Here is a 142,056-nt window from a genome sequence, read left to right as displayed (position 1 = left end):
CTGAACCAAGAACAGTTTCCTGGAGAAAACTTATGTTTAACACCCTCATTACCTGCATTGCTCTCACAGTCCATTAGTAAGGCTGATTTTAACCCACTTTATTACTGACTTTCTAACTGTCTTGATTTTTCTTTTATCAGAGGGGCAGGCCTGAACCATTCAGAAACCTCTGAGAAATCAGAGTAAATCATACCATCAATTACTCTTTCCTTTATTAAAAACTGCGATTTTAGAATAGAATAATAGAATCCTCATGGAATGCTCAATGAGACAAATGTCAAATGACATCACCACACAACCTTAACACGAGATCAATTTTTGCCCCAGCCCAGGGATGAAAAAAGGTTTTCTCGGAGTCTTCCTGGAGACAATGTTAAATCAACATGTTTAAAGTTTCTGGGGTTATAGCAATCAGTATTTCCTAAAATTAATCTATCACTTCATCCAGTAAGTTGCAACTTTCATGCTAAAAGTCAAGAACAAATTTTCATGCAAAACTTCACCCATTTCTTACAAAACATTTGGGCGACAGTTATCCAGCCCTGAAGAATTTAAAACATTATTCCTTAATAGCTGATGTTTAATTCCCGAAAAAAAAAAAAAAGCAAGCTATTAGAATGTAAGTGCACTCTTCACCTCCCTGCAGTGGAGTCACCATCCCTGGAGGTGTTCAAGAACCATAGAGAGTGGCAATGAGGGACACGGTCAGTGGGCATGGTGGGGATGGGCTGACGGTTCAACAAGATGATATTAGTGGTCTTTTCCAATCTTAACGATTCTATAATTCTCATTAGGATGAAAACTCAATCATTTTTGTCTGGGTGAGGAAATGGGTAAAGGGAAAAAAATCCCTCTTAGAAAAGTTCTTTCAAAAACTGCAACGCACTGATTGTCCTTTATTTCTTACTTACAAGGGACCAACATTTTTTTCCAGAAGGAAAAACACACCTTTAAATTCCCAAAATAATTTTACTATAGTGAATGAAACAACCAAACACTGAATCTACATCTCATTAAAGACTCCAGCTCCTTCTTTTTTCATGAACATAAACCTTTTTCTTCACACAAGGAGGTCATGAAAAGTTGTCCTCCTTAAAGAATGGTATGGGGCAGGGACTTATTTACTTCTCTGGCCACTCGTCCCATTTGCACACTTTCCACGCTAAGTTTTATTTTATTTACCCAAATCCCTCACAGTTGGTTTTTGCCTCTGATAATCCTTTTACAAAAAGGAAATGCCATATTTGATGAGTTTCAAAGCCCTGCTGTTTTGGCCCCTTGGCTTGGACACTGGCTAGCATCAATTGTGCCAGAGGCAGATACTGGCAAGCTGGCTGCCCAGGGAGTCTCCTGATTTCTAACGCTTAAGGCATATTTTAATCTTCATCCTTTCTCCCTTCTGCTTTCCCAGAATCATATTTTTAAAGCACACTTCAGTACAACTATAGGGAGGATAACAAGAGGAAAATCCAATCACCTGTTTTTCATGGGGATCAACAGCAAATCTTTTGAGTCAAGCCTTTGACAGAGAAATAGGCCGTTTCCATAATGGAACTGTGACTCAAAACATATCCCATTGATGGTGGAAGGGATTATTATTGAACTACCATCCTACAAACTAGAAATGTACTTTTGAACTACTGCTTTTAGTACATATTACATCACATTCACCATACTCAAGCACATAGCACCCTTTGGTTATGAGAGATGATTGGTTATTACTGTGTGAAACTTCAGCGGTTACTGTTACTGCAGCACTTACCACATGCAACCTTAAAATATCTTAAGTATCTTATCTTATTAAATGTTTACAGTCATCACAAATAGGGTGTACTGTATAGGCAATGCAATATGCATAATGAATATTAGACATGAATGATACACACTGATAACATATCATGCTCCCAACCCAACCTATATTTTCATGTCAGCCTCTGACAGATCTGTAAACGGAAGGGTCACACATACTAAATACGGAAAATTTTCTAATTAGTGCTGTCAGGAGATGTTAAATCATTTTAATTGTTTTAAATGCAGTAGAAAAATAATTATACTATATTGTGAGAACAACAACAACAAAAAAACAAATGCAAGCAAATGTCTGAGAAACAAACCTCAAGAAATGATGGGACAGATGAAGAAGAGGTCATACAGCTGAAAATGATGCCACTGTGCCCTGGCAGAGGGTGCCCTCCTTGCTAGAAGGCTGCTGACAATGCCAGTGATACTATGCAGTCCTGCAACTGACTTATAGGAACACTCAGGAGCAGTTTTTAGCTTTTTCAAGTTAGCTGTGGTATTTTCCTTCATGTCTCAAGTCCTGGAGGCAAGCAACCATATCACTACCTCAACTTACGTGTTTTTCTTTAAATGATTTCTTGCCTGCAAGTTTGCAGAGAACTGCCTAACAAATGTGCTGTGAATAACTCAGAAGACAGAAGGCAAATGCAGAAGATTTTTAACTTCTTTTTCTAAGTCTTACGTATTACTCTTCTATGCCTGTTTTAGCCTGACTCATCTTGACTAAAAGCTTGGCAATAGCAAGGATTGCCAGTGACTCTAAACAGCACTCAAGTGAGAAACTGGAAGGCTGGCAGAGGTAACAAAAAACTCCCAGCAAAGATATGTATCTAAGCAGCCTTCCCACTTGAACCCCAGGCATGTTGGATGGCATGGCATGAAGCGAAGGAGCACTGAGCAAGGAGGTGAGCCTGCTGCAGAGAGCCCATGCACAGAGCATCACGCTGCCATGACAACTCACCCGCTGCAGTCCCAGGGAGCATGCTGCTGAAACCTGCAGTTCAGCACACAAGCAATGATTGAAGCTATAATTTATTCTTTGCTCTGGCCCATTTAGCAAAGCTGCTAAGCGCTTACCCAGTTGTTTGCAGGATCAGAAGCAAAAGTGAAATTAAATTTTTCAGTGGCTTGTAACTACATTACAGGGAACAATTTTTAAAGGAAAGAAAAGACTCAAAGTTGTATTTTATCTCTTGGTTATCAAACCCTTTTTAAAGCGTCCCTCTTATGGTACATTCATAATATTTGATGAATGGACATCTGTGATATGAATGTATTTTCAAGTTGTGCACCTTATTTTAGTGCAGCCCATGTATCTGTTCCAGCATGAAAATGGCAGAACATCGATCCTGAGAGTCCTCTGAGCACAGAGGAGACATTTTGTTTGCTAGTAGCTGATGAAGCTGCCTAAGGTGATATAAACAACTTGAGGAGCCATTGCTACATTAGCTTACCTCTTTGAAGAACATGTACTTTGGTAATTTCTTAGACAAGAATACATGTATGTTTAATACCTGACTAATATCTCACTCCCAGAAGTCAGCTTATCTGCTGTGGCATTTTGTCTGCCTAAGCAGCAGGTCAGAGCAAGCCTCAGCAGCACTCCCCAGATCCAGGCTTAACGCAGTGGCTCCCTCAGAGCCACCATGATGCTACAGTGAAAGTAAGCCAGTACACAGTAGTACCTGAAAAGTATCAGAATTAGTGGCAATTCTCACGACCTTTAAAAGATGGCTAGAAACATTTACTCAGTGACAAGGACAGAGATAGGACTGTTAGTAGCCTGGACTTCCAGAAGTACGAGTGCAATTGTAGAAGGTTTTAGGCAACGTAATCAAAGAGCTGCAGAATGTGCGAGGTTGGAAGGTAGCTCTGGAGGCCACCTGTCCCAACCCCAGCTCCAGCAGGGACACCCTTACAGGAGGGGTGTTCCAGTCTCTTGATTGTTTTCTTCCACCTGTTCATGATATAGTATTAGAACTTCACAGATAAGAGGCTGTATGTTTTCAGAATTACAGAGTTTGATACAGTAGATACTTTATGTTGAGCAGGTAAGCCCAGAAGATTTGCATGTTTGAAAGGCCTGCAGAAATGAAAGGCTTGAGCCTCAAACACCTGCTCCATCCATTACAGCTGATGAGACATAGATGATCAGACTACAAACAGAAGCCCTTTTATATCACAGACTTCAGTGATTTTTGGAGAAAATCCCTCACACCAGGCTGTAAGACTGCTGTTGCTGTAATTACTTCAGTGCTGAGACATGGAAAATTGGCTTGTGACTGTGACCAAAACCACTAAGTTTGTCACAATTAAACTGGCATGTTTGTGGGTTTTGTTGGAAATAAATGCTCCTGTATGGAAGCAAAGCTGGGAGTAAAGGTACACTGCAGGAAGCAATGTGTGGTTCTGATGACAAAATCTACCTCTGTACCAGAAGAACTTGATAGAAAATGGCTCCACAGAAGAGCTTCTAAGCATACTTTGACTGTAGTACATTTATGCAGTGCTGGATCTTCCTATGAACTCCAGTGCAACTCAGCTGCTGCTTCACACATTTCCTAAGCAAAAATGAATTTTCTTTGCTGTTTCACATGCAGGCATGGTGGCTGGCCTGGCCTGTGACCCAGCACACAGTTGTGAGCTGAAGAAGGCTTCAGCAGGGCTCTGCACCTGGAGGAGCATTTGGAAAGTCCCATGCCTGGTGCTCCAGCCCCAGGGCTCTTTCACCAGCCAATATAAGCCCTGAGGATTGTTAATTTTTTTATTTCTTATGAGTGGTTCCTGGTGACCAGGACTTTTTCGCTCAGTGTCTCACTTTCCCTGGGCCCTCCAAGTACTTTCTTAGCCCAACATATTCTGGCAAGGAGGGCAGTGATGGGGAAGTGTGTCCTACTCTAGCAAGGGCAGGAAGTCACACGTGTGCAGATAGACATACAGTACCAATGCATCCAAAATTAAATCATCCCAATAAATCTACCCCAGTGGCAAAAATTTTTATGAAGAAAAATGAAGATTTAAACTGCATGGAACAGTGTGATCAATTAGCATTTTTTTGCCTTGTGGATTTGTTTTAGTTTTGCATTCGTAATTACAATTCGTAAATCAGTGTTCTTCTCAACAGACATAATTCACAGGCCTTTAATGCCATGCCTTTCAAAACAAACATGAGTCACAGCCCCTAGGTAAACTTCCTGGGCTGGCAGCGAATATCATTATTGTGTAACTGAGTGCAGCAAGCTGTTTGCCAGATTACTCAAGTTCCTAAAGCTAGCAAAATACATTGCCATTTATTTATTATGCTCATGATAATTACAATTATCATCACTGCAGTGCCAATCTGTTTGCTGCAGAATTAAGGCCTCTTCACAATGCCTCCAAGGATTCGCTGTTAGGCCTGAGTAGTTAGCCAAATTATGGGGCCTTGCAGGGCTTTTTTTTCCTGTTAGAATGAGAAACTAAGAGGTATCAAGCAGCACACTCCTGTTCATTTAGCAGCAACACACAGGAGGACCAGAAAACCCCTGCCACAAACCTCCCATTCTGGACAAAGCACTATCTCAGCCTTTTCTTAAGCTGCTAAGCACCTTCCAAGCACAGGTCCCAGCTTGACAGCACATACCTTGAACTTAAAAATTAATACATATTTCCATTCTCCACAGAAGTGTATTTTCATATACATAAGAACCTGTAGAAATTGCATAATGCTTAAGAACGTGTAAACATGAAACTGTCTCTGCCTTGAAATAAAGGCATATCCTCAGTACATCTTGGCATTATGAAGAAGGAGTCAGAACATACTGAGACATTAGGCCAGAGAGCGCAGCAACTCCCAGATTGCAAGCAGAGGGGGTGGGAACATGGAGTGTAGGCAAGTGAGAAATGTGAGATCATTTATCTAGCCCTGCAGCAGTCTAAAAGAATACTTAGCCTCATATGGTGCTTTAAATCTTCAAAATCCTCAATAACATTAGTCAAACTAATGAAGTTAGTCATCTGAGGTCATATTTTTATTTTCATTTTAAAGGAATTTTTCTTAGATGACTTTGATGAGTTGCATTAATTTTAAATTGTACAAATGAGTTCTCTTAACTTACCTTAGTTTGCCAGAAGAGACCTTGAGGGAAATCTATCTCTAGGTTATTTAAGTGCTAGTTCCTTGAAGGCTCTTGACATGATCAAACACTATGTTTCCTGGTAACACATGTTATAATGTTAGGTGACATTTCTTGAACAAGATAAGACTGCATCTTTGGGACCTACTCTAGTTAACTGTGTTTAGAGAGTTGTCTTGCCAATGTATTTCCACTTACTGATGCTCAAATATGTTCAGTACAAATGCATTAATCTCTGTCTTTCATTTTCATGTACAAGGAGATGCTAAATAAGCCTCTATACTCATCTCAGTGGGCGATGCAGATGATTGTAATTACTGTAAAATTATTGCAGAATATTTTACTGTATTAAGTGCTGGCAGTTCAAATATGACTCTAAAGCTCAACTACAGACTAAGTCAGCTCTCTTGGATTGTGTTACTGTTGTCTCATTTGTGTTGTCTTAATTAGGAATGCCTGGACAGTAAGATACATGGTGTATGGCACGTATGGTTTCTTGTTAGACATGGAGCACTGGCAGAGGTCTGTCTCTGCAGAAGACTAAACTATAGGTCACCCTACTTCTAAACATACCAAGGAGCTTTTCCACAGGAAAAAATCATTTGTTATTGTTCTTCAGCAAGAGAAAATGTGAAGTGAGAAGTCAGTCTTGAGCATTCACCTTGTCAAGTTTCCCAAAATAATGAATACTAAAACTTCTCAAACTGCCACTGCATGGCAGTAATTTGGGTAAAATTATCAAAAGCTGAAACTGTTTATGCTTCATTTTGGTACAACGCATAATAGATCAATTTAGATATATCATGAGCTGCTTACTGATGTCATACATAAAACACAGGAACACAATAGATGGAAACTAAATCAGATCATTAAGTATAAAAGACTAACACCCATACATAAGGAGGAAGGAGAAAGCAACAAGCAGGAAACACAGAGAGTAACAAGAAAATCATTCTAAAAATATGTTAATAGTAAGAAAGAGGCTGAAGAAAGCTTTACTCATGATAAACAAGGAAAGTGTTACTCTGCTGTTTTACAGGAAGGTAAAGTGACTGACAGGTGATACTGGAAAGACCATGATGGTTAGTGCCCATTTTGCATTAAGTCTTCACTTCAAACACGTACCCTGTAACTGTCTTCTTACTGCTTGTAACAATAGAGGATCTTTCATGGTGATAGAAAGATAACTGTCTTGGCCTGATGGACTTTATTCTAGGACGTTTGTAGAATTGTCACGAGCCTTAGCAGTCACCTTTGAGGACAGGGGGAGGACAGGTGAGATGGCAGACCTCAATGGGGCAAAGTAGTGTGCGTCATGAAAAGAGGAAAAAAAAATGCAGACCGGTCTTTGTAAATACAACCCCAATAAATATACTGGAATAAATGAATATATTTGCAACCTTCTAAAAGATTATAATTTCAAACCTATTCAATTTCCATCTATAAAAGAACGAGGTGTTTTGTGAATATAGGACAGGCAGACTGTTGTAACTTTAATAAGATTTTTTTATATAGTCTGACATACCATTTACATAACCAAGTTGTAAAGCCTAGTCATGAAAGAACTGTCTACATATGCATACCCTAGATTCAGTTTTGCTCAGTGTTTTCATTAATAACTACAACTATGGAATAAGGCTAGAAAATGCACATGGGAATAGAATGCAAAATTATATTTACACACTAGGAAAATGGGGAAAAAAGAAAGTTCAACAGGTACAACTGCAATATTCTGCAATCAATAGACTGTACAAATACAGGATCGGAAGAAACAGGTTAGGTAACAGCTCTGCAAAGAAGGATGTAGGTGTTACAGTCAATAACAAACTGAGCATGAGTCAGCAGCATCACATTGTTGTGAAAATGGCAAGTGTCATGCTGAGATATAGAAACAGAAATAAGGGTTTTGTGACATGAATCGATCCTCCTGTTCTACTCAGCACTGAAAAAAACACAGCTGGCACACTGGTTCTAGACTGGGGCACTGCACTCCCAGGAAGTATGGACTGGAAAAGAGTCCAGAGGGGAAGAAACGCTCAAAGAACTGGGATATTCACCTTAAAGGGAAGAGCAAAGACATACTCGGCTCCAAATAAATAGAAGGCTGTCACAGAGAGGAAGGAAATTACCTTTTCTTCATGGAAATTGTAGCTTGGAGAGAAGGTGATTTTGCAGTAAGAGTTTGATTAAACAGTAGGAGAAATATTTAACTGAAAGGCCTAGCAAAACAGAGTAGATTCCCTGGTAACACCATCTCTCCTCTATCACTAGAGGTATATAGTAACATGTTAGAAAAGCATCTGTCTTTAAAATGTATAAGACTACTCAATGCTCTTCACAGGTGTGGATTCAAGTACCTCTGGACATTCCTTCCACCTCTGACTACCATTTTGCTTACTGACACCTCTGTCACTTGTATAAGATGACCACAATAAGTGAAACCTAATTTTAATGAGTGTTCTCATCCTGGAGTCACAAAGACTAGAGCACCTCACTCCCCACCTCACCATCAATGTGTATTCTGAATACAAACCAATTCCATAGCACATTACAGCTCTCTCTTCTAATTAAAAAACATTGTTATTTTTAATTCTGAGCCTTTACCCTAACCACTTCTTCCTTTGCTGGCAGTTACATCTTGTGTTTAAAGAGTTTGGTGGTTGTTTTTTTTTTTTCCAGAAAATATGCACATAGTTTTCTCTTAAAGCCTAAATACTCTGTTTAAAATGCATTCCAAACGTAATATTTTACTAGTACTTTCTTTCCTTTTAAGGAACACCATAAAAATTTATCACATATCAAAATGTATTACTGAATAATTTTACAAGGAAAAGCATATAGCACTTGTTTGGTTGTATCATTTCGTTCCACACAAGGTTTTATCTGCAAGCAACTGAACTAGAAAACCAAGTTACTTTACATCCTGCATTAAGTTCTCTCACAATGCTGACTCTCCTATTCCTGTGGGAAAGCTACAAACTGAATTCTGCTCCAGCCAACATTTATAATACAACTGCTATAATCAATACTTTCTTAGTGCCTTCCATCAGGGACACTCAAACAAGCGATCAAAAACTGATGCAATTCTAACTTTAGTAAACAAAAAATAGCAGCAGACGTGGCTTCCTCAAAGGAGGAACGTGATTTCTCAAGGTCAAACAGGAATTCACTGCCAAAATTGAGAATATCAACATTCAGTCTTTGCATTCCTTTACGAATCTGACTCTAACACTGCTGGTTCAAGAAGAATATGCCATGTTTTTCTACATAATGTGATGCTAAATGCCCAGTTATAGGCCAAGTTCCCTTTTGTGCTGAACTGTAGAAGCACAAGCAGCACTTTTCTGTTTGTTTTCAGAAAATACTGTACACTGTTAACCATTGATGTTTTATTGTCATTGATTTAGTAGCTGCCAGAGAGCTGCAGCAGGAGATAGATTGCTGTTATTTTAGCCCATAAAAGGTCTTATGCCTCTGTCAGCAAACGCTTTTGTTCCTTAAAATTAATAAGTAATCTGAAAGAAAATACACATGCTGAAGAAATCTTATAGGAAAAAAAGAATGGCGTGGCACTGAATATTTCTTTCTAGATAAAAGAGTATACAAAGCTTCCTGTATTTTACAGGGACCTGGAGGGTACACTAGGACACTCTTCACACCCCACAGGAATGCTTGTACTGGGCATTACTGGCATGACAGAGGGGACTTCAGGGATGATCTGTGTGGCAGGAGGCCATGAACAACTCTGGGCTGATCACAGCCAGGTTGAGACAGCTCTGAATCAGAAGAAAGTAACCATACCCCCAAAATTTTAACCAGCCAGGGGAGCATATGACACTTCTGCTCAGACATGTCAAAGAAATGGTGACAGGAGACACAGGAGGACACGTCGAAGGAACCCTGTGTATAGAAATGAAGAAAGGCAGACTTGGAGAAATAGAAGAGGGGCATACATGGAAGACATTGCTGGGGACATAGCTGCAGATGCTCTGCTAGAACGATGCCAGTTCATAATTGGAGCAGGCACACCCTGGAGAAACTGTGGCTATGGGTGAGCCATACTGGACCAGGGATACCCCCAAGGGAACATGGCTGTGAGAGACCCACCACAGGGCAGGGACACCCCTGAGACATATGTCACTCTAGAGCATCCCTGAAATAACTGCAGTTCATAGAAGATCCCTCAACAAAGCAGTGAGAAGCAAAGAGCAGGAGAGGAAAAGAGCAAGAAACAAGAATTTGTAGGAAAAACCAAACATCTCTGCTGTCCATTGCCTCCCCATAGGTGTTGTCTGTAGGGACTTAGTGTGATGAAGGCACAAGGAAAGTGCACACAGGGAAGAGAGGAGGAGAGGTGGTGAATTGAAGCTGATCCTGGGGAGAAAAGGTGTTTCCCTAGTGCTTGTTTTAGCGTCTTCCTGTCTTCTCTCAACGCATGAATCATGTTAAATAGAGATAAGTGAAATTCCTTGAGTAGATATGTTTTGCCTGTGACACTACATCATGCCTCTGCAGTATTCTGAACAACTTTCCAAACACAGTCATGTAAACAAATCCACCTTCTGTTTCCTACTTCCTAACTCAGGTTTTCAACTCACCCCCGCTACAACATAGGTCAGGTTTAGACTGTGAATCCAAACTGGCCACTGGCATTAGAAGAACACTTAAGAAAAAAATTCAACCATTCAGAACATCATCAAGAAATGCTATTGTGTTGCAACTAGTTTTTCCAGCAATGCCCGAAACAACAAGTTCTTAGATTCCTGTTCCTTTACGTTCAAAGGAAAATCCACTAGCACGAGAAATATCCACGCAGTATAAGCATATACAGAATAGAAAAGTATTTTTGGTGCCTTCGTAAGGCATCAACTTTGAACAGTTACCATTCAGCCAAAAGGTAAGGACTTGGCCAACATACTTCAATTCTCTAATTTGTAAGGCTATGTTTCATATAAGTTTTAGATGGATTTAATTAGTGTTAATTAACATATCTTTCTATATTATGAGAGACAGCAGATACCCATAGAGATTTTTATATTGAGCCATATGGCAGCCTGCAATACACTAGCCAAAAAAAGTATAACGAGGCATACAAAAAAGTCTGCTGCACAACAATCCTCAGTAATTTTGAAAAATGAATGTCAGAGTTTGCACAATACAAACAATGCCATGCTGTTCTTGCCTTACCCAGCCTGTCTATGGGAGCTGGACCAAGCTTTATTTTGTTAGGACTACAGAAGAAACAGACCCTGTATTAACAAGGTTGATCTGAAGGGAGTCAGTTCCCACCTCTGTTTTTGCTTCTTTTGCAGCAAAGTTCCTCAATTGCTACAGGTTGCTGGGGAATATGTGACTTTGTAGTGCATGGAATGAATATCCTTTGGGCTTTCCTTGCCTCAACACCTGTAAGACAATTGTCTGATATGGTTGGCCTTTGAGATCTTGTGTGGTCCTCTCCAACCCTGCCTTACTACAACAATGACAAACGGTGCTTGATGTGAATGAGGTGTCACCTACAGCCATGATTTCTCTCTCACAGGAAAAGGAGGAGTCCAAAGCATGATAGACACAGACAATAGTTTGGGGAATGGCAGATATTTCTACATAGCATAAGGAAAAACAAATAAAAATTGGAAGGGAAGCAGTAAAATCTTTTTATCTCCCACAGTAAAGAGCCACCTACTGATCCCAGGCACAGTCGATTCTGGACAGGAATCCACTGTCATGTCAGGAAAAAAAATGGCCTGTTGAATTTTATGAGCATCTTCCTTTTGTTGCATTGCAGTCACCCACGCAGGCAGGATTTGGGAGCTTTCAGTGACCCAATTTGCCATGAAGGAGAAAGGGTGGATGAAAAACAAGCAAGCAGTTCCACATGAAGATTTCTTATTTCTTTCTCCCAGTATTCAAAGCAGCAGTTTCCCAACAGAACGGAGGGCTTTCACATAGCTATAGCTTTATTTTCAGATTATTTTAAGGCCAATTTCAGAGATGAGACAGGAAAATAGCTGCTGAAATACCACATGAAAAACTGGAAAACTTGAGCATTTTAAGGACAAAATGTTCCTATTAACTGTCATTGCTCATCTAGAGCTACAAACTTCAAGAGGGTGCTGGAGAGAAGAACAGAAGGGTTATTTCCCTTACATTTTGGCCACGATAATATATCATGGAAAATAGCAAGACCAAAAAAAACCTCATGATACTCAAACATCCTTTCTGTCAGCTGCCCTGAGTACTGAAAACCCCAAACTCCAGACTCCGCCCTGAGTTCAAAATTAAGGACTCCACCTTGGTATTCCAACATCCTGGGGGAGTGCAGCACCATCAGAATAAGCACTGTTCCTCACAGACACTGTTATCCTGGCCCTGAAGAGATGAATGTGCCTTACGTGACTGCCATGACTAATAAATGCTGGCAGAAAAGCTTTTCAGAGCAGAACTGTTAGTTCCTGTGCTGCTGCCTGTTTTTATCTATATCATACTGACATCTGGTGGGAATGGTCAAGAACTGACCTGCATTAGAGAGCTTGGACTCCCCTTCATAATGCAATGGAAGAATGCATCCTGAAATTACTGAATAATAAATAACTGAAAAGTTACAAGAGCAGAAAGTGAGAATTATTCTCGGTTAGATCTCTTTATAAGCTAACAGAACGTATGCAGCTTTTTAAAGAGAAATCCATCCAAGTTGCTTTATCAATCTTCTAGTTGTGTGTTGGGTTTTCTTTGCGATAAAAGAGGAAGAGCTGAAAACTGAATGCTCAAGTGACACAAGATGCGTGGTTATTAAGTATACATTTTTGTTAAGCTTACTACTTTTTTTTATGCGGAATCGATGCCAAAACACAAAAGCTTTTCCACACAGAAGTAGACAGTGTCATCTTTTCACAATCTAGAATTGGAAATAAGCTTCACAGAAGACACCTGCCTTGCTGATTTGTTCACATGTGTAAAGACAATTAAATTACTCCATAGATAAACAGTGTTCTTCCTTCACATAGCATGCAAAAATACAACCACGAAAACTCCCAGTACTTTTAAGTGTTCTCTTCTGAAAGAGAAGGCATTCAATTCATAAGGGCAAGATTACACAGTGAGTATCTGAGCTCTCTATCAGCTGCACTGATTATCTCATTTGCCTGTCTCAGAAAAAATAATTAGTGGTCAGGAAGACCAGAACTTGAAGAAGTCAACATTCCCATGAAGAACTCTTCTGATTTACTCTTATGCATGAACATCACTAAAGCCAAGACCAGCAATACTACCCTCTCAATAAATAACATATCAGTAACTATTCTGATTTGAAAGTTCATGCATTTAAGGGATTTGACAGTAGGATGCCCACTTCCTGTATCACGGACACCTCACCAGGTTAAATGAATTGCCAGCAGCAGACCACATCAGGTCTTCCGTTGATGTGATAGCAGTAGCATTTCCAGTTTTGCTGGACAAATTTAAGAACTCACTAGCCTCTAAAAGGAAAATAAAAGCTCTTCCCTCTTCTAAAGTTGTTGTTCTACACAGTTGCTAGTAGGTCTGATAGCATTGCTGGTCTGTCAGTTTTACAAGTGAGACAATATAAATGGCCCTTCCTTCTGCCTTCTGCTACAGAACCGTATGAAAATGCAGCTGTATCAACACAGTGATACCCCACTGGGCTGAAGTATTTTTTCATGTCACATCATATTACAAAAAAACCTAACCTGAAAATATTCCAGGAAGTACAGAAGTGAAATTTTGTCTCATACACATAACATTACCTTCATCAAAGAAAAAGTATTGTTGTAAGATAGTTTCATGATTTGAATGAGAGAATGACGTGGGTAGCTTGATACATCAGCATGCACTGAACCTATTTCCTACACCATTTTTCACTGAGATTGCTTCGTAATGCGAAGTTCTTTATAACCTTCATCATTAGTTATTTCACTGACTACGCCAGCTATCTTTCACTTTGTTCTCAGATCTGATTCACTCAGTAATACAAATATCTGTAAACTATGCATCACACATGACTGGTAACCTCTGGAAAATTTCATCAGCTTACTTGGCACAAGTATGGAGAAACTGTCAGACAGAGAGACTCTCTCTCATAGATCACAGAGTTATCCCTGCAAAAGTTCAAATTCAGTCATCAGCAGCTGTCAGCTTCTCCAGCTATACAATTTATGACCATTCTCCTAATGCAGCCCCTCCTCACTTTAAATACTTTGATCTACACAAACAGTTAAGGATTTGTTAACTTCTTGTCATGGGCAAAAAAAAAAAGGATGCATATTTTGCAAAACCAAGTTTCTTACTTTCCCAAGCTGTTCTCTAAAAACAGTTGATAAAATTGTTCAAGGTTGAAGATAAAGATAACACTAACTTTCAATTTATTCTCTAATGATTACAGCTCTATACGGTAGCATCTTCATGGGCTGTCCCTGAAGAAATCTCCAAATGTTACCCTTCCAGCCTTAATAAAGGCCCAATAACATCAGACTTCTCATAGCAGAGAATTTAAAAGCTAAGCAAACGTGATTTGGGCTGTCACAAAAAGCCATCACCCAAATGTGTACCTCCTGGATCATTATTCCTCCTGGTCAGAGAGTTGCATTGCCCCAGGTGATTAGAGGTTAGAGGAGGGCTTGTATCTTGTAGCTTCATTTTTAAAGCAGATGAAGCAAATCAAAGTCAACCAGCCCATATTCTTTCTCTGATACAATTACCGCTGTTCAATTGTTATTTAGGTTACCCACTTGGACGTCCCTCCTTGTAAGATTTTTTACTTATGTGAGAATGTATCTAACCAAGCATTTTTAGTATGCTAAACATGCTTTAGCTTCAATCTAACCTTTTCAGCCCAACCCAAGTGAAAAGGAAGTTTTTTTTACACATTTGACTATTTTACACACAAACAGGAGCAAACACTATCAAACTTCTTTCATGGTGATATGCCTACAAAGCATCCCACAGAGGTTTTAGATACCCAGAAGTCCTTTCTGCTAAGAAGGAGTAAGGTTTAGGCCAGCACATATGTATTGGGTATATATAGAAAGGTTTAGTCAGAGATGTGGGGTTCAAGGGTGGTCCGTGCAAAAAGAGACATGGGGCTACCCTGTCTTGGACACAGAGTGTTCCAGGAAGCTTCAAAACAGAACCAGTGCAACACTGTTGGCGCCTCTCCAATAATATACTTAAAAAATGGTAAAGAACGGGGGGGAAGACAAGTGAGAATAATGTGAGAGAAGCAGCGCTGCAGACATCAAGGCCAGTGCGGGAAGAAGGCAGGAGTTGCTCCAGGCACAGAGCAGCAGCTCCCTGAAGCCTAGGACAGGCCCACGGATGAGGAAGCTGTCCCCCTGCAGCCCACGGGCACTGCATGGGGCAGATCTCCCCGTGCTGCTGTGGAGGAGCCCACAGTGCAGCAGAGGATGAGGCATGAAGGATGGACAATCACGGCTCATGAACAATCCATGCAGGAGCACCCTGGACCAGAGCTGCAGCTCACGGAGAGTGGCCCGCAGTGGGGCAGGAGGGCTGGGCGAGCTGCTGCCTGCAGGGAGCAGTGGGGAGTAGTGCCTGGAGGATGGGCCCTGGGTACAGAGCAGCGTTTGGGGAGGAGCAGACAGTGGGAAGCCCTAGTGGGATCAGTGAGGGAATGACAGCATCCTATGGGAGGGAACCCACGCTGGAGCAGGGGAATAGGGTGAGTAGGAAGGTGATAAAGTGTTATGAACCAGCATCAGCCCCCATTCCTATCCCCTCTGCATTGGGCAGGGCAAGGAAGAGGCAGAAGACCAGGACTTCAGGACTTAAAGTTAGCCTAAGAAAAAAGAGCTGGGAGGGGCAGGTGAATGTTGTGTTTCTAGGTTATTACAGTGGCTTTTGTCCCCACTATTTTTTCATTGGCAATAAATTAAATCACTCTTTCCCAAGTCAAGTCTCTTTTTTCCCCTAATGGTAATCGGTGAGCAATCTCCCTAGCCTGTGGGTTGAACTGAGGACTTTTCATTTTATTTTCTCCCCCTGCCTTACTGAGGAGGGAGAGTGAGTGATGTGGTGGGCACCAGGCAGCCAGCCAAGGTTAACCCACCACAACATGCAAAATGAATTACTGTTTATAAAATAATTTTGATGTGTTGCTGCAGAAATCCTTGGAATGTAAAAAGATTAGGGACTGACATGTGCTCTGCCTTCTATAACTGTACTTAAAAGGGGTCAGTAACTTTCAGATAAGGGATCTCAAGTATTTCTATATACTTTCTAGATTCTTCTCTTAGTCTGATATTAACGTTTAAAAACATATCAGAAGTGTTTTTAGACAAGACAGCTAACATAACATAATGTTCCTCGGTATGAGAAGAAATGCATCATAAAGTTTCAATTCCCATGCTTTTGGACATGAAGATAAAGTCCATGAGAGAAAAAATGAGGCTGAACAAAGACACTGTTGACAGTTCCCAGCTCAACACAATCTGAGGATTAACTCTAGCTGCTGTGCTCTTTGAAATTCTGCCCTGTGGCTCAAATAAGAAACAGACATCAACCTCATGTCACATAAAAAGATTCAAAGATTCAAATTTGTTGAGATTATGGTCCAACCTCCTCCTCAGAACACAGTCAGATTCACAGGTTGGGTTGTTCTGGGCCTGTAGGGTGAATAACCCAAAAGAATAGTACCCACAGAAAATAATGAGGTAGATAGTATATCTTGCTTGGCTTATCTAGGTGGTAAACAGACAACCAGTAAATAAAGAAAGGCTCACCTTTTGCAGACAGTCAAGGCTCACCAATAACGCCACAGGGGAGGGATCTCCAACAAGAGACCCTTCCCCAGTGGTGGTCAGCCCTGAAATGGGGTCTGGGAGAGGTGGAGCCAGACTGCACCCCTTCCGGTCACACAGTGCATTGCCTTCACCTGTGCTCCTGCGGCTGACTCAGTGCTCACCTCAGCTGATCCAGCAGTGCTTCAGGCCCTGATTCAACAGTTCCCATACAGGGCCTCATTCAGGAGAGTTTTGAAAATCTCCAGAAATAGAGATATCACAACCTTCTCTGGGTACCCCGTTCCAGTACCAAACCACTCTCGATCATGGGATACTCCTTCCCAATTCCACTATTTCTTTTGTGGCCAAAGAATCATGAGATTAGTCATGAGTCAGCATGCATGTTATTTATCCAAAAAATACACCATGTTCCAAGTATGACATTCATAGTCCAAACTACCCAGTATGACCAGTCACCATCTTCAGAAAACCTATTCTTAGTCTCATCCATAGTGTCATGCAATTTAGGAAATCCCAAGAAAACATATCAGCATATACTTCTCTCCAGCCTTCTTCTGGAGTCCCTCAGTAGTCAATGGGTGGTAATTCATTCAAATTCTCCCTGCCTCCAGAATCATTCGTCCAATCTAACAGTTCCAAGATAGCTTTAGTGAAGCTATACACAATAAGAAACACATTAAGAAAAAAGTTTTGTCTATGAAGGCTGGCAGTCATTTCTAACGCCTTCATTTTCCTTCCCACTTGCCTGTAGTTCATAAAGGTACCCTAGATTGCAACCTGTAGACAACATGAATATTTTAACACAAAAACTTGGAACACTTTGTCTTCCCAAATATTCAGTGCATATATCACCAGAATATTAAAAAGTAAGCAGAGAGACAGCAGTGACTCTTGGCCTAAGGCTGGCACAGCCAAGTGATGTTTAAGAATGCCTCTTTGAATTCTGAAGCACTCTTATGCTCTTTTCTGTTCCCATACCCCTGTTTGAAGTTCATAAACATTCCAATGAATCGCTTTGTGATTCTTGTGAATACTTGAAAAATATCTATTCTTTCCAAAATGCCTGCACAAAATGAAGTTTTTCAATACAGTAGCATAAATATTTACTGTTCAGCATTGCACAGTCTAAAAAAATCTGTCCAGCAACAACTATGTATCCATAAAAACACACATCTATCAGAGGGAAAATAGTCAAACTGAACAGTTTGCAAATTTAAATTGAAAATTGTCCACCTACACAATCCAGTGTAGGTGAACACGATTTGCAGAATCCAGACATAGTTTATATGCAGTTCCTGAACAGCAAAAAGCTATATTCCACCTGAATAATTTCTCAGTTCTTTAACGTTTTTGAGTTTTAATAATAACAGAATAATCAGCTTTTTCCCTTTTTGTTCTGCTACTCCCCGTTAGCTTTTGTTTAAAGGCATAAAATTAACAGATATTCAGGAACAACTTGTGGGTGTTTTTTTGTTTGTTTGTTTGTTTGTTTTGTTGTTGTTGTATTGACGGTAATAAAAAATGTGAGTCTTCTTCATTTCCCACATGCAGACGTGATGGTTTGGTACTACAAATCATCACAACATTGCCGTGGAGAAAATACCTCAGAACGCTAATTGCCTCACATGGACCTTCTGGAGATTTATTTAGTGAGTTAAGTTTTAATTATTAAAGAAATGTAAGTGTTTTGCAATCTTCACACAATAATCTTACTTAGGCAAAATTTGAAAAGTTGTTACTGAAGGTTAACTTTTTCCAAAATAACTATGCTGCAGATACTGTCAGGAAGACTGTTAGTATAGTTCTGTGACTGAAAGTATTGCTTGCACATATTATTCTACATACTGAAGTTCTGCTCTGAAATTTTAGGTATATCCCCACTGCATTTTTAGCCTTTATACATACTTCACCTTTTGATGTTGTGGAAGGGCAGAAATAGCACAAGGCAACATGAAGCTTTACACAAGGCTCATGTTCCAGCAGGAAAAGCTAACACAATGGCCTTTTGTTGGCATTTCTTCTGATTCCTGCCAAAGGAGTGTCCATTGAGATAATGCTGGCACGTGGAAAGCAAAGCAAAGCAGGTAACTAGAGCTTCCCTTAAACCACTTGGACCCACGCCAGGCATTCAGCGGGTGCTTGCTATGCTCAGAGCTCAGAATGTGCATGGCCTGGTGTGTTTTCCCCAGCGTGGCCTTGGCCCAGCCAGTCCTACGCTATGAGGAAATGAGCCCTTCATCTCTGTTGCCTGCAACAGGTTGCTTTTACACAAAGCAGCTGTGGTTTGACTTGTTTGTTATGAATTCACTGCCTTTCATTCTCATAAAGGAACCTCTTGTTCTTTGAAGTGGGGAAGAGTGTTTTTTATTTTTTTATTTTTTTAAAAAAGGGCTTGTTTCATTATCTTCAGCTCTTTGATTCTAAACTCTTTACTAAGTTACATAAGCACCCTGCTTAAGGTTCACATTGTGCAGAACCATGCCTCTGTCTTGCAGTTGTGGTCAACCTTCATCAAACTGTTCTGATCTCTCAGATAATTTGTTATCTCTTGTTTCGAATGACAGAAGAAAAAAAAAAAAAAAAAAGAGCCCCAGTCTGTTCTTGTTTAGGTCACTACCTGTTAGTAGAACTAGAAAAAAAGGAGGATGTAAGTTGCACACACAGTTATGTCACCTTCATGCTGGTGGGTACACAAAAGCCCTAAAAATAACAAATGGCCTGAACATAAAGGAAGAAGGGTCTGATTCTCTCACATTACTTCCATGCAGCCCCCTCCAAAGCACTCTGAAGACTACACTGTATAGTAGCTTAGCAAATTACCATGCATCAGCTGAGCCATGGTCATAATCATTAATACTGTGCTCCAACCATATAAAATTTCAAGGAAAGCATTTAACACAGATGCATGTTCTTTACAGTTAGCTACAATTGCAGAGTGTGGCTGTTTCATCACAATGAAGCTTACCTGAGACATTTTCAATTGATATTTTCAGACAGCACATGCTGAACCACAGCTAAGACATAATTTTGAGTATCTTGAACAGGCCCAGTCTGCTGCAACACAAAGCCAGTTGTTTGTCCTGTTTTGCTGGTGTTTTTTTTTACTCAGCAGCAGTAATTTACATTGAGAACCCTCTGAGAGCATCCCAACAGCACATACACTGCCATTGTATACTTCAGTGATGGACAGTGCAAAGAGAAGTAATGTATTCAATGCTTGTTTTTTTACTAAGTCTTCAGAGTCAAAGCCTTGTCTAATTCCACTCCGCTTATCACAGATATGTGGAAGGAGAAATATAGCTAGACATGGGAAAGCAGATTATTCAAGAAAACTAACACAGCTCTGCAAGATTGAGCTGCCTACCTTTTGTGCAAAATTGTGACAATCAGGGAAGGTGACCTCACTACCAGGAAAAGGCTATCATAAGACCAGCCACAGAAAGAGATGAGCAGCAGGGCCTAAGGGCCTGTAGGCCCATTGGCACTAGAAATAGTCACAGAGAACTGCCTCCTGGAATCCATTCCCAAGCATACAATGGACAAGAAGGTGAAAAGGGACACTCCACAAGGTATTTCACAGTCATACTATGCCTGAGCAACCCCACTGCCCTCTACAACAAGATGACTAGATGGTGACAGACTAGTGGCTGTGGTATATCTTTATTCAGACTTCTGACACAATCTCCCACAGCATTCCCACTTGGAAGCTGAGGTTCAGGCTGGATATATATAAGAGCATCGTACACTACCACAAGATGCTGCCCAGAGAGATCGTGGATTCTCCATCCTCTGAAGTTTACAGAATAACCTGTCCAGAGATAAGCCCGGTTGACCTGAGCTAGTGTCAGGAGCAGCCTAACTGTAAGCAGGAAGCTGTTCTCCATAACCCCATCCAGACAGATTTTTCCACAATTCCACAGCTCACAACACAGAATGCCACATTGCAACTTCTGCCCAGAGAGATATGCAGTAACTCTGAAACAGATCTTCCCTTGCTTTTGCAGTTAGAAGAGAAGCACGTGCAAGACTTTTCCCTCCCATCACCTCATCCTAAACTAGCCTGACTAAATTTCCTATGATTTGTTCATAATACAGTCCAGCCACAGGTTTGCCTGAACACCCTCTTGGGACATGAAAGAAACTACAAAGAGGTTTTTCTCCTGAAGAACATTTCCTCCCAGAGCTGCTTTTGAGTGGAGACAATATGATACCCTGCAGAACAGGAAATAAAAAAAGGTCCACAAGTTGCATCCAGCGTGTCAACATCTTTTAGGGGACAATAGGACAGATGTTCTCTGGACCAACAAATCCACCTGGTTCAGCATAGCAACACATACACACACTGGCCAAGGTCCAGAAGCACTATAGCTGTGTTCTGAAATTTGACATTCAAACTATACAATTCCCCTACATGAGCTAAACCACTTCTGCAACTAGATAGTCTCCTGAGGTGCAGAGCAGCAGTAGTAAATTAGCTGTCAGAGCCTCTGAACAAGGCCCGCTGTTTCAAAGTGGCCTCAGTCTCGTCTTGACTTCCAGGCTAATGAGCATCATGACACCCACATGAGAAATCTCCTGACCAGTTTCTATATCTTGACTCCCCAATCTGCTCTGTCATTCTCTCAATAAAAAGTCCAGGATTTTTCAGTCTCCCTTTTCTCTAAGTATACTCTGCCTCTTTCTAAGAAGCTTTGCTGTTAATTCCCCCTGTTCCATGCTGGTTCATGTAAGCCAGAGAGGAGATAATATGCCTGGTCTAAATCCCTGCAACTGTGCATCACTGCATTGCACAGGGGAGCCAGCCATTCTTCCAGGTCCCTGAAGAGCTAGCTTGCCCTATTACAGGTCTCCAAATCTGACACCTCTGAATAAGAGGCATAAGCCCACTCAAGATTTAGCTACAGCTGAGAGCATTTTAAGAGATCTTTATCCTCTCAGGCATGCAAGCACGTGAAACAGTTTCTCATAACTCTCTTTTCAATTTCCTTAGTTTGCACAGGAATCAGCCTCTTCTCTAATAATTGTACTGTGTAAACAAAGCTCCTTCCATGACTTATGTACCTTTCCCCTAGTGTTCCTCCCAATACTCAGGGCTACCAAAAGGCCTACCACTTTTCCGCCCCTCTAGAAGGAATGAGGGCTATTTCCATTAAATGCTTTCAAATTCTAAACATGACAGCAAATGACAAATCACCTGTCCCCCAAGTCAAGAACATGGATTTAAAAATTATAACATAATTTAAAAAATAAAATTAAAAAATGACTGTCCTCTGTGACTTCATTCTGGTTTATGAACCTTTCAGACATATTCACATCAAAAGTTCTTTTCTCTAGAAATATTAAGGCTAGAAGCAAGCTTTTTTAAAAATGAAAGAAGAGACTTGCACAAAAAAGCACTTGTCTGGGGGAGTTGGGTGCTACAGACACACAATAAATAACAAAAGGCTTGAGATAAAATCAGTATGGTGTATCCCCAAACCAGATGTATTTTACTCTGACTTTCACAGTTAGTTTTGCCTCCAGGCTTCCAGGCAGCTATAAAGCACACTGTTGTAGCCTTTTTCTTGTGCCACACGGTTCATGTGGAAATCTGACTGACTGCATTTGGCCAATGGGAGAAAAATGCATAGGATGAAAAAAAGACAATAAACTTTCTGCAGCACAAAATGTTACAGTTAGTTAGGCCTTGAACATCCTCTACAGCTTTCCCATTCCACTGCTTCCACTGTTGGACTGCAGTATTGGAGTGCAGTATTTTTTTTAGTCACTGCAGAATATGTCTGTGAATTCTTATATCTTTGGTTCCTTTCCAAATTAGCTTTTTGATATATTTTTTGGGAAATATAATCGTAAAATTATCCTGTTTCTGAGCAGAAAGCAAATAATGATGAACCTGGAAATAAAAGCCTCATACTCTTCTTGATGGTTTCCAGTGTGACATTTGGAGGAAGATTGTATACAGAAACAACAACAGCAACAGCAAAAACACAGAAACGTTAAACAAGCTCAATACTTTCCAGGGCAGTGTGGTCTAGTAACGAAAATAAGCAGAGCTGATACATGAGAGCAGGCATGCCAAGGATTAAGCAGGGGAACACAGAAACATCTTTTAAGAAGGTGTAAGTTGCGGAAACAAGAAGTGAAAAGAGTAACAAAAAATTCTAAAGGCCAGGATGAGAAAAATATGATGTAGAAACAGCAAGGAATGAGGAAACGCTTCTACAATAAAGAATTCTAATTGGCAGGTGGTGATAGAGCTGAGAAGAATAAACAGAAAAGCCACAACAATAAGAAGGTAAAAATATTAGACTAACAATAGGTCACCTTCAGAAAATCTGGTGACAATGAGGAATAGAAAGAAGTGAAAAATATGTCTGATCTGCATGAACTTTATAAGAGACTGCAGAGATTATGGAGGGAAATGAAAAAAATAGGCATAGGTTATATGCTTGATGCTGAGGCACAAAACAACAAACATGGAAGAGCTTATTTACTGAATAATTTAAAAACTTGGTGAATATGCTTAAAAATATACTTGCCTGTTTTGGCAATGTGGGAGAGAGTGGTCTAGGGCAGAGCTCCACTTGTTTTTAAGAAGGTATTTTCTTGGCAATAACAACCAAAATGACATGAGTGTTGCTAGTAAAAAAAAGAAAGATGAATAGTGAGAATCAGAGGGGAAGAAAAGAATTTCTGTTTCTGTTATCTTTTAAGCGCTTGTATCTCTTCAAGAGGAAGATAAGATAGGTAGGAACAGAATTATTGATGAGAATGTGGGAAGACAAGAAAGAAGAAATTTACTCAGGTGCCATAAGCATACCAATATCATTGTTCAGGAGCAAAAGTGTTGTTGATAGGGTAAATGTAAAGGTAACATAAAGACCTAAAACAATACCCTGGGCAAACTGCTAAGAGGACTTCGAAACTGGTAAAAAATCAAGATTCAGTTGGTCATACTGGAAGAAAGGTGAACTGAAAATCCAATACCAGGCTAATAAAGAAGAAAGAAAGAATCTGTTGTCAAATGAAGCTCAGGAAATTTGATTCCTGTGTAAATCAAGGATGTCTGGTAGTAGGATGACATGGAGCAAGAGCATTAAAGGGCTACAATGGCTCATCACTTAAAGTTTGAGGATTATCATTAAGGTTACATTTTTCTCCTGCAGAATCTCTTTCTAACTTGATGTGTTCCTAACTTGGTGACTTACACTGATCTGTGTCTGAGGTTTTTCTTCCTAGAGAAGGCAAAGCAGTCATGTGGAAGTGGAACAAAGTAATGCCTTAGGCACAGAAAATCACAGAATCATAGGATAACTGAGTTGGAAGGGACCCAAAAGGATCACTGAGTCCAACTCCGGGCTCCACACAGCACCACCCAGAATCAGACAGTGTTTCTGAGAGCACTGTCCAAATGCCTCCTGAACTCCAGCACTGTGGGCTGTGCCCCCTGCCCTGGGCATCCTGTTCCATGCCCCCTGCCCTGTGCATCCTGTGCCATGTCCACTGCCCTGCGGTGCAGAGCCTGTCCCTAACCCCCAGCCGCCCCTCCCCTGACACAGCTCCATGCCGTTCCCTCGGGCCCTGTCGCTGTCACACAGAGCAGAGCTCAGCGCTGCCCCTCCGCTCCCTGGGAGAGCTGCAGCCGCCATCAGGCCTCCCCTCAGCTCCTCTGCTCTGTGCTCAGCACACCCAGGGGCCTCAGCTGCTCCTCACACGCTCTGCCTCTTCACCAACTTCATGGCCCTCCTCTGGACAAAGCAGAGTTCGTTGCTGCCTCTCTGTTCCCTTCTTAAGGAGCTGCAGCCACTATGAGGCCTCCCCTCAGCTCTTCTGCTCTGGGCTGGACACACCAAGGGACCTCAGCTCATACATCTTTCCCTTCATCTCCTTCACCATCTTTGTAGCCCTTCTTAGGACACTCTTGTCTGAGTCTGTGTACTTATCCAGTCAAGTTCGTATAATGTAACCACCACTTTTCTCTGCTACAATAGGTACATCACAACTGCCCACTCAAGAAAATTGTATTTTAACCTTACAGTCATCATCTGTAGCGCAAACATCTCTAGGAAAGTCTTTAAAAACAACAAAAATGAAGCGCTGAATGACTACAACCAAAATAACTCATAGGGCAAGAGTGAGGCATAAAGACTTCTCTAGTCTGCTGTCCAAAGAATAGAAAGATGCTTTAGAAAGCAGTTTTAGTGCCTCTACAACAACAACAAAGTTGATCCTAGTTTATATGATAGGAAACAATTTTAAAAATTTTCAGTTTACAAAGAAATAAAAAGAGAATCAGAAGTAAGAAAGCACCACTAAATTCTCTATGAAACTGAAAGATAAAGTAAGACAAGAACACAAACCAAATGAATATGGAAGAGTTGAAGTAACTTTAGTTATATCCTTGCACGTAACTTAGAGGAATAAGCCATGCAGGTGGAAGAGAACAACAGGTAAGTGCATTACATGTACCTTGATTAGCTTCAGCAACAACTGCTGTTTCTGCATTTTTAAATAAATAAGTTCTTTATTTCTGCTTTAAACTGACCTGTAGAGCTGCTGGACAATGTTCAGCAATCGCCAGCACTCACTTCAGAAGAAGCTGCTCTTGACTCATTACTGAATTTCAGTACAGCATTACTTGCAAGCATAAAAACTACACTGAAGAGATGTTCCACTCCAATATCATGTTTTCATTGACTCAGGCCTCCCAAGGGGGAAAAAACTGACGGAATTATTTCAAGTTCTTAAGGACAAAGGGAGCTTTATTTTTTTCTTCCATAAAGCTCAAAAATTATTCTTTGGACTACATGGTTTGCAAACAGAATGTGTGCAGATAAATAAATGCATGCATGTGTTAACCAAAAACTACTTAAAAAAAATGAAAAATACACAGTCAAGCATTGCATTGTCAGGATAACTTTCCCTCAAGCTTCTTCCTTGCCTATTATTATTAAGGATAACTATATATTATCCTTATCACTTTCACTTTTTTCTTCAAGCCCTCATGGAGGGGAACATACAACAGTCTAATTGTCCCCCAAGTCCATGTATATCTATTGCAGTGAGCTGAGAGGATGTTCCTCGAGAGAGGTGGTGATATTCTTCACCAAGCAAAGAACAGTACTGGTCTTCCCTTCTACACATTTACCTCTTGATAAAAAAGGTTTTGTAAGTTTAAAACTCTCCTGTTCACTTGCATGAGTTGCATTTCCTTTGCAGATTATCCCTGATCCCACTGCCCTTGGCAGCATTAGAGGGGTCACATTTTAACACAGCTGAACTACTTGAACAATTTCTTCAAAGTATGAAATAAAAACATTCTTTCCTTCAAAGCAGCCATGCATGCTTTCTTCTTTATTCTGTTTGTTCAGTTTTTCTTTTTAAGTCAATAAACATTTTATACCTTGTATTCATTGCAAGAAAAATAAATTCTACTCCATTACTAGTATATGCATTTTGTTTGTGGCACCCACTACTAAAAATTAAGTATTTAACATATCTCAAATTTCTCTCTGAGATTTAAGTAGAATCGGTAAATGATGTTTTCCTCAGCAAAAGTTCTAAATGTATCTGGCAGGAATTAAGCAGAAAGTGACATCTCTGATTATCTTCTGCCAAGCCTCAAAGAGCTGTTGTGCCCTCTTTCCCAGTTCCCTGGAGAGAATCAGTACAGTAAACACCACCTTCCAAGGTACTGCATGTAGGAGCAGTAGACACATTGGCAAAGGTGACCTAGCAGAAAGCATTCCTGCCAACTTTCCTTCAAATTCAAGGGGTTATTATGAACTATTTAATGCAGAGCCTGCTTATATATGCCAGAATTAACTGCATGTTACAACTCTCATATCATATCTACATATTTATATAGTATAGGAGATGGATAAGGGCATTGCAAATATAAGGCAACATAAAATTTACCAGTCCTTTTATGTGGTCAAAATATGGAACTTCAGCCTTTCTGAGACCCTGGAAAGATGAGAGCCATTCTTTAATGCTTTTTCCCTTTGAAACATGTATTCTTACAGAAGACCAATAAAGATTACCTCCAACACTGCGTCAACTTTTATTTCATATTTTTTTTATTTCCCAGGCAGACTAATAGGATTATCAGTACTATATCCTGGAATTCATATTCAAAAGTAATAGCAGATGAACCTTTGCCATGGAGACCAGAGTACTGAGTTTTTTTTGTGTGGTTCTTCAGAAGGTATTAAAATGCAGTCAATAAACTCATCCAGCAGAGAGGGACAATGAAGCAAAAAGCAATGACATGCCTGTAAGAATCCAGAAGGTCTAGTTGCTCTCTCACTCTCTCTCTCTCAAAAAAAGAAGAAAAGAAAAATTTCTTTTTGGGAATGAATTAATGCACTCATATCTTCACTGGGCAAGGAGAGTTTTAAAGCTACCATTACCACTTCAGCCCTGTAGGTCTGTGCTGATAGCCTGCTCCTGCCGTTCCTACATATATACCCCTTTTTTTCCCCTCTGAATCATGCCACTGTGCAGGTTCATTTCTCCTTGCTCTTTCACAATTCTCCTGTTCTCAGCCCTGTGCCTGACAAATGAAGCCCTGTGTGGAAGCTGCCTACTCCTCTTGCAGTCTCCTCAGAGGTGTATTGTCACCTCTGCTGTCTCCATTCCCATATCTGACACTGCAGTGATGAAGAGCAGTAACTCCAAAGGAAGTCTTACTGATCTCTGCTCGAGGAACAAACAGAACTCTCGAGTTTGAAAGTGAAGACCAACAAGGAGATGGAACATGTTCAGTTTTGAAAGGGTTCCTTGGAAGAAATTAGCAGCTAGATCTGTTGCCATTGAATTTTTTTTTAGGATAATACATGACCTGCAGGAGAGGAGTTCTGCAGAGAAGGACCTGCATGTCCTGGTAGACAATAGGTTGGCCATGAGCCAGCAGTGTGTCCTTGTGGCCAAGAATGCCCAGAGTATCTGGGGCTGCATTAAAAACAAGGTGGCCAGCAGGTGAGGGAGGTGAACCTTTGCCTCTACTTGTCTCTGGTGGGGCCATAAATAAACCCATAATGGTGTCTGGGCTCCTCAGATCAAAAAAAGACAGGAATCTCCTAGAAAGAGGAGAACCACGAAGATTAATAAAGGTGTGGAGTATCTCCCACACAAGGAAAAGCTGGGTGACCTGGGACTGTTCAAACTGGAGAAGAGAATGTTAAGAGAGCATCTCATCACTGTTTATAAACATCTAAAGTGCGAGAGACAAGTAGATGGGCTGGAAACTCTTTGGTGGCGAGCAGTGGCAAGACAAGCGGCAATGGGCAAAAATTGGAGCACAGGAAGTTCCAGACTAACACAAGGAAGAACTTCTTCACTGACAGAGTAACAGAGCACAGAGAGTATCCAGGCATTCCAGATCTGCGCCTCACAAAAAATATCCCCAACTGGACTGGTTTTATTTTTAAGCTGTGGAACAATTTGTTTTTCTCCAGTGCGTTTCGCAGGAAGGCACTTGTACAAAATAGGACAAGTCTCTGGCAGATCCGCAACAAGTTTGGCAAAGTTATAAGCTCCTCTAACTAGAGGTGCTGGGCTTTATCTACCGGAAGTCATTCAACAAGCTCCAAGTAATACACATTTTTAATGTCTGTCATAAGTAATAAACTACTAAAAATGAAAGAAAAAAAACCAACGAAATAAAATCTTCAGATATTGCACTTATCAGCAATAAATCAGTCTGGCTTACCTCAGTGGGCTCTAAAATTATAAATGAGGGAAGAATCACCACAAGTTTTTCTAGCTCTGTTTTCAGACTTCTGCCTCTTTTGGCTGTCTGCCTGTGAGAGTCTGTGTCTCTGTAACAGCCTCCCTGATGCATTGTTTCCTGAAAACAAAGAATACAAAAAGGCAAGCATGATTATTCTCATTGTTGGATACTTGAAACAAACGGCAGAAGACATAAGTAATGAGAAGACCTATAAGTCTGTATCTGATGAGAAATAATGAAGTATCGCAAAGACAGAGAAAGATTGAAGTGCAAAGGGATGTAATATCTCACACATTAATAATGTCATCACACTTTCTAAGATAATGCATCTTTCTCATTTTTTTTGAGAGGGGTAGTTGTGTTTTGCCTTAGGACATATTTTACCTGGACCATTTCATTTACCATCAATACCAAGCAACTGCAGGACAACGGTTGTTTTTCTGACTGACTTGTTTAGCCTTATGTTTTTTAAGCTCTATCCTGCAGAACGCCCAGCACTCACCACTAAAACAGTTCATTATCAGTTTCCAAAAGTATGTGTGAGTTTTAAGAAGCATTTGGGGCTTATCATTAGCAATAACACTCAAAAGGCTAAATATACCCTGGAACATCATGAACTAGCATTATAGTTGCTGTTGGAGTTGATTCTGTATAACACGATTCCATTTCACCTTTCTCTAGCCCCAGTAAAGCATTTCAGGAGTCTCCAGAGGCCAAGAAGGATAACAATAAGACTTTATTTTATCAAGCTGATAGCTAAAAACCTTTCCCAGATGCACTGGGTTTTCCCTCTGGCTTAGATGCTACAAATAGTTCAGAGCTTGTGCACTACTTTGCTAGTAACATCTTCATTTTTCATGCACATGTTCATCTTTATGTGTCTAACTGGAAAACTTTAATCCGTGTAAGATATTTTGGAAACAAAGAGCTCAAGTTTGGCATTATTTTTTCATCAGAAAGAAATGGGACAAAGAGTAGATTATTTAGGTGAAGGTTACTGGGAGCAGTGTAATAAATTTATTTTCAATGGGATGAAGACTTTACCCATATCCCTGCTACTATTTTGGACACAAACAATGTGAATTTGTAAATAAAATACATTTTTCAAAACTATTAAGTAAAATAAATAAATAAGTAAAAAGAACTCATAATGAGACTGCAAATAATCCTTTAACAAAACCAAAACAATTTACAAAATAATTAACCCTACTAAATACATACCTAGGCTGTCATTCCAAATTCTCTTTCATCCAGGTGTCACTCAGACACTTGGTCTGAAGTCTGTGATTCAGCCTTCAGCATTTCAAATTTTACTCACTGCCTCAAGTATACAGAATGGCTTAGGTTGAAGGGGACCTTAAAGATCATCTAGCTCCAACCTCCTGCAATAGCCTGGTAATTTACTGGTCCAAGAGGAGAGGAAAGGAAAGAAGTTCTGTGTCTGCATGGTAGTCACTGAGTTGAGGAATATAAATTAAATAAAGAACGGATCTTTATAGATTATGGCAAAATGCACCTGCCACATTCAGTCTTCAGAGACTCTGCCATGGTCGGTTTCAGAATGATAATGAAAGGTGAACTTAAAAAAAAAAAAGCAAGTTATGAAGACAGCCAGAAAGGAACTGATCTTACCATGTATGAGACCATAACTGCTTGATCTTTTCAGAATGTATTTGTTATGCTGAATACCATAAAGAAAATAAAGGCAGACAGCAACTTCCCAAGTCAGCTGTACAGACAGTATGGTCCATCATAAGATTCCTCAGTGTCTCCAAGAACAGGCATATTAGACCCATAGTTTATTAAAGGACAAGTTTATTAAAAAACAGTTCCTGGTTGCAGCTTCCAAGTGGGGTGCAGCCAGAAACATGTCTGTAAACTCCCTGTTGAATATCTGGTACACAGATGATTTGGAACAAAACCATAATCTGTGCATTTATCTCCCCAAAGCGACTAACCCCAACTTTCACAGACATTCTGTGTTGCAGCTCCTTAATTTCCCAGTAAACTTTGTTGAGGTTTAAAAACTTCTGAAAAGTCTTGACCAAACTTACTAGTTTCCTGAACATTCAATAACTAACAAGTCTTTCTACTCATACTATTAACAATAAATGAATAGTCCACCAATGCTGGGCAAGAGGATCACAGCCCTCCACAGTTATGAAGGTATCTGAGTAATCTCAGCAATATGTGCCAGCTGTGAGTGTGGTGTTTTTGAAGTGCTGTTAAAGTTCACTGCATGTTTAATTTTTCATAGTTTATAAATTTATAACCATTGCCTATTTTTGGTGTAGGAATGTCTGGAATCAGAAGGTCGATATTGGATCATTTAAGGACTAACCCACAAATAATTTCTTCCATGGTGCCAGAGGATAGAGTCTAGAGACCCTGCAGAGTTTTCTGAGGAGAAACAACATTTTTCTGAGAGTGATCAATGCATTCAACAGGAATTCTGCAGTCTGCCTCTGATGTGGGGCAGAAACTCAAACATCTACCTTCACAGTTAGCAATGAGCCACGCCAGGCCCACAGTTAGCAAGACTTAGTCTATAGGTGATACACAAAGGACAAAAAACAGAACTAAATGTATGAACAGGACTGTAGTATTGAGGTGTTTGAGACCCTAATCTTGACCTCTGCTCTTTTGCTGCCATTTGAGCCTACGGTGCCTGGGCTAGCCATGCTTTGAGCCACTTGGACCTGCAGCCATGGTTCTGCCTCTCATTCCTTTGCTCCTGCTCCTTTCCACAAAGGAGGGGTGGTGGCATATAGGAAGACTCTGCTCTAGCAAGGGAACAAGCAGCAAGCAGGCTCTTTTTCCACATGTCCACTCTTGGGGTGGTGGCATATAGGAAGACTCTGCTCTAGCAAGGGAACAAGCAGCAAGCAGGCTCTTTTTCCACATGTCCACTCTTGGGATGGTGGCATATAGGTAGACTCTGCTCTAGCAAGGGAACAAGCAGCAAGCAGGCTCTTTTTCCACATGTCCACTCTTAGGTTGGTGACACTCCACTTTTTCACTGACAAAGTGATGAGGTGCTGCACGGAGGAGGACAGGAGGGCTTGAAGCCCAAGGGAGAAAGAAAACATTTTGGGACATTGAGGTTTCTATGGGAGAAAGAGCTTCCAAACAGGGAGGAACTCACATCCTACGGAATCTTGATGAGGTCAAGGATCTCGCTCCAGGGAAAAAATTGCAGACTAAGGACCTCAGCACTCCTCTGGGTGACATGCTCTACCACAAAGCAAAGTCTTGGGATAATTCCTGATCTCAGTTCAGCCAGACTCAAGCACTGGCAGCAGCAACTAAGAATTATGCTTTGCTTTGTTTGTAATGGAGCTTTGACAGAAGACAGTTAGATCTTCAACATCTCACATGAGTCAGCTGTAGCCAAAAGGATATGTAACCTTTCCAAAATCTATTTGCATAAACAGTGATCAAAGATGACACTTCTATTAAGATACTCTACTCACAGTAAAAAGAAAAGACACCAAACATTTCCACCTACATCCCCAACCATGTATTCTTCAGCCACAACATTAATTTTGGTTTAGTTCTACACATTGTGCTGTCCTTAAGCAAGGCTCCAAACTGCCCATGTTCTCATTTGGCACAGGAGATGTAACTAGACCCCTAGGAGCATCACTGGAATAGCTCTCCTGTGTGGCACACCCCTCATCTCGGTTTGTTCATTGCCTTGGCAGACATGCAACTGAGCCAAACTACGTTGTCTCCACAGCTGCTCTGCTGCTCGGCTGTTTACTGCTCTGTCATTTGCCAGCAGCGTTTCACTGGACTGGGCACGAAGTATGAAAGAGCTGATGCAAGGAGATTGCAAATGGAGAAGACCATTTCCAGTGAGGTCCAAAAAAACAAAATCTCCTCTCTCCTAATGCTATTGAACTCTTCAGATTAACCCTTTGTACTCTGCAGATCCAGCAGGGTTTCTTGCCATACCAATATGCAATTAGTGGTAAAGAGCAATCAGTCTTCTTAAAACCGAAGTATTGATTACGCTAACAGTAGGAACACGGAAAGTAGACAAAGCAATTTTAGAATAGAAGTCTTTACTTTGTGTCCATCTCCCTTTGTTCTTGCATAACGACAGCGTAGGTCGGCCTGACTTCTCCAGATGCACAGCTGAAAACCGCTTCAGCCTTAGCAGTCCCCTAATAGCTTCCCTTTTTGAAAAGAGAGGGTCTCTTTTCAGTCATCCAGAGTTCCTCTGTTCACTTCAGTTCCAGCACTTCCTCTGCATCTTCAACCTTCTTCTCCATTCCTGTTCTCCCTACAGCCCTGTTCTAGCGTCTACAAATAGCAACTATTCCTCAGACATAGTTAATACACTTCATCCAGCATAGTTACGTGTTTATGATATGCTGTATTCTCTAAACGCCAGTGGAAGGTTATGCTACAGAGAGATATACTGATTGACTTTCAAGTGACTCACAGTTTAAAGAACCACAATACCATCAAAGCAAATGAATGTAGACTTGGATCAAAGTCTAGACATACCTGCAAATTTATATGTGAACAAATGACTTTTTAAAAAGACCCATTCTCACAGGCCAATATGTAAAGATTTTTAACAACTGTTTACTCAAAGAACACATACTTGGAATAACAAAATACAGAGAAAAAAAAGTCTTCAAATATTCTAGAAAATAAGGAGCCCAGACACCCTTCATTTGCACCTGTTTCCAGCATTTCATTTATTTTGTGTATGTGGTACACAAACAAACAAATGCACACACTGAATGTGGTTGCAATGCATGCAGATGATTTCCTCTCCAAAGAACTGTTTGTGTAGTGGGTTCAGTTCTCTGGGAGGAGTTTACAGTGCCTTCTCCAAAAGTAGCTGTTTACACTGCTCTCAGAAGATCCCTTTCTGCCATTGTTCGGGCACACTCTAGGTCTGCTCACCTGCACGTGGTATGGCTTGAGCCTCATCAGATTCTTAGGTAAATAAAGATGAGTGACAACAGAAATCTCACAAGACACTTCTGTGTGAACACAGGCCTGGCTGTGATGATGTGGTGGGAGGATGGTAAGGTTACGTGTACACCACTCCACATGCAGCAGCTGTCTGATACACATGTGTTATGAGACTTCTAGACTACTGCAGGAAACAGGACAAAAAAGGTCTGATGACACAAATTTTCACTTGCAGTCTTAAGGGCTATATGCTACACCTTCCATACTTTGACAACTACACACTTTTCTGGCTGGGATTGCTCTCCCCAGAAGTATGGCAATGTATCTTAGCAACAGAAGCAGTGGGGAAGGCTTACTGCACTGTAAAAGAATTCAAACAAAATGTATATAGCTGCTGACTGTTATAAATATACCCCTACCACTCTGAGGGGGTGTTCAGTTATAGTCCCGATTACTTTCCTTTCTCAGAGGGGCATGGGCACTTCTCCAGCTCGCAGCTCACCCACAAAGAGCCTTAACCACCCTTCAGCTGCAGCCCTGGCGACACAGGCTGTGCAGCACAGCATGCCCTTGCTCAGCCCCATTAAAACAACAACAACAACAACAACAACAACAAAAAAAACAGAGCACCCAGGAGATAACCATTCCTGTGAGCCAAACTGCCGCTCTCGCAGGTGTTCAACTGCCAGCTTCTCTGCACCAACTAGCTGATGCTGCTCATAGTAGGGCTGCAGTATTTCACTATTCTCCTCATGAGGAAAGGAGAAAGCTTCCTACCACCTGGGAGGCGCAGGGTTTGAACAGTTACACCTTTTACTAAAATGTGTTTCCCACAAGTAAAATAATGTGAACACAACCATTATCCTTGCCTTCTGCCCAAGTTCTCCAACAGGACAATCCTGCTGCTCGTTTCCCACCTCCTGCAAATCAAGGCTGAGAGCACAGCAGAGCGTTCCTCCTCCCCACGGATGCCAGGGACTGCACCCACTCTGTGCTGCCATGTTCCAGAAGCACTAAAATGATCCAAGGGAGGGGTTACAAAGTGAGGGGAAGGGCTCCAGGATTTGAATGACAAGCCAAAGTACTGAAAACATCAATGACAAAAAGTGAAAGCACTTCTTTTCCTTCAGCAACAGCGGGTGGGCTTCAGTTTTCTTTCAGAGTATTATCCCCAAGTAACTGGAAAGTACCTACGAGCAACATAGGAGTTTGCTCAGGCTTCCTAGGAACAAGAGCAGACACTGCCTGACTCGAAGGAAAATTCACTCAGAAGCTGTGAAACACCTGGAGATCCTTTGGAGGATTCTTCCCCCTCAGGAGCTCCTGCTGCTTGCTGTGGCAGATCTCTGTGCACGCAATATGAAGTGGGTATACACCCAAGGATAAAACAGGTGGCTGCTGAGGGTTTGCTGAGGACAGCACATCAGAGAATCAAGAGAAAATCCCACATTGGAAAAGACCCACAAGGATCACCAAATCTATCTCCTAGCTCCACATACGACCACCTGAAATCAAACCCTATGTCTGAGAGACGTGTCTGAACACTCCTCGAACTCCATGCCCCCTGTCCTGTGCATCCTGTGCCATGCCCACCGCCCTGTGGTGTAGACCCTGTCTCTAACCCCCAGCTGCCTCTCCCCTGACACAGCTCCATGCCGTTCCCTCGGGCCCTGTCGCTGTCACACAGAGCAGAGCTCAGCGCTGCCCCTCCGCTCCCTGGGAGAGCTGCAGCCGCCATCAGGCCTCCCCTCAGCTCCTCTGCTCTGCGCTCAGCACACCCAGGGGCCTCAGCTGCTCCTCACATGCTCTGCCTGTTCACCAACTTCATAACTCTTCTTTGGACACTCTCTAGTAGGTTTATGCCCATTTTGCACGGTGGCACGCTGAGGTACACCTGGCTGGGCAGGCGTCACTTCTATCCTGCAGGAGTTGGGGCAACTGAGGGGTGCAGAGACCAAAAAGCACCAAGTGACTCAGCTCAGATTGGCTTAATGCCACATCTGAAGGCTTCTGGAGCGCCCAGCCTCGCAGTGCCATTACTCCTGACACGCAGAGGTTCATTTCATCCTAAGCGTTCCCATCCTCTGAAAGGCCACACTCGACCGCTGTTATGAATTCCGCGCACGATGAAGACATTTAGAGCCTCACAGCCTTTTTAAAAAGCGGACGCCAGTCATGCCCCGCTCTTATGACAGCGCGCCGTTACCGCAGCAGACGAACTACCGCACACACGAACACAGACGGCGGCGGCGCGGTCCGGCCCGGCCCAGCCCAGCGGGGCGGTGAGTCCGACCCCCATCGCCCCCTCGGGGCGCTCGGAAAGTTTTCGCCCCGACGAACGGACCGCGCCGACAGAACTTTCTCCGCCGCCGCGGGAAGCAGCGCAACTTGTCCGGCCGCGTGCGGGCGTCGGGGCCATGCGGAGGGAACAAGGAGGAGCTCAGCGCGGGGGGAGGGGGGAGATGGAGCTGGGGCGTGGGGAAGCCGCTCCCGCCTTCCTCCTCCTCCTCCTCCTCCTCTTCCAGCCCCGGCAGCCAGGCGGCCGCTGCCTCCCGCCCGAGCCGCCGCTGCCGGGACGCGCCGCCGGGATGGTCGCTCCGGCGGCCCCCAGGCTCCTGCTGCTGCTGGCCGGCGCCGCGGGGCTCAGTCGGGCCTTCTTCTCGCTGCCGCTCCGCGTGTCCCAGCCGTCCGCCCCCCGCACATCGCCGCCCGCCCCGCTGCCGCTGCGACCGGGGAGCGCCGGTGAGGGGCGGCGGGATGCCCTGGGCGAGGCGGGCGGCCTGGCCTTGGCCTCCGACCCTGCGGGCAGCCTCAACTTTTTGGCCATGGTGGAGAATCTGCAGGGGGACTCCGGCAGAGGATACTACCTGGAGATGCTGATCGGGACCCCGCCGCAGGCGGTAGGAGAGAGACGGGAACGGGGGGACGGGGCGGGGGAGAGTCTGAGAAGAGCGAGCATCTCGGCAGCCGGGCTCCGCCGCCCTCCCCGGGATTCGCTTCAACGCGACTTTATTCCGGTGCCGGGCAAAGCGCAACTTTGCAGCCGCTCCCGGGTGGGGGGGTTCCGCTCAGAATCCCCCGCTCAACTGCGCCCAACCACTGCTTCAGGAGGGCCCCTCCCACCCCGGGGATCGGAGGGAGCCCGAAGTTTCCTCGAGCCCTCCCTGCCCCGAGGCGTCCGAAGTTTTCTCGCGGCCGTGTCACGGGACGGCCGGGCTGCGGCGGGGCTGGAGGATGACTGTCAGCTGAGTGGGGCCGTTTCCTGGCCCTGCGGGCTTCCCTCCCTCTCCTCTCAACCCCATTCATCCCCGGGATTTGCTCCTTGAGGCCGAGCCCTGGCGATCCCCGCATACACAAGAATCCCTGTTTTGCTTTGGCTGATCTCCGTAGCCGCGAGGCAGGGAACGTCAGAACGCCCAGGCTGCACCGTGTGCGTGTCTGCGGGTGGGGGGGGGCTTCTGTGGGATTTTATTTACACCTGGATGTCTCAGGGTTGATCACTGTTGCTGTAATTGAAGTGTCTGAAAGGGAGCACAATGTTTAGAAATAAGCATCTTGTTTTATGATCAATAAATGGAGCTAAGAGGGAGCTAACCAGGTCTGAGGTACCCAGGTGTGGCCTGATAGCTACAGAGGGCACAAATAACATCTCCTCTGCACTGTTGGCTGTGTTTTTTATGAGCTCTGAGAGTGTGGTCTTCACTCCTCAGAGTGCACGCTCCTCCATGGTGTGGTCTTCACTCCTCAGAGAGACGTTCAATATTGGTTTCTCCAGCATCAAGATATCAGGTTGGATTGGGCTAATAATCCGATTTTGCATCTTAAATTAAAAAAAATAATTTTAGGCAGAAAGTGTGAATATATAAGATACCATCTTGCACATCTAAGGGGATTTGGAAAGCAAAAGAAATGGAAAAGGAAAAATATGACAGGCTCTTGATAATGTAACTAGAGGTCTGCCCTCACTATGCCCTCACTATGCCTGCCTTCACTTACACTAACAGACAAGTATTACTTTGCATTGCATGCCATGCAAACGTGCCTTGCTGATTTTCCACTTGAAATAAAAACCACTATTTTCAACGTTTTGAGCCAAATTCTGAGTTCTTTTAAGGTTAATTATTTAAAGGATTGCTCCTGGTGACTAGCACGTAGTAAGTTTTATTCATGTGAGCCAGCCCACCATGGTTACTGTAACATAGATGCACTTCCAGAAAGTCAGACCCCAGCATGCAGTGATGTAGCAGAGTGCAGTTAAAATTTATTTACTATTTTGGATAGGAATTTGTTCTCTTATTCCCTGCCTGGAACTGGGAAGACTTAAAGACTGTGAATACGCTTGTTGCTTTTCTGCTCTACAGCAAGCCGCAGAGCTGCTGCAGAACAGTTGCACTTGCATCTCATACAGTGCTGGCACTGAAGGCAAGTGTCTTGGTACTGCCAAGTGCTGGGATCACATCAAACTCCATGGACAGGCAGTTTCTGGAGTCACAGGGGATCATGACTGGGTAGGAAAGGAGAGATGTTTGGGGTTAATTTAAAGGTTCATCTCAGTCCAACTTTGCCACAAGTCACAAGCTAGAGTGTATACCTTGAACACCTCCCTTTTGCAACCCCCTGATGTGGGACTTCCCCATAGCCCATTCCTTTCCAATTTCCTGTCACCCAGACTCCTTCTGAGCCAAGTCACAGGGCACTGCTGCTCCAATGCTTTGCCATGGACAAAGAGGAATCCTGCCAGCGAGGAAGAGTTGTGGAGAAATGAGAAGAAAGACCAGGGAGCAAGGCTGCCTCTCTGCACAGCATCTCAGCGAGGGGTGGGGGAATGCAGAAAAGGCAGGAGCAAATCAAGACCAAATACCAGGCTGTAAAAAAAGGCACAAGATTTAATGTTGCGGTTATAAGGCTGCTGGTGCCTGCTAACTTTACATTTAGTGTTGAAAGCCTGCTGTGCCAGTATGGGGGTAAACATTTGTTTCTCAGGAGACTTTAGCATTCGTGAACTTGTATTACTGTTTAATTGCATTTGTAGAAATTTTTCTTTTTTAATTTCAGTTCTTGGAAGGAAGCTGCTATGAAAGAACTTATCTTTTCAGGTCATTTAAGGCGCACAGTTTGGCTTTCATTCCAAGTCTGATTTGTCATACAGCAGATAAACAGTACAGAACTGAGCTTCACAATGGCAGTTCTGAAATACTTGTTCTGCCAATATAAAAATAGAGCAGTTGTGTGAAGTCAATTTTTTTTTTCAAGAGAGAAAATTTGAGTGTAGTTGATCCAGTTTTGCAAAGTGTTTGCAGTAGAAGTATTTCTGACCATTTCCAGTTTTACTATACAATATCCTTATCATATCAGATCTCCAGATTAGCTACCAGATCATCATCACTTGTCATTACTGACATTAGTTCTCATTAATACACATACAGCTCTACTACAGGATTACACGAAAGCTAAAAAAAGAAATAAAAGTTCTGTATGGAAGAGTGTGAGATATTTCTCTCTTGCTTCATGGGTGTGTGTTCTCCTACTTCTGATGGCTTATGTGCTTTACATTTGCCTGTATAGGTGCACTTTTTCCAATGCTAAATTTAAATATGAGCTGACAGGATTGCAGTATGAATTATGTACTGTTCTTACTTTTTATTTCTTAAAATAATCTGATGAATTCCTTTGCTATATCTTCTATTATTTTGCCCACCCTGAGCACTGTGCAGAACAGAATCAAAGATCATTCAGACATTTGTTCACTATCTTCTCCACAGTTCTGTTGATATTAATTTAGCTTCTCTTACAAGCCTTTGACCAGTGAAACAGTCAAACTCTTATAAAGCACCCCGTGTTCTTCACAGCTTTCTTGAAGTCCATCTGGATTGTATTAAATCTTAGCAAAAGTACTGTTGTCTCATCTTGCTACTTATGTTGGTCTTTATTATACGAAGTAGTAGCAGCCCTGTCAGTCTTGCTGCTTTTCCAAATTGTGCTTTTATTGAGATCATATAAATATTATACCTTCAACTTCATTGAAGAGGGAGGCTTGGCATGCACCTCTTGAGGGCTCAGAGTCCTGTAGATATGGTTTGATTATAGGTATTGAAACCATGATAGTATCTAATTTATGCTCTGAATACATAAACCCTTACTGAAATTTAAGCTTCTCATTCTATGCACAAAGAGGTTTTGTTTATTGTTCCTCCTAATAGCAGTTTGTTCTGTGCAGGGGTGAGCAAAAACCTCTCCAATAAACTCCCTCTGAACTTCGCAGGTTTATATAAATGTTGAGTCTCATGGCCTTTGCTGCAAAATGCAAACTCAAATTTCCATATAATCAATGGGAGGTTGTCTTCTGTTCACTTTATTTCAGTTATTAAGGAGAAGAAAGATACACATTAAATATCTCAAGAGCGTACAAACTTTTATAATTTATAGCTTAAAAGTTTGAAGGTGATGAACATACGCATTAGCAATTGCTGAACACGCAGCCATTCTTCCTTAATTGTTGATAGCTTTCATTTCATGAGAGTTATAAGGATTGAATACTGTGAGGAAAGATTCAGCTGCTCTTGTGATTTCATTACTTCAGTAGTCTTGCTATATTAGGTGATAAGTGCCCGATTCCTGCAGCTGTGTCATTCTCCAAGAAGCTAAGCTTTGTTTAAATTTTCTTCAAAGGGAGTTCACCTTCCTTCTAGATACAAGGAGAAATTTTGAAAATATGATCCAACCAGGTTCAAACACCAGAAGGCAAACTCCAGCTCAAGTCTATTAATTCTTTTCCCCTTCTTTTCTTTTTTTAATAGTTATGTAGATCTCAAAAATATATTTATATTTTTGAGCTTTCTATGGAAGATGAAAAATGAAATGAAGGTGAGTACTGTGACATACGGAGTGTTTTAAGGTTGTAGCACAGAATTCTTTCAGCTCTCTCTGCTGGAGGTACTATGGAGATGCAGATTACTGCTCTTACCTAATGAATTGGGTAGACTACTTTTTGTTGTTGTTGTTGAGTACCAGCAAAATAAAAAAAGGCAAAGACATGGAAGTTTGAAGGGTGAATACCCCAAAAGAATAACACCCACACAAAATAATGAAGATGAGTAATATATTTTTGTATGGCTTATCCAGGTGGTATAAAGACAACCAGTAAATAAGGAAAGGCTCACCCAGAACTCTACATGGGAGAGACCTCCAACAAGAGATCCTTCCCCAGTGGTGGTCAGCCCTGAAATGGGGTCTGGGAGAGGTGGAGCCAGACTGCACCCCTTCCGGTCACACAGTGCATTGCCTTCACCTGTGCTTCTGCGGCTGACTCGGTGCTCGCCTCAGCTGATCCAGCAGTGCTTCAGGCCCTGATTCAACAGTTCCCATACAGAAGTTAGAGGAGACAGGACTCAACGCTCTGATGTAATGTGCTGGGGTGTAATATATTTTTGGCCAAAAACAAAGTATACCAAAGAATACCAGATCTGAGTTGACAGAACTGCCTCTTCCTTTACAAATCTACATTCCAGCATCTCCTTCATACAAAATCAGCCCTTGCAGGTAGACTGCATGGAAGTAGTGGTGCCAGTACTGTAAAAGCAGCCCAAATCATGAGTAATTGCAGTGTAGTGGCCTTAGTAGAATATAGCACAGGTAGTACTTTGTAGCAAGGCTTTGCACTGGTGCGTTTTGAGCGGTTTGTCATGGCCCATGAATGGCCTGTAATGTGCAGTGTGACTGAATGGAGGAGACTAGTTCCTCAGGATGTCCTTCAGGACAGACTAGCAGGGTGTGCTATGATAGGATAAAGGAAGATGGTTTCAAACCAAAATAGGGGAGATTTAGACTGGATATAAGGAAAAAGTTTTTTTCAGTAAGAGTAATGAAGCGCTGGCTCAAGTTGCCCTGAGAGGTGGTGGATGCCCCGCCCCTGAAGACACTGAAGGTCAGTCTGGATGGGGTTCTGAGCAACCTGAAGGAGCTGTAGCATTGCAGGGATGTTGGACCTGATGGCCTTTAAAGGTTCCTTCCAACTCAAATTGGTTGGATTTAGGCCCCACCAGCTTCTCCAGGGATACCTCCCTGAAGGGTGCTCGCTTTACTTCAGAGCAGTGCTGAAATATGTTATCCAGCATCCCTGGTCATAGCAAACACAGCTGCTGTTCCTGGTGAGTTGTGGCAGAGGGACTGCTGTGAAAATCAGTGATGTGGCAGAAGGTGTCAGGTTCATACTTTTTATTGCTCCAAGCATTTCATCCCCTACCAAGGCAAAAGCATCAGTTAAATTTAGAAAGAATTAACTAGAGGGTGAGCAAATAACAGTGTTGCCTATTATAAAGGGGTGAATCAGTTGAGATTTAGAGCAGGAGCGATACAAATAAATAAATAAATAAAAAGCCAGTGGACAAAAGAAAACACATGTGGAATTTGGGATTATTAAGGGAGGAATTTTTAGTTATTTTTTAAGCTCCAACCAGAGGTCCATGAGCTCTAGCGGTAGTATCTGGCTAGATCAGTTTAAATTGACTGTATTTGCAGTGGTCTTTAGTTTTTCAAGGATACTTGTGACTTTGAGTCTTTGTGAGCATGTTAACTGCTATATTTTGTGTCCATGTTTTATTATCTTAGAAAATGTCTCAGTTATTGTAGGTGAAGTGAGTCACCCAAAATGTTATCTGGTCATTGTCAAGTATAAGTACATTTGAAAAAGGAAATTGAGATTGTTACATAGCCCTGCATATATGTTTCTCCAGTCTGAATCAGACATACTTCTCTCCCTTTTCTAACTTGTAAAATATAGAATTGATCAGAATTTATGTTAATAAGTGAAGGAACTCAAATTTATGCCCAGATTAGGACTTGAAATCAGGTCTTCAAAGTAAAAGAGGAAGTATTGAGCTGCCTGAGAAAAAGGAATTTTTTTTTCTACCATTGATGGAACTGTCATACATCCTACTACTTTTTAGCCTCATTTTCCTATGTAAATGTGAGCTTGCGAAGCAAATGGAATGCATAGTGTACAGATACCAGGCTGCTATAAAAATAAAGAAGTTTTACATTTGAATCTTTATCTGTTAGCTTAGTGTCCTTCAAAGCACCTAAATAGCCCATGAATAAAATTGTTTGCAATTGTTTACTACCATTTGTAGTATTTTGCACATGTAGCCTCTTGTTTTAAAATTACATGTTAGCTGAATGTCTCCTTTTTTTCTGTGTATGTCTACATCACAGACACTCATGAGAGAAAAATTTGGCCAGTTGGACCTCTCACTGCTACTACTTTATGAGGAGTGTTAGGGGACCAAAGTAATGGATCTTGTTATTTATTTATTTATTATAAGAGATCTCAAATAGAGCCTGTGGAATACCATGGAGAGGGAATCTGAGGAAAATAAGTAAGCAGGAAAAAATCTTAAACAAATGAAAATTAGAACTCATGGAATACAATTAATGTGTCATAATTAAGAAGCTCTTTTGAAGACAATCTGTTAAGACTGTAATTGCATTCTACAATCCTATTTCTGCTTACTAGTGATTTTAAATCATGAAAAGCAAATTACTTGTAGATTTTTCGTTGTCTTTGCTCAGCTTGTGTGTACTAAATTTAGTTGGTTTTATTTAGCTTTATGTTTGGTTTATTTTTGCACTTACTTACTAGCAAAAACTGCTGTTAAGTTAGGCAGAGTGCGTTCAGGGGCTGAAGTGTCTTGAAGTCACTGATAGTCCAATTTTAATTTAAAGAGGAAAGTTATTAATGGTGCAGTAACACTTGGGAAGCTCCTATTTAAAGTCAGTTCCTAGGGATCTATATCTGCTTTGCCAGCACTGCTTTTTCCCAGTAGGATTTTCTTCTTTGGAAGAAAAAAGCCAACTCAGGAGCCAAGGGTAACCTTTGCACTTGAGGGCCGGAACATAAACCTTCTCTCATGAAAGGCCAACACCTGCCATTTGATAGGGAAAAAGTAATCAGGCCATTTTGGCAGCTCTCTCTCAGGTAATTCCTTCTGATATTTGTTTGTGGATCTGGCTTGCGAGCAACCTGCGGGCAGAGCCTCAGAGCCTGCTGTGCAGTGAAGGCTACCTTCAGGCCTACCTTCAGCACTGCAGCAAGGCCACCTGTGAGGGTTTTTTCTCCACCTTGGCTCTTCTTTCTTGTTTCGCTGCCATACCATACCTCACTTTGCTCCTTGCTTCATCCCAGAAGATCATCCTCGTGGGGCTTATCTAGAAAGCAGTCATACAGATGGGTGGTTCCTGTCTCCCTGCACTCCCTAAAAAAAGTCATTTTCTGTGGTATTGGGAATGAAATGACACAGTTCATCTGCAGATTTGTTTTTCCCAATTGCAACTTCGACTGAAATCTTGAGGGAGAGGTTTTTATTTTTCTCATTTTTTTTCCTACTTAATTAGAAACACAACTTCCAAAATTCAGCTATTATCAGCCTGTCCACGCAGAACTCAGCCAGTGTTTGCAACACAAAAAATTGGTATTTGTAATGCCTTTTCAAGACAGAGCATGCTGTACCCTTTTGGAAGTTATTTAGTGCAGTGTTATCAGGCTGCTTGAGTGTGGTACAGAAAGCCCTGTGTTTTCTTTCGTGTGCTGTCTGCTAGGTGTCTGCTACAGGTGAGAGGGAGTTGGGATGTGTCAAAAACTGATTCATCAGTCCTGCTGATATTTTCCTGTGTCTAAAGAGATTTTTATTTATTATTTCATTCATTTTTTCTTCTCCCAGACTCTCAGGCTGCAGATTTGACAGAGGAGTCCAAAGGTGGTCACACTTTGAAAAAGCTTGAGAAATGCTGTAGCAAGGTAACATCTGATGCAGTCACACTGCTTCAGTTTATCTGTCACAGAATAATCTTCTCATTACTTTGCAGATGCAGAGTCCTTCAGGGAATAACACAAACATTTCACATGAACCAGAGTGCCAGATTTTTGCATTTGGACTGCTGAAATAAATAATGTATGGAAAACAAAATCAGAAATTTTCTCAGCAGCCGTAGTTATGAATGCTGGAATGTGTTACATATTCCAGCTAAAGTTAACTTTCATTGGCACTCTGCTTATTGTTTAAGTTAGTCTTGTTTTGGCAAATGACCAAATGCCAATAGTACTATCTACATTTTTATTCAGATTTGGGAACTTTGTTCACAGCAGGTGTGCTCTACAGTGTTTTCCAGTGCTGGTAGTCAGACTTCTAGTGCTCCACTGGTCTGGGCATTCCAAGCTTCAGCACGGGGTGAATGCTTCAAGGCTTTAGGACAGCCATTCCTGGCAGGACATGAATTGTTGAAACCTTGGGCAACTGTGGGTTCTGAGATACCATCATCACACAGTGGACATTAGCTCCTGCTTGAAACAGAAGATAGTTTACTCCTGCATACAGGTTGATATTTGAAGGAGAGGGTAGCAGGAACCTCTCTATGTGAAGCAGCCTCTGTAAGCCTGAGAGAATAAAAAGTATTTTAACTTCCTGCCCTAAAAACGCAGCCTGGTATCTGAAAATAAAGTCGTGTTCCTGCATGTTTCTGTGTTCTCCTGTGTAATAAAGATTTTTATAGTAGAACTTAGTTAACAATTGTAACGATGTATGAGCCACAGGCAAAGCTAGTTCATTTCCCAGAGCTGCTGCCTCCACAGAATTAGCCAGGGTAAAGAGACTAAAGTGTGCATGTTTGAGAAGGAGAGAGAGAAATAAATGAGTCCAGGAGCAGGGGGAGTAATACTGCTGCTTTTTATTTTTTTATTTTCTTCAAAATAAAAAAATAATATCTTATTTCACTTGGAAATCAAGTCTGCTTTTTTAAATTGCCCTTCCAAATTTTTAAGTAAAAGTGTTAGAATAAATATGAATTAAAAATATCATACCTTTTTTTAATAAATCAAACTTTCTTGTGAGATGGCTTATAGGCTTTTTTTTTTCCCCCGTTATGATTTTGAAGGCTGCTTTTTGTGTATGCCTTTGAACTCCACTGTATGATTCCAAGCAATACCCATGATAACAATCAAATTCTGCTCATGGTAATAGCCTAAATAGGAATGGGGAGCAGTAGCCTACCATAAGTTGCATTCTCTGTAATAATTACCAGGGTAGTTAAAACAATGGAATTGCGTCACCTTGCTTGTGCTCAGGGGCCTGGGGCTGCCTGTGTACATTCCCCAGGACACCTGTGTACATTCGCAAGGCTGATCAAGACAGCCCAGAGCAGTGGGGAGCAGTTTGACCCAACACCCTTCTCCGGAAACATGGCACAGCTTCTCTAGCAGTGAATGCAGTCTGAATTAGCTAAATTGTAGTCCTTGTGTTTGATGTAGCTGGACCTGGTGCCTGGTGTTGTTGTTTGTGATCTCTTCCTTCATTTCCTCTTGCTTGCAGCAGCTGATCTAGTTCTATCCGTTGCCATTCTTATAGCAACAACCCAGTGGCTGTGTAAAATTAGGTGATGGTGGCTGTCTCTCCATCTCTCCATGTGGAAACATCCCTACTTGACCATAATGTAGGAGCTGTCTTAGGTGGAACAAAATCCAGCAGTGCTGCAAGTCCCATCCTGAAGAACAAATTGTGACATTTTTCTGGCATTGGTCATGACTTGAGGTACAGGGAGCTGCATATCGAGTTTTTCCAGGAGAGTGCTAATGTACGTACCTCCCTATATCCCACAGTCCTGTCTAATTCAGTCTGTGACCATGGGCTAGTGCATGGTTTTCTGGCCTCCAGAAAGCAGAGGCTGCTTTCACAACCACAAACTAATCTTGAGCGGTGAGGTGGCATTCTCATGTAGTCCTGTCCATTGGTTTTAGTGTTTTGGAAAGGTTTATTTCACTGTTGTGGTGTAGAGATGAAAAGGATCTTAAGAAAAATACTGCTTATTTACTACGATTTTGTTTTAGGGGAATGGATAGAATATACTGTATAAGCATCCTATGTCCTGCTCTGTGAAAAGCACAGAAAAAATATGAGCAAGACCTTTCTGTAGGAGTCCTGGAAGGACGTTACAGTGAGTAGCTATACTGTGTGGGTATGGCACCTGGATGAGGACAGCCTGATCAGGGAGAACAGCTCAGCCTGATGTGTCTGGCTTGTCCTTCCTTCACCTTTCCTCATGCAGCTCTTCAGAGTTTGAAAAATCTTCACTAACAAACACCCATCTCCGAAACTAACATCTTGACAGAGAGAAAAAAAACCTGAAGAGAGTCGTGTAGCTACAGGAGTGAGCTGACAGGGGGAGGAGAGGGAAAAGGGCTTTTGGGATCAGGTCAAGCATGCAGCGTTCTTAAAACACAGATTTTTCTCACTACTATCCTGCAAATGTAGAGTTACAGGAGTGAGACAGAGGCTCTCCTGTTAGGCTGCTGCTGGGTCTGCCTGCTGCTGAAAGATGGTGTCTTCGACAAAAGAAAGACTTAAAATAAAGCAATATGTGTAAGGCTGAGATACTCCCTAGTCTACAGTCAGGAGCGTTAAGGATAGATTTCATAAGGTGTGTTGAAGTTTGAAATATGACCTTTGATTGGTTATATTGCATCCAGCTGGCACAGTAGACATGGGCAGTGACTCATGGTATAGAAGCTTGTATGTGCAGCGTGAGGAAGGTCAGATTAACAATTATTTGGTCTAACTTGGCTCTGCATAAATGTGTCAAACATTCGATCTTACAGACACTGCAGTGGGAGGTGGGTTTCTTTAGAGTGGAGGACTTCTAGAGCTAGGCAGAAAAAAGAAATACAAATGCAATTTTTTTTTTCAGACAGCATTTTCTCTGATTCTAATGAACAATAAAAGTAAAGAAAAGGATGGACTGACAAAATAAATTGGAAGCTAATTTTGTAGAGCAGAAAGCCTAGGAAAATTGAAATTCTAAACTGTATGCAGCTTCTAACTATAATAATTCACTGCATATAATACATTAACGTTGGCTTACTGATTTCATTTCCTTTAAAAAAAAAGCAAAGCAAAAATCCCTTCTTCATATTCTAAAAAGTAATATATTAGTGTGGTGAGACCTTTCCTCTTTTTTCTTTTCTCTAAAACAAAATAAAACAAAAAAGCCCTCTGAAATGTTTTACATAGAACTGTGTTTTTTAGAAGTATCATGCCTTAAGAAATACCAGTAAATAGAACAGACATAGCAGACTTTAAACCTAAGACACTTGAGGTGGATTTTTTTTTGTTGTTGGCTTTTTGTTGTTGTTGTTGTTGTTTTTAAGTGAGGTAGTTGTCTGTTTTACAGGAAAAGTGTAGCTTCAGGTCAGCTGAAACAATTTGACAAAGTTTTTCTTTACATCAGGAATGAAGTGTGGTTAAGCACATGGGTACTATTGCGTAGATGCTAACTAAGGAGGAGTTTGCTGGGGACAGTGAAAACCTTTATGGCTGGTGGATGTTCCTGTATTCTGAAATAGCTTTGCAGTCCTTCCCACATCTCCTCTGCCCTCCTGTTTAATGCAGAGCTATAAGCTCTTTCCTTTCCCAGGTCTTTGTTCAGCACATGCAGCCCCCTAAACTCGTGGCTATATCATGTGGTTGGCCATTGCTCCGCAGAGCTTGGAATCCTGCCCAGCGGTGCCCAGCAAGCATGCTCTACTGTTGACTATAACAGGGTGGTTTCAAAGCAGGAATGAGATCCAGGTTCATGACACTGTGAGATATGTCATGGCGTGTGCAAGCCTATCTCCAAGACTAGGCCTGTTGGTTGAAACAGTCTTCAGGCATGTCTTTGTTTCTTGTTAGCTGTTGGATTATTGAATTAATAGCTGTCTCTCCAACACTTTTAGTCTGCGTTTGCTGGGGAAGAAGTGAGCTTTGGATGAGATGCTTGCTAATTCAGATGTGGCACAAGGCTCAGATGCCCATCTCTCTAAACCAAGGCTGAGTGGGCACTAGGATTCTTAGTGAGCCTTACAGTTAGACAGGATTGTTCATCTCAGTGGTATTCAGCCTACACTCTCCCTTGTCTCATTGCTGTACTGTGATTAGTGGAAAATTGATGAATTTAGTTTCTATACACCTACTAACAGGTGGAAATTTGCTTTTTTTTTTTTTTTTTTCATGTGGGCTTTGTACATACTTAGCACATAAAAGCCTGATGTTTTCTGCTTTCATTCTTTCATTTCAGGATGTTTGTCTTTTGTTGTCTTATTTTTTTTTAATCTTACATTTACTTAAGCATGTCATAATCTTTCAGTTAATAAACATGCTTAGTATACATATAGAAAATATTTTTTTTCCTCACTGAAGTTTGTAAGCACATCGGACTGTTCTTAGTAACAACTAATTGTCTACTTCACATTGGAAGTAAAAGTTCCTGCATTGCTGCCTACAGTGGGAAAGACTGGAGAAGACACAATAAGCTTACATACTGTTAAAAGACAATCCGTTTTCCACAGTATACAGAGTTCAAGCCTTCCAGTGTTTATTTACAGGTATTCCTAGACCTGTAGATGATTGTTGTTAATGAACATTCTCTGAGTTGTCCAGATTTTCCTTGAAACACAGTATCTAGAACGAGGCATGGCTTCAGTTGAGGTATAGCTGTTTTGATGAACGAGGGAGTTATTTCACACACATTTTTTGTCAGCTATTTGGTGTCCAAGTCAGTGATACGGGAGAGGAACTTATATCTGGAAGAAAAGAGAAAAAAAGGTCAATCTTTTCTGAAAAGACAGTGAGACAAAATTGCTGCGATTCACCCTGCACTAAGATAAACAAGTAATTGCTCATGTTCAACAGCGAAACATGTTCATATAACGTGAATAGGATGGATGTGCTGTAGGATGATTCTAGACACAGGAAATAAATTCCAGCTTGAAAAATAAGATACCACATGAGACAGCATGTGCAGGATGAATATTAATGTTTATGAGACTGAAGGAAATGGTAGAAAGGAGGGCGCACAAATGAAGAATAGATATTTTCCTTTGTTACCAGGATTATTGATTGGCTGACATTTTTTTTTTTGTCTTTAAACCATAATAGCCTTCCCTTATTGTCAAAATGATAATATATATAAAGCACTTCCTGTAATATTTCTCTTCAGAATGACTATTCATCAGTCCCAGAGTCAGTTGTTCATATTTCAAGTCACAATTTAGTTTAGCAAGTTTATACTTCAGAGTAATCAGTCATCTTTAGCATTTGTGTTTTTAACACAAATCTCAACTATAGAAGCACACAGCTCTCTTAAACGGGGAAAGATTGGCTAATCCTGATAGTACTTTTCATCTTCTGGCAAAGAAAGAAATTATTACATTTCCAAGGGGGAAAAAAAAAGTATTTTACCCAGACTGGCGGTTCAGATCATGAAAAGAGTTAGGGCAGGAGATTCTGTCTTCTGTTAGCCCAGTGCAAGTTTGATGGTGGCCAGTGACAGAAAAGTGTCTTATGAGGCAGGTGGTGGTAGAGCGAAGGTAAAGGTTGCATAAGTGTGGGATCACACCTCAGGCCCTGACACCATTTGGATATGTTGGGGGGAAATAAGTTCATAAGTTCATAAGGTTGGAAAGGACCTACAAGATCATCTAGTCCAACCATCCTCCTATCACTATCCCTACCCAACTACTAAATCAAATCCTTTAGCACCTCATCTAAACGCTTCTTGAACAGCGCTAGGGATGGTGCCTCAACCACCTCCCTAGGCAGGCCATTCCAGTGCCTGACCACTCTTTCAGAGAAAAAATGTTTCCTCAGGTCTAATCTAAATCTTCCCCGGCGCAACTTGTGGCCATTCCCTCTCGTCCTGTCATTATTTATCAGGGAGAAGAGGCCCACCCCCTCCTCACCACAACCTCCCTTCAGGAAGTGATAGAGTGCAGTAAGGTCTCCTCTGAGCCTCCTCTTCTCCAGACTAAACAATCCCAGCTCCCTCAGCCGCTCCTCATAAGACTTGTGCTCCAGACCCCTCACCAGTTTTGTTGCCCTTCTCTGAACACGCTCCAGGGCCTCAATGTCCTTCTTGTAGTGAGGGGCCCAAAACTGAACACAGTATTCGAGGTGCGGCCGTACCAGAGCTGAGTACAGGGGGATGATCACCTCCCTGCTCCTGCTGACTACACTATTTCTAATACAGGCCAGGATGCTGTTGGCCTTCTTGGCCACCTGGGCACACTGCCGGCTCATGTTGAGCTGAGCATCAACCAACACTCCCAGGTCCTTTTCCTCTCTACATTCTTCAAGCCATTCTGCCCCAAGCCTATAGCATTGCATGGGGTTATTGTGGCCAAAGTGCAGGACCCGGCACTTGGTCTTGTTGAACCTCATCCCATTGAGCTCAGCCCAGCTGTTCAGCCTATCCAAATCCCTCTGAAGGGCCTCCCTACCCTCAGGCAGTTTGACACATCCTCCCAACTTGGTGTCATCTGCAAACTTACTGAGGGTACACTCAATTCCCTTGTCTAGGTCATCAATAAAGATATTAAACAAGATGGGCCCCAAAACTGACCCTTGGGGGACACCACTCATAACAGGACGCCAGCTGGACTTAACTCCATTAACCACTACCCTCTGGGCACGGCCCTCCAGCCAGTTCTCCACCCAGAGAAGAGTGAACCTGTCCACACCACGGGCTGCCAGTTTCCTTAGGAGAATACTGTGGGAGACCGTGTCAAAGGCCTTGCTGAAGTCCAGGTAGACTACATCAACAGCCTTTCCCTCATCTACCTGTCTGGTCACCCAGTCATAGAAGGAGATGAGGTTGGACAAGCATGACCTGCCCCTGGTGAACCCGTGCTGGCTGGGTCTGATCCCTTTATTGCCATGCACGTGTCGTGTGATTTCCCTCAAGATCATCTGTTCCATAACTTTCCCTGATACCGAGGTCAGGCTGACAGGCCTGTAGTTCCCCGGGTCTTCCTTACGGCCTTTCTTGTAGATGGGAGTCACATCGACAAGCCTCCAATCTTGTGGGACCTCTCCAGATAACCAGGAATTCTGATAGATGGCAGAAAGTGGCTCAGCAGTCACCTCTGCCAGCTCCCTCAGCACCCTTGGGTGGATCCCATCTGGCCCCATGGACTTGTGGCAGTTCAGATGGAGGAGAAGATCTCTGACCGTCTCTGCTTGGCTCACAGGGGGTGCATTATGCGCCCCGTCCCAGACTTCCAGGTCAGGGCAAGTACCGTGTGGACAACTGTTCTGTCTATTAAAGACAGATGTGAAGAAGGCATTGAGAACCTCAGCCTTTTCCTTATCATCTGTGGTTACAAATGACAGCAAATGCTGAAGAAGTTCTGGTGGACTTGATCTTCTGCAGCCCTGAAGAGCCTCTATTTACAATTTGTTCTCCAGCTTACTCCATAACATACAAACACACCATACTTTCCCTGACTTCTGCTCTCACCAGAGCAGGAATTATCTTTATTAATATGCTTGACTTTCTGGTTTGGCCACATTTTCATGCTGCTGTAGATCACCTCCCCCTGTGTCCCTAAGCGTGACGTTGCAGTAGGGCATGGGCACCACCTGCTTAACAAACTTGGTTAGTAAATCGTTAATCTTTTTTCCATTTTGATTTCTTGCACTGCCTCTCTTATCTCAGCTGCATAGTTAAACCTTTCTCAAGGGGAAGTAGCAAAGAATTTTTCTGTTGACTCCTGTGAGGTGTCTTCCCTCAAGGCACTACTTGGAAATTCTCTTCATTGGTCCAGTGTGATATGTGGGCTTCCCACTTCCTCATTCTCCACTAAGGTGAAGAGTGATAAGGTCCAAGCTACAGAATTGGGTAGGAAATTTCTCCAGTGTCGCCAGTATACAACAGTCAGTCAAACAGCTGAGTCAATTTCTGGATTTCTCCGCTCAGCACTGGTGAGGCCATGCCTGGCATGCTGGGTCCAGTGCTGGGCTCCCCAGTACAAGAGAGGCATGGACGTTTTGGACAGAGTCCAACAGAGTGCCATCAAGATGATGAAAACACTGGAGCACCTCTCCTGTAAGGAGGGGCTGAGAGCTGTGACTGCTCAGCCTGGAGATGAGGAGGCTCATGGTGGGACTCATTAATGTGTATAAATACCCTAAGGGTGGGTGCAGTGAGCCAAGTGCTAGGACAGCAGGGAATGGGCATGAACTGGGAAACAGGAGGTTCTATCTGTCTGTCAGGAAGTACTTCTTCACTGTGTGGATGATGAAGCAAATAGTTGCCCTGAGAGGCTGTGGAGTCTCCTTAGAGATACTTGAAACCTGTCTGGTCTTGGACATGGACAGTCTGCCATAGATGGCCCTGCTTGGGCAGGGGCTGGATGAGGTGACCTCCAGTGGTTTCTTCCCGTCTCAGTCTTGTGATTCTGTGAAGTGCTGCAGAGTAACAAGGACTGAGCTGCTCAAGTCCAGGGACTGCTTAACGAGACGTGAAAAATTGCAGAATCTTGTCCCTGCTCCAGTGTACAGCAGCAGTGTGCCAGTGTTTTTACAGACTGACAAATGCACCCTTTTTTTGTTCCAGTCCTGTCTGTTTAGTGAAATATACATCATTCTATAAGCAGAAATGGTTCATCACAGAAGCTTTCAGTTTATGTGCAACTTTGCAGGCTCTGCATCTAGACATGCTTCCAAAGATTCCTCTGACTCATGTTTTAATTAGGTTTTATTTCTTTATCTCAAAAGGAAGAAATGAAGAATCTGCATTAAAGCTTAGTCTTCTTAATTCATTAGAAAGTAGACTGTATGTGCTAATTCTGGATAGTACTGAAAACAGAGTATAGTAACTGTGCTTAAAAGGCCGCTGTATATTGTAACATTATTAATTTGTAGAAACAAATTGCTCAAAGAGGCTGACTGACAGTCAGTGCCAATAATTACGCATAATAACTGTGGGCAAACACAGCATATAGTTGCTAGAGTGTTTTCTGTTTAGTGTGATGGCTCTAAGCAGTTCTTGCCAGATGGACTGATAATGTAATTAGGAATCGTTGTGTTAAATGAGGCAGTATTTAAATTGGCAACTAATTTTCCTATCTATTAACCAGCTTAAAAAAGAACTGTTATCCAGATGATTTCTAGCTGCTAATTCCTAAAAAAGTAGCTTAGCAATTCTTTGCACTTTTTTTAAGCGCTGTCTAGGAAATTATTTTTTGTAGGGCCTACTATGTGTGGGACAAAAGAAGAAAGAGAGGGAGTTAAGATATGTTACAGTTTCAGGAGTTTTTAGATGGGATGGATTTCTACTAAGCCAGTATATCGTGGTATGTGTCAACAGCTCACAAGCCAGTAATGGGAGGCTTCCAATTTATAAGTCTCTAAATGTGGACAGAAAATGTTTTTACTTTGTGACAGTTTACTGTGTGGCATACTCCATCAAGTGGAGTAGGACTCTAAGCCCTATTTTAAGCATATGTGTGGGAGAAAATATGAAAACGCAGCAGGACAAGATTGTGAATTGCATATGAATGTTAGTAGTGCCTAATGTTCACTCTTTACTGGGGAAGGGAGAGAGGAGTATAGAAAGGCAAGCCCTTGGGTAAAGAAGAAATCCCAGGAAACGTATGATCATTTCTGGTTTTCATTGTGATGTCTTACAGGTCCATCTTCATTGGTCCTACCTGCTTGTCCAATGGAAACTGTCAGTTGCTTAACATCAAGTTTTTGACTGAATTTCAGAGTGTCTGGTGAAAAAGCAAGAAGAGTTACAGGCATACGTGTGCCTACAGGGCTACAGCATCATTGACTTCACTGAGACTTGGTGGGATGGCTCTCATAACTGGAATGTAGCAATAGACAAGTACAAACTCTTTAGGAAAGACAGGCTGGGTAGAAGAGGAGAGAATGTTGCCTTCTGTGTTAACAACCAGATGAAGTCCATGGAACTTTACGTGTGGTTGGATGAAGAACTGACAGAAAGCTTATGAGGTTGGGTTAAAAGGAAGGCGGGGGAAGTAGACATCACTGTGGGGTTCTGCTACAAGCCTCCTGACTAGGAAGACTTAAAAATGGATCTGATGGATTGACAACTCACTGGATAAGGAATTGTCTGGATCTCAGAGAGTTGCAGTCACTGGTCAGTGTCCAAGTGGAGACCGATGATGAGTAGTGTCCCTAGGGGATTGGTGCTGGTACCGGTGATAAATATTTAACATCTTTGTAGGCAACATGGACGGTGGGTTTGAGTGCACCCTCAGCAAGTTTGCAGACAACTCCAAGCTGAGTGGTGCAGTTGACATGCCATCTATCCAGAGGGACCTGGAAAGGCTTGAGAGGTGGGACCATGCCAACCTCATGAAGTTCAACAAGACCAAATGCAAGGTCCAGCATTTGGGTCAGGGTGACCCCAAGCACAGGTACAGGTTGGGCAGAGAATGGCTTGAGAGCAGCCCTGAGGAGAAGGATTTGAGGGTGTTGGTTGATGAAAGATTCAACATAAGCTGTCAATGTGTGCTTGCAGCTCAGGGGGGCAACTATATCCTTGGTTGCATTAGGACAAGTGTGACTATCAGGTTGAGGGAGGTGATTCTGCCTCTTTACTCCACTCTTGTGAGACCCCACCTGGAGTACTGCATCCAGTTCTGGGGCTCCCAGCACAAGAAGGACATGGAATTGTTGGAGCATGTCCAGGGGAGGGCCACGAAGATGACCCAAGGGCTGGATGGAGCATTTCCTCTACAAGGACAAGCTGAGGGAGCTGGGATTCTTCAGCCTGGAGAAGTCTCTGGGGGGCTCAAAGCAGCCTTCCAAAACCTGAAGGGGGACTTCAGAAAGGCTGGGGAGGGACTTTTATATAAGAGCATATAGTAACAGGACAAGGGGGAAATGGCTTTAAACTGGAAGAGGGTTGATTTAGACCAGATATGAGGAAGAAACCACAGGCAGAGGAATCTTTGCTGAATGAAAAAAGATGACAAGATGAAAAAAAGAAGATATACAGGTTTTTCTGATACCAAAATACAACAGTATTAGGCAATGGGAAATTTAAAAAGAAAAAATTAAAGACATAGCGATAAGTTAAATTATTGAAGCAGTTTAGTGAGTATACAGTAAGTGCTATTTGATGCTGGCGCTGAATCAAGCACTGGAAAGTTTGAGAGATCCTTGAAATATTGACAATGTATTTGACTTCCACTTGAAATGAGTCATTACAACTGGTTGTTGTTGTTTTTTTTTTTTTTTCTCCAGTGTCTCCACCCATTCAGAATGCTTGAGATACGTGGCCTAAGGAGACTTCTGCCTCCTTGTTGATGCATTTCAGTGTTCATGACTTTCAGTAAACAGGTTTTGAGTTGTTTGGGTTTTTTGAAGCACAACTTAATGGCATGTAGATAGTGTGCCAGATTTCCACTGTGTGTTTTTCATGGCAGAGGTGGATGTTCCTGTCTTGTTCACTCTTATCTCTGTGAATCTCTTATTAACAATCATATTAGTTCTGCTTCTGTATGAAGTGTACTATTCAAAAAATGGTAATCTCCAGTTATGATATGAGGTGCAGATTTCATGTCCAACAGCAGTAGTAAAGGCGACCTTCAGGGCAAAAAAAGGCTTTTACATTTGCTGTGACACAGTGAGATCATGTGGGGGTTAGTGGGCATGGAACAGGATGCCTGGGGCAGGCCCCAGGGACTGAGGTTCAGGAAGCACTTTGGACAGTGCTCTCAGACATAGGGTTTGAATTTTGTATGGTGCTGTGTGGAGCCCAGAATTGGACTCGATGATCCTTGTGGGTCCCTTCCAACTCAGGATAATCTATGATTCAGCCATGTCTCTCTGATCTTGGCTATCACAAAATAAAACTTCCTCCCACAGTTTCTGAACAAACATGGCAATGGCTAAATAATCAGCTGTAAGAGACAGGACATGAATCTTTCAAGGTGGCTGCCATAAATCCAGTGGGCTTGCTTCTCCAGCCAAGGAGAGCTTTGATTCTTGGTCTCTGGTGTTTTGCCAGGAGGCCATTGAGGAGAGTGCTACCATGCCTTCTTTCCCTATTGCAGATAGGTGAAGAGGCGAGTTGAGGTGCTGTAGAGTTCAGGCTTCATTAGCGAGCAAGGTGGTGAAAAGTAATGGCTGTCACCTCACATCTGCTGTGATTTGGGCCCAGTTGACCTCTGGAGTTGGAGCAGGGCAGGCCTTAGGTCTCAAGAACTCCGGCTGCAGCCCTGTGACTCACCAGAGCTGGTTTGGAAGCTGCCCTGCAGCCCTGTTAACACTGGCAGAGAATTGGCACATAATAACACATGCTCTGGCTGCAACAACATGAAAGTGACTCTTAATGAGATGGGGAGGCACTAAAGAAAGTTCAGCGCCAAAGGGCAGTGAGAAGAGAAGGAGCACTCAGTCAGTTATACCCACCCCAAAGTGATCTGCTAATCACTGCTGCCATTGTGAGGACCACAATAAATCTGTGTCTGCCCTGGCCGCCCGTGTCTCATTATGCACAAACATGCAGATCAGGAATGTCAGCCTCAATAGAGATTTGTCGTGTAGTGCAGCCACAGCCGAGTGGGCTGGGATCTGCATGGTTAGCTGTCTTTGTGTTTTCTTTTTTCTTTTTTTTTTTTTCTTGTGGGGGTGTCGGTTTGCTTTTAGAAATGTTGATTCGCTCTGTCCTGTGGGCAGTAAACTTGCCCTTTTTCTCAGTGGTTTATGAATTCTGTGATGTTAACAAGGTGTGCGTAGGGGAGAGAAATATCTTTCATATGTGTCATGGTTAGTGATTGAGCTTTTGTTTGTGTGTGTTTTTTGTTTTTTTTCCTAGTCCTCCTCCATGTACAGTGTCATGCATATTACTGAGGCTGGGGCAACACCTACATGTATTTGTGTGGCTGATACACAGTGCCCATTACTCAAACATCACAGACTGCCTTGGTAATGCTAATTAATTTAAGCCCTGCAGCACCCCTTTGAGGCAACTTTTGTTGGTCCTGATAGATGCATGCATTGTAGCTACTCTTTATTATTTATTTTTAATACAATTTCTATCCCAGAGGGGAAAGGGGAAAAAATAAAAGGAACAACTCTTACTTTCATAGGTAGTTGACAGAATGTTACATTTTAATCTCAGCAAAACAATGTATGAAGTAAACCATGGATTTTGTTGCAAGTCACGCCTCAGAGGTTCTCATTTTCTTTTAAAGCCTCAGTTTCTGAGCCAGGTGAACTTAAATATGTCCTTTTGTTTTCAAAAGTCTGTCTAGCTTGTGTGTGATTGCAAAATAAATTTTAATGTATTGTCTCCACTTAATCTAAAATCTGAGACGCAGTGAGGTAGGTAAATAACTTGACTAAGGTTGTGGTTTTGTTTATATTTAGCCTTAACATTTTTGCATGATTAATACCAATGACATGTGCTTATAGTTCAAAAGAGAGTTGCACATATTACTAGTTGGTTTTCTGTTCATTTTCTTCAGATCTCTGCAGTCCGGTATTGTATAGTTAAAAGAGGGGCAATCTGCTGTTTCCTTCCCCTCCACATGCAAACCAAAAATGTTTTTAAACATTAGCTCACACTTTTTTTGATTATGCTTGTTGTAAAATCTGTTAAAGAAGTATTCAGCTTATCTTCTCCAAATGCTTTATCTTCCTTTGTCTTTATGCTCTTTTCTGAACTCAGTCCTGTTTCTTCACCTCTTCTGCCAGCACAAGGCTCATTTACTGTATCTTTCTCTCTTACTCTTCCCACATCCTCTTTCAGTGCTCAGTCTTGAGTTTTACAGATTGACGAGGACTACAAAAGTTGCAAGTTCCAGCTGGATTCAAACCACAGGCAAACCAGTCCTGATGTCTCCCTCCTACTGGAAAATTCCTAATTCTTTAACATTGTTATAGGGGCAGATGTCTGCGATTGCCTAAAGCATAATTTCACAATCATTTTGGGGTCAGTCTGAGACCACACTGTCACCAAAGTAGGCAGTCACCATTTTCTAGTAACCGCTCCTACCGTCTCCTGTCAAGTAGTTGTCTGAGATGACAGATGACTAATTTTTTATAACTGTAGGTGAGGAAACTGATCTGATTTGCAGCACAGCCACATGGATACTAGTGCTTGTGCCAAGAAGGCATGGGGAATGTACAGCCAAGAGCAGGCAAAAGCATGACCACCAGTTTTGGTGGTGGTACACTATTTCTGGCTTAAATTATCATTTAAAGGAGCTCCAAAGCTGTAGTTTCAAGGTGGTCCTGCTTCTCAGCTCATTCACATGCTGCAACCTTCTGCTTTATGCTAGTACAAGCATTTTCCTGCAGCTGTGGTGAACCAGATTGGTCATCTGAGCCAAATGGGGAAAGAGAGGATTTTATTTTTTTCTGTATTTTCATTTGGCAATTTTTGGCATAAATTATCCTCCCAATTAACTGAACAAGCAGCCTGCTCTAAGACTGCCTTGCAATCAGTGTTTTTTTCTTGCTTTTCACTGTGCTTATAAGTTTTCCCTCCTCCTGTTCCTAAGGCAGCAAAGACTGTGGTAGGTTGCCACCACTTGGAAAGAGTTATGCCTCCTTCTTATGCTTTCCAAGCTTCCTGTTTATGGTTTTTTCTGCTCTGACTGGCACTCAGCACTCTACCTAGAAACCTCATCAGCCTTAGAGCAAGCAGTGCTTTAAACAGGACACAAAGCAGTATGTGTCCTGGACAAGGCGAGTTGCTGGGATACATAGATTGGGACAAAAAGAAGTTTGAGGTGGTCATAAATTCAGTTGCTGTACAAATCCAGGGTTGGTGGATGTTCCCCCTTCCATAACCATGACTATTTTAAAGCATTTCATTATAATCAGCTGTTCTGGAGGGACCGCAGCAGTGTCTTTCCTAAAAGTTAACACTTCGTATTTATTCTTCAAAGCAACTTTCACCTCCGTTTTTAAACTAAAGGTAGTTTAGACAAAAAAAAAAAAAAAATTTTATTTGTTTAGTTGAATATGAAAACCACCTCTCCTTTCTTCTGTCTCGGCAGTTAAATATTCTGGTTGACACTGGAAGCAGTAATTTTGCTGTAGCAGGTGTGCCTGATCCTGATGTCACCTCCTACTTCAATGCAGAGCTGTAAGTACCTGTTCTGTGCGCTGTGGTGGGATAGAATGTCTTTGAGATTTTGACTCCTCCATGCATAAAAGGATGATCTGGCAGTTCATGGGGCTTCTCTGATAACCCATTGAGAGTGGGTTTCTTCCTGAGAGGGTTTTCTTCCCAAACCAGAAGGTTGGCTGTCCCCAGTGCAACATCCACAATTTGACACCACAAATGTTCCCACTGATGACAGCAAAACAGATCTGGGCCCTGTTCTGATTGGAACTGGGGAAAAAGGAAGGTTACAGTGTAAAAATTACTTGCAAAATCACACCAGTTTCAGCCAGTTTCTTATCCAAATAGTCTTGGAAGGAATTACAAGTTTAAAATTACTTTGCTTTTGTTTAAAAACAATAATTAACACTAACTTTATCTACTACTTGACATCTCATCTAAAACCAGAATTAATTAGTCAGAAACTAACTTGTTTAATTTGGACAAGGTCCTTAGTCACTGACTGGGACAAATCCTGTGCTGAGTTGGGGTGTGTATAAGATATGACTTGGAGCTTTTAGTGCTTGTTACATACAAAATCTGCTGTTTAACAAGATCTGACATTAGTCACAGCCAAGCACAGCTTTGTGTGAATAATTTTCTCTCCTTTCATCCTTTGTGTCTGCCCTTCTCTACTTCCAGTTATTTGAGGTAAATTTCTACAAATCAGAGTGCCTATCTTTCATTGAACCATATAGATAAAATTACTTGGAGGACTGAGAGGCAGGATAACATCAACATTTTCATTACTTCTTCATATATTTTACCTTAGGGTATTGTGTTTTTTTTCCCCAATAAGATGCACTAGTGATGGAGGCAAAGCCAGTATTTCCATGTGCCTAGTACAGCCACCTTACCTCCTATCACATATTCAGCTGTTTTAGAGATGTTTCACATAGGTCTGAAAAGTCCAGAATTTGCACTTGAATGCTGTTTCTGCGCTACTGCAAATTTTTGCTTGCTAGCTATCCCCTTCTATAGGTAGTGGCTGTAATTATAAGGAAACTGAATTGTCAGGAACTAAAAGCAGAAGTTATCCTTCTCCATTTTCTCTTCAGTGGCATTACTTTGTGTGGACAGGCAAGGCCTCTCTTGTAAGAGCCATGCACCACTGCAAGCAGCAGCAACAACAAAGGCTGTGTGTTGAGAATGCTATGAAATCACTTGAAGGTTACAGCCTCTTATCAGTGTTCCCTGAGTAGACTGTATTTTGAGAACTTTGATATAAAATTAACAATGAAACCTTGAAAATTAGGCCCTGGGGAGTTAAGGGTCCTTTATCAAATAATTTGAACTCAGTAATAACAGGGAGCAATTGTGATAGCAGTTCCTAGTTTGGGTTGGATTGATGCAGAACTGGAATATGCTCAGAATAAACTGTAGCCACAAGTAGTCTTGAACCCAGCTACATCGAGCTTCTTTCCTTTCAGGTAGTTTAGGCATAAATGACATCTGGGGAACATCTTGGCCCCATCGTAAGCAGTAAAACATTTAAATGCTGATTGAAAGAAAACTGTAGGTCAGCTGTTACACATCCCTGCTGAGGCAAGGGCTGTCACTAGAGTGTATCAGCTGTGGCTTGCCATGTCCTGTAAGCCTCTGAGGGTGGAGAATTCATGAACTCTGAGTAGCATGTTTCATTTATGTGCATGCCCTCCTGTGGAGTGAATGCTTCCTAATATCCAAACTGAACTTAACAGAAGGATGTTAACCCTTGAGTGATTGTCTGACAAAGGTTGTCTGTGTTATTTCTGTAGCCATCTTTCAAGTGGTTTTAAGCTGCTATGAATTCTCCTTTTAGCTTCATTTGCAAGACAAACTCAGGTCCACTTAACTTCTCATAGGTCCTGTTCTTGAGGTCCCTGACTTATTTGTCAGTCTACTACCAGTCCATCTCCCATTTCTCCACATCCCTGTTGAACTGGCTTCACACAGCTGACTACAATATTCCAGTTGTAGTCTCACCAGTGCTGACCAGAAGAGGATAATAAATTTGCTTAGATATGTTGTCTACTGCCCTCCAGGCGCAGTCTGTTGTAGTTTGCTATATGCACAATGCAAGTATTCTGCTGGCTCTTATTCAGTCTGGTGTCCACCGTCACCTGAGGTCCCTTTCTGTTGCTTCTCAGCCTATCCTGATGCATGGAGTTGTTTCACCCAAGCTGCAAAACTTTATGCTTCTGCTTGTTGAATGCTGTGAGGTTTCTGTTGGCCCACTCTTCCCATTTTTCAAAGTTCCCCTGGATTCAAGCTCTGCCATTCAGTGTGTCAGCTGTGCTCTTTGAGGTAGTTTCCTGTGAAAATCTGCCAAGGGTGCAATCTGTCAATCATGTTGGTTCTTCATGAAGGTGTTGAGCTATTTTCCCTCTACTGATGTTGTGCACTCTGCATGCCATGAGCCTGACACTAAGCCATTGATCACTGACTCTTTATCTGGTGGCACAGCCTAACTTCAGCCATCCAGTGGTCTGTTTGTCTGTCTCTACTTCCTCAGCTTCCAAATGGGAATGCTCTGGGATGTGGTGTCAAAAGTCTGACTAAAGTAAGGACGTGCTACAGCCCCTGCTCTCTCCCCATCTGTGTAGCCAGTTATCTTGTTGCAGAGGGCACTGGGGTTGTTCAGCCACGGTGTGCTTGTGAAATTCCTTGCAGAGTGTCCATTTTTACCTTCTTGTTCATTGTGTGCTTAGGAATGGATTCCAGAAGGTGTTTCTGTGACTCTTCCAGAGCTAAGATGAAGCCACTGCACCTATAGGCTCATTGCTCATCTCTTTCTGAGACTGGCCTTATGATAGCTTTTTCCTGGCAATCAGGTCACCTTCCCTGATTGTCATGATTTTCCATAAATGGTATGCAGAGGCCTTGCTATCATGTCAGCCAGGTCTGTAAAATGACCTCAATGTAACCTTTACCCATGTGTAAGTGAAATAATTTTCTTCCATGCTATGTGGGATGCTTCAAAATTAAATAAAGGTAATGCCTCTCATCTAGTACTTATTCCTGTTGATTTTCCCTTTCTCATCTTAAAGTGCTTTCATATCAAAGTCATAAAGTGCAAAGTGAAGGCAAGAAAAAAGAAGGATTAGCACTTTGCTGTATTAATAAAACTACTGGGATTGACTTAGAGGTATATAATACTGTGTTGGAGAAACATAGTGATGGGTCTGAATTTCCTGATTGTCAAAATCTTAGTTTAATTTTTTTCAAACGTTCAAAATACTAAGTTAAATGCATGATTAATTTTGGAATGAAATTGGAGAGAGGGCATAGGAAAGGTGTCATCAAGAGTCTTAAGGAATATGGCAAGTGTGTTGTTCAGGACAACCTTCCTTAAGCAATTTTGGAACCAATTTGTTAAATCATATTATGTGTCATGTTTTCCTATCATACCGTTGCACTGTTTAATTATCTTAGTTTTTCCATACAAAACAAACAGAGCTATTGCAATAAATTATTTCATGACTTGGGTTTTTGCATGGCTCTTAAAAAATTCCACTGTGAAAAGTTCTAAGTCTGCCATTGATGATCATATTTCATAGATATGTTGATCATATCTATAGTATATTTTGAGAAATTGCCTCATAAACTGAAAAATAACCCAGTTACAGTATTTGTTTCTCATACTGTTCAAAATAAGAAGTAGTTTTTGTTGAATATGCTACTTATGATAAAAGAGCTACTTAAACAAATTTATAAAGTAGTTTTCAGACTTAAACCAAATCAGCCTTAGCATTGTAACAGCATATAAAAGATTGACATACCTGGGCTGTCAGAACTCAGCATTATCCAGTATTCCCTTCTCATAGTATGCAGGTTTTTTCACAATGTGAGTTAAGTACCACTGCCTCAGAGTCTGAAGTTTGAAGAGCAAACTGTTCAAAAGTTAGATCGGGCAAGAAAATTACAAGCAAAAAAAAATAGAGATAACGCAATAAAATATATACCAGCTGGCAAAAGTAAGCTGCTGTACATTATGATACACGATATTTTTCATGGTTTGGAGTGAATTAGAAACTTGCTTCAGAAGCCCTTCAAATTAGGTGGGGTTCCTTGGTTAAAAATCAGTAATTTATGCTGTAGAATACCTTTTAGACAACTGGATTGGTTGATGGGCATTCTTTTTCACTTTGTCATAAATCGTTTGCTCTAAATCACTTGTCTTGTGCCATCTATCTCTAGAGGGAATCAAAACTTCTGTTCAGATCTTTTGGTCAAGTGCCATTTTCCTTCACTTCTTTGCCATTTCTGTCTATATAGATTACCTGGTTCTTAGGAAAAAAAATAAAAGAATAGGTAAGCAGGAAAACCTAAAGCCTCATTTTATGCAGAGTGGCAATGGGAGAGCATGAAATAAAGGAGTTGCATGTTTGGCAGTGTCAACATTAAGCAGTGCTTTCTGCATAGTGGCTTTGTTGTTGCTCTGTTGAGCTTCCTTTAAATGTGGAATGACAAGAGAAATAATTTTTTGACTATGCTTTGTTCAGTGCTGCAGGCTGGTACTGAGAAGGAACTACAGAGGGTAATGAACCCATAGCTAGTTTTCTCAGCTGAAGCTGGAGGGCCATTCAAGGTGTGAGAACCATTTTCTGTTGGCTGCTCTGGAGAGAAGACAGTAACTGCTGAAGAGAGGGTGAAGGGGATGGTAGTACCACAGGGCCATCCTCTAGTAGGTTTTCATCCTTGTCTCTGGCAAAAGTACTAGCAAAACACCACACAGCTCACTCCTCTCCCTCCTAGAGGCAGTCCCCCCTGACCAACTCCCTTCAGTTTTATAGCATTTTCACATGACATCACATGGCATGGAATAAATACCTCTTTGACCAGTTTAGGTCTGCTGTCCTGGTTCTGACCTGTCCCAGCTCCTTGTGCCCCTCTGCAGCCCCTTCATTGGCAGGACAGTATTGGAAGCTGAAAACTGAAACGTTCTTGGCTCTTTTCAGCACTGTTCAACAACTAAAACACTGGTGCATTATCAACATTGTTTTTCTCCTGAAGTCAGAGCATAGCATCATACCATACATTCTGAAGAAAATCAACTCTGTCTCATCTGAAACTGGGACAACTCCATCCCACTGAAAAAGCTGAATTTCTTATATTTGTTTCATAGACAAAATGGCTTGTTGGGAATTGTACGTGCTGTGTGTTTGTTTTAAAACTTTCTGCCTGTGAGTTAGAACAACTCTCTAGTTTTGACCTCTAAAGACATTTTCTTCTTTCGGATCAGTGAGTTGGAAAAGCATGGGCTGATTACAGTCAATAAGATGTAGCAGGAAATGTTTTTGTGGAACAGAATATAATTACTGCCACAAGGGTGATGTGAGATCCCTCCCACATTAGGATTTTTTCTCCTTTAAGTAATTAATAAAGCTTCCCCTTCAGTGTGACATTTGTGTGCTTTTCCAGTGAGATGAGCATCCTCACACACATTCCTACAGGAGAGGAAGCACAGAGGGTGAGGAAGGGAGTTTGTGCAGAAGAATTCACCAACAATACCAGAAGATGAGCCTAGTCTTTCTGTTCCCTGTTCCTCAGTCTGTGAGGCTGTTAGTGCTCAGGGAAGAAGAGATATGTGCTGCTACTGTTGCTGTTCACGCAGTGTCAGTATGCGCAGACTGGCTTTGTGTTATTGTTTCAGTACTCACCTGTCTCTCTAGTTTTAGATGATTCTTCTTTCGCACAGCCAAACACTTTTCAGCATGACTCTTATTTTCCCTTCCTTTTCCTGGTTCTCCCACAAGTTCCTTTGATGTTGCTAATTATTTAGACTGCTTTTTACCAAATACAGGTAGTAAGTACCAGTAACTCCAGAATTTGTGAATTTTGAAATAGAATCAACCTAGCCTATTGTCTCATTTATTTCTACTGTCTTGGATGTTACAAGCTACTGGGTCCTGAAGGGCTAGGTGTTAAGAATATCAAGAGCTACTCAGGATTATAGCTTGGTTTCTTACTCCTCCGTTAGCTCGGAAGACGATCACTTGCATGGGCATTTGGTGAAATTGCCCAACAAGATGTGTGTGCTTGAAAAGGTGGGATTTATCTGTGTACCCATCTGAACAGTGTTCCCCATGGCAGACAAAATTCCCCTGGCTTTTTTCTGTCTGGCTCAGGGAAGAGTGGCTGTGGAGCCTTCCGTGGCAACCCCTGAGCCAGGAAAAGCAGCAATCCAAGTCAGCTCTTGCCAATGAGCTCTCATCTCTTGCACTGCAGTCAAGGACATATAGGCTTCAAGGTGGCTTCTGTCAGAGCAGCTGTTAGACGAAGGCTGAGTGGGTAAAGCTGTCCACACTTGATAAATGGCCTCTTCTTTCTATTGTGTTACACGCGTGTACTTAGATTTACTTTTAAAAAGCCTGTCAAGCTAGAAGTCTGCTCTGATGAAGCAAGCATGGTCAATTGTCTCTTTTGGAGGAGAAATTGCATGCCAAGGAATGGGACCAGAAATAGACTGTAAGGGATCTAGGTGTTCCATAGCTCCGTACTAGTGATGCAGATGAAGGGTGATTGCTGTGTTTATACTACAGGTTTTTTAAATGAAAAATGTCATGGTTTTTTCTAATGTTTTTGTTAAGCCTTCTGAACAGGATTTATTTTCTTTGCCCCTTTGCTTTTGTTGTCGTGGTCTAGAAGGATATCCTCCCTTCATTCTCCAAGTTAGTGAATCATTTGTTAGTTATATCCAGCTCTACTAACTTCCTTATGGGCAGGCCAGACTGCAGATTTAGATGTGTCTCTTAACTGCTTTACTCACAATAATATTCTCATTTATCCAAAATGGAATTTTAATCCTATTAATGAGATATTAGTCTACAACTATTCAGTTATTTCAATATTCCAATTATGTTCTATCTCAAGTTAAAAAATATTGCTTCTAATTTGACGGGCCAATTTGAGTTAGACACAGTGCACTAGATGGCACAAGACCTTAGGTGTAAAAAAAACCAATAAAACAAAAAACAAACCATAGAAGGGGAAATTTGAGTCATTTATGGCTTCAGGATAAAATCAGGGGCTCAAGGGTTTTTTATTATTATTATAATGGATTGTTACTTCCTTTTAAGTCCATTCTGCTTCTTCTGTGTGTATACGTGATTGACTTTACAGATTTCACTTTCTTTTTCCTCTCTGTGAAAAATGAAGATTGGACAGTGTTTTGGTGTCTTGGACTGTAAATAAACAGCTAGCACTTAAGTGTATCTTTTCCTTTTAAAGGTCAAGTACATACAAATCACAAGGAATTGAAGTCACAGTTAAGTATAGTCAAGGAAGCTGGACTGGAGTACTGGGTACAGATGTCATTACTATCCCAAAGGGAATTGATGGCACCTACACCATCAACATCGCTACCATTTTTGAATCGGAAAATTTCTTCTTACCAGGAGTCAAATGGCATGGGATTCTTGGTCTTGCCTATGACACCTTAGCCAAGGTAAGTCAGCTTTTCCTCATCTTTTATCTTTCACAATGACAATAAATGGAAATCTGAATATTAAAATTAAGAGGGTAGATGATGACCTGTCAGCATGAGATTCCTCCCTTCCAGTGACTCCTTCCTAAGTGTCCTTTGTTAAAATCCGGAAAGAATAAATCTTTTGTTGTAATGGCTTGTATGGGTTGTAATGGCACCCCAGTTCCATATGTGGATTTCAGCTTTTCTGGTGATAAAAGCTCTAATTTTAATGCGTCTGGAATAAACTTTTACAGAACTTGTAATGCCAGAGGATGGGAGTAAAAGTTATAAGGCTCTTACTGTGTGCAGAAAGCATTAGTGCTCTAATAATCATCTTCAAGACTTGTCAACAGACTGCTTAATCTCTTTGTAAAAGCCCTTGGAAGTTCATTCTGAGACATTCCCCATTCATCAAGTAAAAGTTGAGATGGAAGGTATATATGGGTTATTGCTGTATAAATGTTAGCTACCATGTTTTTGTGAACATCTAACCAAATATATCCTGTTCTTATGATGTAAGAAATTCAGATAGATTTTTAAATTAAAACCTAAAATGTATAAGCTTATAATCTAAAACTGAAATTGTAATTGTTGCACTACATAGTCATAGCTTTCAACCTACACAGAACTGTCTGAGAAATTCATAAACTGAGATGTATCCATTTAGAACAGATGATTCAGTACTGTCTGCCAACTCTGGAATTAAAATGCTTTATTCAAGAGCTTTGTAATCATTCTATTGACTTTACCTCAGCTGCTGTCATACACTGTCAACAGACAGACAAAAAGGAGCTGCTTCTCAGACTCTGCTTTTGGGCAAATAGCACGTTCAGGATATTTATTTTTCCCCTCTTCTGAAGACTTCAGTGAGGCTACACTGTGCTTTGTGTAGTAAGAGCAGTTGGCACCTCACAAACTAATCAGTGGACCTGCCATCAGATGTAACTGCACAGAAATCTGAATTACAGTGAAATTGTAGTACTTCAATAACTGCAAGGCAAGTATGGCATACAGCATTGGAAAGAATTACCTGGCCAATAATCAGTTGAACTTGAGTATAAAGTCCTTTAGAAGAAAGAAGAGGAAATAAGGACATCATATTCAGAGTTCATTAGAATTAAATTATGTTTAAAAACTGCAATTCCACACTTTAAAGTATGTCCTTTTAAGCATGCGGGAAAGTCATATTTGAGCATTCTGATAACTGAAATCCTTTTCCAAACGGAAAGCATTGATGAGAGATTCTAACTGAAACTAAAATAAGTATTTGTGTTCCAAAACTGCAGTCAGAAAATACCCTTATGCTTTAGAGATTTCTGTGACAGTGGTCAAGAGTAAAAGTGCTTAAAAAAAAAAAAGAAAGAAATTACAGGTGTTGGTTTTTCTAATGACTTATAGTCTAGGATTTTCATCACTTGGTTGTCAGAAATTCAATTTACTTGCAAAAAGAAGTCTCGTTTAAATGAATGGCTCATTACTATAAGGAAACTTTGTAATAAATACTTCTGCAATTCTTTTTGTTTTTCTACACCTTCAAGCCTTCAAGTTCTGTGGAGACGTTCTTTGATTCTCTTGTGAGGCAGGCAAAGATCCCCAACATTTTCTCCTTGCAGATGTGTGGTGCTGGACTGCCTGTTTCTGGAAGTGGTACCAACGGAGGTAGTCTTGTGGGTATCTGTCAGTCTCAGAGGGAAGATGTATCTTTGTTAAACTCTCTCCCTTTTTTCTACAATTATCCTACTCCCAAATTTAGTGGTTAAATATCTGAAAAGTTTTATAATGCTTTAAGGTGAAGTTAAAGTTAAGCACTTCGGCAAAACTCGAGTGTCTTCTTATTTTCATTCTCTATTCTTTATTTCTTGAGTCTAAATAAACTTGAAGTTTTAATTTTAATAAAGAAAAAAATAAATTTTGTGGTGCACCTTCTAAGCAATGGTATTTTCTCAGGGAAGATTGTGCTACCTTTCTCAAGCTGAGTGGTCCTCTATTCAGCTACTAAGCTTTTTCAAAGTCATCAAAATGTGAAAGTACTTTTTTGTACAATGTGAAAAGAGGGAGAGGAATCACCGCTCTTTGTCTTTTTTGTAGACAACATAGACAAAGATAAAATCTGAGAACTGGATCTTCCCCTCGTTAATCAGGGAAGTTTTTGCATCCATTTTAGTGGTTCAAAATACTGGATATTATTTATTTGAGATAATGATTTGGAATAATTCTTCCTGAGTTATGCTGAAATAAACGTATCAGCACAGGAGTTAATCTTAAATAGCTAACCTGATCTAAATTTACACTATTGTAAATGTTAACACATTTGAGATAGATGAAGCCCAAGAGAACTTATTTATGTTAGTAGAGTTCAAAGTCTGATGGTCTAGTATGCTGTCAGAAGTTTCAAAGTAAGCCTTGACAAAAGCTAGTAATGATAGCGATTAGATGATGTTCATGTTCCCTTTTTTATGTGAATGAATTGTTGTTAAGCAGCATTAAGGCTATACTGCTTCAATCAAGTGAGCTTATAATGTGCAGGTTTGCTATTTCATCCTGGTTTTGTACATTACATAGATTAAACCACTGAAGGTATGGTTTTGATTTGGAGCATAGAGATTTCATAAGAAAAATCAGTGTGAGTTTGCAGAAGGTGCTGGAAGTTTGTCCCATAATAGGATTTTTTTGGTGTACTAACATATTTTCTTAATTTCTAGATGTTTTGAATCACTTTATTACTGGTAAAGAATTTGTTAGCAAAACAATTGGAAATTGCGCTAAATTAAAAGTTTGATGCCCTACGTATTACAGTGAAGTATTCCCCTTTTTTCTGTACTTCCCCAAAAGTAAACAACCGTCATTCTAAAGCATGTGAATTCCTTTCTTTTTTCACTCAGGTTCTGGGGGGCGTTGAACCAAGTCTCTACAAGGGTAAGATATGGTACACACCCATCAAAGAGGAGTGGTATTATCAGGTTGAAATTCTCAAGCTGGAGGTTGGAGGACAGAATCTTGAATTGGATTGCAGAGAGGTATTTGTAATAATTTCTTTCTATATAAAACATGTTTGTTTAAGAAAAGCATCTAACTGATAGTTTTTGTCCTTGCAAGCAAAGGTTTATTTCAGCCTGCTTTTAGTATTAAGGCTTCATAGTAACTTGGAAAGGAAATGAACAAACCATGTGAAAAGTACGTACATATGTAGGGTGAATAACCCAAAAGAATAGTATCCACAGAAAACAATGAGGTAGATAGTATATCTTGCTTGGCTTATCTAGGTGGTAAACAGATAACCAGTAAATAAAGAAAGGCTCACCTTTTGCAGACAGTCAAGGCTCACCAATAACACCACAGGGGAGGGATCTCCAACAAGAGATCCTTCCCCAGTGGTGGTCAGCCCTTAAATGGGGTCTGGGAGAGGTGGAGCCAGACTGCACCCCTTCCGGTCACACAGTGCATTGCCTTCACCTGTGCTCCTGCAGCTGACTCAGTGCTCACCTCAGCTGATCCAGCAGTGCTTCAGGCCCTGATTCAACAGTTCCCATACAACATGCTAAAATATATATTTGGCACATGTATGATAAAATTTCTTCAAAGAGTTCAGAGTTGTTGATAGTATTTGCAGTAAACAAAGGACCAAGTTATAATTATTTTGTGAGCAGTTCACTGAAAATAAAACTGGTGTGGTTTGGAAGGTCTCAGCCCCTTAACTAGTTTCAGATATACTGAAGATGTCTAAAAACTGAAGATAGCACATTGATTTTAGATGACAACTTTCTTTAAATAACCACTCACTTCCTATTCTATTTGATAAAGTCAAACCAATGTGGTTTAAAAACAGTTCTGGCCTAATACAGAAAAAGGAATATTTGGCAGTGACCCCTGTAGAGATATCTAAGCACATAATTTGTGATGGCTGTTAACAGGTGTTTTCTGTGAAAGCTTTCCAAAGTGTCTAGTCTCATGCTTCTTTTTTATTTTTGAAGCTCACTTTTCACAGAACCACAGAACGGTTAAGGTTGAAAGGGGTCTCTGGAAGTCATCTGCTCCAGTCTCCTGCTCAAGCAGGGCCACCTAAAGCAGGTGTGCAGATGGCTTTTGAAGATCATAGAATCATGGATTATCCTGAGGATTATCCACAAGGACCATTGAGTCCAACTCCTGCCTCCACCCAGGACCATCCAAAAATCAAACCATATTTCTAAGCATTGTCCAGATGTTTCTTGAACTCATATAAGTGAAATCTTCAAGGAAGGAGCATAACTCTCTAGGCAACCTGTTTATTTGCTCCACCACATGCTCTATAGAGAAGCATATTCTGGTTCTGCTCCTATCTTACCCTAGAGAACCTCATCTACTTATTTTTCCTATTCAGATGGCTTGCAGCAGCCCCTCACTATTATGTCACCTGTGCTTGCCCTCCCTTTCATCCTGAACCATCAGCTCCCAGTCAGCTCCTCATCCATCCCCCAGGCCTAGCTTAACACACTCCAGCTGGTCACTGACTTAGAGAGCAGCACTCCTTCCTCATCTCCCCCACCTGTCCTTCCTTAAGAGCCAGCATCCTTCCATTACAGCACTGCAGTCCTGGGAGCCATCCCACCACATCTCCATGATGCCAATGATATCATAGCCACGCAAGGCTAAGCACATCTCTAACTCATCTTTTTAATTCCCCATATTTTGTATGTTGGCATACAAGCATTCAGGAGGTGCACCCAAGCATTTTGACTCCCTAGAAAATAATTTCTCCATAATGAAGCCTTGTTGGCATTTCCTTATTTTGCCCACAAGTGCTGGAGGTGATCTCTCTCAAGGCCCATGTTGCTAATCTTGTGATCCCTCCCTATCACATCTCTCTATGCCACTCAGCGTTCAGCAGTTCTGTGCATCGCTCCTTTACTGGGCTTCTGGTTGCTTCCTGCCTGCCTGCTTCTTTCTAATTTAAAGTCCTCTTTACAAGGTCAGCTTGGCAAAAATGTGTTTGCTCCACTAGTGTGCATCCTATCTCTCCCAAGCAGTGGCTGATTCTCTGAGTCTCATGGTCGTAGAACCAAAAACCAAATTTTGTGTACTTCAGCCTTGCTAATTATTATTTCTCATGGTTATGTTTTCTGATTTTGTTAGGAATGATTTTCTGCCATCTCTGGATCAGTCTAATAAGACTGTATTGTTGGATTTTTTTTTTCCAAAGCTGTTTATGTTTTTCTGGAGGATATGTCTGTATGTGTGTGTTTCATTTGGTTCTTGCTTGTTGCTATTCATGTTTTGATTTTATTTCTGTAATTTTCGTGCCCTGTTTTCATTAGACATCCTGACTTATCTGTCATTTGTCCTCTCAGTTGGAAATCAGTAGAATGTGATAATTCTGAAGTTTTTATAGTTAATACAAATTAAATGAAATGAACAACAAAAAGATTATATGTGTGTAGTCATATTTCTATACAAAATATGGAAGTCATATTTCTGTAGAACGTATTTTAAGTGAATAATACTATCTTCAACTTAATAAGCAGAACAAGGTCTATTTAAATGCCTCCCTGTTACACTGTTAGGAATGCAAAACCACTGAGGCTCTAGTAAAAATGTTTGTGTTTGTTTTTCTTTCCAGCCTTAAAAAACAGTCAACGTGTTTTGAAAAGGAGGCCTTGTACTGACTGTTTTATACATGCTGTTTCCAAAAAACAGCTCACTTAAAAATCTCGTAGTGTTATGAAAGTTTCCTGTTATTGTCATTCTTCTGAGCCATGGTTGCTTTTACCTTGGATGTATCAGTGTAATATGCCAGTCAGTAGTACAAAAGGCATAATTTATTTCTTGATTTAAAGATACCTCCCAGTGAAACTTCCAGGGAAAAGTTGTAAATTAGGGCTAGAATGATAAAAAGTTAACTAATTATGGGTTTGCTGAGAACACATAATTCTCTGTATGTGTTGATGAACTGTGTGCCTTCTCGCCTCCTGATTGTTTTCTAGGAAGTAGAACGTTTTTTGTAACAGTCACTAGGGCCTACTCCTTTCCTTGGAAGGAAAAAGCTGTCCCTCTCACTTGAGTGCTGGGAATCTGTCCAGTATTGCACTGCAGCCACGGCCGTGCTGCTGGCAGAACAGGGCTGAGAATGCAGGGTGCTCTGTTAAATATTAACAAGTAAGACTGAGAAGGCGAGAAGTTACCGCCTGCTGAAAGTACACTGTACACCACATGGAAATCCTTAAGGCAGGAATTCTGCATGGTTTTATGCTACTGGTTGGTCCTCTTGGTCGTGCCTCTCACCTACTTATTTCCAAGGGTGGCTCTCAGGGATGCTGATCATTGCATATTCATGGTGCAAATATGCTAAAATGGGTTTCTAAACACCTTAGTATTTTTCTCCGCTCTTGAGGAATGTTCTTGAGTGTAGGATAAATGGCAGGTGGTGCCTATCAGCACTCTCCCTATTTGCTTTTCTTTCAGCACTGTTTGGCAGCAGTTTGTATTTGGAAGCCAATGTATTTGGAATTCACTTCCCATTTGATCTTTTCCTGAGAAGCTTATGCTGTGTGTTTCCTTGTGTCTTTTGATTATGCCATAAACATGTCACTCTTCAATTATATTGATCCTGCTGCCTAAGCTGGTACTTTCCATAAGTTGGGAAGCAATTAATGCCAACAACTGCCACTGTTGCATGCCTTCCTTTTTGCAATTAATCATAGTTGTTAAAGAGTCCACAAAAAACATTTTTAAATATTTAATTTTTAAATATTTATTTTTTGGTTTCTTTAGTGCAGATTTTAGGAGGCAAGATTGAAATTTTCAGATTTCTTCATAATTGCTTTTGCATGTGTTCTCGTGGTTTTTCCTAAGTTGAGAAAGAAAGGTTTGCTTTTGAGTCAGTACCAAATATGACCTGTAAAGAGAACTCACGTTCTCTGATCATTTTCAAGTGAGGAACAACAGTCATTAAAAGCAAGCTGCTATATGACATCTAAACTAGAGTGAGTTCTTTGCATTATTGCAGTGACCTTGATGCAGGGCTTAGGCATACATGCAGGCTGCTTCGGTGTGCTTACCCTGTGTCAGTGCTCATCATGTGGGCACTTCAGCCATTCTGTGGTTCTGTGACAGCTGAAAGGTGTGACGTACAGGCTGATGAAGTCAGCGATCAATAAAGAACAACCTTGTCACTGCCAGGAAAGAGTTTAAATCTTCATTATATAAACTCAGGTGTATGATTTCCCTCCTTTCTCCTCCTTTCTAGTATAACGCCGATAAAGCGATAGTAGACAGTGGGACCACTCTCCTCCGTCTGCCCCAGAAAGTCTTCAGTGCTGTTGTGCAAGCAATAGCTCACACATCCCTGGTAAGCTAATGCCATTAACTTTGCTTCAGAGGTTAAATTCATGTTAAATAATCACTTGATCTTTGAAAGGAGTCCCATCTTCTCTGTATGCCTTGTAAGTCATAGGGTCTTTGACTTGAGGGGAGCAGAACCTTTCATGCTATGCTTCTGTTAAGGAATGATGGATGGGTTCAGTGGAAACAGAAAAGGGAAAGGAAGATGAGAGAGCGGGAAGGGAGATGGGAAAAGTGAGGTCTAAATCCAGACAGAAGGTAGGTATATGAAAATGCACCAGAAATAGTTTGGAGACTGAGTATTTTGCTCTAGGCAGAAATACGGACTCAATTCAATACTTCTCAATGCAAGGTATTAAGAGTCCAAAAATTAGTCCTTTAATTCAAAACAATGTTTGTAAAGTAGAAGAGCTTGCTACTGCAAGCAGTTACTTTCCAAATATAAACTTGATTGTTGTATAGAATGGATGCAATTCATCAGGATTATTCATAAAAAAAAGATGCTTTTGAACTTCATTATTTAATAATTTATGTTTTAAAGCATCTTTCTTTAGATGTTTTATAAGTAGGGCAGGGTGTGGATTTCTTCTAGAGTGTAGAGTAACTGAAGCAGCATTTTCTGGTGAACAAAAGCTATTCCTAAGTTTTGGTTGAATACAGTGAACAGGTTGAGAAGGTTAAAGAAGAAAAATAAATCTCAGATATTTTGATGTGAACAAATATAATATTTTTGTCATGGCTTCAGGAAGAGACAGTGGTAGGAAGTGTAAATCACAGGAAATGCAATAAGTGAGCTATTGGCCAGCTGTCCAGCTGGCAACATACTTGCCTGTATGCTGGTAGTTTGAGACTGATAGCTTTCCTGACTGAAAGCATAGAGAGATTTGGCGTGAAGAGTTTATATACTGCCTGTAGTTTTCTGGTATGTGAAATAAACATACAAATTATCTTACAGAGCTCAGTTTACCTGGTTTTTAAGTTCTGCTCTTTGTAAAGTGCTTAAATATTGATGGGAACAATTGCGACTGATGAGGAGGGAGGGAATTGAAAGAAGCATACCCTAGAGCTTGTGTAACATGGGCATGATGGCATCCTCCTGGGGACTGGGTCTTGGCACTCCACACTCTTCCCTGATGTCAGTCAGAAGGACATACAAACAAGGGCCTTCCACACACCAAGTAAGCAGCCGGATCAATAAGATATTAGAGGGAACCCACTCTCTAATTTTGCCTAATGATTTTTGTTCTTCCTATTCAAAAGGCATAAACAAACTCTTACAGGGTTTCTTTTAATCTCAAGGACCTTATTGTTGTATCCCTTTCCCTCCACGCACACTGGAAGTTATTTCCACAGCTCTAAACAAAGGAGATGGTTTACTAAATAAGAAAGTAGTTACAAGATGTAAGGATTAGTTTCTAGAGCTGTCAGAGTTATTTCAACAAAATGGGTACTTCCAGCAGTTGTACTGATGGCATGACAGCTGCTCTTTGTGCTCTGTGCTTCTGGCACAGAAACATAAAACCATCTGCTGTAGTCAGACACCTCTGACCACAGGAACAGCAGGTTAACAAGTTCCTGCTCCTAGCTGCTTGTTACCAGCTTCCCAGCAAGGTGTTATTGCCCCCTCAGGTATATTGGCATAACTGCATGTGTACTGTTCCTTTATTGAGCTCTATTAAAAAAAAAAAAAAAAGCAAGTCTGTAACTTTATGTTCTTTAATGGTGTAGATTGTTTTTTTTAAATGCCCTTATTTTGTCTGAAGTCTTTTAGGGGGCAGATATAGATGCAGTTTGAGATTGGCAAGTCTGAAGGGTGGTGGGATTGGCAGATGAGCAGAGATGAATCACAGGGAAGGAACAGCTACTGCACCTCACGGAGCTGAAGTCAGAACAGCATGTCTCCTCACAGCATCCAAGTTAACGCTAAGCTAGTAAGCTGGAGAAGGGAAAGCTCAAATAAACCTAAAATCTTTTTTTTAATAACCTTTTAGGTATCATAAAGCCAAATACCTCCGGTGCATTTTTTTTGCATACAGAAGTAAGCAAAGGAAATACAATATAATAAGCAGTCTCACTGGGAAATCAAAGTAGGCACTTAAAATAGAGCACTGGATGGATTTGTCTGTCCAGTGTGGGGTGCTGCCTGGGAGCTCTTCTCAGATAACAAGCTCTGTTTTGCAATATAAAAAGGAGAGAGTACTGTGTTTTCAACAGGTCTGACATGGGACTGCTGTAAGAGGTAGAGCATTTCTGTTTCATACCAAGAGCATGCATTGAGAGTTAAGTGTAAAAGCCGTCTGCATCTCTAAGTCTCATGCAGTGTTTGTATGACTGTGTACGCTTGTTGACCCAAGAACAGAGATGAGCCCTTGGAAATATAATAACTCTAATACAATCTTAACAGTTATATCATTGGCAAGTAGGTGAGTGGGTGAGAATGCTTGTCACCTGTAAAATGCCATATAAATAATGCATGAGCTGATATTTGCAACATAATCGATATCATGGATAATTATAAATGAGTGGGTTAGAGAGGCTGGGTTCCATCTTTTGCACCTGTACAAGATAATTTGGCTGTAGAACAGTGTAATAAGAGATGGACTTGTATGTTGCTTCATTAGGGAGTCAGAGCCAGCACAACGCATTGCATGCAAATGATGAAGTTTTCCTCTGATCTGGCAGCACATCAACTTTGTGTGCTTCTGGGAGCAAGAACTTCAGGCAAGATTGTTATCTCAGGTGAAGAAGCTTTGTAAGGGTTTAATTTTCACTTTGTTGGTGTCGTGGCTATATTAAGAAACACCACTAATCAACTTTTATTTCAAAAGCACATCAAGTTATGCTGGTGATGAGTGGTAGAACAGCAAGAGACACTAGCAGACCTTGAGACTCTTGGATGAGGGGATTTTGGCATACTCCTTGGCTTCAAAACCCTAAAGCTGAGTGAAAAACTGTGTGTGAAAAAGAGAAGCAATGCCATTAAATATTCATGTGACTTCGATTTTGCTCTGTGTTTTTAAAAACTATGTATTTCTTTTTGTAGTGTTTGGTCAGAGTAACCCGAAACTATCAAAATGTGTCTAATATGTATGCATTGCTCTTTTTTTTCTGTAGATACAAGAATTCTCTTCTGGCTTCTGGACTGGTTCACAGCTTGCATGCTGGGATAAAACTGAAAGACCCTGGTCCTTATTTCCCAAACTCTCTATTTACATGAGGGATGAAAACTCTAGCAGGTCGTTTCGGATCTCTATCCTACCGCAGGTCTCATTTCCCTTTTATTTATTCAGTGATGCTTTTATTCTTACTATTATAAGGCATATGCTCTTTAAAAATGAGAGCTATTTTTATGGTAATAGAGAATTGGATTATTACACGCAAGGGAATTTTTTAAATGACATTTTTAAAGATCAGATTTTAAGTAGGAAACACGACAAAGAAACTTGCGTATTAGAAGAAACTCCAACACCCAAAGCCTAATACAAAAGTGTAGCCCATGTGGCTGGAAATGAATTTTTCAAATTGTTAGGAAAAATAAGCAAGTTCTGTTTTGTTTTCTTGAGCATTAGCCACGCTGGATATCAATACAGGGTGTCCCTATTCATTTTGATCTAATAACTTTGGGAAAATGAAATTGATCTGTTTTTTGTGGTATTCTTAATTGGAGCACTTCTCCTGAAAATGATACTGTTGGCGAGGAGCCCATGTGATCTCTTCACCAGTTCATATAACTTGGATGGTCTATCTTTTATTTATATTCCATCCTAGCTTTTAGGATAAAAAAATGTTGTGCCACTTTTATTTCTGCACTCTGTTTTTTTTTTACCCCAATACAGACTGCAATATAGGCCAGTATCTTCTAGCATTACTAATACAATCTTTCACCTCAGGGAATGGTCAGGAGCATAGAAGAGATTGAATTTTTAAGTATACTTTAACTGGAAATATAGTAAAGCCTCACAATAAGCTTTTTTTTTATTGATCATGTAGTATATCAATCTTTCATCTTCCCCAAGGAGAAAAGAGGTAAAATGTGGCTTGAATTTATGAGTTTAGAACTTTGAGTTGGCACTGAATACTCTCTGGATTGATTTTATCCTGATATCCTTGTTTTAAATAGTATTTTTTTCTATTTGAATACATGTTCCAAATTCTTTCTTACATATCCTCCCTCTGTGGAACTTACAGTAAGTGGCTTTTGTGAACTTGTGGGTTCCCTGCACATAGTGAATGATTGTGTTCAAATTTAAGCTTTGACTCCCAAGAGCTTTTACCTGCATGTAAGCTTTGATCAGATTTAAATGTAGAGAAATCTGTTTGCTGCTGTCCACTCTTGATTTCCAGTGGAGTTTGAGTGTTTGATTTTAAAAATCTGAAAAAAGTCCTCTGCGTACTCTGTGGTGTTGATTCTTATATTTATTCTGTCTTTCTTTTTTTGTTTCTTATTTTAATAGCTTTACATTCAACCCATCCTTGGAATAGGAGAGAACTTGCAGTGCTACCGATTTGGGATCTCTTCCTCCACAAATGCCTTGGTTATTGGTGCTACGGTCATGGAAGGCTTCTACGTGATCTTTGACAGAGCTCAAAGAAGAGTGGGCTTTGCAGTGAGTCCATGTGCAGGTAAGAACAGTACTTTGTGCAGGACTGGTGAGTGAGGAAACGCTTGCTACTCAGAAATATACCTTTGTCCTTTACATAAAGGGGAAAGGTATGAATGTGTGGTTAACAGTAAAGTGTGTCTTTTAGCAATCCCAAAGTATTCAGATTTCAGGGAGAGGAAAAAGGAAGGTCTTTTGTTGTTAAGTAAACCAGCATTGATTTTGGATACCTTAGCTGCATTCTTCCAAATGAGAGAAGGATCTTCTTACTGAGACACCCATCTGTGTATGCAGCTTCCTCAACACTGATCATTCCGTTTTTTAATGCAGCTTAATTTGTACTGTTCAGTCTATTTCAATTTGCAGATAAATTGATTCTTAACTGTTTTCTGCAATGGGCAGTCAAGTGCCTTACTCATGTTTTTCTCTAAATACAGATTGTGCCTTTACAGCCTTTGAGAAACACTCAGACCTAAAATGAAAATGGTACTGAAATTAAGACTTGTGATGTTTGTGTTGATTCTAAGCACATTGTTTGCTCAGTGTAAGTTGAAAGCCATTAAAATTTTCATTAGCTGCTGAGTAAATGCGAAGAAAAGAACTGATCATTTTGGGCAGACTTTGCAGTGCTGGTCAACTTTCTTGTTGATTTGTGTTTTGCTTTGTTTTTTAATCTTATCTTACCAAAGGTTGCTAAAAACAATTACAGTTTTGGTGTTTCCTCCCATTGCTGATCAGACATTGCTCTGGCACCATGTGAATGTACAAGTGAGGGAGAAGAAAAGGCTGTGCACACATAATGCAAGTGTCTGTCCCAAATACAAGTGGTATATGCCTTGAAATACATAGCATCTGAGATTTGCATGAGAAAAGGAGTATTGATGGACATTGCTTCTTTAATCCCCGTTATTTATGTTAGAGATGTAGGGGCAGTAAGTACTTGAGTGCTTAGTGCAACCAGGTAATTGAGGAAAAAAAAGAGACGAGCTGAGTGTATGGGAACTGTTGAATCCTGGCCTGAACCACTGCTGGATCAGCTGAGGTGAGCACTGAGTCAGCCGCAGGAGCACAGGTGAAGGCAATGCACTGTGTGACCGGAAGGGGTGCAGTCTGGCTCCACCTCTCCCAGACCCCATTTCAGGGCTGACCACCACTGGGGAAGGGTCTACTGTTGGAGATCCCTCCCCTGTGGAGTTATTGGTGAGCCTTGACTGTCTGCAAAAGGTGAGCCTTTATTTACTGGTTGTCTGTTTACCACTTAGATAAGCCAAGCAAAATATATCATCTACCTCATTATTTTCTGTGGGTGCTTTTATTTTGGGTTATTCACCCTACAGCTGAGTTGTAGATTCAAAGTGTCCTAAAAGCTTTTAAAATTTATTTATTTTAATCACTGTATTTCAAAGTGGTTGTCTTTGAGTTTGCAAACTAAAAAAAATCTGGATATTTGATACAGGCTGCTTAGTGAAGACCTCTATAAGATACCCTACAGTGATGAAAGGCACGTTTTGAATGCGTCTGGAAGGAGAGTGTAACTACACAAGTATTGCTGGACAGGTTTTTCTGCACATTTTTCCTCTATTTTCATCCTAACTGCAATTTATCAAGGCCAGACGTGCCTCGGTTTCTGCCATGCTGCAGTCCTTAATGGAAAGGGAAAAGGGCATTTTGACACAGCATTCTGACCAACATCAATTGGCAGGGTGAGACAGCTGGTGCTCACAAGGATTGCTTTCACAGCACATCTATGTGTTGTGAAAGAATCTGGGAACCATAGGAACACTTTCACACTAATATTGTTACATTGAAGCATGGAGTTTGGCCACTGCACTTGATTCTGCTCATCCCTCTGGAGTAGAAAAGCTGAGTTTTCTGACTAGAAATGAACAAAATCTGAATCTGTATGAGCTTGGACACGTGATGATCCCCAGCTGGCATTGGAATGTATTTAATTCTTGTTTCTTTGCCCATGTTCCATGCGTATGTCTAACCTAGCATCATGGAAACTGGATGCTTCTTGAGGAATCAGATGATGCAAACCACTGAGACAAGATATATTGATTTGTTGGACTTTATTCATGGGGGGAAGATAATATTTTGCTGGATGTGCTAGTTACTCTGAATTCACTTCTTCACAGCTTGTGGTTTCCATATTTAACACTACTTTCATCAGAAAACCACAACTATGAGTGGTTAGCAGTCAGTGCAGTGTGAGAGATTAAGCTGCCTAACTGGCTTCCTGTGGAGGCCAGCCGTGTCCTCCATAGCAACTACATTAATGTAATTTATTTGGAGTGTTTTAGTCTGTTTGAGGCATATATTAAATTGAATTACCGATGGCATAAGCCCTCAGAAGTAGAGAAATAGGAAAGACTGGTGTTGCTGTGCTTCTTTATAATGATCTGTGCTTTCTTGTTTACAGTAGTGTATTAACACAACTTAAACCCATGTTTTTTGTAAGATATTAAACAGATATATGCAGAATAAGAAAACGGGTAACAAAAACAAAGGCTAAAGCCCTTAACTTCACTGAGCTCCATGTTTCTGCTGGCTGGAATGGCTAGAGATGAGAAATGATTTATCCCACAGTCCTCCTTGCCATTTTCATTTTCCAGGATGTACCAAGAACCAAAGAGTGAGGAGAGTTTAGTCAAAAAGCAGCAGGAAGCTAATCCATTGTGATAGGAGAAGAAATACTCATTTTCCTCAATTAGGTGAAATCCTTTAAGGCTTATTCTGCCTGTTACAAATTTCAAATTGTTTCAAGTTGTTTGTTGTTATGTTCAAAGATAAGTAGTATATACAAGATGACTAGGAAAGGGTTTGGATCAAGTCCCGTCTTGAGGCTGAATGTTCACATCACTTAGTGATGCAACCTAATGATACCTCAGCACTGAGTGCAATTACACCCCTTGTTATTTTGTAATAAGTGAGAAAATCATAGGAGCAAGCCTTGGGTGTTTCAAGGGCAGAACTGCACCAAGCACCAGAGTCATAAATTACTACTGTACTAAGCTGTGATGAGATAGAATGCATTCTCACCACTTCTTCATTCACTAAATTTGGGAGAATGGTGAACAGAATAGCTAACAGAGCTTCAAGTGAAAAGAACCATGGTTACATGGGGGACCGAGCATCAGAAACCTCATGAGGTTCAATGAACAGAACAGTGGAGTTGTGTGTCTTCAGCAAAAAAATGTCTTGTGTGGATACAGACTGAGAAGAGACTGGCTGAAGAGCTGTTCACTGGAAAAAACTGGGGATTATGGTGGACATAGAGGTGAATACAAGCAAAACCACGTAACAAAGGGCAACGTCCACCAGTTACATTCTGAGACATTCACTATGAACATTAAGAAACCTTCCTCACCAGGAGGAGAGTACAGCAGGTCCTCTAGAGAACTCTCAGTCCTCAGAGTTTTCCAAGACTTGGATGGACAGAGCTGCAGCTGACTTGATCTATTGATGGTGACAGTCCTACTCTGAGTAGGAGTCTGTGCTAGGTGACCTCCAAAGGTCCCTTCCAGGCAGCACTTCACAGTTCTGTGATACCTTTGGTCTCACTCAGGTTCCTTCCTTTCTAGAAAATCGAAGACAGAGTCTTAGACCTTCACAACTTTGAGTTCTATGCAGACATTATAAAATCAAATTTTTCCAGGCATTACGTATTTGTCCTGTAATCATAATACTGTAGGAAATCCCATTTGTTCAAGGTCAGAAAGTGATTGTAAGTGGCTATTATTAGGTATTCTAACAAAAAAAAGCCAAAGTATCCCAATTCAGCTAACATACAATAGGTTGTGTGACCTGTTATTTTATTTTAAGGACCTATTTGAACAATTTAGGCAAACTTCTCCCTTCTCATTTCCTTGCAATTTCTCTCAGAGTGGAAGAGGGTAAAGGAAAAGTTTTCTTTTTGGAAGGAAAAAAGTAGTCTTTGCTGCTATCAAACATTCTCAGAGTGTAATTTCAAACGTCAGCCACTACAGCAATAACTTCGTATTGCTTTTTTTTTATAAGGAGTAGTTACTGTATTCGAACCAAATCGTAAGTAATTAGAGACTCTTTATTTTCAGAGCTATCTCTAAGAAGGAAAATTGTGCTGCTTTTTTTTTTTTCCATTTTTTCACTTCTTCAAAATGCTGAATTCCTAAATAATAATCCTTATGCCTTGCATTTCACATTAATGTGATATGTGGTTTAGTTTGGTTTTGCTGCAGGGCTTCACAGAGACATACAAAATGGGGGGGGTGGAGAAGAACAGTAAGGTACGTATGAGAAATAATTGTGTGGCAGGCTAAGTACAGCACATGGACTCTGAACAAAGCAGATTTTGCATGCATTCTAGGTAGTCTTCTGCCATTCTGTCCTCACCTGTGCAGCTCCCATACCGGATCTGTGCAACACCAGTGTCTTGGCAAAGAAGTGTTGATTATACAGGGTGCAGCAGCTGCTTTATTTTGGTCTGCTGAGTTGAGAGAGTATATGTTTGGTTATTACTGGGGTCAGAAAGTTTGTGAATGCAGCCTCAGGTTTCGTGCAGCTCTCTCTAATAGTGTTCTGCCATTGAAGAAGTCTTCCCACATCTGTAGCCTGTCTCTAGGGACGAGATTGTGAGCCAGCAGGACTGCTCCCCTCATTTAGCACCCCGTCATAAGTTGAATTAATTCTAGTGAGGATTGAACCTTTAAATAATAAGAGATCATTGGAGGCCAGGAACTGAATACTAAGTCTCCCATCTTCCTTCCCAAGGATGTTTTATGCCAGTCTCTTCAAGTGTGCTTTCATGAGACTTGTCAAAGCTAAGTGTAAAGGAGAGAGAATGTTTACAGTAGGCAGGGCCACTTAAAATCTGTTAAGTGTGTGTCTGTATGTAAAATAAACAAGGTATGAGGCAAGAACCTTAAAACTGAGGTCTTTACAAGAAATACATAAATGTGTCTTAGAGTATCCCACTAGAAAAGTGAATGATAGCCATTTGGAAAGTGTGTTAAAATGCAGAGAGCACTAAGTGCAGGCTCCTAGTCGCCCCAAGCAAGCTGGAAGGTGAGTCCTTCCCCAGCTACATGCCTGCAGGTACAAAATGCCCAGAATATTTTGTTGCCCCAGGCAACTCCTTTGCTCTGCCTTTGCAACGCATACAGCCCTGTCCACAGCTCAGGGGAGCTTTGCTGGCTTGCCGTGGTTACTGTGACAACCATGGGCAGCATAACCCTTTCCAGCAAATACTGGTCTAACAAGTACCAGCTTGTGGTGGTAATGAAACAAATCAGGAAGAGTGTGATGTGCCAAGATGGATGGTTGCTCAAAAACAGCTGCTGAGTCGCTCCTTCATGATACTTGCTTTAGCTTCGTCATGTCCATTTTTGATCTGCTTGTTAGCTTTTCCCTCTTAGCTCAACACATCACTTCTGAACTTCTCACTTGGCACTGACTGTCCCTTCTACCCTTCCCTTTTCTGGGGAGCTGTTCCCGAGCTCTCCTGCTTTATCTCCCCTTCCTTCTTAATTTTCATCTCAGTGTACCACTCCCAAGGCCGTTGGTGCTGCTTTCTGCCTAGAATTTGGTTCTTTAAAGTATCTGCAAAGCTAATAAGCCTGCATGCAACTGCCTAAAACCTTGAGAGGCAGCTAATACAGAAGATGTAAGAATCCTCTCAGGTGGTTTTACCCTTGTTGCAAATGCCAGAAACAACAAAATCTCACCAGGCCATCAACAGTGCACTGATGCTGTAGGTTTTTTAAGCCTCATTAAAATGGCATTTCTGAAAGTTTAGTTCAGAAGGAGAATGTGATCCAGTGGCTGGGGCTTTTAAGTTGGCTGTGGGGCACCTGAGTTAAATTTCTGCTTTCTTATTGACAGTCTGTGTAGATATGGGAGTATTATGGTCTCCATCTGCCTCAGATTCTCACTTTCTAAACGTGGAATACCTCAACAATCTTATTGTAATAAGAAAAATGTTTAAAAATGAGTAAGCTGAGCTAGATGATGATGGAGGGAGACGGTTTTATAGGTGTTCAGGCTAGATCTTGTTACTTGCTTTTAAATGGTGACTTATAGACTTAATTTTTCCCTTTTTGTAATTCTCAGAGGTTGATGGCTCTTCAGTGTCTGAGATTGAAGGCCCTTTCACAACCACAGATGTTGCAAGCAACTGTGTTTCTAGCATTACTTTCCATGAGCCAGTGTTGTGGATTGCCTCCTATGCTCTCATGAGTCTGTGTGGAATTATCCTCCTTGTACTGATCATCCTGCTGCTCATTCCACCGCGGTGTCAGCGTCGCTACACTGACAATGACGTGGTCAACGATGAGTCGTCCTTGGTGCGACATCGATGGAAATGAGAAACTTGATGGTGAAACCTGGGACTTCAACTGAATGAAGGACAAAGTACTTTGCCAAGGAGAAGAAGCCAATGCCTCAGTCCTTTCTACATCCATTACAAATTGCTGTGGAAAGCCCTCCAAATAACTCTGCATCATAACTTTTTAAGCTTTATTTTCTAACTCTGATTCTGAACCAAAGCACTGTTAGCCACCTCTGAAGTGCTACGGTACTGGATTTGCTACTACAGTACAATGAGCCTTTATGCTCCCAGTTGTATCTCTTTTTTGTTGTTGTTGTTTTTTAAGAAAAAAAAAAACCTACACCATGACGTTCTTCCAGTAGCTGAACAAAATTCTCCATCCTTCTTTCATAACAAGAAAGGAATTATCAGAATTTTCTAACTGATCAAACCCTGACTGTAGAAAAAAATAACCTTTGTTACTAATCACATTAAATGAATACTGCATTGTGTTTACATCAGTTCATTCTGAAGCTGTGCTTATGGTGTGGGGAAAAGAAAAAGGTCGGCCACATGCAGCAGTTAAAGCAGGTGAGGTCAAGAAGAAATGATGGTTTGGGTTTTTGTTTGTCAAGATATCTGCTGCCACTTGAGGGGTCACCATTCCCAAGTGTCATTGCAAACTAGTTTGAGGAGGTAAAAACTAGGAAACAAACTTGTTCAGCCTTAGTGTAAGACAAGACTACCTCTCTTAATTCTCAAGGATGCTACCACTGGTAAGCATGTGACTTGGATCTGGTCTTAAAACACAAAATGTCCCATGCAGCCAAGTGTAACTCCTGCACTTCTTAGTAGTTGATGTTAGATAAATTAATACTTAACAACCTTCCACTTTGGTGCATGAAAATGCTTTTCAGTTTTCCCCCTACTGGGGGGTTTTGTGTGGTAATTTTGTGGGTTTGTTTGTTTTTCAATTCAGGATGACTGGTATTTAGAAAAGGCTGGATTGCATATGTATAGATACTATAAACCTAAGCTCCATGTTCTGTTGCGTCTTTTCTTATTTCTAGTGGGTGTGTACTGAAAAGGAAACAAGAAAATGAAAAAGACAACCTGTTTTTGCTGAGCTCAGCAATGTAGAAGTTCAAGAGAAAAGTCATTCTTCACAGACAGACTGTGAAGTGAAAATCTCAATGCTGGCTTGTTTTTGAACATGAGCAGCAGTTGGGGGGTTGAGTTCAGCTTCATTGGTGTGACAGGCAAATGAAAAATTTCTGTACTGACTGTCTGAACACAAACGTGCAGTAAGACCGAAAACAATAGTGGGAGAGATCAAGAAGGAATGCATTTGACCAGGCCTACACTGCGCAAGCCTAGATTTTAATGCTGAGGTCAGAACACAGTATTTTCTTTGCTGATAGAACAATTTTTCATGTCTTTAAGTCAGCGAGCATTGTACCTCCATTGCTTTTCTAGAGCATTTGCATAGTGAGTTCAGAAGATAAACAATGCAGGGTCGAACAGTCCAGTGATAACAAGTCATCTCTTGGAAAAATAACAGGAAAAACAAATCCTTTGCATTTCAATAGCAGGGCAGTTTACAAATCTGTGAGTAACAGGGAAGTGGTAAAAAAGGAGCTTAGCTCAAAATCTCACAATCCATCACCTAGAAATTTTTCTGCCTGTAATCTCTTCCTGCAGCTTTCTGATTCACACTGCCTTTGCTTCTGACTCTGCATGGAATAAGTGAATATTTATTTTGTTTTATTTTTTTCTGGGATGGTGTTTTTACAGAGGTGCGCTTCTGAAAATAAAGCACCGCTGTTTTTTATAATGTGTATATCACTTCATAACTTAGAAGTGCCTGTGGTTCTCTTTTTAATTCCTGCATTTCCAAACTGCTTGACTGCAGAGGGTAAAATGATTCATGTTTTGATCTAGTGTCTGAAAATGATTTATCTTAGAATTAAGAGTTGGAAGTGGGAGGGAGTTCTGAGTTTGCCACATTCCTGCTCTGCCTTTTAAGGGGAGAAAAACAATTGCAAGGAACGTAAGAAATACAGAGTTCAGGTGTTTTCTGCCTAATATGCCTTCCGTATGCATCTTCCTTCATGTCTTTTAACTTCTTACTTCATGCCTTTTCAATCAGGATTTTCAGTACGCTTTATAACAAAATGTTGTTCCTTTGGGTTTTCTTTACAGCTTCATTCCCAGTTCTGTGATTCAGTTCCATGTGGTCCTCCTGGGTTTGGTTTGATGCATAACAAACCTTTTCAACGTTGCATTCCTTCATGTATTGTATAGTAATATAAGTAATGCTTCTATCACCTGTTTCAAATAGAAACATGTTGTACATGTTTGGATTGATTTAATAGTAAACAAGGAGCCCTTTTTCAGTTCAGAAAGCACCAACAGTTGTATGCTCTCATAATATATTAACTTCTTCTGTTTCCTTCTCCCCTCCTATCTCCTCACTGTGAGGAGTTCTAGGAAGGAATTGAATGGGAAGGTTCCTGGCATGCTTCTGATGACAGGCTAGAGTTGCTCTGAGTTGTTCACAGAGTCTTTTTAGCATAGAAGATTTTACATAAAAGCCTTTCAGTTTTACCCTTTCTTTTTGAATGTCATTGGTCAAGACATTTTAATAGAAATACTTAAAATTATGTGAGCAATAATCAAGTAGGACAAATTAAATAGTAATGTATTCTTGAGTTTTCTTTGAGTCTTCCTTTGCCACTTAAATTTAGTTTATAGTAAAATGCTGTTAGTAACATCTGCTAGCGGCTGAAAATTCATCTCAGCTTGTAAATTGATACTTACATTGGCAGATATTCAGGTGAGTATTGCTTTGTTGCTCTGGCAACAAGAAGAGCAATAGAAAACCTTGAGGGTTGATTTTTAGCCCACAGCACATTAAGGAAAATAATGCTCTTGAGCATTTTTCCATGGAAGATGAAATACAGAGATAGACTACAATGTTTCATAGGTTCATAAGGTTGGAAAGGACCTACAAGATCATCTAGTCCAACCATCCTCCTATCACTATCCCTACCCAACTACTAAATCAAATCCCTTAGCACCTCATCTAAACGCTTCTTGAACAGCGCTAGGGATGGTGCCTCAACCACCTCCCTAGGCAGGCCATTCCAGTGCCTGACCACTCTTTCAGAGAAAAAATGTTTCCTCAGGTCTAATCTAAATCTTCCCCGGCACAACTTGTGGCCATTCCCTCTCGTCCTGTCATTATTTATCAGGGAGAAGAGGCCCACCCCCTCCTCACCACAACCCCCCTTCAGGAAGTGGTAGAGTGCAGTAAGGTCTCCTCTGAGCCTCCTCTTCTCCAGATTAAACAATCCCAGCTCCCTCAGCCGCTCCTCATAAGACTTGTGCTCCAGACCCCTCACCAGTTTTGTTGCCCTTCTCTGAACACGCTCCAGGGCCTCAATGTCCTTCTTGTAGTGAGGGGCCCAAAACTGAACACAGTACTCGAGGTGCGGCCGTACCAGAGCTGAGTACAGGGGGATGATCACCTCCCTGCTCCTGCTGGCTACACTATTTCTAATACAGGCCAGGATGTCGTTGGCCTTCTTGGCCACCTGGGCACACTGCCGGCTCATGTTGAGCCGAGCATCAACCAACACCCCCAGGTCCTTTTCCTCTCTACATTCTTCAAGCCATTCTGCCCCAAGCCTATAGCATTGCATGGGGTTATTGTGGCCAAAGTGCAGGACCCGGCACTTGGTCTTATTGAACCTCATCCCATTGAGCTCAGCCCAGCTATTCAGCCTATCCAAATCCCTCTGAAGGGCCTCCCTACCCTCAGGCAGTTTGACACATCCTCCAACTTGGTGTCATTTGCAAACTTGCTGAGGGTACACTCAATCCCCTCGTCTAGATCGTTAATAAAGATAATAAAAAAGATGGGCCCCAAAACTGACCCTTGGGGGACACCACTCGTAACAGGACGCCAGCTGGACTTAACTCCATTAACCACTAAGTTCCAAGTACGTCTTACCAGTTAGCGCTTCCTCCAGTGTTTTTCTTTAATGGAGAGTGCTGTGAGGTATTTTATGCTCCTGTTAACTAATTTCAGAAATCAGATTAAATCATACCTGAAGGGAAAAAAAAAAAAGGAAAAAAGCAACCACCAAAGCCAAAAAGCAGAGCTTTGGGTAAAGATTGTGCTGGGATATCTTCTCTATTTATTATGGAAGACAGGGTACTCTAAATCACAGTGCTCTAAATCATTCCTTGTATACATATCAATATTTGTTGCAGAACCAGCATTCTCCTAATGTGAATGTAATATCATGTGCCATGAAAATGTCAGAAAGCCATGTTTTATTGGATGCAGCCTTTTAGATAATTGATGCTATCAGTTCAGTCATTAGGGGTTTGAAGATGCGTGATTTGAGTACAAGTAGTTAAACCTGAGTTCAGGCATGGGAATACATTAGTTATATCCCACTGCCTTTGCAGGTTTTAGAAATTTTATCATCGGCTTTTTGGATCAATTTAAGAGCTGAAGAAAACATAGGACTAATTTTTATAAGCTTTTTTATTTAATTTTATTTCAGATTCGGTAAAAGGAGCTAGATGCAGGGGATTGTTCTGTTTTACGGATTTCTAAGTTAGACCAACTTAAATACAACATATCGAGGCAGGGTTCCGTTCCAGTTCTCAGCTTTGGTGTTCTGCAAGTTAATGTGTGGCAATCACAGTACCGCTGGCTTTGGTATCTCTTGTTAACAGATCAGTTTCTTAACACTTAACTCTTCATTAGCTGAAATCAAAAGATTCTGCCCAGTTTCTTGCTGCGTATTGAATTTGTTTCACTGAAGGATTAGTCACCTGTATACTAACCTTTTACAGTAGTCTCTTAACGTAGCACTTTTTAAAAGACAGAGTAGTTTTTAAGTTGTCCAATAATCTAGAATGCCTGATATGTTGAAATGTTCTTTTGGTTCCGTAGGGGTTTCTGAACAGCTATATTGCCACATTCTGCCCTCTAACATGAGCAACATATACGTGACAGTAGTAGTTCCTCATCATGAAGTAAACTGATACTCCTGAGGTGAAAGGATATAAAGGAAAGATAAATCAGTAGGCTCTCCGTTATTCCATTAACTTCATTAAAATTTTTCAGAGCATAACTGATTGATCTATTTAGAAAAGGTTTGTACAGTTTACCAAGACATTAGTTGCCATCAGACTTGTCTCTGGTCACATTGTTCATTTCTGGGTGGTGATGTTCCTGCTGCTGTTCAGAGAAAGGAAAACAGATGGCAATGGGATATGAGCACTCTTCTGAGGCGGTCAGATCTTCTGGCTTCTGGAATCTAGCCAAACTTGAGGCCAGACTTGTGAATAATCTTGAGTCCTGCTAATTTCTTCTCAGGAACATTCCCTGAAATAAAACTCTTGCCTTCAGACAGATCCCTGAATGGGTTGAACCCATACTGTAGAAGCTACTGTTAAGACTTGCACCGACAGAGAAGCTAAGGTGAACTGAGGCTTGCTGGTTGTGAAATAAGGACATGCTAAATCATAGAGTCTTCTGCCAGACTTCCAGATCAAGGCTGAGGTTCCTTGGTAGAGCAGAATAGGAAAGCAACTGCAGTTGCTGAAAAGCTGCTGTAAATGCAACCACACCAGCTAATCATCTGTTGTTTTATTGTAAGAGAACATTTGTTTGAATATTTTGGAAAGTGTACTCTGTGGTGCCTGTTGCTGCTGCTGGAAATTACCCACTCATATATGAACAAGGGGCACAGTCCTCTTTAAGAAAGATCATTGGCCTGCTACTCAGTGGTCCCCTCTCCATGTAACAAAGCACATAGCAGTTATTTCTCACCCGTTTGTAAGTAACAAACAGATTATTTTAAAACACGATGACATCAGTCACTGTACAGTCTGTTTGCTTTTTTCATTCTCTTCACTACATGTAGGTTTAGTGGCCAGATAGTTTTTGAAACATTGGAAATTTTAGATTAACTTGTAAAATACATATGCAGACTTTATTAAGCAAGACAGAATGTAAAACATAGAAGGGAATTCTCAGCATTTAAGCAAAAATGTTTAGTAACACTGGGTGTTCTTTTGTGTCTTAAACTGAGGATAATCACTTCAAATCAGTGCATTTGAGTTCACAGAATCACAGAACTGTAGGGGTTGGAAGGGACCTCCAGAGACCATGGAGTCCAACCCCCTGCCAAAGCAGCTCCCTAGCCCAGGTTGCACAGGTAGGCGTCCGGGCGGGTCTGGAACGTCTCCAGAGAAGGAGATTCCACCACCTCTCTGGCACTGCCATGCCAGTGCTCTGTTTTAAGTTCTGTAAGTTCACTGAGTGTGAATCTTCTGATTTTTCTGAAAGTCTTCTGACTCCCTCATTCACTTCCCCAGATGAAGTTCCAAAACACTGAAGACCCCCATATCCAAAATTCAGCCTACTAACAAAAGATACTATTTTCTTGGTCACCATATACAGACCTGTTTTAAAGCAGTTGGTGAGGCTTCAGAAGTTAAACTGAGTTGTAAATAGTTGCATTAAGGTGGTGAGCCTGGAAGGAGAGAATCTGAGCCAGAACTCCACCCTGAACTTGGCAGTATGCAAAGAACCCTCTTGAACATTTGAGTACAGCTCTTGGACTCTTTCACTTCTCACTTGTACAAAATGAAGCACTATCCTTCCTCACTGGTTTTTACTTTTTGGCCCCAGATTGCTTGGAGAGCACTTGGTTATCACTCCCCTCCCCTCCTGGACTTATTTCCCAACATACAGAACCGAGATCTGTAGCTCAAGGAATACCACGTAACCCATGGCACACCTCCAGGTAATATGCCCTGGAAACTGCTGACGTGTATGTGTATTTTTCCTTGTTCTCTGACCTTATGAAAGAGAGGAGGGGAGGGAGGACCTCAAGAAGCTGTGAGAGTCAGTGCCATTCCTTAAGCAGGTGGTGGCCCCTCGTGGAAGGCCTGCATGGTTTTGTACTGCCACCAACTATAGCTGATCTCTTACTGACTTTTGGATCTTCTTTCTGAATAAGAAACTTCTACTTTTTCAAGCTGAGCAGCTCAGCTTGATATTACAGGAATGTGTAGTTAGGTGAAATACTTGAATAAACCACGTTGTTTGTAACCATTACATTTTTCTTCAGAGAGTACCTTCCTTCACAGTCATGTCAAACCTAGCAAGGGTACGTTTATCCTGTGTTGTTAGAGGCTTATCATGTAACTAACTGAATGTTCAAATGGCTGTATTTGCAACGTAGGCGTCCCCTGGAAAATCCGGGGGAAAATAAAACAGGTTCAAGTGAATTGTACTGAAATGACAAATGGCAATTTCTTGAAAGCACCAAGGCATGGATTACTGCAGTATGTCCTGGAAAAACTGCTTCGCTGGCCAATACTCTGTGTGTGTATAAAACTATGCAAGGTTGAGCTTAAATGGGATTTATCCATATCAGTTCCCATTTTTTATTAGAAAAAAATAAACAGAGATGCAGAAATCCTTGAAGGCGGTAATGCTACATCAGCTGTTATTTGGTGGTTCCTCAGGAAGCATGGAAAGGTCTTCACCTTCAAGGAAATGATTCCACGTAGAAGAGGCTATTCTTCACCTCATCAACAGATGAAATGAAAAATGGACCTAATGGAAAACATGATCAAGGCTTTGAAAAAAGGAGCACAGTCTTTTATTACTATTATTATTATTATTATTATTATTATTATTATTATTATTATTATATTTAAGGTCGCTTTTCAGGTTCTGTTAGGATATCTATCCCAATTACTGCAAAGCCTCATTGCTGGATTTTCGAATAGTCGGTATTAGGCACCATCAGGTCTTGCCATTTCCAGATAAACACTATGTGAAAATCAAACTGTCCACTGCTTAAAATAAATGATTAATTATTTCAACCCATTCGGTGTGTCTTTTTAAATCCTGTTAAGATGAACTTCAAAGCCAATAAATCGTATCCATCTGAATTCTTCGAGTATTTTGAGACATCCAATTCTAACCTCTGGCTTCTGCTCTAACAAGAACGCAGAGCCGCTTCGGAACTCGCCTGAAACGTGCAGGGAGGGGAGGAAGTAGGCACGTGTAGCTCCTAGGTGATTATTCCGGCTCACATTCAAATACCTTGAGATGGTACTCGATCCAAATTTTCATCAGTACATTTCCGGAGTGGACAAAAGTCAGGCACGGGAAACAGTTAACTAAAAAAGATGAGGCTTCTGGTCACCTGCAATGGACTGATATAATACGTTGGGCAGCTGCCCTGAACTATAAAACAAGAACGTATAGGAACTGAACGTCCCCGTCGCTCAGATGGCAGTGCCGCTTCCTTGCCGTGCGGAGTGAGGAGCAGCGGAGTTCCCGTGCTCTGTGTTCTCTATCCCAGGAGGTGGCGAACGCGTTTTGTTTTTCACATTTTGTTTTGCGAGCCCTTCCCGGGCATGTGAAGTCTTCTGAGCGCCCTCTGCGCTTAAGCCTAAGAAATGCAGGTTACTATGGAGTCTACACAAATCTGTGCTGATAGCGTATGCATAAATCCTAGCTGGCCATCCTCACGCGCCGTCACACAGAGGTCACGATTGACGAGATCCGGCAGCTTGAGCCTGCAGAGAGGTATTGGCACTACTGCCTTTGCTGTTGCTGCGGTCACAGTTGTAGCTTGCTTGTGTCGGAGGGCTCTAGGAAGGAAGCAGCTTTTCTTTTTTTCCCCTCAAAGTCTGTTGGAGGTGAAAATTACTCAGTCACAACATAAAACTCTCACACAACCTAGGACTCAGACACCTAGAGAAGTATTCCCCTGCTCCTTTGTGACTTTTGGGAGCCCCAGGCAAGAGGTGAAGCTGCCGCCAGCACAGGCTGGGCTGGGGTGCCCAGGGAGTTGCTGAAGTATTGCCCACTTGCTCGCAATGGCTCCTGCTGGGGAGAGCAGGCAGAGTGGAGCGGGCAGGTCCCCGTGCACTGCATGGAAAGCGCACAGCCTGGTGCTGAGGCCTGGCCTTCACCTCAGGAGTCACAACTTCTCCTCTGCACCTGGTGTTTCTGTGTGTGCTTGAAGAGCATAAAGAATAATCAAAACCACAATTGGCCCCTGGCAGGTGAGGAAGGCCCTTCTACATTTCATCAAGGATCTGCTCAGCGTTGACGCCCAGAGCTGCTCTGCCTGGGATGTGGTGGGGCACATCTTCAGTGAGTTCAGCTGCACCATAAGAAGAAGGGTAAGGACAGCGGGCAGCATCTTCCTTTGGGAGAGCCGTGCTGCTCAGAGGCTGCTGCAGAAGCACCCGTGGGGGCCACACTTGAGCCTCCTGAGAGGCTCCTGAGAACTGAGAGGAATTGCTGTTTCCCCAGCACTCTGTTGTGCAGGCGGCTGGAGCTCTTTCTGCCCAGGAAGCCCGGGAAGAAGGAGCTCTCCAGGAGCTGTGCATGAACATCCTGGGCTCACTGGATGTCTCTGTGAGAGGGATGACCAAAGTATGTCATTGCATGGGGTCCCCCGGTGCCATGGGATTTTACTCCTGACCACTTGCAGGATCCTGAGGAGCTAGGCCTGTATCTGAGTAATGGGTGTTGCGGCTCAGAAAGATCTGAGGTGGAACAGCTTATCTGGGGCTTGGCTTATGCTTACTGAGGCATATATACTGTTCGGGAGAGAGAGAGTGTCCAAACTGAGGCTCAGGCCAAAGAGGAAAACCTCCCAGGCACATCTGACCAGCCAAAGGAAGCACCGGTATCAAAGTCAGTTGCCCCGGTGGAAGGCCAGAAATGGAAACGTGTGTCCTCACGCCTAGAACGCAAAGAAGAGGTGGCGAAAGAAGAGGAAGATCCAGGCAAGGGGGGGTCCTCAACACCACCACCACCAAGAAAGGCAACAAAGAAAAGTGAGAGGCATGGACATAGTGATGATGAGGATGATGAGAGAGTCAAAGTTACCATGTTTCGTCAACCCATGAAAATGTCTGAGATCCAAGGCTCAAGAAAGGAGTATATTCAAGGTCCGGATGAGAGTATTGTCACTTGGTTGCTTCGGTGTTGGGACAACGGGGCCAACAGCGTGTCCCTCGACAGTAATGAAGGTCGCCAACTAGGAAACATTGCCCGTGACCCAGCTGTCGACAGAGGGATCAGCAGGTATATGGATGGAATCGCCAGCCTCTGGCAACGAATGTTAGTAGCTGTGAGGGAAAGATATCCCTACAAGGGTGACCTGGCACCTAAAGTGAAAAGATGGAAAACTATTGAGGAAGGCATCCAGTATTTGAGAGAAACAGCTGTGGCGGAAATGCTGTATGATCCCGTGTTTGATCCTGAAGATCGGGACCATGATCCAGAGAAAGTAAGGAGTACACCCGAAATATGTCAGAAGCTTTCAAAAACAGCACCAGAAAGGTACGCCGGTACACTAGTGACGACGTTCAACAGATATGAGGACCTAGACAGAAACCCCCCAGTTTTTGAACTGATTCTTACACTTGAAAACTTTGAACAAAAATTTCCGCCATCACATGCTTCCATTTCAGCCATATCAAGGTTAGAAGGACAGATGGAAGACGTGTTAGAGAAAGTATCCCGACTGATTGATAGGGTTGAAAAGATTGCAGCTATCAGAAGCAAACGCCGTCCTGCTCGAGCAAATGACAGCACTAACTTCATGTTACACGCAGCTCTGTGGAGTTACTTACGTGAAAATGGAGAAGATATGAAGGAATGGCATCAAAAACCCACCCCTGCACTGCGAGCATGGGTGAGAGAATTACAACACAAACCAACGACCAGTGAAGTTGTTCCTGTCACTACAGGTAACCAATAGAGGGGCCCTGCCCTCAGCCAGAGGAGGGAGAGGGATAATAGAGTGTATTGGACTGTGTGGATTCGGTGGCCTGGCACATCAGAACCACAAAAATATGAGGCACTGGTGGATACTGGTGCACAGTGTACTCTAATGCCTTCGAGTTATAAAGGGACAGAACTGATCTATATCTCTGGAGTGACTGGGGGCTCTCAGGAATTGTCTGTGTTGGAGGCAGAAATAAGCCTCACTGGTAAAGACTGGCAGAAGCATCCTATAGTGACCGGACAGGGGGCTCCATGCATACTCGGTATAGACTATCTCAGAAGGGGGCACTTTAAGGATCCCAAGGGGTATCGATGGGCTTTTGGAATAGCTGCTGTGGACACAGACATTAAGCAGCTATCTGTTTTGCCTGGCCTATCAGCAGATCCGTCTGTTGTGGGGTTGCTCCAAGTGGAGGAGCAACAGGTACCAATTGCTACAAAAACGGTGCACAGACGGCAGTACTGCACCAACAGGGATTCCTTGCTCCCCATTCATAACCTGATTCATCAGCTAGAGAGCCAGGGAGTGATCAGCAAAACTCACTCACCTTTTAACAGCCCCATATGGCCGGTGCGTAAAGCCAGTGGAGAGTGGAGGTAGATTACTGTGGCCTGAATGAAGTCACACCCCCACTGAGTGCTGCTGTGCCAGACATGCTACAACTCCAGTATGAACTGGAGTCAAAAGCAGCCAAGTGGTATGCCACCATTGACATTGCTAATGCTTTTTTTTTCAATTCCTGTGGCCACAGAATGCAGGCCACAGTTAGCCTTCACCTGGAGGGGCGTTCAGTACACCTGGAACCGTTTGCCCCAGGGGTGGAAACACAGCCCAACCATTTGCCATGGGTTGATCCAAACTGCATTGGAACAGGGTGGTGCTCCTGAGCATCTGCAATACATTGATGACATTGTTGTATGGGGCAATACAGCAGAGGAAGTCTTTGAGAAAGGAGAGCAGATTATCCAAATTCTCCTATGAGCTGGCTTTGCTATCAAGCGAAGCAAAGTGAAAGGGCCTGCACAGGAAATTCAGTTCCCAGGTATAAAGTGGCAAGATGGACGTCGTCACATCCCTACAGATGTGATTAACAAAATCACTGCCATGTCTCCACCCACAAGTAAGACAGAGACCTAAGCTTTTCTGGGTGTAGTGGGCTTTTGGAGAATGCATGTTCCAAACTACAGTCTCATTGTGAGCCCTCTCTATCGGGTGACGCGGAAGAAGAATGATTTTGTGTGGGGCCCTGAGCAGCAGCAGGCTTTTGAGCAAATTAAGCAGGAGATAGCCCATGCGGTGGCCCTGGGGCCAGTGCGGATGGGACAGGATGTAAAGAACATCCTCTACACTACTGCTGGAAAGGAAGGTCCCACTTGGAGTTTGTGGCAAAGAGCTCCTGGAGAGACCCGAGGCCGACCCCTTGGATTCTGGAGTCGGGCGTACAGGGGGTCTGAGGAGCGCTACACTCCAACTGAGAAGGAGATCTTAGCCGCGTACGAGGGGGTTCGAGCTGCTTCCGAGGTAATCGGTACTGAAACGCAGCTCCTTCTGGCACCTCAGTTGCCAGTGCTGAACTGGATGTTCAAAGGAAAGGTTCCCTCCACCCATCATGCTACTGATGCCACTTGGAGTAAGTGGATTGCGCTGATTACACAGCGAGCTCGGATGGAGAACCTCCGTCATCCAGGAATCCTAGAAGTGATCATGGACTGGCCTGAAGGTAAAAAGTTTGGAACAACACCAGCAGAGGAGGTGTCACGTGCTAAAGATGCCCCACCATATAATGAGCTATCAGAAAATGAAAAGAGATATGCCCTGTTCACAGATGGATCCTGTCGCGTTGTGGGTAAGCACCGCAGATGGAAATCTGCTGTGTGGAGCCCCACACGAGTTGCTGAGGCCACTGAAGGAAAAGGAGATTCAAGTCAATTTGCAGAGGTAAAGGCTGTCCAGCTTGCCTTAGATATTGCTGAACGAGAGAGGTGGCCAGTGCTTTATCTTTACACTGACTCATGGATGGTGGCAAATGCTTTATGGGGGTGGTTACAGCAATGGGAACAAAATGGTTGGCAATGGAGGGGTAAACCTATTTGGGCTGCTGAACCGTGGAGAGACATTGCTGCCCGAATAAAGAATATGGTTGTAAAGGTGCGCCATGTAGATGCTCATGTTCCTAAGAGCCGGGCAACTGAGGAACAACAAAATAACCATCAGGTAGATCGAGCTGCCAAAGTTAAGGTGGCTCAAGCAGACTGGGACTAGCAACACAAAAATGAATTATTTTTAGCTCGATGGGCCCATGAGACCTCGGGCCATCAAGGAAGAGATGCAACATATAAGTGGGCTAGAGACTGAGGGGTGGACTTAACTATGGATGCTATTGCACAGGTTATCCATGACTGTGATACATGCGCCACAATTAAACAAGCCAAGAGGATGAAACCTCTTTGAGGGGAAGGGCGATGGCAAAAGTATAAATATGGGGAGGCGTGGCAGGTTGATTATATCACCTTGCCACGATCTCACAGTGGTAAGCGTTATGTGCTCACCATGGTAGAGGCAACTACTGGGTGGCTTGAAACATATGCAGTACCCCATGCTACCGCCCAAAACACTATCTTAGGGCTCAAGAAACTACTCCTATGGCGACATGGCACTCCAGAGAGAATTGAGTCTGATAATGGGACTCGTTTCAAAAATTCTCTTGTAAATACTTGGGCCAAAGATCATGGCATTGACTGGATTTATCATATCCCCTATCACGCACCAGCTTTTGGTAAAATTGAAAGGTACAATGGGAAAGCGATGGGTGGCGGAACATTTAAACACTGGGAGAAGCATTTGGCAGAAGCCACCTGGTTGGTCAACACCAGAGGATCCATCAATCACGATGGTCCTGCCCAATCCAGCTATCTACCTACTGTAGAGGGAGATAAGGTCCCTGCAGTACATGTAAAGAACATGTTGGGAAAAGCAGTTTGGGTCCTTCCAGCTTCTGGAGAGGGCAAACCTCTCCGGGGAACTGTCTTTGCTCAGGGACCTGGGTCCATCTGGTGGGTGATGCAGAAGAATGGGGATGTTCAGTGTGTACCACAAGGGAATTTGATGTTGGGGGAGTGCAGTCGGTAATTCCATGTATAGACACATATATGTTGTGTGTGTGTATTTAATGCATGTTAATCATTGTTCTTCTATACATATATATAAAACATAATGTAGTGATGTGGATTAAGGGGTGGAATGTCATGGTTTTATGATTTTTGGAATAGCTCCACATCATAACATCACATAGTGCATTTAGAGTTAAAGAGTTAATGCTGCAGCTCCGTGGATCATCGATAGTTCCAGGTATACCTGTCTCAGAAGAGAAGGAGAACTACATTCCCCAGAGGACTTGGCGATGCTTTGCGTTCTTACATGTTTACGCTCAGAGGGAAACATAAAAAAACTGTCTGTGGTCACGGGACACTCTCTTTCCTTGGGGATCGACTCAGCAGTGGGTGCTCGCTGCTGTCTGCCTTCAGCATTAGCGTAAGGCCTTCGGTTTATCGGACACTCTCTCTTGCTCATTTTATTTGATTTATTAGCTTTAATTCCAATTATATTGTATTATATTGTGTTATTTTGCTTTCCGATATCTTATTTAGTAAATCAGCTTTCCTCCTCAGATCGTTGCCGCTGTTTTGTTCCTAGGCCCTTCTCCTTTTTCCCTTTTCCCTTTCCCCCTTCCCCTTTCCTGGGGCGTGGGTCCGTGGGTCCCCCGCACCAATCGTCACGGAACCGGGCCGAACCTGCCCGTAAACCGTTGACAGTAGCACATGCCCCCAGCCGCATCAGCTACATTAGCCTGCCCCTTAATTCTTACCCACAAGCTATCCACTTGTTCGTCATTCCCTCCCCAGTGAAGCTCTATACATTCTAGTTGCTCTCTCATAGAAAGAGCAGCTCCACCACCTCGCCTTGCCAGCCTGTCTTTCCTAAAGAGCATAGTGCTGTCCACGACAGCAGTAAGGTCATGTGAGCTGTCCCACCATGTCTCCGCGATCGCAATGAGATCACATCTCTGTAAGCACACGCAGATTTCTAATCCTTCCTGTTTATTCCCCATGTGGTGTGCATTGGTATACAGGCACTGCGGGGAAACAGTGGGGGCAGGTATCCCTAGAGGGATACAAGAAGGTTTAAGCCGGACTCTGTAGAATGTTATCTTCTCTGAGGAGTCCTCTCAAGACCATATTGGACAACTGGAGGCTCCTCTGTGAAATGGAACTCCTCACTGTGATGTCACAGTGGCTGTAGCAGTGGGAGAGGTAGCCCAGTTGCAGGAGGAGGACCCAGAGAGAGCACTGTGTCTGTCTGGAGATATCCTGCTGCAATGGAGTGGCTGAGAGCCCTTCGAGGTGAGGACCCTCCACCTCTCTGGACACTGTGACGCTGCCCAAGCACATGAGTGCCACAAGGGTCTATTTAGGACGTGCCAGCAGCACTGTCCTTGCTCTGCTGAGTGCAGCTGCCCACTGTGGGCTCCCCAGCGGAGATCCCAGCAAGGGAAAGACTCTCTCCCCATTCCCTGCTGAGTGTACAAGAGCCAGCACAGCCCACCCAGTGCTGTGGAGCTGGAGGAGCATTTCTCCCCGAGCTGGCCAGATGCTCACCATGATGGGGCTTGGAGCCTGCTCCAAGCAACACCAGCAGCAGCTGCTCTGCTCCTTTCTTCCAGGTCACTTTGCCTTTGTGGGCTGCGTGCCCAAACGTACGCGTCGCAGGGGCAGAGGCAGGGTGTCAAGCTCTGTCCCTCCCTGTGCCGTGTCTTTGCTGCTGCAATGCCTGCAGGACAAGGAGGTGAGCTGAAGACATCCTACCGTCAGTCCTCACCCTGGACCAGTGCCACGGTGCCGTGGGTGCCAGGCCCACAGCCCGGGGTTTGGTGCCGCCCTCATGCCTGCCCGGCCCCGGCAGCACATCAGCACAGCGAGGGGTGGCAGCAGGTGGCTCCCTGGGAACGAGGGCAAAGTGAGAGTGACCAATCCCTGTCCCCAGGGCGACCGAGCGCAGGTGTACTGCGAGCTGGATAGCGTCCTGTGCGAAGAGGTCAGCCGCCTGCCCTGCGGTGTGGTGAACCGGCTGCTGGCAGAGCTGTCCCAGGACCTGATGGCGGCCCAGGTGAGCGGTCACTCTCGAAGGCAAAGGGAACCGCCTGCCCGTCCTGCCATTCTGCCGGCGGGCGGCGGTGGCTTAGGCCTTCCGAGGGCCTCAGGCAGTCTCCTGTGCCCTGTGTCACCAGTGACTCTTTTTCAGGGCGTGGCGGACCACGTGAAGAGAGCTGCCAGCAACGTCCTGGTGGCTCTGGCCCAGTCGCACTTCAGCTTGGTGATGGCCGAGCTCCAGGGCCACCTGAAGGCCGTGGGGGAGTGCAAGGAGTTTGTGCTCATCACCCTGAGCAGACTGTTCAGCACCTACGGTACGGCACCCTCAGCCTCCTGACGTCTGTGACAAGCGGGGAAAGGGGTCTCTCCCCTCTGTGTGTGACCCGTGCTGAGGGCCTCCCTCGCTGCCGGGGCTCTGACCGTGGCCCTTTCCTTCCCATCTGCAGCTCTGCAGTGCATCCCCTTTGTGTGGCTGACGCTGGCCGGCCTGTGCAGCGTGGTGGGCCAGGTGAGGAGCGTCCGGATCCTGCGCTTCGCTTGTGCTGGTGAGTGCCTGCCCAGAGCACAGGGGCTCGGGACATCCCTCACACCTTGCCTAGCTGCACACTCTCACAGCCTCCCTTTCCTCGTGGCACTTTTCTTTTTAATTTTTATGTATGTTCCTTTTCTTTTTCTCAGTTGCGAAACAATGTTTGGAAGGAATCAAGGTTCACTTGTCCTCTGGAAAGCAACGCCCCTGGCCTGCCACAGAGAATGAGCAGAACTACAAGAACCTTTACCAGCTCTTCTGCTCTGTGGTGAGGAACTGGCAGGACTTCAAGGAGAAGAAGGTGAGCGCCACTGCATAACCAGCCTGGGATGGCAGCGGGGACATCCACGTTGGCAACTCTGCCCTTGCCCAGCGGGCTGAGAGCAGAGAGGTGATGAGAGGGAGTGGGCTGGCTCTGCAAAGGGTCCCAAACTGGCTCTGTGCTCGGGGCTGGATCTCCCTACCAGGAAGCAGCCTCATGTCACAGCACTGTGGCAGAGAGAGCTGGGGATGAGGCTGTGCGGAAAACCTCATTGTCCTCCAGAGCGAGCCCATCTCCTGGTTGGTGCGGGGAAGTGGAAGGGAAAGAGAAAGCCCTCTCCATAGGAAGGGCAGACCCTCATTCAGTCTCTGACTCTGGGCCTCTGCCATCCCTCTTCAGGACAAACAGCCTGTCCTCAGGGCTGTGGCTGCCATGATGTCTGTCCTCCTGGAAGAGGAGCTGCACCGAGAACACATCTGGGAGCAGCTCCTCTGGCTCATGCATCAGTATCAGGAGATCCAAGACACCTCTGGGATGACCAAGGTGAGATGTTGTGCAGGGCTCAGTGCGAGCCCCGTGAGGTCTGTGCGAGCGCCACGAGGGCTCAGTGGGATGCAGGGAGGAGGCGAGGAGCTCCTGGGCAAAGAAGGAACCACAGAAAAAAACAAAGAAGGTCCAAGGGAGGTCTGAGGCTTCCTGAGCCCTTCAAGCAGGGAAAGAGCAACCCAGACAGGGCCGGAGGGAGCAAAGCGTCACCGGGGCCCATCTCCTGGGGATGTGAGGCTTCACCACCACCATTGCGCGGCTCTGAGTGCCTGAGGAGCTCTGCGCTAACAACCAGGGGGACCACATCCAGTTGCACCTGATGGGGGAGAAGTGGGCTGCTGGGTGGGAAATGCCTGCAATCCATGCCCATATAGGGCTTATCAGAGCATAGAGACCCTCCTGGTGCTGCTGGGAGGGGAGACAAACAAGAAGGCCTGAGCGGGAGCCCAGCAGACAAGTCACTGGAAACTTTCTTTGCTCCCATGTGACTAAACATGGCTTCAGCCCTTTCTTTCTCTCCTGGTCTCTTGCAGAGCCTCATTGTCTTCCTGGAGGCCTTGAAAGGAGTTCAGCCCAGTATCCCCAAGGACAAGTTTCTGGCCATCACCAGTGCCGTGTTCTACCAGGTAAGGGGAGCCTATCCTTGCACCCACAGCAGTTTCCCTCTTGGCCAAGTCTCTGGACTGCGGAGCTCCGAGCCTCTGACAGCTGCTCAGCCTTAGCTCCTGTGTGCCCGTGTCTGCTGCAGAGCTGTGTATGTTCCCTGGAGTTGCTGTGGGGCAGGCTGTGTTTTGCCTGCATATCCTTTTCCCGAGAGTGCCAAGGAAGATGAGAGCTGGCAGCAGCACAGTTTCTTTTCAGTCCTCAATGCCAATGTGATTTTCTCAAATGGACCTTGTTCCCACAGCTCTCTGATGATACCAAACAGCACAGCAAGGCCGATAGCGCAGAGCTGACCCGCTGCATCCTGCTGCAGGGTAAGGAGAGGAGATCTGGCGATGCCCGGCAGTCCCCTGGCAAAAGCCTCTCCCCGAAACCTCAGCAATGGGCATGAGTTGCTTGCTAACACAGCGCGGAATTTCTTCCCCACAGCCCAATTACAGCCTGAGGAAGTGGTCCTGTTCCTGCAGTCGCAGCTGGGTGATGAGCGGGAGGCCAGATGTGTGGCAGCCCTGGGTCTGCTTGGTGCTCTGGCTCGCTCTGATGGTCAGTACCATGGGTTGGGACTTCCAGGGATCCCTTCTGCCACCTGGGTTGTGCCTTCATGCATGCTTCTGCTCATCTCTTGCAGAGCCCGCGATGACAGAGAAGCTTCCCCAGGTTGTGGAGGCTGTGCAGAGACTGTGCAGGGACCCCAGGATCCAGGTGAGTTGGTTTGAGAAAGGAAAGCGCTGTTGGGGTAGTAGAGAGTCCCTTTCCCTTGAGGCAGAGCCTGGTGAGGCTGTACCAGAAGGACTCAGACACCTAGAGAAGTATTCCCCTGCTCCTTTGTGACTTTTGGGAGCCCCAGGCAAGAGGTGAAGCTGCCGCCAGCACGGGCTGGGCTGGGGTGCCCAGGGAGTTGCTGAAGTATTGCCCACTTGCTCGCAATGGCTCCTGCTGGGGAGAGCAGGCAGAGTGGAGCGGGCAGGTCCCCGTGCACTGCATGGAAAGCGCACAGCCTGGTGCTGAGGCCTGGCCTTCACCTCAGGAGTCACAGCTTCTCCTCTGCACCTGATGTTTCTGTGTGTGCTTGAAGAGCATAAAGAATAATCAAAACCACAATTGGCCCCTGGCAGGTGAGGAAGGCCCTTCTACATTTCATCAAGGCTCTGCTCAGCGTTGACGCCCAGAGCTGCTCTGCCTGGGACGTGGTGGGGCACATCTTCAGTGAGTTCAGCTGCACCATAAGAAGAAGGGTAAGGACAGCGGGCAGCATCTTCCTTTGGGAGAGCCGTGCTGCTCAGAGGCTGCTGCAGAAGCACCCGTGGGGGCCACACTTGAGCCTCCTGAGAGGCTCCTGAGAACTGAGAGGAATTGCTGTTTCCCCAGCACTCTGTTGTGCAGGCGGCTGGAGCTCTTTCTGCCCAGGAAGCCCGGGAAGAAGGAGCTCTCCAGGAGCTGTGCATGAACATCGTGGGCTCACTGGATGTCTCTGTGAGAGGGATGACCAAAGTAAGTCAGTCACACTGTGACCTGCTGCTGCTTCCTGCCTTCACACCTCACATTCCTCGTTCCCTTCCAGCACCCCAGTCCTCCCCTCCAATGAGCTCTGAAACACACAAGACTCAGGGAGGTGCACAGAGCCCCCTTCATGTCTGAGCTGAGGCAGGAATGCTGACATGCTCAACTGCCTCGTTCCTTGCAGCTCCTGTGGCCGCGGCTGATGCTGTACGTGGGGCCAGCCCAGTACACGGGCATGCTGATCCCAGTCTCCCGCTGCATCCAAGCCCTGGCAGAGAGAGAGGGCATAGCAGAGCGTGAGATAGAAGAACTGGATCCTCATTTCCTCAACTCCCTCTTTCAAGGTAGGAGCAGAGCTCCTCCAGTGAGCTCTGCTCAATCCTGTATTAGCACCCAGAAGGGACAGCGGAGGTGTGTGTGGCAGGGCACACACTCCGTGTCCTGGCGTCTCACTCAGCACTTCTTTCTCCCCGCAGGCCCTCTGCTGACTCCCCAGACACTACTGGTGCGCCTGTTGGTGAGTACATGTTCCAGAGGCCAGTGCCATGAGCCCCGAGGAGGAAGCGGTGCCTCTTCCCGGGCTTACAGCTCCACAAGCAATGCTGCTGGCTGCTCCTAGCCCGCCAGGGAAGAGCCAAGCTGCTTCCCGCCTGAGAGAAGTTGCTGCTTTAGCTGCAGAAGTGACCCTCGTTCTCCTTGCTCTCGCTCAGGTGGTGGCAGGGAGCCCTTTTGCAGGCAGCGAACTCCAAGCCGCTGCCTTGCTGCTCATGCAAAACCTCCACAGCAAGATCCACGGAGCTGTGGGGGCCATGTGGGCTGCTGAGATCCCCCTGCTGCTGCAGTGCCTCCAAGGTAAAGCAGTGGTGGGGAGGGAGAGGAGGAAGCAGGGTGGGGGGGGAGTGAAAACGCAGCTCTGCACTGCGGCAGAGGGGAAGCATTACCTGTGGCGCAGCGCTTGCCCTGCTGCTGTTCCCGCAGTGCCAAGTGCGCACGCCAAGCCTGGTTTGCAGCAGCTCATCTTTTGTGGATGGATCTCAAGCAATGGTCTTTTGTTTCCTATTGCTCCACAGGGACAGACGAGAGCTTCACAGACTCTGCAGAGTGGGAGCACCGACTGCTAAAGGTACAGACCTGCTGGGAGCTACAGTGCACAGAGCTGCTTGCCTGCCTCAAGGAACCTCGCTCCCAGATGAGCCACCATGGGGCAGGAACAGCCTCTAATGCCACTGCAGAGTGGCCGCACTCCATCGAGGCACTGCCTCTTCCTCTTTGTCCCAAGCCCAAGGGGGGTCTTGGCAGAAAAGTGGCAGGCAGCTTTAAGGGAGCGGATGCTGTGGGGCGAGCTGGGAGCTGGGAGAGGGACAGCTCTTCCAGGTAGCTCTCCCCAGAAGGCTGCAGCAACTTGGGAATGTGGGAAGAGGCAAAGGGCGAGGGAACATAGGCTTTTCCTGTTCTCCAACAGTTTCTGAGAGCGTCGCTGGAGACCGTGGAGGATGAGGCCTGGACCAAGCGCCTGAGCTGTGAGCTGAGCCACTGGCTGGGCAGATCACTTAGCAGCTCTGGAGAAAAGGTGGGTTACCCCTGGCTCTACCCAGAAGTGCAGCTACGGACGCCCAACTGGGGCTGGGGCTGCGGCTGGTGCTCTGCCCATGCGGGCTGCTCACGCTGCTTTCCGAGCCCGTGGTCCCCACAGGGCTTTTCCCTGACAACTGCCTGGGAGCTAAAGCCCTGCAGCTGCTCTCAGCAACTCCAAGGGAGAGGGGGTCCTTCCCACACGGCCATCTCCTAGCAGGTCGTGCTGCAGCCACAGCTCAATTCTCCCTTCCCTTCCCCTTCCTCTTCCCAAGCAGTCTTTCCTGTACAAGGCCCTTGGGACAGCCTTAGGAGCTTGTAAGGATGTCCTCCATGTCCAAGAGCAGCTGCTGCGACACCTGGAGGAAACAAACACAGAGAGGTTGTCTGAGGTCCAGGTGAGGCCTCCTCTCATCCTGCTTCTGCAGGCTTCCCTCCTCTGTCCCTCGGGCAGAGGGCTTCTCCTGGCCCCACTCCAGGCCTTTCAATCTCCTCGCTGCTGCCGTTTCCCTCAGGCGGGGCCCGGCTCGGCTACTGTGGCTGGTCACGCCGGAAGGTTCAGGCCTGCGCCAACTGCCCCTTGCTCTTTTGTGCAGGAAATGATTTCTCTTCTCAGCCACGCTGCTCAGAGCAACTTCCACCTGGTGTTGGACACACTCACCGTGTTTGCGTCCAGGCTGTGCAAAGGCCAGACTGCAATGATTTCCAGACACAAGAAGGTGAAGCGTTACGGGTTTTCATCTTGGCTTTCCTTTGTTTGATTTTCATGGCAGCTCCTGTCTTGGGAGCCCAGGTGTATCACGGGGCACTGGCAGCCATTGAGCCAATGACTCAAGGCGTTTCTCCCCCCACAGACGGAGCTGGACAGCACGAGAGCTCATGCCACACGCAGCGCTCTCATACTCGCCCATGGCAGCCTGGCTCTGTGTGCCTCCAAGGAAAATCTCCTCGCCCGCCTGGAGGTGGACATCGTGGAAAACATCCTGCTGCTCTACTGCTGCAGCTGCCAGGTGAGAGCTCGGGCTGTGCCAGCATGTCTCAGCATCCAGCTGCAGCCCCTTCACGTGCAGGGTTGCTGAGATGGCCCCTGTCTTTCCAAAGGTCCCTCGAGGAACGGTTTGTGCCCAGATGAAGGTCCAAGCCCTTCCCTTTGGGTTGTCCCCACACGTTCCCCTTGCAACCCTTGGCCCTTCCCACAGTTCAAAGAATGTTCTTCTCTCTTGTGCCTCAGGACTTGCAGAACAAGCTTGCGCTTCTGCAGAGCATCACCGACTTCAGCTCTGCCTTCCAAGCTGTGGGTGACTCCGGCTGCTTTAGCACCTCCTTGAAGCACACACTGCTGGAGATCTTGATAGTGAGTGCCTAGAGCCAAGGCTGTCTGCAGGGGAGTGGTGGGCTGTGCCGTGAGGCTCGCTTCCCTGGAGGCATACAGGTCTCCCTCAGCTACATGTCTCCAGCTGGTGGGGAACTTGGGTGCTGGCAGGCAGTGGCTGGGCAGTGGGCAAGGTCCACCAGCTGAGGAGCTGCTGCGTCCTGCAGTGCCTCTGTGGGAAATGTGGGAGTGATGGGGCCAGAATCTGGCAGCTGAGTCTGTCTCTGGGTTGAGCGGAAGAGTTCTCACTCTTGTGCCCCTTGCCTCCTCTGACACTATCTCTCTGGGACTTGCAGGGCTTGCTGCAGGAGTATTACCTTGGCACCCATGTATCCCCAGTGCCCCTCAAGGTGGTTCTGGCCCTGGAGCAGTTGAGGTAAGGCTGGGGAGCATCTGGGGTAGCAAAGCAGGATGGTTTGGATAGCTCCCAGGCCAGGGTGTTGGCTTTGCAGCTGTCGATAAGGAGAAACTCAGAAGTCCTCTGAAGCAGGCTTGAGAGCACTGGTAAAGGCCTTTTCTGCTTTCTCTTCCTTTTTTCCTCCTGCTAGCCAGGTGAAGCCCACTTTAGAAAGCAAAGACACGGTTCGCCTACTGAATCTTTGCTGGAAGAATATTGTGACAAACCCTTCAGCGGAGATGATGCTGAAGATCAGGAAGTCACAGGGAGCAGCTCAGTACCTGCAGGTAACCTGCCATAACTTTCCTGGCCACCTCTCGGTCGCAACCCTACCTCAGCACAACCTATGCCCTGACAGCAGCCGTAATGCCACATCTCCATCCCCTCTTCTGCTTCCAGTTGCTGCAAAAATCTGTGAAAGCTCTGGGCCGGCTCCTGGCAGTCCTGCTCGAGATAGAGCCCACCGGTGGCTTCTTCCAGAATATAATCTATGTGAGTATGTCTAGGGCAAGGGAGAAAGCATCGCTCATGTCGATAGCGAGGACAGAGATCTGGAGTTTAAGAGGACAAGCAGCAGGGGAGAAATCTCCCACTGATGTGCCAGCTCACTGTGAGCTCGGAAATGGGCTGACAAAAGGAAGAAAGGCAGGAGCCAGCTCCTGTGTTTCGACACAGGCTTGCCTGCAGAGAGTGGGGGCAGCAGTGCTGTAGGTCAGTGGGCTGTGGGGCCTCGTGGAGCCGCAGGGCAGGGCCTGAGGGCAAGTGTCAGGAAAGAAGGGAGAGGGAGAGGGATGGCAGGAAAGGAGGGAGAGGGATGATAGGAAGGGTAAGAAATTATGTCTCCTGTAAGACAGACGCTCTGCCTCAGGTCCTGTATTCATTGAACTCCGATAACGTGTGGGAGCGCAAAAGGGCCCTGCAGGTCTGCTTCGAGCTGCTGTCCATTCTTGAAAAGCTTCAAGTGAGTAAAGAGCCCCATTGCATATCTCCCTCTCCCTCCCCAGCACCCCTCAGCTGGAAGGGGAGCTCTGCCCAGGTGTGCACCTGGAGTTGGGAGCCCTGTCATGCTGTGGGGAAGGCACAGGTGGGAGAAGTAAGGGAGAACTGGGGGCCGCCTTCAGCCTTTTTCCTGCTTCTTACCCCTGCAGAGAGGACACACCTGTGAGCACTTTGGCTCCCTGGTTGGACTGCTGGCCCCTCTAACTTGTGACCCCATGCCCACGTGCCGCCAGCTGGCTGTGTCCTGTCTGAGCTCCCTTCTCAGAACCCAGGGTGAGTAGAGTGGGTGTGTGACAGCCCTCTGCTCTCCTCTGCAGCACTACCAGGAGCCTACGGGCTGGGCCCTGTTGACAGGAGGGAGAGTCACCATGTGCAGCCATCTTCTTGTCCCCACCCTGTACTCTTCCCCACAGAAAGCGGTTCAGTTTCCGGAAGCATGACTTGCCTTTTCTCCCTGTGCTCTTTCCAGCCAAGGTGACCAACGGCGTCATCGAGCCAGGAGACATCTGGAGCCTGTGTGAGGGGCTCAACACCTGCAGCACTGCATCTCAGCTCCAGACCTCGTCCAAAATCGCATTGGTAAGTGGATCCAAAAAGCGGTGGTGGGATCTCAGTACATGGGCTTCTGCACGTTCCTCTGCTCCCCCCAGCCTCCCACCCCATTTCCAGAATGAGCTGTCATCCTGAGCATCACTTGTCTCAGCAAGTAGCAGGAGGCACTGAGCTATGGCTGGCCTTCAGGCGCCTGGTACAAGGAGCCGATGCCATGATGTATGTGTGTGTGTGTGTGTGTGTGTGTGTGTGTGTGTGTGAGTGATTGCCACTGTCAGGAGGTAGGCTTTCCATGTAAGCAAGCAGTGTGGGAGAAGAAGATGATAGAAGGCTCAACCACCTCCTGAATAAATAGTGGGGTACGGATGGCAGGAGCATCGTGGCTGCCGCCTGAATGACCGGCAAGCTGCTGAACTGAGAATGCCCTTGAGACTGCCGTGTGTTTTGAAGAGCTGCTGCAGAGCAGTGATGGGATCTTCCCTGCTTCTCCTTTCTCTGCAGATGGTTTGCAGAAACGTACCCCTGGAGCACACTGTACAGTTCCTGACGGCCATCATGAAGACCTTCCAGCTAGGCACAGGAACACGTTCGCATGCTGCCGGGAAGTGGATGATCACCTTTCTGCAGATGTACGGCAAGGACATCCGTCACGATGTAAGAGGCTTTCTTCCACATGACTTGGGCTTTTTCTGGCTCTTATGCTATGCCTTGTGCTGTTTGCCTCTTGTGCTAAAGAAGCACGTCCTGAGTGCAGAGCCAGGGCTTGGACAGGGCATCTGGCGTGAAATCTAGGCTTAGGTCTTGGCAGCACGTCAAAGGAGCCGGCACTGCTCATGCGCTGAATGTCCACAGTTATGCCCTGCAGAGCCAAGGATGCACCAAGTCATTCTAGCTCCCCTTCTTTTTTCAGGTGCCACAGATTTACAACATGCTGCAGTGCTGCATGTTCTCCCTGCGGCAGAGCACATTCATGCCCTTCCTGTCCCTGGCGGTAGTAATCCTCACCCGCCATCATCCAGAGATCATGTTGGACAGTGTTTTTCAGCATCTTGAGCCCAGAGACAGGTATTGGCACCCCCTCTGCCTTTGCTGCTGCTACCGTCACAGCTGTAACGTGCCTCTGTTAGAGGGATCTCGGGTAGAAGCAGCTATTCTTTTTTCCTCTCAAACTGCCTTTGAGGTGAAAACTACTCAGTCACAACTTGAGATTCTCCTTTTTCTAGTGAGAGGTTGAGAAGACTGCTTTATCCTCAGAACTACAGCCAGTAGAAGAATGCAGAGAAAAGAAAAAAAGCTCAGCTACAAAAACTGCATCCTAAGAGGTGAAACTTCCTCTTCCTCTTCCTCTTCTCTCCTGTCTCCTCTTCTCTTGTCATTCTCATCCTCATCCTCATCCTCCTCGTCTTCCTCTTCCCGAGCAGTCTTTCCTGTACAAGACCCTTGGGACAGCACTGGGAGCTTGTAAGGATGTGTCACGGTGTTATCCGTGACAGTGACCCAAGGGAAAGAAAGAAGGGATTGAGGAGAGGAAGAAAAGAAAAAGAAACTGCGTCAGTGGCCACGCAGCTGCCCGAGCAGAGCCGCGCACTCCGGGGGAGGGGGAAACAGCGGGAAGAGATGGGTCTACAAGAAAACAACGGCACGATCTGAGAAGGAACGGTAACTTTACTAAATATAATAAAATTGAACAATTGAGAGAGAGAGAGAATTTCCAAACCAAAAGCCGGGAGCTTACGTTAAGGAGGAAACTGCAGGGGAAGCACACGTGCTGAACCTCCATGGCAGCCGAGAGGACCGCGCCCAGGCAGAGCACCGCCTGGCATCCGGTGCGGAGCTCCGCCCCTCTGCTGCTCCCAACAGCATTAACTCCTTCACTGCTGCGTGATGCTCTGATGTGGAATACCGGCACCAAAACCACAAAACCACAACAGGATGTCCTCTGCATCCAAGAGCACCACCTTGCTCTTTTGTGCAGGAAATGATTTCTCTTCTCAGCCACGCTGCTGAGAGCAACTTCCACCTGCTGTTGGACACACTCACCATGCAAAAAAAAAGGAAGAAAAGGATGACCTGCAGTGCCTCTGTGGGAAATGTGGGAGTGATGGGGCCAGAATCTGGCAGCTGTGCCTGTCTCTGGGCTGAGCAGAACAGTTCTCATGTGCCCCTTGCCCCCCTTTGACTCTTATCTCTCTGGGACTTGCAGGACATGCTGAAGGAGTATTCCTCTGGCATCCCTGTATCCCCAGTGCCCCTCAAAGTGGTTCTGGCCCTGAAGCAGTTGAGGTAAGGCTGGGGAGCCTCTGGGGTTGAAAGCAGGATGGTGCTCTTCCTTTTGGGTAGCTCAGGGTGTTGCCTTTGCCACCATCGATAAGGAAAAACTCACATGACCTCTGAACCACACTGGAGAGCACTGTTAAGGACTCCTTCTGCTTTCTCTTCCTTTTTCCCTCCTGCTAGCAAGCTGAAGCCTTCTTTAAAAAGTGAGAACATGCGCAACCTTTTGACTCTGTGCTGGAGTAATATCATGACACAGCCTTCAGCGGAGATGATGCTGAACTGTTTAAACGGGTTGAGTCCAAGTCCCAGCAAATTTTCATTGGCTCTATCGGGTTAATCTTCTCCTTATCTAGCACGTATTTGATGGCCTCTCCTGGTGTTTGAAACCTAGTGGGAGCCAACCGTAACAGGGCTTTTACCTCCTCGGGCGACTTTTGTTGAAGGCAGTCTAAAATAACCGGATTATGGACTGCTCTCGGTAGATCTGATGCCTCCACAGCTCTTACAAGTCTGTTAGCAAAATCCTGAAAGGACTCTGTCGGCCCCTGGCTGATTGCCGTCCACGGCGTATAAGGTTCTGTGCTTCGTGCAAATCGTCCAAATGCTGTTAAAGCTGATTCTGAGGCGGCCAGCATTTCGCATGGCCGCAAGCGAGCGACCTGATCTTGTGGTGTTAACAATCCTGCCGCAGCCCCAGTTAATCGGGTGATATCAGACCCGTGGACTGGGTGGCCGGGATCCCCCTGAGCTGTAGCTAATACGCGCTTAAGCTGGCCAATCCGTTCTTCCTTCCAAACTGTCAACTGAACCGGCTTTAAAACAATCCACATAAGTGCCTCTATGTCATACGGCAACAGCGGGCCGGCTCCTGCCAAAAGCTCTAGCGCATTTAACGTTAGCGGTGATCCCAAGCCTTTTTTCTCAATTGCCTCTACTAAGCGAGCAACACCCTTTGGGTCCAGCGGGACCCAGAGGGGGCCTCCTTCCTCAACCACCACCGGAAGTACAACTGCATCAGATGCGGATGTTCCAGCCAAGGCCTCCCTGATCCCTGCCCAATCAGTGATCTGGGACCGTGACCGCGCTCCGCCCTCAGAGGAGTGGTCCCGAGGGGGGCGGCAGGGATCCGCCTTGCTATGGTCGGGAGAGATAACAGGAGCGTCCCGCCCCGCTGCGGGGGGTAGCGCCGATAGAGGAGGATACTGCGGCGGGTAAGGAGGTGGAGCCGACGCGGGGGGTGGCGATTCTGCCGGTCGAGGCGGCTGCAGAGGGGCCGTTTTGTTCTGATCGTCATCAGGCGCCGTCTTATTCGAGTCTAACGGTCCTTGTTGCGCACTTTTCTCCACGCGATCAACTGTGAAAAGAGAAGAGCCTCCCGACCCCCCTTAACATTCTCAAGGCTGTCAGGGTTGCGCACAGTGCGCGTGAGCTTCCCTTCTTCCCTGGCCGCTTTAAGCGCGGTCAGCACCAACCCCCAGGTTTTTAACTCCGCGGCTTTCTTAGTCGCAGTATCCCGCATAGAATACTGTGCTAGGGCGGCCGTGATGTCATCCCACTTTTCGGGGTGAATAACATCCCGGGGGGCGAAGATAATCCGCTCCCCCATCAAGCAAGACATAAGCTTAGCAATCTCCTTCTTTGAAGGTGCGTTCTTGCTACAGTAATCCGTAGACAAACAAAGGAGTACCTTAATTAATTGCTCCATACCGGAACGGCTCCGATATCGCGCTCGGGAACGCCTAGCTGCCGGACGCAGTATCTTCACCGCTCCCAACTTCTGTGGCTACCGACGGACTCGGCACTCAGGACGCCACAGGCTCCACCCTATTGGCGCAATGTCGCCACACCGGCCTTCCACGGTCTTGGTTCCGCGGGCTCGCAGGCAATGTCAAGCTCCTGTCGACATCATTTATCACGTCGGGGTCACCATTTGTTGCCCATTCCAGGAGTTAGTGGCCTACGGATCCAGCCTTGCTAGCGTCTGCGCAACTGACCTGCCTGGCTGGAGCCAAATGACTGCACTTCACACCAATGTGGTGAGCAGCAAATGGCGTTTATTGTCAGCAGTAGCATCCCTATATAAGTTAGGATCGCGCGTGCGCATTACTACTCCTAAGTGGCGCAGCATTCTACCTTCTAAAACGTTCTAGAAGCAACTTTGCAAAAGCAAGGAATTATCTCTTCTCGCGAGATCTTGTGCTGTGCCTGCAACACCAGCAGTGTGAGAATGCAGCCTGGAAGGCCAGCTATGTCCTGGGCTGCATTAAAAAAGGGGTGGCCAGCAGGGAGAGGGAGGAGACTGACCCCTTCTACTCAGCTCTTGTGATCCCCATCTGGAGTACTGCACCCAGGTCTGCGGCCCCCAGCACAAGAAAGATGCAGAGCTCTTGGAGCGGGTCCAGAGGAGGGCCACTAAAATGATCACAGGGCTGGAGAACCTCTCCTGTGAAGACAGGTTGAAAGAACTGGCCTTCTTTAGCTTGGAGAAGAGAAGGCCATGGAGAGACCTCATTGAGGCCTTCCTGTACTTGAAGGGAGTGTACAAACAGGAGGGCAACAACTGTTTACATGGGTTGAGTCCAAGTCCCAGCAAATTTTCATTGTTTTAATAAAATCTGCAGAATTTTTCATTTTGAAGCCACCACTTAATGCAGCCTTTGGGGTTTCAGGCTTCCTTATTTTTTACTCCAAAGGTAACAAATACCCTCTCTAATAGTTTTGGTCATTTATTAACAGACGTCATTTTCTGATGTGGCGTCCCACAGCATAACACTTCCTACAGAAATAACTGTATATTTCATTTGGAAACCTAATGCAGAACAGCATTGTCCTTAACCCTTTCTTGCCCACTTATGGCTCCTTTTCCTTTTTGCTCTATGCTTTTCATTTCTTAAGTTTCTTCATCCTATGCTACTGTCATGGTTTTATGATTTTCTTGTTGTAGCTGTTCCACATGGTAACATCCTGTGAGGCACTGGGAGTTAAAGAGATAATCCTCTAGTTCCATGGACTGTCGAGTTTCCGGGTACCTGGTTCTCAGAAAAGAAGAACTACATACCCCAGAGGACACTGCGTTCCTGTTTACCATGCGGAGGGAAAGATAAAAACTGTGTGCAAGTCCAGAGACTTTCCCTTTTTGCTGTTCATCTCAGCAGTGGGAGATTCCTAGCTGTCTCGCTTTCAGCTTTAGAGTAAGGTCTTCGGTTTCAGACTCTCTCATTTTATTTGATTTATTAGCTAAGGTTCCCCTTGCAACCCTTGGCCATTCCCACAGTTCAAAGAAAGTTCTTCTCTCTTGGTCCTCAGGTCTTGCAGAATAAGCTTGTGCTGAGAGAACCTGGTACTTCTTCCAGAAGCGTGGGGACTGCTCCAAGGGGAGCTTCCTAGCTGTCTCGCTTTCAGCTTTAGAGTAAGGTCTTTGGTTTCAGACACTCTCTCTCATTTTATTTGATTTCTTAACTTCAATTTCAACTGTACTCTGTTAGTTTGCATTCTGAGATCTTTTGTAGTAAATTAGCTTTCCTCCTCAGACTGTTGGTGCTGTTTTGTTTTTAGGCCCATCTCCCTACCCTTTCCCTTTTTCTCCCTTCTCCTTTCCCGGGCCATGGGTTTGTGTGTCCCTCACCCAATCAGTCATGGTACTGGGCCGAACTGGCTCAAAAACCATTGACAGCTACCTCTTGAATTATTTACGTGCCTAGGTTTTAATGAATGTTGCTTTCTTGCTTTTCATTTGCAAGCTCCAGTATGTTTGACAGTAACAAGCAGCAACTCCTCCTTCAGATTTTACCTGCACAGGGCTTGCAGATGAGGACAAGAAATGATTCTTCTCCACTGACTGGAACCATCTATAGTTTTCATAGGTGTCCTAGTAGGAAGGTCAAAGTCAGAACTGACTGGCTGAGGTTCACTGCCCTCCCAGACCTGCAAACACTCATTAACAAAACCTTCTGGAAAATGCAATATTAATGCATAAATCCTAGCTCAATGAATTTTTACAGTTGGCAGGCAGATGAAACTACTTTTTATAAATAAACAAGGTACTGTGTCTCTTCAGCTGCTTTCTTTTCACTCCTGCAGACCTTCAGCCTTGCCTTCAGGTGAGGTAAGCCTGGCACAGCAGGTCAGCCTGGATCCCTGTTGTGAAACTGTGCAGAGAGACTGGCTTGAGGTCATGATTCAGGATGTGCTGCAGGATGTTCTCAAGCTACAAGTGCTTTGGGATTGCCGACAGCAGGGACCAGCTGCCTGTAAGTAAGTAAGTATGTGCTGCACTGAGTGTGCTTACAGGCTTGTTTGCGCACATGTGGGACTGCACAGAAGGGACCCAAAGGCCTAACGGCTGCACTGACACCAGCATTTCCAGAGAACAGACCACGGAGATCCTTTGCAAAGCCATATCAAAACACCCACCTTCAGGGGAAGGATTTTCCTTTTCCTCTAATTTTGTCCTGCTCCTTCCTTCCCTCTCACATGGAATCTAGGTTACTATTAAAGACAACTATATTTGGGCCCGCAGTGTATTGAGACTTTCCTGTCTGCTTGGATTGAAGAGCAATTATGAGTCTGTTTTCCTTGTGTATCTCTGGATTAGCTAAGCACAGGAAAAAACACAAAAAAATGCCCCACCTTAAACAACTTCAGGTATAAAGCAAACCTCTAAATAGATGGGCAACATTCTGGAACTAGACTTACTAGTTTTACAGGTTTTCCAGCTTATAAACTGGAATTGATCATTACTCTTTGCCTTCTGTTATTGGAACTGCTTTTGCATTTCTCAGTGTTTAAATTGGAGTATATCCACACAATATCTAAAAGCTTCTGTTTCCTGCAGACCTTCAAGGTATACCGAAAATGAATGTTTTTATATTAAAATATATATCAAAATCCCTGCTTCTCCACATTGCTTTTCATGTTACCACAACTCAGGATACTGAGATTCTGCCTGAATTATGGGCACAGACACACGGCGAAGTACAGCTGAGTTACAGCAGCTAAAAGAACTGCTCTTCTGCACTGTACTTCATACCTCATCCTAGGACGACCATGAAATACACCACTGGCCATTTGTGTGTGAGCAAAGAACTTTGAAATGAAATAGCTGTGAGGTATCATGTAAAATGACACACATAGCTGTTGACTGACCAAGTGGGGTGCATGCAGAAAGCAACTCTGGAGGTACAGCCGCTCAAAGGGCAGGTGGGAACTTGCTCTGTTGTCATTTCACAGCGTTAGCAAATGCCCATAAGTGTTCTCCACCGACTGTGGCCTAACACATAGGCAAGCCTTCTAGGAGGATCTGTTCCACTTTCTTGTAAATGAGAGTGACGTTACCTTTTTTCCAGTTCCCAGGGACTTTGCCTGACGGCCCCAGCTCTTCTAATATAATAAGCAACCACATCATCCAGCTCCTATAGGACCCTGGGGTGCATGTCATCCAGCCCCATGGACTTGTATACACTCAGTCTCAAGGCGGTCTCAGATGTGCTCTGCCCTTACAGCTGGGGGGTAGGGGGAGGTGGGATTAAGTCCCCAGGTTCCCACCTAGAGGCTCAGGGACGTGAGGAATGCAAGAATCCTGTCTGCCAGTGAAGAATGAGGCAAAAAACTCATTTAGTACCTCGGCCTTCTCCATATCTGTCATAGCCAGTTTTCCTTTCTCTTTAACGAAGGGAGGTACGCTCTCTTTGGCCTGCCTCTTCTGGCCAGCGTACCTATAGAACCCCTTCTTGTTTTCAACACCCACTGTTTGTAAAAGGCCTTGTCCACTTCCTCCTCCTGATCAGGTGGGCTGTAGCTGTCATGGTTTTATGATTTTTGGTACTGGTATTCCACAGCATAACATCATGTGGAGTATTGGGAGTTAAAGAGTTAATGCTGCAGCTCCGTGGATCATCGATAGTTCCAGGTATACCTGTCTCAGAAGAGAAGAAGAACTACATTCCCCAGAGGACTTGGCGATGCTTTGCGTTCTTACATGTTTACGCTCAGAGGGAAACATAAAAAAACTGTCTGCGGTCACGGGACACTCTCTTTCCTTGGGGATCGACTCAGCAGTGGGTGCTCGCTGCTGTCTGCCTTCAGCGTTAGCGTAAGGCCTTCGGTTTATCGGACACTCTCTCTTGCTCATTTTATTTGATTTATTAGCTTTAATTCCAATTATATTGTATTATATTGTGTTATTTTGCTTTCCGATATCTTATTTAGTAAATCAGCTTTCCTCCTCAGATCGTTGTCGCTGTTTTGTTCCTAGGCCCTTCTCCTTTTTCCCTTTTCCCTTTCCCCCTTCCCCTTTCCTGGGGCGTGGGTCCGTGGGTCCCCCTCACCAATCGTCACGGAACCGGGCCGAACCTGCCCGTAAACCGTTGACAGTAGCACATGCCCCCAGCCGCATCAGCTACATTAGCCTGCCCCTTAATTCTTACCCACAAGCTATCCACTTGTTCGTCATTCCCTCCCCAGTGAAGCTCTATACATTCTAGTTGCTCTCTCATAGAAAGAGCAGCTCCACCACCTCGCCTTGCCAGCCTGTCTTTCCTAAAGAGCATAGTGCTGTCCACGACAGCAGTAAGGTCATGTGAGCTGTCCCACCATGTCTCCGCGATCGCAATGAGATCACATCCCTGTAAGCACACGCAGATTTCTAATCCTTCCTGTTTATTCCCCATGTGGTGTGCATTGGTATACAGGCACTGCGGGGAAACAGTGGGGGCAGGTATCCCTAGAGGGATACAAGAAGGTTTAAGCCGGACTCTGTAGAATGTTATCTTCTCTGAGGAGTCCTCTCAAGACCATATTGGACAACTGGAGGCTCCTCTGTGAAATGGAACTCCTCACTGTGATGCCACAGTGGCTGTAGCAGTGGGAGAGGTAGCCCAGTCGCAGGAGGAGGACCCAGAGAGAGCACTGTGTCTGTCTGGAGATATCCTGCTGCAATGGAGTGGCTGAGAGCCCCTCGAGGTGAGGACCCTCCACCTCTCTGGACACTGTGACGCTGCCCAAGCACATGAGTGCCACAAGGGTCTATTTAGGACGTGCCAGCAGCACTGTCCTTGCTCTGCTGAGTGCAGCTGCCCACTGTGGGCTCCCCAGCGGAGATCCCAGCAAGGGAAAGACTCTCTCCCCATTCCCTGCTGAGTGTACAAGAGCCAGCACAGCCCACCCAGTGCTGTGGAGCTGGAGGAGCATTTCTCCCCGAGCTGGCCAGATGCTCACCATGATGGGGCTTGGAGCTTGCTCCAAGCAACACCAGCAGCAGCTGCTCTGCTCCTTTCTTCCAGGTCACTTTGCCTTTGTGGGCTGCGTGCCCAAACGTACGCGTCGCAGGGGCAGAGGCAGGGTGTCAAGCTCTGTCCCTCCCTGTGCCGTGTCTTTGCTGCTGCAATGCCTGCAGGACAAGGAGGTGAGCTGAAGACATCCAACCGTCAGTCCTCACCCTGGACCAGTGCCACGGTGCCGTGGGTGCCAGGCCCACAGCCCGGGGTTTGGTGCCGCCCTCATGCCTGCCCGGCCCCGGCAGCACATCAGCACAGCGAGGGGTGGCAGCAGGTGGCTCCCTGGGAACGAGGGCAAAGTGAGAGTGACCAATCCCTGTCCCCAGGGCGACCGAGCGCAGGTGTACTGCGAGCTGGATAGCGTCCTGTGCGAAGAGGTCAGCCGCCTGCCCTGCGGTGTGGTGAACCGGCTGCTGGCAGAGCTGTCCCAGGACCTGATGGCGGCCCAGGTGAGCGGTCACTCTCGAAGGCAAAGGGAACCGCCTGCCCGTCCTGCCATTCTGCCGGCGGGCGGCGGTGGCTTAGGCCTTCCGAGGGCCTCAGGCAGTCTCCTGTGCCCTGTGTCACCAGTGACTCTTTTTCAGGGCGTGGCGGACCACGTGAAGAGAGCTGCCAGCAACGTCCTGGTGGCTCTGGCCCAGTCGCACTTCAGCTTGGTGATGGCCGAGCTCCAGGGCCACCTGAAGGCCGTGGGGGAGTGCAAGGAGTTTGTGCTCATCACCCTGAGCAGACTGTTCAGCACCTACGGTACGGCACCCTCAGCCTCCTGACGTCTGTGACAAGCGGGGAAAGGGGTCTCTCCCCTCTGTGTGTGACCCGTGCTGAGGGCCTCCCTCGCTGCCGGGGCTCTGACCGTGGCCCTTTCCTTCCCATCTGCAGCTCTGCAGTGCATCCCCTTTGTGTGGCTGACGCTGGCCAGCCTGTGCAGCGTGGTGGGCCAGGTGAGGAGCGTCCGGATCCTGCGCTTCGCTTGTGCTGGTGAGTGCCTGCCCCAGAGCACAGGGGCTCGGGACATCCCTCACACCTTGCCTAGCTGCACACTCTCACAGCCTCCCTTTCCTCGTGGCACTTTTCTTTTTAATTTTTATGTATGTTCCTTTTCTTTTTCTCAGTTGCGAAACAATGTTTGGAAGGAATCAAGGTTCACTTGTCCTCTGGAAAGCAACGCCCCTGGCCTGCCACAGAGAATGAGCAGAACTACAAGAACCTTTACCAGCTCTTCTGCTCTGTGGTGAGGAACTGGCAGGACTGCAAGGAGAAGAAGGTGAGCGCCGCTGCATACCCAGCCTGGGATGGCTGCGGGGACATCCACGTTGGCAGCTCTGCCCTTGCCCAGCGGGCTGAGAGCAGAGGGGTGATGAGAGGGAGTGGGCTGGCTCTGCAAAGGGTCCCGAACTGGCTCTGTGCTCGGGGCTGGATCTCCCTACCAGGAAGCAGCCTCATGTCACAGCACTGTGGCAGAGAGAGCTGGGGATGAGGCTGTGCGGAAAACCTCATTGTCCTCCAGAGCGAGCCCATCTCCTGGTGGGTGCGGGGAAGTGGAAGGGAAAGAGAAAGCCCTCTCCATAGGAAGGGCAGACCCTCATTCAGTCTCTGACTCTGGGCCTCTGCCATCCCTCTTCAGGACAAACAGCCTGTCCTCAGGGCTGTGGCTGCCATGATGTCTGTCCTCCTGGAAGAGGAGCTGCACCGAGAACACATCTGGGAGCAGCTCCTCTGGCTCATGCATCAGTATCAGGAGATCCAAGACACCTCTGGGCTGACCAAGGTGAGATGTTGTGCAGGGCTCAGTGCGAGCCCCGTGAGGTCTGTGCGAGCGCCACGAGGGCTCAGTGGGATGCAGGGAGGAGGCGAGGAGCTCCTGGGCAAAGAAGGAACCACAGAAAAAAACAAAGAAGGTCCAAGGGAGGTCTGAGGCTTCCTGAGCCCTTCAAGCAGGGAAAGAGCAACCCAGACAGGGCCGGGAGGGAGCAAAGCGTCACCGGGGCCCATCTCCTGGGGATGTGAGGCTTCACCACCACCATTGCGCGGCTCTGAGTGCCTGAGGAGCTCTGCGCTAACAACCAGGGGGACCACATCCAGTTGCACCTGATGGGGGAGAAGTGGGCTACTGGGTGGGAAATGCCTGCAATCCATGCCCATATAGGGCTTATCAGAGCATAGAGACCCTCCTGGTGCTGCTGGGAGGGGAGACAAACAAGAAGGCCTGAGCGGGAGCCCAGCAGACAAGTCACTGGAAACTTTCTTTGCTCCCATGTGACTAAACATGGCTTCAGCCCTTTCTTTCTCTCCTGGTCTCTTGCAGAGCCTCATTGTCTTCCTGGAGGCCTTGAAAGGAGTTCAGCCCAGTATCCCCAAGGACAAGTTTCTGGCCATCACCAGTGCCGTGTTCTACCAGGTAAGGGGAGCCTATCCTTGCACCCACAGCAGTTTCCCTCTTGGCCAAGTCTCTGGACTGCGGAGCTCCGAGCCTCTGACGGCTGCTCAGCCTTAGCTCCTGCGTGCCCGTGTCTGCTGCAGAGCTGTGTATGTTCCCTGGAGTTGCTGTGGGGCAGGCTGTGTTTTGCCTGCATATCCTCTTCCCGAGAGTGCCAAGGAAGATGAGAGCTGGCAGCAGCACAGTTTCTTTTCAGTCCTCAATGCCAATGTGATTTTCTCAAATGGACCTTGTTCCCACAGCTCTCTGATGATACCAAACAGCACAGCAAGGCCGATAGCGCAGAGCTGACTCGCTGCATCCTGCTGCAGGGTAAGGAGAGGAGATCTGGCGATGCCCGGCAGTCCCCTGGCAAAAGCCTCTCCCCGAAACCTCAGCAATGGGCATGAGTTGCTTGCTAACACAGCGCGGAATTTCTTCCCCACAGCCCAATTACACCCTGAGGAAGTGGTCCTGTTCCTGCAGTCGCAGCTGGGTGATGAGCGGGAGGCCAGATGTGTGGCAGCCCTGGGTCTGCTTGGTGCTCTGGCTCGCTCTGATGGTCAGTACCATGGGTTGGGACTTCCAGGGATCCCTTCTGCCACCTGGGTTGTGCCTTCACGCATGCTTCTGCTCATCTCTTGCAGAGCCCACGATGACAGAGAAGCTGCCCCAGGTTGTGGAGGCTGTGCAGAGACTGTGCAGGGACCCCAGGATCCAGGTGAGTTGGTTTGAGAAAGGAAAGCGCTGTTGGGGTAGTAGAGAGTCCCTTTCCCTTGAGGCAGAGCCTGGTGAGGCTGTACCAGAAGGACTCAGACACCTAGAGAAGTATTCCCCTGCTCCTTTGTGACTTTTGGGAGCCCCAGGCAAGAGGTGAAGCTGCCGCCAGCACGGGCTGGGCTGGGGTGCCCAGGGAGTTGCTGAAGTATTGCCCACTTGCTCGCAATGGCTCCTGCTGGGGAGAGCAGGCAGAGTGGAGCGGGCAGATCCCCGTGCACTGCATGGAAAGCGCACAGCCTGGTGCTGAGGCCTGGCCTTCACCTCAGGAGTCACAGCTTCTCCTCTGCACCTGGTGTTTCTGTGTGTGCTTGAAGAGCATAAAGAATAATCAAAACCACAATTGGCCCCTGGCAGGTGAGGAAGGCCCTTCTACATTTCATCAAGGATCTGCTCAGCGTTGACGCCCAGAGCTGCTCTGCCTGGGACGTGGTGGGGCACATCTTCAGTGAGTTCAGCTGCACCATAAGAAGAAGGGTAAGGACAGCGGGCAGCATCTTCCTTTGGGAGAGCCGTGCTGCTCAGAGGCTGCTGCAGAAGCACCCGTGGGGGCCACACTTGAGCCTCCTGAGAGGCTCCCGAGAACTGAGAAGAATTGCTGTTTCCCCAGCACTCTGTTGTGCAGGCGGCTGGAGCTCTTTCTGCCCAGGAAGCCCGGGAAGAAGGAGCTCTCCAGGAGCTGTGCATGAACATCCTGGGCTCACTGGATGTCTCTGTGAGAGGGATGACCAAAGTAAGTCAGTCACACTGTGACGTGCTGCTGCTTCCTGCCTTCACACCTCACATTCCTCATTCCCTTCCAGCACCCCAGTCCTCCCCTCCAATGAGCTCTGAAACACACAAGACTCAGGGAGGTGCACAGAGCCCCCTTCATGTCTGAGCTGAGGCAGGAATGCTGACATGCTCAACTGCCTCGTTCCTTGCAGCTCCTGTGGCCGCGGCTGATGCTGTACGTGGGGCCAGCCCAGTACACGGGCATGCTGATCCCAGTCTCCCGCTGCATCCAAGCCCTGGCAGAGGGAGATGGCATGGCAGAGCGTGAGATAGAAGAACTGGATCCTCATTTCCTCAACTCCCTCTTTCAAGGTAGGAGCAGAGCTCCTCCAGTGAGCTCTGCTCAATCCTGTATTAGCACCCAGAAGGGACAGCGGAGGTGTGTGTGGCAGGGCACACACTCCGTGTCCTGGCGTCTCACTCAGCACTTCTTTCTCCCCACAGGCCCTCTGCTGACTCCCCAGACACTACTGGTGCGCCTGTTGGTGAGTACATGTTCCAGAGGCCAGTGCCATGAGCCCCGAGGAGGAAGCGGTGCCTCTTCCCGGGCTTACAGCTCCACAAGCAATGCTGCTGGCTGCTCCTAGCCCGCCAGGGAAGAGCCAAGCTGCTTCCCGCCTGAGAGAAGTTGCTGCTTTAGCTGCAGAAGTGACCCTCGTTCTCCTTGCTCTCGCTCAGGTGGTGGCAGGGAGCCCTTTTGCAGGCAGCGAACTCCAAGCCGCTGCCTTGCTGCTCATGCAAAACCTCCACAGCAAGATCCACGGAGCTGTGGGGGCCATGTGGGCTGCTGAGATCCCCCTGCTGCTGCAGTGCCTCCAAGGTAAAGCAGTGGTGGGGAGGGAGAGGAGGAAGCAGGGTGAGGGGGGAGTGAAAACGCAGCTCTGCACTGCGGCAGAGGGGAAGCATTACCTGTGGCGCAGCGCTTGCCCTGCTGCTGTTCCCGCAGTGCCAAGTGCGCACGCCAAGCCTGGTTTGCAGCAGCTCATCTTTTGTGGATGGATCTCAAGCAATGGTCTTTTGTTTCCTATTGCTCCACAGGGACAGACGAGAGCTTCACAGACTCTGCAGAGTGGGAGCACCGACTGCTAAAGGTACAGACCTGCTGGGAGCTACAGTGCACAGAGCTGCTTGCCTGCCTCAAGGAACCTTGCTCCCAGATGAGCCACCATGGGGCAGGAACAGCCTCTAATGCCACTGCAGAGTGGCCGCACTCCATCGAGGCACTGCCTCTTCCTCTTTATCCCAAGCCCAAGGGGGGTCTTGGCAGAAAAGTGGCAGGCAGCTTTAAGGGAGCGGATGCTGTGGGGCGAGCTGGGAGCTGGGAGAGGGACAGCTCTTCCAGGTAGCTCTCCCCAGAAGGCTGCAGCAACTTGGGAATGTGGGAAGAGGCAAAGGGCGAGGGAACATAGGCTTTTCCTGTTCTCCAACAGTTTCTGAGAGCGTCGCTGGAGACCGTGGAGGATGAGGCCTGGACCAAGCGCCTGAGCTGTGAGCTGAGCCACTGGCTGGGCAGATCACTTAGCAGCTCTGGAGAAAAGGTGGGTTACCCCTGGCTCTACCCAGAAGTGCAGCTACGGACGCCCAACTGGGGCTGGGGCTGCGGCTGGTGCTCTGCCCATGCGGGCTGCTCACGCTGCTTTCCGAGCCCGTGGTCCCCACAGGGCTTTTCCCTGACAACTGCCTGGGAGCTAAAGCCCTGCAGCTGCTCTCAGCAACTCCAAGGGAGAGGGGGTCCTTCCCACACGGCCATCTCCTAGCAGGTCGTGCTGCAGCCACAGCTCAATTCTCCCTTCCCTTCCCCTTCCTCTTCCCAAGCAGTCTTTCCTGTACAAGGCCCTTGGGACAGCCTTAGGAGCTTGTAAGGATGTCCTCCATGTCCAAGAGCAGCTGCTGCGACACCTGGAGGAAACAAACACAGAGAGGTCGTCTGAGGTCCAGGTGAGGCCTCCTCTCATCCTGCTTCTGCAGGCTTCCCCCCCTCTGTCCCTCGGGCAGAGGGCTTCTCCTGGCCCCACTCCAGGCCTTTCAATCTCCTCGCTGCTGCCGTTTCCCTCAGGCGGGGCCCGGCCCGGCCACTGTGGCTGGTCGCGCCGGAAGGTTCAGGCCTGCGCCAACTGCCCCTTGCTCTTTTGTGCAGGAAATGATTTCTCTTCTCAGCCACGCTGCTCAGAGCAACTTCCTCCTGGTGTTGGACACACTCACCGTGTTTGCGTCCAGGCTGTGCAAAGGCCAGAATGCAAAGATTTCCAGACAGAAGAAGGTGAAGCATTACAGGTTTTCATCTTGGCTTTCCTTTGTTTGATTTTCATGGCAGCTCCTGTCTTGGGAGCCCAGGTGTATCACGGGGCACTGGCAGCCACTGAGCCAATGACTCAAGGCGTTTCTCCCCCCACAGACGGAGCTGGACAGCACGAGAGCTCATGCCACACGCAGCGCTCTCATACTCGCCCATGGCAGCCTGGCTCTGTGTGCCTCCAAGGAAAATCTCCTCGCCCGCCTGGAGGTGGACATCGTGGAAAACATCGTGCTGCTCTACTGCTGCAGCTGCCAGGTGAGAGCTCGGGCTGTGCCAGCATGTCTCAGTGTCCAGCTGCAGCCCCTTCAAGTGCAGGGTTGCTGAGATGGCCCCTGTCTTTCCAAAGGTCCCTCGAGGAACGGTTTGTGCCCAGATGAAGGTCCAAGCCCTTCCCTTTGGGTTGTCCCCACACGTTCCCCTTGCAACCCTTGGCCCTTCCCACAGTTCAAAGAATGTTCTTCTCTCTTGTGCCTCAGGACTTGCAGAACAAGCTTGCGCTTCTGCAGAGCATCACCGACTTCAGCTCTGCCTTCCAAGCTGTGGGTGACTCCGGCTGCTTTAGCACCTCCTTGAAGCACATACTGCTGGAGATCTTGATAGTGAGTGCCTAGAGCCAAGGCTGTCTGCAGGGGAGCGGTGGGCTGTGCCATGAGGCTCACTTCCCTGGAGGCATACAGATCTCCCTCAGCTACATGTCTCCAGCTGGTGGGGAACTTGGGTGCTGGCAGGCAGTGGCTGGGCAGTGGGCAAGGTCCACCAGCTGAGGAGCTGCTGCGTCCTGCAGTGCCTCTGTGGGAAATGTGGGAGTGATGGGGCCAGAATCTGGCAGCTGAGTCTGTCTCTGGGTTGAGCGGAAGAGTTCTCACTCTTGTGCCCCTTGCCTCCTCTGACACTATCTCTCTGGGACTTGCAGGGCTTGCTGCAGGAGTATTACCTTGGCACCCATGTATCCCCAGTGCCCCTCAAGGTGGTTCTGGCCCTGGAGCAGTTGAGGTAAGGCTGGGGAGCATCTGGGGTGGCAAAGCAGGATGGTTTGGATAGCTCCCAGGCCAGGGTGTTGGCTTTGCAGCTGTCGATAAGGAGAAACTCAGAAGTCCTCTGAAGCAGGCTTGAGAACACTGGTAAAGGCCTTTTCTGCTTTCTCTTCCTTTTTTCCTCCTGCTAGCCAGGTGAAGCCCACCTTAGAAAGCAAAGACCCGCTTCGCCTACTGAATCTTTGCTGGAAGAATATTGTGACAAACCCTTCAGCGGAGATGATGCTGAAGATCAGGAAGTCACAGGGAGCAGCTCAGTACCTGCAGGTAACCTGCCATAACTTTCCTGGCCACCTCTCGGTCGCAACCCTACCTCAGCACAACCTATGCCCTGACAGCAGCTGTAATGCCACATCTCCATCCCCTCTTCTGCTTCCAGTTGCTGCAAACATCTGTGAAAGCTCTGGGCCGGCTCCTGGCAGTCCTGCTCGAGATAGAGCCTACCAGTGGCTTCTTCCAGAACATAATCTATGTGAGTATGTCTAGGGCAAGGGAGAAAGCATCGCTCATGTCGATAGCGAGGACAGAGATATGGAGTTTAAGAGGACAAGGAGCAGGGGAGAAATCTCCCGCTGATGTGCCAGCTCACTGTGAGCTCGGAAATGGGCTGACAAAAGGAAGAAAGGCAGGAGCCAGCTCCTGGGTTTCGACACAGGCTTGCCTGCAGAGAGTGGGGGCAGCAGTGCTGTAGGTCAGTGGGCTGTGGGGCCTCGTGGAGCCGCAGGGCAGGGCCTGAGGGCAGGTGTCAGGAAAGAAGGGAGAGGGAGAGGGATGGCAGGAAAGGAGGGAGAGGGATGACAGGAAGGGTAAGAAATTATGTTTCCTGTAAGACAGATGCTCTGCCTCAGGTCCTTCTGTATTCAGTGAACTCCGACAACGTGTGGGAGCGCAAAAGGGCCCTGCAGGTCTGCTTCCAGCTGCTGGCCATTCTTAAAGAGCTTCAAGTGAGTAAAGAGCCCCATTGCATATCTCCCTCTCCCTCCCCAGCACCCCTCAGCTGGAAGGGGAGCTCTGCCCCGGTGTGCACCTGGAGTTGGGAGCCCTGTCATGGTGTGGGGAAGGCACAGGTGGGAGAAGTGAGGGAGAGCTGCAGCCCAGCTGGCTGCAGTCTTTTTCCTGCCTCTCGCCCCTGCAGAGAAGAGACGCCTGGAAGTACTTTGGCTCCTTGGTTGGACTGCTGGCACCTCTAACTTGTGACCCCATGCCCACGTGCCGCCAGCTGGCTGTGTCCTGTCTGAGCTCCCTTCTCAGAACCCAGGGTGAGTAGAGTGGGTGTATGACAGCCCTCTGCTCTCCTCTGCAGCACTACCAGGAGCCCACGGGCTGGGCCCTGTTGACAGGAGGGAGAATCACCATGCGCAGCCATCTTCTTGTCCCCACCCTGTACTCTTCCCCACAGAAAGCGGTTCAGTTTCCGGAAGCATGACTTGCCTTTTCTCCCTGTGCTCTTTCCAGCCAAGGTGACCAACGGTGTCATCGAGCCAGGAGAAATCTGGAGCCTGTGTGAGGGGCTGAACACCTGCAGCACTACATCTCAGCTCCAGACCTCGTCCAAAATCGCATTGGTAAGTGGATCCAAAAAGCGGTGGTGGGATCTCAGTACATGGGCTTCTGCACGTCCCTCTGCTCCCCCCAGCCTCCCACCCCATTTCCAGAATGAGCTGTCATCCTGAGCATCACTTGTCTCAGCAAGTAGCAGGAGGCACTGAGCTATGGCTGGCCTTCAGGCACCTGGTACAAGGAGCCGATGCCATGATGTGTGTGTGTGTGTGTGTGTGTGTGTGTGTGTGTGTGTGTGAGTGATTGCCACTGTCAGGAGGTAGGCTTTCCATGTAAGCAAGCAGTGTGGGAGAAGAAGATGATAGAAGGCTCAACCACCTCCTGAATAAATAGTGGGGTACGGATGGCAGGAGCATCGTGGCTGCCGCCTGAATGACCGGCAAGCTGCTGAACAGAGAATGCCCTTGAGACTGCCGTGTGTTTTGAAGAGCTGCTGCAGAGCAGTGATGGGATCTTCCCTGCTTCTCCTTTCTCTGCAGATGTTTTGCAGAAACCTGCCCCTGGAGCACACTGTACAGTTCCTGACGGCCATCATGAAGACCTTCCAGCTAGGCACAGGAACACGTTCGCGTGCTGCCGGGAAGTGGATGATCACCTTTCTGCAGATGTACAGCAAGGACATCCGTCGCGATGTAAGAGGCTTTCTTCCACATGACTTGGGCTTTTTCTGGCTCTTATCCTATGCCTTATGCTGTTTGCCTCTTGTGCTAAAGAAGCACGTCCTGAGTGCAGAGCCAGGGCTTGGACAGGGCATCTGGCGTGAAATCTAGGCTTAGGTCTTGGCAGCACGTCAAAGGAGCCGGCACTGCTCATGCGCTGAATGTCCACAGTTATGCCCTGCAGAGCCAAGGATGCACCAAGTCATTCTAGCTCCCCTTCTTTTTTCAGGTGCCACAGATTTACAACATGCTGCAGAGCTGCATGTTCTCCCTGCGGCAGAGTACATTCATGCCCTTCCTGTCCCTGGCGGTAGTAATCCTCACCCGCCATCATCCAGAGGTCATGTTGGACAGTGTTTTTCAGCATCTTGAGCCCAGAGACAGGTATTGGCACCCCCTCTGCCTTTGCTGCTGCTACCGTCACAGCTGTAACGTGCCTCTGTTAGAGGGATCTCGGGTAGAAGCAGCTATTCTTTTTTCCTCTCAAACTGCCTTTGAGGTGAAAACTACTCAGTCACAACTTGAGATTCTCCTTTTTCTAGTGAGAGGTTGAGAAGACTGCTTTATCCTCAGAACTACAGCCAGTAGAAGAATGCAGAGAAAAGAAAAAAAACTCAGCTACAAAAACTGCATCCTAAGAGGTGAAACTTCCTCTTCCTCTTCCTCTTCTCTCCTGTCTCCTCTTCTCTTGTCATTCTCATCCTCATCCTCCTCGTCTTCCTCTTCCCGAGCAGTCTTTCCTGTACAAGACCCTTGGGACAGCACTGGGAGCTTGTAAGGATGTGTCACGGTGTTATCCGTGACAGTGACCCAAGGGAAAGAAAGAAGGGATTGAGGAGAGGAAGAAAAGAAAAAGAAACTGCGTCAGTGGCCACGCGGCCGCCCGAGCAGAGCCGCGCACTCCGGGGCAGGGGGAAACAGCGGGAAGAGATGGGTCTACAAGAAAACAACGGCACGATCTGAGAAGGAACGGTAACTTTACTAAATATAATAAAATTGAACAATTGAGAGAGAGATAGAATTTCCAAACCAAAAGCCGGGAGCTTACGTTAAGGAGGAAACTGCAGGGGAAGCACACGTGCTGAACCTCCATGGCAGCCGAGAGGACCGCGCCCAGGCAGAGCACCGCCTGGCATCCAGTGCGGAGCTCCGCCCCTCTGCTGCTCCCAACAGCATTAACTCCTTCACTGCTGCGTGATGCTCTGATGTGGAATACCGGCACCAAAACCACAAAACCACAACAGGATGTCCTCTGCATCCAAGAGCACCACCTTGCTCTTTTGTGCAGGAAATGATTTCTCTTCTCAGCCACGCTGCTGAGAGCAACTTCCACCTGCTGTTGGACACACTCACCATGCAAAAAAAAAGGAAGAAAAGGATGACCTGCAGTGCCTCTGTGGGAAATGTGGGAGTGATGGGGCCAGAATCTGGCAGCTGTGCCTGTCTCTGGGCTGAGCAGAACAGTTCTCATGTGCCCCTTGCCCCCCTTTGACTCTTATCTCTCTGGGACTTGCAGGACATGCTGAAGGAGTATTCCTCTGGCATCCCTGTATCCCCAGTGCCCCTCAAAGTGGTTCTGGCCCTGAAGCAGTTGAGGTAAGGCTGGGGAGCCTCTGGGGTTGAAAGCAGGATGGTGCTCTTCCTTTTGGGTAGCTCAGGGTGTTGCCTTTGCCACCATCGATAAGGAAAAACTCACATGACCTCTGAACCACACTGGAGAGCACTGTTAAGGACTCCTTCTGCTTTCTCTTCCTTTTTCCCTCCTGCTAGCAAGCTGAAGCCTTCTTTAAAAAGTGAGAACATGCGCAACCTTTTGACTCTGTGCTGGAGTAATATCATGACACAGCCTTCAGCGGAGATGATGCTGAACTGTTTAAACGGGTTGAGTCCAAGTCCCAGCAAATTTTCATTGGCTCTATCGGGTTAATCTTCTCCTTATCTAGCACGTATTTGATGGCCTCTCCTGGTGTTTGAAACCTAGTGGGAGCCAACCGTAACAGGGCTTTTACCTCCTCGGGCGACTTTTGTTGAAGGCAGTCTAAAATAACCGGATTATGGACTGCTCTCGGTAGATCTGATGCCTCCACAGCTCTTACAAGTCTGTTAGCAAAATCCTGAAAGGACTCTGTCGGCCCCTGGCTGATTGCCGTCCACGGCGTATAAGGTTCTGTGCTTCGTGCAAATCGTCCAAATGCTGTTAAAGCTGATTCTGAGGCGGCCAGCATTTCGCATGGCCGCAAGCGAGCGACCTGATCTTGTGGTGTTAACAATCCTGCCGCAGCCCCAGTTAATCGGGTGATATCAGACCCGTGGACTGGGTGGCCGGGATCCCCCTGAGCTGTAGCTAATACGCGCTTAAGCTGGCCAATCCGTTCTTCCTTCCAAACTGTCAACTGAACCGGCTTTAAAACAATCCACATAAGTGCCTCTATGTCATACGGCAACAGCGGGCCGGCTCCTGCCAAAAGCTCTAGCGCATTTAACGTTAGCGGTGATCCCAAGCCTTTTTTCTCAATTGCCTCTACTAAGCGAGCAACACCCTTTGGGTCCAGCGGGACCCAGAGGGGGCCTCCTTCCTCAACCACCACCGGAAGTACAACTGCATCAGATGCGGATGTTCCAGCCAAGGCCTCCCTGATCCCTGCCCAATCAGTGATCTGGGACCGTGACCGCGCTCCGCCCTCAGAGGAGTGGTCCCGAGGGGGGCGGCAGGGATCCGCCTTGCTATGGTCGGGAGAGATAACAGGAGCGTCCCGCCCCGCTGCGGGGGGTAGCGCCGATAGAGGAGGATACTGCGGCGGGTAAGGAGGTGGAGCCGACGCGGGGGGTGGCGATTCTGCCGGTCGAGGCGGCTGCAGAGGGGCCGTTTTGTTCTGATCGTCATCAGGCGCCGTCTTATTCGAGTCTAACGGTCCTTGTTGCGCACTTTTCTCCACGCGATCAACTGTGAAAAGAGAAGAGCCTCCCGACCCCCCTTTACCCCCCGTAACATTCTCAAGGCTGTCAGGGTTGCGCACAGTGCGCGTGAGCTTCCCTTCTTCCCTGGCCGCTTTAAGCGCGGTCAGCACCAACCCCCAGGTTTTTAACTCCGCGGCTTTCTTAGTCGCAGTATCCCGCATAGAATACTGTGCTAGGGCGGCCGTGATGTCATCCCACTTTTCGGGGTGAATAACATCCCGGGGGGCGAAGATAATCCGCTCCCCCATCAAGCAAGACATAAGCTTAGCAATCTCCTTCTTTGAAGGTGCGTTCTTGCTACAGTAATCCGTAGACAAACAAAGGAGTACCTTAATTAATTGCTCCATACCGGAACGGCTCCGATATCGCGCTCGGGAACGCCTAGCTGCCGGACGCAGTATCTTCACCGCTCCCAACTTCTGTGGCTACCGACGGACTCGGCACTCAGGACGCCACAGGCTCCACCCTATTGGCGCAATGTCGCCACACCGGCCTTCCACGGTCTTGGTTCCGCGGGCTCGCAGGCAATGTCAAGCTCCTGTCGACATCATTTATCACGTCGGGGTCACCATTTGTTGCCCATTCCAGGAGTTAGTGGCCTACGGATCCAGCCTTGCTAGCGTCTGCGCAACCGACCTGCCTGGCTGGAGCCAAATGACTGCACTTCACACCAATGTGGTGAGCAGCAAATGGCGTTTATTGTCAGCAGTAGCATCCCTATATAAGTTAGGATCGCGCGTGCGCATTACTACTCCTAAGTGGCGCAGCATTCTACCTTCTAAAACGTTCTAGAAGCAACTTTGCAAAAGCAAGGAATTATCTCTTCTCGCGAGATCTTGTGCTGTGCCTGCAACACCAGCAGTGTGAGAATGCAGCCTGGAAGGCCAGCTATGTCCTGGGCTGCATTAAAAAAGGGGTGGCCAGCAGGGAGAGGGAGGAGACTGACCCCTTCTACTCAGCTCTTGTGATCCCCATCTGGAGTACTGCACCCAGGTCTGCGGCCCCCAGCACAAGAAAGATGCAGAGCCCTTGGAGCGGGTCCAGAGGAGGGCCACTAAAATGATCACAGGGCTGGAGAACCTCTCCTGTGAAGACAGGTTGAAAGAACTGGCCTTCTTTAGCTTGGAGAAGAGAAGGCCATGGAGAGACCTCATTGAGGCCTTCCTGTACTTGAAGGGAGTGTACAAACAGGAGGGCAACAACTGTTTACATGGGTTGAGTCCAAGTCCCAGCAAATTTTCATTGTTTTAATAAAATCTGCAGAATTTTTCATTTTGAAGCCACCACTTAATGCAGCCTTTGGGGTTTCAGGCTTCCTTATTTTTTACTCCAAAGGTAACAAATACCCTCTCTAATAGTTTTGGTCATTTATTAACAGACGTCATTTTCTGATGTGGCGTCCCACAGCATAACACTTCCTACAGAAATAACTGTATATTTCATTTGGAAACCTAATGCAGAACAGCATTGTCCTTAACCCTCTCTTGCCCACTTATGGCTCCTTTTCCTTTTTGCTCTATGCTTTTCATTTCTTAAGTTTCTTCATCCTATGCTACTGTCATGGTTTTATGATTTTCTTGTTGTAGCTGTTCCACATGGTAACATCCTGTGAGGCACTGGGAGTTAAAGAGTTAATCCTCTAGTTCCATGGACTGTCGAGTTTCCGGGTACCTGATTCTCAGAAAAGAAGAACTACATACCCCAGAGGACACTGCGTTCCTGTTTACCATGCGGAGGGAAAGATAAAAACTGTGTGCAAGTCCAGAGACTTTCCCTTTTTGCTGTTCATCTCAGCAGTGGGAGATTCCTAGCTGTCTCGCTTTCAGCTTTAGAGTAAGGTCTTCGGTTTCAGACTCTCTCATTTTATTTGATTTATTAGCTAAGGTTCCCCTTGCAACCCTTGGCCATTCCCACAGTTCAAAGAAAGTTCTTCTCTCTTGGTCCTCAGGTCTTGCAGAATAAGCTTGTGCTGAGAGAACCTGGTACTTCTTCCAGAAGCGTGGGGACTGCTCCAAGGGGAGCTTCCTAGCTGTCTCGCTTTCAGCTTTAGAGTAAGGTCTTTGGTTTCAGACACTCTCTCTCATTTTATTTGATTTCTTAACTTCAATTTCAACTGTACTCTGTTAGTTTGCATTCTGAGATCTTTTGTAGTAAATTAGCTTTCCTCCTCAGACTGTTGGTGCTGTTTTGTTTTTAGGCCCATCTCCCTACCCTTTCCCTTTTTCTCCCTTCTCCTTTCCCGGGCCATGGGTTTGTGTGTCCCTCACCCAATCAGTCATGGTACTGGGCCGAACTGGCTCAAAAACCATTGACAGCTACCTCTTGAATTATTTACGTGCCTAGGTTTTAATGAATGTTGCTTTCTTGCTTTTCATTTGCAAGCTCCAGTATGTTTGACAGTAACAAGCAGCAACTCCTCCTTCAGATTTTACCTGCACAGGACTTGCAGATGAGGACAAGAAATGATTCTTCTCCACTGACTGGAACCATCTATAATTTTCATAGGTGTCCTAGTAGGAAGGTCAAAGTCAGAACTGACTGGCTGAGGTTCACTGCCCTCCCAGACCTGCAAACACTCATTAACAAAACCTGGAAAATGCAATATTAAAAACCCAGCAGCACCATTGTGTGGGGTTCCAGCTGGGCAATGCTTCCGACTAGAAAACATGCATCACCAGCACTGTGCTATAGTTCCACACTCCTGCTGCTGCCCCACACTGAAAGTACAAGAGGTGTCCACTTTTTGGCAAAGAAATGAGTACCAGGAACTGACCAAGTTCCCCACCAGGATGGAAACATCCAGGTAGTGATGTATGATGCATTGTCTTCAGCCAGCATGGCTCACTCTGTTTGCCTGCTACCCACGGTAGGGCTTGCATCTGATGCCACACATGAAGGGTAACGAGTTCGCTTTGAGGTCCTACTCGTGGTTTTGGCCAGTACACTGGTCCCATCACCACACTGGCCCACGCCATTGTTGAAGACAAGCTCTAAAACCAGGTAGAGAAGTTCTTTGTATGTGTTAAGCTGACAAGCAAAGGGCAATTAATGATCCCTAATCAGATGAACATCCTTCAACAAAGGACATCCTGGATCAAGTAGGCCTTGAGGAAGACATTAATCAGCATGTTTTATGGGCACTGACAATTCAGCAAGAAAACTGGGAAACTAAGAGACCCTTAACTGAACTATAATCACTCCCACAGACCCTTTTATTTTTTTATTTGCCCCTTGAGCATGCATAGTTGCAATAGCATTGTTAGTGATATTGTAACTGTATTTAACTTACTAACCAATCATTGTAAAGAAGATGGGTTTGGAAAATTAGTAACTTTTAAAGCTTTCAAGAGTATAGATATAGTGTGGATAGTCCTATTTGATTATTGGGAAACTACTCAGCACCCACATCAGCACAAATCTGAACTAAATAAGCAGTGTCTCTCCTGAGTGTGTGATTATTGACCTGTTGTTATGCATCTGCTTTTTGGACAACACCATCACCAGGCAAAAGCCCTTACTTACTTGTGTATTGTTTTCTGAGTTGGATTCAACCTAGACTTCAGAACAACTGGTTTGTTTTGCGATTTGGGGTGAAAGAGCTTCTCAGATGGCACGAGCCTGTAAGCAAGTTATTGTTCTTTTCTTTCTGTGGATAATAACTTCCAGCATTATTTCTTATGCAGCATGTTTGAGCGAATCACGGAATCATAGAATCATTAAGGTTGGAAAAGACCTCTAAGATCATCTTGTCCAACTGTCAGCCCAATCACCGTGCCCATTGACCACGACCCTCAGTGACACATTCACGTGGCTCTTGAACACCTCCGGGGCAGTGACTGCACCAGCTCCATAGGCAGCCTGTGCCGCTGCCTCGCTGCTCTTTCTGAGAAGAAGTCTTTCATGATATCCAACCTGAACCTCCCCTTGCACAAGCTGAAGCCATTCCCTCTTGTTCTTTCTCTGCTACCTGGGAGGCTGACAGATGAGGCCTCACCAGGGCAGAGTAAGTTCATAAGTTCATAAGGTTGGAAAGGACCTATAAGATCATCTAGTCCAACCATCCTCCTATCACTATCTCTACCCAACTACTAAATTAAGTCCTTTAGCACCTCATCTAAACGCTTCTTGAACAGCGCTAGGGATGGTGCCTCAACCACCTCCATAGGCAGGCCATTCCAGTGCCTGACCACTCTTTCAGAAAATAAATGCTTCCTCAGGTCTAATCTAAATCTTCCCCGGCGCAACTTGTGGCCATTCCCTCTCGTCCTGTCATTACTTATCAGGGAGAAGAGGCCTACCCCCTCCTCACCACAACCCCCCTTCAGGAAGTGGTAGAGTGCAATAAGGTCTCCTCTGAGCCTCCTCTTCTCCAGACTGAACAATCCCAGCTCCCTCAGCCGCTCCTCATAAGACTTGTGCTCCAGACCCCTCACCAGTTTTGTTGCCCTTCTCTGAACATGCTCCAGGGCCTCAATGTCCTTCTTGTAGTGAGGGGCCCAAAACTGAACACAGTACTCGAGGTGCGGCCGTACCAGAGCTGAGTACAGGGGGATGATCACCTCCCTGCTCCTGCTGGCTACACTATTTCTAATACAGGCCAGGATGCTGCTGGCCTTCTTGGCCACCTGGGCACACTGCCGGCTCATGTTGAGCCGAGCATCAACCAACACTCCCAGGTCCTTTTCCTCTCTACATTCTTCAAGCCATTCTGCCCCAAGCCTATAGCATTGCATGGGGTTATTGTGGCCAAAGTGCAGGACCCGGCACTTGGTCTTATTGAACCTCATCCCATTTTGCTCAGCCCAGCTGTTCAGCCTATCCAAATCCCTCTGAAGGGCCTCCCTACCCTCAGGCAGTTTGACACATCCTCCCAGCTTTGTGTCATCTGCAAACTTACTGAGCGTACACTCAATTCCCTCGTCTAGGTCATCAATAAAGATATTAAACAAGATGGGCCCCAAAACTGACCCTTGGGGGACACCACTCGTAACAGGACGCCAGCTGGACTTAACTCCATTAACCACTTCCCTCTGGGCACGGCCCTCCAGCCAGTTCTCCACCCAGAGAAGAGTGAACCTGTCCACACCATGGGCTGCCAGTTTCCTTAGGAGAATACTGTGGGAGTAGAGGGGGAGGATCACCTCCCTTGACCTGCTGGCCACCAACCCTCTGCCCTTTTCCCCACAAGAGAGAGAGCAAGAGGCGCGGAGCAGCAGGGTACGGGGCAGAGCCCTGCCGGGGCGGGGGGGGGCGGGGCGGACAGGTGGCCGCTCCCCTTCCCGCTCCGCCGCTCTGCTGGCCGCCCGCGGCCGAAGGAGAGAGGAGGAGGAGCAGCTGCGGCAGCGGGGGACGGCGGCCGGCAGCCCATCCCCTTCCCGAGCGATGTGGCAGAGGCGGCACTGTGAGTAGCAGCCCCGCGGCGTTCCTGTGTGGTTCCCTCAGAGCGCGGCTTCACCCCGGCTGTCAGCCGCCTGCAGTACGAGCCCCTGGGCAGCATCGCACTGCGAATCCACGCCGGGATTTTTTTCTGATCGGCAGCGTTTAATCTCGGGGCTCCAGGTGATTCCTGTCCCCCTTGAAGGCCGGCCTCGGAGAGGAGGGTATGCGTTAGCAAGGCGTGGCAGCGTGAGCGTTTGAAGTCAGCTAAGCACGAACAGAGGAATGCTGTGCTTAAGCTGCTGCCAAGGTACGAGTGAGCACCTGAGGAGAAAGAAGACTGGGAGCTGCTGGAAAGTGGGGCAGATCTTTTCCAAAGTCTTCTGGCAGTTCCCCTCCCCACCATCGCTTCATCTGTCCACGCGTTTTCATCCTCCCCGTGCCTCTCTGCCCCTTCAGCTCTCTGGCACACTGCTCAGTATCTCCCCGTTGCAGGATGCCATGAGGAAGTGTCTGTCACCTGCAGGAGCTGCCACGTGTGGCCCTGTGGCACGCAGTTCCCCTACAGCTCTGAGTGTCACGGTGGTGACGATTCACAACCTTTCAACTCCGCTCAAGTGCAGCTTTGCTTTTGTGGATGTGGGCCTTGGGATCACTTCCTACTCAAACCGGTCTGTGCTTCTGTGATTCGACTTACCCCGAGGTAGTAACTGGGAAATGCGTTCTCTCTCTGAAGATTCACGTTATATAGCTTCCTCTGTCTTAATCCTTTAACTCTTAAATACAATAACAGCACTTTATCAGCTCAGAGCAGCGCTAACTTGAGAAGATTTACTGTCTGTATTCCTCCTCATTGAGATTCAAGGGTTGAAGTACAACTGTAGCTCAGGTGTTAAGGAGGACCAATGAGTCAGAGAGAACTTCCTGGTTCTATCCCCATTGCAAAGAATGAGGTGTGTTTGTGACTTTTTTTAGTAATGGTTAGAGTAAACATTACTGGTGTTTTCTGTGCAGTTTTGTTATTTTGTGTGTGCATTTGGGATTTTTTTTTTTTTTGTACAATACATTGGGCATTGGGCTACCATATCCGTTCTGCAGTAAGAGATGCAGACAAATTAGCCAGAGTCAATGGGGAAGTGGTAAGACTTGTAAAACAAGACTTGAGGAGAACAAGTGAAGAATTTGATCTTATTCTAGAGAGCAGGTAAACAGAGCATAGACAGTGTCAATGGTTTATGGGCTGGTTCATCCTGGTTCTGTCACTAATGGGGTGGGAGATGCACAGACCCACACCCCAGGAAAGAGGGGAAAAGGGGAAAGGGTAGAGAGATGGGCCTGAAAACAAAACAGCAGTGACAATCTCAGGAGGAAAGCATATTTCATAAATACTGGAATGCAAAATAACACAATATAATACAATGTAAGTGGAATTGAAGTTAATAAAGTGTGAGAGAGAGTGTTTTGAAATCAAAGGCCTTACTCTAAAGCTGAAGGCGAGATGGCTGGGGAGCTCTCACTGCATGCAAGCAGCAAAAAAGTCCCAGGACTTGCATGCAGTTTTATCTTTCCCTTTGAGTGGAAAATGGGAACGCAGAGTCCTCTGGGGTATGTAGTAGTTCTCTTCTGAGAACTAGGTACCCAGAAATTAGGCAGTCCTCAGAAGTGGAGCATTAACTCTTTATCTCCCAGTGCCTTACATGATGTCATGATGTGGAATATCAGTAACAAATCATAAAACCATGACAGACAAATCTTAACATTTGTAAAAGCCTGTTCCAAAAAGGAGAACTGTAAGCTATTGGAAGGAATATACATTGCTTAGTGTATATAACTGATACTAGTAGGCTGGAAAAGTGAAGGTGTTGGATACTTTCAGACAATGATTTTTTAAAACTTGAGTTCCAGAATGGTGAAACTCAGAATTCTGCTTTTTCTCTTTAATGGACCATTATGTTCAAGGATATCCATTCTAAATAAGGAATATATCTTCAGCCTTTGCACAGGCTGAAGCTCCCAGGGGAGATAGGCTCTCTTGAAGAGGGTTGATGGTTACTGCCTGGTGGTAGCAACAGGCAGCTCCTGAAGCTGCTTGGAATCAGGCTCTGTAGGGCATGGTATTGCTGTGGAAAAAAAATGTGTGGGAGCAATCCTGGCTGCCGATATATTTGCTTCTTTTCACATACAGTGTGCTCAGCCTGATGGACCCTGCCATCCAGGATAGGCAGGTTCAGAAGCCCAGCTATCAGTGGTCACACCAAGACCCATCAGTGATGTGTGTCACGTGGTCCATGCATAGCTGGGGCTGCGAGGGGTAGTTTTTGAGCCCACCTGGGCCATGCCAGTCAATGTCAGGGGAAAGTGTAGTGAAAATGGACGACTATGCTGCAACAGCATAGCCCAGCCTGCACTGTGGCCAGCCACCTGCTGCGTGCTGTCATGGCAGTGGCTTTGCCCTTCCGACAGTCCTAGCCCAGCCCCAGACACACCTTTCACTCACAACAGCCTCGTAGCAATGTGCGACCAATTCACACTGCTGGGGCTGAAACCAGCACACAAGAAGGGCCCAGTGCATTGTTAACTCAGATTATGGCAAATAATTGTGTGCGTTTTGATATGTTGGCTAAATGTAGTCCTGTGAAAAGCATGCTGTCCATTTTGATGAAGAAATTTGAGAATAGATTTCAAGATTGACCAAAAAAATCACCAATTTGAACATATTTTGGGCTCCATTTTCAATTGACATAAATGTTACATAAATTTTCGAATGGAACTCACAGCATTGTAATCAGATATTCAACTTCAAAAATCTGATCGAATCTCTCTACTGGACTTTTGTGAGCCCTATCTTAACAGAAATATCCCTCACTTCATATCACTGCTTTTTGGCAGTACATACATTTGTGAACAACTCTTTTCAAGGATGAAGCACAGGAAGAGTAACATTTCATGAAGAAAGTCTCTGATGAGCACCTGGAGACCTCACTATGAGTTGCAGCCACTGCCATCAAGCCAGACTGATCTGTTAGTTTCACAAAAGGTCACACATCCTACTAGTTTTATGTTTTTGTTGCTTTTTTTTCAGTAAAAACTGTATGTTAAAAAAAATGAGTATTGTTACTTACATACTTTAACTGTGTTAGATATATGTGGCGCAAGACAATTCCTCTTCACTCCATTTGACCCAGGCAGTCCAAAAGGTTGGACACCCATGGTGTCCATTATTGTAGTGTCTGCATATCACACAAAATCAACAATAACCGTATACAACCTGCATAGTCATGTGTAGTATCTGGTACTTATTTCTCAGTGTCATAATGCTTGATTGGATTGAGGGACCGAATTGAACTTTATGTCTCTTTGCATCATCAAGCCTATGGATTGAGGGGTTGGGCTTTCTTCTTGAAAATCAAGTGTTCAAGATGAAAGGAGTTGTCAACAATTGGTATGCAACCAGAGTGCCCTGTCACTACATCTTCAGAGGCAATGGTTAACACACTATTAGAAAAAAATAGCCGATTTTATAGTAATACCAGAGAAAATACATTATTTTTTGTGTTGCTATGAGTACATCTTTATGTCTGTGTTTTTATTCTTGGCAGATTTTGTGAAGTTATCAGGGCTGTTGTTGGCATCATCATTTGCTTGGTACTTGGGATACTTATTTGCTGCTCATGTACCACAGGAGTCGCTGTCAACATCTATAGCTTATCTTCAAGACATTGGAAAGAAACCAGTGTTAAGGGGTATGTGGTTGTATTTTCTTTCTTTTTATCCAGTGTTCTCTATTTACTTAATAAATTAAAAATGGCTTAAAATCACAGAATCATTAAGATTGGAAAAGACGACAGTAGGGTGAATACCCCAAAAGAATAGTACCCACACAAAATAATGAATGTGGATAGTATATTTTTATATGACCTATCCTGGTGGTATAAAGACAACCAGTAAATAAAGAAAGGCTTACCTGTCACTGATGGTCAAGACTTGCCTGGAACTCCACAGGGGAGGAGTTCTCTGTATATAGAAGTGTGAGCTTATATATTAAGTGTTGACACTAACTGAATTTTTCCATGTAGAAATTGTTCATGTAACCCTCAGGAAAACTTCGTTATCTTTGCTGTTTTAGCTCCACTCCCCAAAAGACAGAAGTGTGATCACTGGTCTCCCTGCTCTCCTGGGAGCTATGCCTATCGGATTCTTAGTGGTGGCGGCAGAGAAAAGCTGGCTAAAATCTGTTTTGAAGATGAGCTGTAAGTACCAGTTTGACTTGAAAAATATGTAAATGCTTTGTAGTATGAAGTATCTTCCATTTTGGTTCACTAACAAGTAAACTCCTAGGGAAAGAAAAGACTGCTTCAGTAAAATTACATGCAAAAAAAGGCCACCATTATATATTCCCTTTTCAGTGTTAATACGTATGCCCTAGGTCTCTTAGGAACCAGTGAGTTTTCCTCTGTCATTCCTGTTTTCCTTTTTATTGCACTCTTTCCACAGCATGATGTAAAGAGTCTTAAATACAATTCCTTCCCTGCTTCCTCCATTCTGGTGAGCTTTACAGTGATGATTCAATCCATGACAGTCCATTTCCATGGAACTATGGGCTAAAGTAAAGATCTAGCAATGGTGATAGAAGAGCTAAAGTTAACTTGGAGATAGTGACTTTGAATATATGCTTATAAATGTGGTTTTTAAGTTTGTTTTAAATTTTTCTCCTTTTGGAATAGCACACTGCTGCCATGCGAGTCTATGCTGTTTTTCCTGAAGGATGTTTTCCTCTCACAGACACTATAGTTTCTATGTAGTATACCTGCCTTTACCCGGTCTCCAAGCTGTTTGATGGGCTTTCTGTCATATTCCTGAGTGACTCATAACTTTTTATTGATAAGTAGTTGTAATACGAGGTCTTGGGAGACACGTCCTTTGAGTCATTTAAACCTAGACTGAAAGATTTGTAAACTGCTGATGTTTTATTGGTGATAAATGTCAGAATATATCTGATAGTATTTAAGATTTTTTCTTTTTTTAATATATACATACATCTCCAGTTATTTTCTTGGTTTCTGTACATAAGATGTGTTCAGCTGTTAGTTTCAATTATGATTTTTAGTTTTAGTGGTTCAGGATAGGCAGCTTAAAATATATTGAGTAGTCAGCACCTTTTGAAAGCCAGGTTTGTTCATGGTTTTTCCAACTGGACAAGTAAAGTGGCTTTCAGTCCTTGAAGTGATCTTTCAAGTAGATAATAGCCTCATGGTTTGTTGTCACAAAAAATAAACCCATAAATTTGTTATGTT

The 142,056-nt window shown here is 45.0% G+C and overlaps 4 protein-coding genes and 1 long non-coding RNA gene across 5 annotated transcripts in view; all 5 read left to right on the top strand.

The window, feature by feature from the left end:
- The first annotated feature begins 35,947 nt into the window (after nt 1–35,947).
- BACE2 (beta-secretase 2) lies at nt 35,948–85,286 on the top strand. The gene is made up of 9 exons (XM_065741669.1): nt 35,948–36,259; nt 59,206–59,294; nt 66,525–66,741; nt 68,301–68,429; nt 69,645–69,779; nt 73,985–74,086; nt 77,194–77,343; nt 78,534–78,702; nt 84,771–85,286. Exons 1-9 carry the CDS (start codon nt 35,948–35,950, stop codon nt 85,022–85,024), a joined length of 1,557 nt encoding a protein of 518 aa, XP_065597741.1. The 3' UTR covers nt 85,025–85,286.
- A 648-nt stretch (nt 85,287–85,934) lies between these two features.
- On the top strand, nt 85,935–89,083 carry LOC136053300 (uncharacterized). Its single transcript, XR_010622622.1, has 2 exons — nt 85,935–87,952; nt 88,972–89,083. It is a non-coding gene; the product is annotated as an uncharacterized LOC136053300 (long non-coding RNA).
- An 11,099-nt stretch (nt 89,084–100,182) lies between these two features.
- LOC136051409 (maestro heat-like repeat-containing protein family member 2B) lies at nt 100,183–111,648 on the top strand. The gene is made up of 31 exons (XM_065740853.1): nt 100,183–100,222; nt 100,543–100,664; nt 100,863–100,985; nt 101,121–101,283; nt 101,416–101,514; nt 101,648–101,799; nt 102,160–102,303; nt 102,840–102,932; nt 103,214–103,283; nt 103,399–103,512; nt 103,598–103,671; nt 104,085–104,204; nt 104,353–104,460; nt 104,654–104,813; nt 104,946–104,986; nt 105,180–105,321; nt 105,540–105,592; nt 105,932–106,039; nt 106,320–106,439; nt 106,638–106,760; nt 106,896–107,051; nt 107,273–107,395; nt 107,710–107,789; nt 107,962–108,097; nt 108,210–108,302; nt 108,679–108,771; nt 108,959–109,082; nt 109,279–109,388; nt 109,863–110,015; nt 110,272–110,397; nt 111,565–111,648. The coding sequence occupies exons 1-31, from the start codon at nt 100,198–100,200 to the stop codon at nt 111,646–111,648; spliced, it is 3,432 nt and encodes a 1,143-aa protein (XP_065596925.1). The 5' UTR covers nt 100,183–100,197.
- Nucleotides 111,649–118,573: 6,925 nt separating this feature from the next.
- LOC136051408 (maestro heat-like repeat-containing protein family member 2B) lies at nt 118,574–130,028 on the top strand. The gene is made up of 31 exons (XM_065740852.1): nt 118,574–118,598; nt 118,919–119,040; nt 119,239–119,361; nt 119,497–119,659; nt 119,792–119,890; nt 120,025–120,176; nt 120,537–120,680; nt 121,218–121,310; nt 121,592–121,661; nt 121,777–121,890; nt 121,976–122,049; nt 122,463–122,582; nt 122,731–122,838; nt 123,032–123,191; nt 123,324–123,364; nt 123,558–123,699; nt 123,918–123,970; nt 124,310–124,417; nt 124,698–124,817; nt 125,017–125,139; nt 125,275–125,430; nt 125,652–125,774; nt 126,089–126,168; nt 126,341–126,476; nt 126,589–126,685; nt 127,074–127,153; nt 127,345–127,468; nt 127,665–127,774; nt 128,249–128,401; nt 128,658–128,783; nt 129,945–130,028. The coding sequence occupies exons 1-31, from the start codon at nt 118,574–118,576 to the stop codon at nt 130,026–130,028; spliced, it is 3,423 nt and encodes a 1,140-aa protein (XP_065596924.1).
- Nucleotides 130,029–136,691: 6,663 nt separating this feature from the next.
- FAM3B (FAM3 metabolism regulating signaling molecule B) overlaps nt 136,692–142,056 on the top strand; it is a 10,467-nt gene continuing 5,102 nt past the window's right edge. The window contains exons 1-3 of the mRNA XM_065744036.1: nt 136,692–136,787; nt 140,362–140,505; nt 140,889–141,012. Of these exons, the coding sequence (XP_065600108.1) occupies nt 136,769–136,787; nt 140,362–140,505; nt 140,889–141,012 (287 nt within the window). The 5' untranslated portion in view covers nt 136,692–136,768. The remainder of the gene's footprint in view (nt 136,788–140,361; nt 140,506–140,888; nt 141,013–142,056) is intronic.

The sequence above is a fragment of the Cyrtonyx montezumae genome, unplaced genomic scaffold (genome assembly GCF_038088225.1).
Source record: "Cyrtonyx montezumae isolate F1298 unplaced genomic scaffold, pur_monq_1.0 scaffold_3, whole genome shotgun sequence".
In the NCBI taxonomy this organism is placed as follows: domain Eukaryota; kingdom Metazoa; phylum Chordata; class Aves; order Galliformes; family Odontophoridae; genus Cyrtonyx; species Cyrtonyx montezumae.
This window is presented reverse-complemented; position numbering and strand designations above follow the sequence as displayed.

What these genes read in the sequence shown, in the direction of transcription:
- BACE2 (XM_065741669.1), top strand. Translation starts at nt 35,948, where the DNA reads ATGGTCGCTCCGGCGGCCCCCAGGCTCCTGCTGCTGCTGGCCGGCGCC. An exon ending in TCCTACTTCAATGCAGAGCT is followed by an intron (nt 59,295 to 66,524) that starts GTAAGTACCTGT and finishes TTCCTTTTAAAG; the next exon opens with GTCAAGTACATACAAATCAC. An exon ending in CAATAGCTCACACATCCCTG is followed by an intron (nt 74,087 to 77,193) that starts GTAAGCTAATGC and finishes TTTTTTCTGTAG; the next exon opens with ATACAAGAATTCTCTTCTGG.
- LOC136051409 (XM_065740853.1), top strand. Translation starts at nt 100,198, where the DNA reads ATGGAGTGGCTGAGAGCCCTTCGAG. An exon ending in CTGGCCCTGGAGCAGTTGAG is followed by an intron (nt 107,790 to 107,961) that starts GTAAGGCTGGGG and finishes TCCTCCTGCTAG; the next exon opens with CCAGGTGAAGCCCACTTTAG. An exon ending in CCTCGTCCAAAATCGCATTG is followed by an intron (nt 109,389 to 109,862) that starts GTAAGTGGATCC and finishes CTTTCTCTGCAG; the next exon opens with ATGGTTTGCAGAAACGTACC.
- LOC136051408 (XM_065740852.1), top strand. Translation starts at nt 118,574, where the DNA reads ATGGAGTGGCTGAGAGCCCCTCGAG. An exon ending in GCTGCACCATAAGAAGAAGG is followed by an intron (nt 122,583 to 122,730) that starts GTAAGGACAGCG and finishes TCTGTTGTGCAG; the next exon opens with GCGGCTGGAGCTCTTTCTGC. An exon ending in GCTGCTGCAGTGCCTCCAAG is followed by an intron (nt 123,700 to 123,917) that starts GTAAAGCAGTGG and finishes ATTGCTCCACAG; the next exon opens with GGACAGACGAGAGCTTCACA.